This window comes from Seriola aureovittata, chromosome 11 (assembly GCF_021018895.1).
Source record: "Seriola aureovittata isolate HTS-2021-v1 ecotype China chromosome 11, ASM2101889v1, whole genome shotgun sequence".
Classification (NCBI taxonomy): Eukaryota; Metazoa; Chordata; class Actinopteri; order Carangiformes; family Carangidae; genus Seriola; species Seriola aureovittata.
In genome coordinates this window covers 2,368,217-2,512,395 of record NC_079374.1, presented here as the reverse complement: position 1 = coordinate 2,512,395, position 144,179 = coordinate 2,368,217, and the positions used below count along the sequence as shown (strand labels likewise).

General features: G+C 44.0%; 6 protein-coding genes and 2 long non-coding RNA genes across 10 annotated transcripts in view; 4 read left to right on the top strand and 4 right to left on the bottom strand.

Moving 5' to 3' along the window:
- itm2bb (integral membrane protein 2Bb) overlaps positions 1–2,448 on the bottom strand; it is a 16,985-nt gene extending 14,537 nt beyond the window's left edge. The window contains exon 1 of one of the 2 annotated variants that reach the window (XM_056389374.1): positions 2,230–2,448. In XM_056389374.1, coding sequence (XP_056245349.1) covers positions 2,230–2,313 — 84 coding nt within the window. In that variant the 5' untranslated portion in view covers positions 2,314–2,448. The remainder of the gene's footprint in view (positions 1–2,229) is intronic. The other variant, XM_056389375.1, reaches the window with a different exon arrangement.
- Positions 2,449–3,930: 1,482 nt separating this feature from the next.
- Positions 3,931–9,442, bottom strand: LOC130178152 (anti-sigma-I factor RsgI2-like). Its single transcript, XM_056390293.1, has 7 exons — positions 9,327–9,442; positions 7,554–7,748; positions 7,068–7,230; positions 5,960–6,436; positions 5,039–5,106; positions 4,614–4,657; positions 3,931–4,252 (listed from the first exon to the last, which is right to left on the bottom strand). The coding sequence occupies exons 2-7, from the start codon at positions 7,746–7,748 to the stop codon at positions 4,201–4,203; spliced, it is 999 nt and encodes a 332-aa protein (XP_056246268.1). The 5' UTR covers positions 9,327–9,442; the 3' UTR covers positions 3,931–4,200.
- Positions 9,443–10,184: 742 nt separating this feature from the next.
- On the top strand, positions 10,185–14,372 carry med4 (mediator complex subunit 4). The gene is made up of 7 exons (XM_056388467.1): positions 10,185–10,270; positions 10,431–10,497; positions 10,620–10,790; positions 11,391–11,448; positions 11,542–11,628; positions 11,713–11,844; positions 12,429–14,372. Exons 1-7 carry the CDS (start codon positions 10,197–10,199, stop codon positions 12,599–12,601), a joined length of 762 nt encoding a protein of 253 aa, XP_056244442.1. The 5' UTR covers positions 10,185–10,196; the 3' UTR covers positions 12,602–14,372.
- A 1,597-nt stretch (positions 14,373–15,969) lies between these two features.
- Positions 15,970–17,810, bottom strand: LOC130177760 (uncharacterized). Its single transcript, XR_008829055.1, has 3 exons — positions 17,426–17,810; positions 16,326–16,858; positions 15,970–16,230 (listed from the first exon to the last, which is right to left on the bottom strand). It is a non-coding gene; the product is annotated as an uncharacterized LOC130177760 (long non-coding RNA).
- A 1,055-nt stretch (positions 17,811–18,865) lies between these two features.
- Positions 18,866–35,085, top strand: sucla2 (succinate-CoA ligase ADP-forming subunit beta). Its single transcript, XM_056389558.1, has 11 exons — positions 18,866–18,999; positions 23,902–24,097; positions 24,841–24,940; positions 25,447–25,609; positions 27,162–27,290; positions 29,385–29,523; positions 29,950–30,111; positions 30,244–30,386; positions 30,474–30,594; positions 31,566–31,654; positions 32,521–35,085. The coding sequence occupies exons 1-11, from the start codon at positions 18,916–18,918 to the stop codon at positions 32,593–32,595; spliced, it is 1,401 nt and encodes a 466-aa protein (XP_056245533.1). The 5' UTR covers positions 18,866–18,915; the 3' UTR covers positions 32,596–35,085.
- Positions 35,086–65,277: 30,192 nt separating this feature from the next.
- htr2aa (5-hydroxytryptamine (serotonin) receptor 2A, genome duplicate a) lies at positions 65,278–109,210 on the bottom strand. Of its 2 annotated transcripts, XM_056390203.1 has the most exons (4): positions 108,501–109,210; positions 107,092–108,110; positions 80,200–80,400; positions 65,278–69,032 (listed from the first exon to the last, which is right to left on the bottom strand). In XM_056390203.1, exons 2-4 carry the CDS (start codon positions 107,555–107,557, stop codon positions 68,170–68,172), a joined length of 1,530 nt encoding a protein of 509 aa, XP_056246178.1. In that variant the 5' UTR covers positions 107,558–108,110; positions 108,501–109,210; the 3' UTR covers positions 65,278–68,169. The 2 variants fall into 2 exon arrangements, with proteins under 2 accessions (XP_056246178.1, XP_056246177.1); XM_056390202.1 differs by having other exon boundaries at positions 107,092–109,210.
- Positions 109,211–120,210: 11,000 nt separating this feature from the next.
- LOC130177694 (uncharacterized) lies at positions 120,211–121,426 on the top strand. Its single transcript, XR_008829044.1, has 3 exons — positions 120,211–120,599; positions 121,134–121,203; positions 121,299–121,426. It is a non-coding gene; the product is annotated as an uncharacterized LOC130177694 (long non-coding RNA).
- Positions 121,427–144,028: 22,602 nt separating this feature from the next.
- The window catches only part of esd (esterase D/formylglutathione hydrolase), a 4,870-nt gene continuing 4,719 nt past the window's right edge, over positions 144,029–144,179 (top strand). The window contains exon 1 of the mRNA XM_056389402.1: positions 144,029–144,138. The gene's annotated coding sequence lies outside the window, so the exon portion shown is untranslated. The remainder of the gene's footprint in view (positions 144,139–144,179) is intronic.

The following is a 144,179-nucleotide window of genomic DNA, read 5'->3' as shown; positions in this document are numbered from 1 at the left end:
TAGAGGCAGGTGTTTATGTCCAACTCCCTCTGTTTGATATGTAGAGTTGGTCATAGTCGTTAGTATGAAGCCTGGTTACCGGTGACTTCTCTCTCTCTGCTCTCTCTGTCTTATGTTTAATTGTTCCTCTGCCTCCTTTAGTAATAATGATACATGGAATCACAGTAGTTTAGGTGATAGAGTTCATTGGTAAGTGACATCATCATCATGGCGTCTGGAAATATTGAGCATGTTTGAGACAGATGGGACGCCGGGCGACAACCTTTTCACAACACACATCAGCCTCCAAACTGATCGCACACCTCTCTACAACAGCGCCGACACAAACTGAACATTACAACCTCCATGAAAGAGGAGCAGCTTTAGCCAGCTGTTCCTAATAATCTGCCAGCTGAGTGTACACCACTCTGTGACCTTGCTCTGGGTTCAGAGCTGCAGATGAAACCAGCAAAAGAAAAATCCCCCAAAAACAACACTAATAAGCAGAGAATCTGCTGCGTTTGAGCCGACTCCAATCCCCCAGAAGAAAAACATTAAGCTGCGATTATCAAGATAAGAGTCAGCCAGACTGAAACTCAGAGGGAGGGGGTGAAAACCAGCCCAGATTACCACTGCACAGCCACAGCCACAATAACCACACAGGAAGACTGTGTTAAATCTGTCAGCAGCGAAGATATTGATCACATCACACATCGAGTGAACAGGTTAAAGTCAAGATATCCCACGAGGTTTCTAAAAACCAGTTTACTCAAATTCTGACATTCTGGTTTTTCATTCTCTCATTCACAGAGCGTGCGTCTTCCTCTACATGCTATAAAAACCTACAGCTCAGCGCTCTACAGTCTTATTTATGCAAAGGAAAAAAAACCTGTCTGACAATCTGCAGACAGAGCTGAAACTTCCTCTGTGGGAAACAGCAGCAAAGCTTTTTCAACAGGGTGGAGACGGAGCGAGGAGTTTTTTTACCAGACTTCACCCAGTGAGACACAACACGCCCCAGAACGCTGCAGTTTTACACCCCGATCTGCTTTAAAACACTGAATTATTCCAGTAAATTCAAACTTTATTGTTCATCACAGTGGAAAACTTGTCACCAAAACACAAAAGCAGCATGTGAACACAACATGTGGAACATATAGAGGTATAAAAGTGGCATCTAAAAACCACAGAGACAAAAGTGTAGACCTGCAGAACTACATCACACAGTGCTCACATGTACTTTAAAAACAGCAACACCATGCAAAATATTAACATCTGCAGCAGCTGTTTTGCAGAAAAACTAAATTTCAGCCAGATCAAGTCACAAAGCTAGACTTATTGTTCATGTGTAGGTGACTTCTCCTCACTTTAAACTATACATGTTCTTCAATAACGTCCTAGAAAAAGGTTTCAGGCCACAGTTAAAATGTGCATGGATTTCACATGCGGGTGATGGGTATCTCCCCCTCCAACAGGTTTACTTTCTCTTTCAGGGTGACGCACTTTTTCAAAAACAACAGGTTAAAGGGGTTTTCAACCAGTTTTCTTATAAACTAACCCACAGTTCTGCACAGTTTGAGAAACAGCTGCTGACAGAAAGACAACAAGATGTGTGTGGGGAACAGACTCAAACCCTGTTTTCAGCTAATTCACAGAGATAAAATGACCAGCAGGAAATTAATACCGCTAAGTTTTCACATTCAGGTGTTGAAATATTTAATAAATATTAAAATAAAAACAGCTTCAGATAATTAACGACCATGTCAACAAGCTGGCTTACGTTTCTGGCTAACTGCAAACCAATATGAAGAATCCCACTTTAAAAAAAAAATGTTGATTTTTGTTTGTTTTTTTCAAACCAAACTAAAACCTGTGCTGACAGGTTCATAGATTTAAATGTAATTATTAACTGCGACTTTAGATAGAAACCGGACATAAAGGTAAAGACTTTCTATAACACTTTTCAAATGTAAAAATGGACCAACAACAGAGCAAAACTAGTACAAATATTATGTTTATCAAAGGGAAAAAACATTGAACGCAACATGCGGAAGATGCCAAATTCCCATATTAAGTAACGATACTACAAAACAGAAACGTCCCAATAAAAATACAACAGAGACCTTTTTCTAAGAGTGTAAAAGTTACAGAAAATGTAGAGAAAGCTCAGCTGAACGACACCTTTGTGTGTTTGCTGCGTGTTTGCTTCCTCCACCGAGCTGTTAGCTAAGTTAGCCATTTTCTACTCACTTTGTCCTCCTCGGGAATAAGAGTTTCGGCGTCCTTTTTCACATCTTTCTGGGCCAAAGCCGAGTTAAAAGACACTTTAACCATCCTGGAACAAGCGCTGACAAACTCCGACCGACGAAGAAAGGCGACGAAAAAGCTGCGAAATGGACAAAAACAGGGAGAAATTGCTCCGAAGTAAAGTACTCGTACTTCGCTCCGGCCAAGTCTGATCTGTTGTGATAACGGCCGAGAGACAAGCCAGGCACAGGACAGCGCGGCTTCCGGCTGAGGTTTCAAAATAAAACCATAACTGCCAAACCTGGCAACCTTTGCTCTGTGAGCAGCGGTGGAAGGTACAGTATTTATCATTACGAAGAAGGAGTAAAAACAACGAATCAAACTTCATCTTCAGTTTATTTATAGTGCAAAAGCATCTAGGGAGTCTCCACTCACTTTAAAACTGAATAACACAAACACACACACAATTAAATTGAAATAAATAAATAAATAAACAAATAATGATAATAATAAAAAAGATAAATACACATACAGAGCAAAACTGAAAATTAAATATTTAAAATATAATATGAAATATAAACGTAATAGCTTAAGAAAAACAACTTTTTTATCCACCAATCTGATTAATTTACAATTGACAATGATAAATAATTAGTTGCAGCTCTAGTTTATTATTGTGGAAGGCTAAGAAAACAAGCAAACACTTACATTTGGAACATAAACTGTAGCTGCAGCCAGTGGATTTTTAAATGACGAATCACAATAGTTGTCGATTGATTTTCTCTTGATGGACAAAAAGAAGTGAATTGATCTTTATTGATATTTTATTTATAAAATTTTTCGTTTGAGATCTGTTTGATCAAATCTTGTTTCTCTGTCTTCTTCTTGTCCTACTTTGAAACCAGTTTTCCCCCCCTCATGGGTGGATCTCCAACCAGTTAAAATGTAGTCCTTAATTACATTTAATATGTATTCCTCTATTGTCATTCTCCCTTCAGGCATGTATTTATGCTGTTATTGGTTTAAAAAATTGTTCAATATTTTGGCCTGTAGCACTTTGGCAACTCGGGACAAGAAAGGAAATATGGCCAAGAAAAACACGTGTATTCTCATAGTATTTCAAGCACAGGCCTCTTTTCCATTGGTCCATAATGGGAACTGTTCTGGCTGTGGAACAACTGTTTGCTAAATTTAGTGACAGGTTATTGGCTGTGTTCAGCAAAGTCATGTTTTGTGAAACAATAACCCTTCTTAACATGCTCGTATAAAGAGAATTAATGATGATATCACACAGGTAAAAGTGTCTGTTGAGTTACAGGTAGATTTTCAGATAAAACTAATGTTGTCACTTTTAAGTCAAATTGGAAAATAGGACTTTACTGCAATGTCCTACTTTTGCCAAACCGACCCTACTCTTATTTTGAAGTTGAGCACACTCCATTTCCGGAACACCCGTAGTTACCCGTGTCTACCTTGATGCGTCTGTCCACCAGGAGAACAACAACAAAACTCAACCGACAACTGCGGATGGTTGCCAGATACAGGCTGTTATCCCCCGCTTTAAATCAATCCACCATCGCTATGAGAAATCGTTAATGTCCTGTGACACAAGAATAACAGAAACTATAGTTCAGCTTTATCATTAGCAGCAGCTTCATGTTACTGTAACTGACAAAGTTACTGTTAACAACCATAACAACCAGCCAGTGACAATAAAGTTTAATTAAAAACGTTTTATTTTATGTATCCAGTTTCCTTCGATGCAGAAAAAGGAGGATGTTTGCTTTACAAAGCAGTTACACGAAAGAACGGACGAATATTATTTAAAATATTACATTAAAGGCAAAAATCTGATGCGAAAAGGCACAACCTCAGTCAGTCAGTCTCTGTAAATGTCTCATAACACAACAACAACAACAACAACAACAACAACAACAATAATAATAATAAAACACAACTATTTTGAGAATAAAATTAACTTAAAATATTTTCTTTTGGCTCCCAGGTGTTTTTCCACTTTGCTCCACTGTAAGACACAAAGACACAACAGAGTTAGTCACTGACCTCTGGTGAACTCAGAACTACACTGATACTATTATATTCTATGTAAAACACACAGAGACAGCTTCAGGTATATTCAGGTTTAATACTGTATCTTCAGAATAACGATGCACATCTGAGGATTTCATTCTAAATCCTTCGTCTCGCACTAAAGGAGGTTACTGGTTCATCGTAGTATCCTCTTATATTTGAGCTGAGATTCAGCATTTAAACCTCACTGAACTCATTTCATTTAAAATCCAATGCACCGCAGCGCTCAAACACCATCGCTGTCTCTCTGCCTCCTGCTCCATCACCTACAGTTAACTTCAGATTAACATACACACCATCCGGAGCAAGGATACCACTGCACCAACACCTCTGCGCGTCCCTGAATGAAGACAAAGAGACCAAAGGTCAAATTAATCACGTTCTTTCAATAAACGGTCGAAGTGAAAACAAACAATAACAGTAAAGCTGGACTAACTGAGTAACATATAAAGTGTTGTGTTGCAGTTTATATAAATATATTAAGTTTTGAGATTGATGTAGAAACTGAGTTTTCTTATAATAAAATCAGAAAATGAAGCTTTACATGATGAATCCTCTTCAAACCAAATATTCTCTATATTCTCACTGACAGACTCTTTTAAAACAAAGCACAGTGACTCTCTAAGATGTGTTTCTGTTGGACTATGACTCCACAGAGAGATTTGTTATCATCTCTTTATGACTCTGTCAGTAATTTCAGAAGCTGGTCTTGATTACGAACCTCCCTGATTCTCTCCCCCAGTATTTTTTTGTATGGGAAACTGGTGGACCGTTGATGAATGGGACACTCTGAAACGAATTGAAACATGTTAATAATTTGTAGGATCAGCTGACATCGTCTCAACATTGGACCACGAGGGTCACGGCTAAAGGAAGAGCGCAGAAATGAAACCGGAGCTTTCCATGTGATTAAAGTCAGTGTTAACCACAACAGGACCTGATCCACTGATGTCACGGGACGGAGGAAACCCCTCTGGATTTCTTTCACATCTGTCTTAAAACAACACTTTCATGCCCATGTTGAAGAATAACTGCTGTCTGTGATGAATTTTCCTGTAGATACTGACCACAAAGACCCATAACTACAGCTGTTCTAATATATGAAATCCACATATGTGAAGGTGGTTCAGGCGTCTGGGCTCCTTCTAAAGTGGAGGAGACCCCGGGGCCGACCCAGAACTCACCGGAGGGATTACATATCCCACCTGCCCTGGGGAGATAAAGGAGGAGTTTGGTGCTTTGATGCCCAGTGTTGACCCCTCTCTCTCTCTCTCTCTCTCTGACTTTCCTCTCTCACTTTCACGCGGCTATCAAAATAATCACAAACAAAAAAAGGTAAGATGGAGTCTCGCACTGTCTGGATATCTGGCTACAGATCGTATTTTAATACCAGGTGGAGACGGGATGTTACGTTACTGAGGGATAGTTCATGGCCAGTATGAACAGTAGGAATTATTACTGCAATAAAAACCATCTTTACGTGAAAATATGGGCGTGAGGATATTAAGTGATAATCGTCAAAGATGTAAATCTGTTTTCAAACACCAGTGAGACAGGTCCTGTTGACCGGGATGAAGCCGCTCCGACTGAAACCGTTTCACTCACTTTAAATACGGTGATAATCTGATGAACCCACACATACCACTGGGGTCTAGTCGCCGTCTTTCCTGTGTTCTCGTCCATGAGAGAGACACTGAGTCTGGAGAGTCCGGCTGAGAGGACGCAGGAGAGAGAGACGGTTTGGGAGAAACAGAGAGGGTCGGTGACACTGGAGAAACCAGAGAGGGGGACGCTGGCTGGGTGAGGGAGGAGGAGGACACAGGACGGGTCAGGGAGGAGGAGGAGGACACAGGAGGGATGTGGGAGGACGAGGAGGAGGACGAGGGCAGGGGAGAAACCAGCGACGAGGATCCAGGTGCGACGACAAAAGTGAATTCAGTGTGAAGCTGCGGGCTGAGCAGAGGGGAGGACACGGAGTCTGACTGCGGGTCAGCTGCGTTGTGAGGAGGGAGGACGAGGTGGTCGGGAGGTGGAGTCTGTGTCTGTGTGGCTGAAGGCTCCTCGCCGTCTCCTGCTGGACCCTCCCTCGGCCCCCCCGCTGGTCCAGATGGTAGAGCCACTGGATTGAGACATAAGTGGTTGTAAACGAAGCGCAAACACATCAAAGTCTGATTCAGCTGCACAGAGAAACGTAGTGGAGTCAGACGTACAATATTTGTCTTTAGGTGTAGTGGAGGAAAAATCAGAAGTTTCCAAAAACAGTATAAAACAGTAAAGCACATGTACTTCATTACTGCCCCCCCCCCTCCCCCAGTTTACATGTGCAATAAGCAGCAGGCTCTGTGTTAATAGTTACACATACAATATACTGCACAGAATGTGTTTTTATATTCAAACAGTTATCTGACTCTTTCCACTACTGAGCTTTCACATCTTCTGTTTAAAATACACAAATATACAATTCACTTCAACCCTGCACAACATCCTCTCACTTATTTCTGTCCTTTACTCTGACTTCTTTTTGTTTCTGAAACCCTTTCTTCTTCAGGGCCTCTGCACAGACATCCTTCATTTTATTTTGTTGTATTACTCTTCTTGTTATGAACTGATATTATGTGTATTTATTTGATAATTTAAATTTGAAAGCTCCTGGGAAAAGCAGTTTCATGTCATCATATGTTCGACAGTAAAGTTCCTTGTGTGTGAAATGTTGTGCTGTGGGTGATAACGTGCATGTCTGTGTAAATTACCGTTAAGGAGACTTTCATAAATCCTCTTTATTGTAGCGAGGGCGTCTTTACCGTCTTCTGCGTTCATCTGCCACGGACAGAAACACTCGGCTAAAAACCCGTTTGCAGTTCTCCTGGCGAGAAGCAGCATCGGATGTCGCTCCAGAAGTTCCCACTTGTGGAGCTGGAAAAAACATCAGCACAAGATCATCACATATAATTCACACCTGTGAATATAAGATTATAATATAAGATTGGTACCACACTAGACACATTATATTGTGTTATTATCATTAAATATTTATATCTACTCAATAAAATCAGATAGCATTACTTCTATGTTGAGTGAAATCTCTCTCTTTGCTTCACTAGAGTTGATGGTCCAGTTTGGATGCTCAGCCTTAACTGAACTATATATCATGTATCTATATATCATAAACCAGGACTGAAACAAGGATGAAAGATAAAATGCCAATAAAGTCAATGACTTAACATGAAACAACCAACCAGTAGATTTGTTGCGTCGTACACTTTGTTGACGCTGCTGTTCTTCTTCTGCCTTTCCTTCCAGCCGTGGGAAAGTTTCCTCTTTATGTTCTCCAGCTTTTGTTTGTACGGCTGCTTGGCGCCGCAGTGTGCACATGTTTTGCTGGCTACGCCGATTTTCTTCTTACAGACGATGCATTCCTTCTGAGTGGGCATCTGGAGGAGGAAACACAAACAGTGATTAGAGCATCGCAGGACGTGTTATCAGGGGTAAGAAGTTTATTTTCTCACCCACGCTGTAATGACAGGAGGCTCAGCTGTGGAAACACTGTGGGAATCAGTGTTTGTTTGCATGATATGATAAACAAATACCTGCTGAGAATAACATATAGGTGAGGTTTAGATAGGACTGTCCAGCACTCACCTGTCCACATCTGTATGACCCTTTGGTCTTTTAAGCAGGTGATGTTGTAGCATCACAGCGTCTCATTTTGGTACCAAACCTATCAAAATGTGTGACCTCATAGAAAACCACATGGGCTCCATGTTTTGTGATGTAATGTGTTTATAAGATCCAAATTCAATGTAATCCAACAGTCTTGCAGTAAACCCTCTTTCATGAAGGTTATGATGTTCAGTTTGTGTTGACACTAATTCAGAGGTGTTGATTCACCTGTGTGATGATTTTAGAGGCTGGGGTTTGTGCTACTGTTGAGCTGTTCAGGGTTATACAGACAGGTGTTTCCATTATTTTGCCCACTCTATTTATATCAAAGAGGGTAGGGTAAATTATTTTACAGAACTGTTGTATTACGTTGAGTCAATTTTTATTTATATAGCGCCGGTTCACAACAGGAGTTTATCTCAAGGCACTTTTCAAATAGGGCAGGTTTAGACCTTCTCTTTATAACATTATTTAAAGAGACCCAACAAATAAAAAAGTACTTTTTAAGAGGCAGAAACAGGAGCAGGAGAGAGTGCAGAGGAAAAGACCATCATGCAATAATAATAATAATAATGATAGCTGCAGGAACAACAATAATAATAACAATGTTAACTGTAACTGTAATGCTACTACTGATATAAGTAATAATGACAGCTAATAACAGCAATTATTATTATTATTCATTATAACATTGTATTAAGCTACATTAGCTTTAGCTAGGTGGACCTAATAAACTGCCAGCTGAGTGTCTGTCTAAATACAGTATGTGATGCATGACAGTGTTGTCCTGATAGGCGTCAGGTCACAGACTGAAGTAGGTGGAGCCACAGCAGCTCAGGTGACTGCAGGTGTTTTACACTGGAGAGCAGACAGCCTGACTCCTCTGTTGATCTTTTCGTGATCAATTTATAACTTTCCGTGACGACGCCATGAGACTGTGACACTGTGACAACACAAACTGAGAGCCACCTCTTGATTTGAGGTCATTCAAAAATCCATATTTACATAGAGTAAACAGTGGAAATAACCAGTCATGTACCTGGAGGAGGTTTAGCTGCACTTCTCGTTTTCTCTTTGACTTCTTCTCTACAGTTTATAAAGCTGTGTAACAGCAAGAGGTCTCCATTAAAAAGGAACATTCATAAAATCACCCTGCGGTTTATCTGTGATACTGTTGAGCTGTAACTTTCCCAAAGCTAACTGTTGGCTAAGTTAGCTCCTCACTAACTAAATATGCCCCCATAATGAAAAAACAACAGGTAAATGCGTTTATACCAAACATTAAAACATGCTGACTGCATATTCTATTATTTCTTAAAGCGTTTTATCGCTGTTCACTGACATGTTACCTTTATTATGGACCAATATGTGGATAAATCCTCTTTATTCCTTCTTCTTCTCCTTCTTCTCCTTCTTCTTCGTCTGCTGCTACTGCCGGTGCTCCGCCTCCTTCTTCTTCTTCGATGTTTTACGGCATTTGACACCCCTTAATCTACATTACTGCCTCCTTCTGGCTTTAGTCGTTCACTACAGTCAGGATATAGTTTAGAATAGGAAAACATTAGAAAGCAATCAAATATACATACAATACAAACATGTGCCACTAGAGTAATGACATTAAAATAAATACAAATAGTAAAAAATTATAAAAGTAAATATAGTGGCAATAAGAGAAAAACAATAATACAAAAAGCAAAAGGCAAAAAACAAAACAAAAACTACAGTACAATAAAATTGTCAGACAAAAAAAAAATAGAGTCAAGATTCATAATATATTATCTAAAGTCCATTAAAAATCCAATAAAATTGGAGGTTATTTTTTTTACTCCACATTTATCTATATGGAATTTACCATAAAGGATCATCAAATTAACAATAAATTCAGTTTCATGATTATTATTTTCATAATATATTATAATATTTCTATGTTCGATATGGAAATTATTTGTACTTTTATAGATTATATAATTAGGCATTGGCAGAATAAATGTATCAAGGATTCGGACAGAAATTGCATTTGGTTTCGGTGTCTGAAAATTTGGAAAAATATAAATTTGTTGGATATTTAATGTCAGTTTAGAATAGGATATCGTTTTTTTTTTTTTTTTAAGTAATGAATGTACCTACACACTCCGATACAACCGGTGGCACTGTGGAGCTTTTATTTTGGTGACGAACAGGTCACTTCCTGTCTTGCGCAGTAGCGACGGCAGACAACCATGGCGACGGTGGCGGAGAAGTCAACGAAAGAGCGGCTGCTGTCTGTGCTGGATGACTTGGAGGTTTTATCCCGGTAAAGTTAAACATTTTGAGGCTGTTTCCCGCCGCTGTGTTCGTTGTTGTCTGACCCGTGAAGCGTTTCCTCGGCCGGTCGAAGCCTGTGACCGGCCGCGAGAGCTGCTTTCTTTTCCGGCTGTTAGCTGAACTCCCGCTGCCTGTTGTTATTGTTTCAGGGAGCTGATCGAGATGCTAGCTCTGTCCAGGGGCCAGAAACTGCCACAGCCGGGAGAGGACGTTCAGGTAACACGTCAAAAAGACTCAGAGGAAGTACTGGAACAAGGCCACAGTGAGGCTGGGATAATGAAACAACATCCAGGGGTCAGTAATGAGGTGGGGTTGCTGCTTGTGGTCTTTGTCCACAGATCCTGGAGCTGCTGGTGCAGAGGGACAGGGAGTTCCAGGAGCTGATGGAGGTGGCTCAGCAGCAGGGGAAGGTGCACCAGGAGATGCAGCTGCTGGAGAAGGAGGTGGAGAAGAGAGACAGCGACATCCAGCAGCTCCAGAAGCAGCTGAAGGAGGCCGAACACATCCTGGTGGGTGGTGCTGGTCTGTGCCCAGGGGCCTGCGGTCTCCCGGTCCACTTTACTAAACAATCGCTGAGTCAGCTCGGTTCTATTGAACATTGAAAGAATGAAGCAGATGCCCTCTGGTCTAAGGCTGGGTGATAAAACAATCGATATAGTTATTTTGGAAAAAATACCCACAGTAAAGGTGATTAGGCTGCAGCATTTAGGTTAAATAGCTGAGACACGAAGGATGATGAAGAAAGAGGTGATTAGGAAATTGTTTAAAGTTTTAAATCTGGATAAACAGCCGAGAGATGAAACGATTTTCAAATTAAACGATTGATTGATACTGTTTTCTTGTAAACAGTGATCACGTTCAGTTTTATTCATCTTAACACATTGAGTGAATCCCTGAGGTTTTAACAAACATGATGAGTATGTTTCCTTCTTCATTTATGGTATTAAAAACATCCAGACATTATCGCTCAGCCCTGCTCTGGTCCAGTGTTGGTGTGATGTCACTGAGCAGACGTTTACATGTACAGATGTTTTATGTTGAAACCTCAGTATGTTTGACACAGATCATCACAGATTTCTAAACTGGCTCCTCCTCTGTTTCTCCTTAAGGCCACTGCTGTTTACCAGGCCAAAGAGAAACTCAAATCCATTGACAAAGCCAGAAAAGGTGAGCTAACACACCTGTCTCTGAGGTTGTTGACTCTCGTCTCGTGTCTGACTGTTTGTCCTCTAACCCCAGTTGTTAACTCGTTCTGTGCAGGAAGCATCTCATCAGAGGAAATCATCAAATACGCTCACAGGATCAGCGCCAGTAACGCTGTGTGTGCTCCTCTCAACTGGGTGCCAGGTAGGACCCACACACCGTCACTGCTGGTTGTCCGAGGAGGTCGTGTTGCACTTCACTAACTGTTAACACTGATGTGCGTCTCAGGTGACCCACGCCGACCCTACCCCACGGACCTGGAAATGCGCAGCGGCATGCTGGGTCACATGGCCAACCTGCCGACCAACGGTGTGAACGGACATCTGCCGGGAGACGCTCTGGCTGCTGGAAGGTTGCCAGGTAAGTCCACCTGAAGGCTGAGGCAACTTTTAATCAAAGGCTCATGTATGATTTTTAAATCAGGCCAGACGTCAAGTCAGGCTGATTTTATTGATTATCTCAAATCATAAATTTGTCAGTGGGTTTTACAATCTTTGCAGCAAGAAACACTCCTCCTCCTCTTCGTTGTGTGCATCGCTTTCAGCCATTTTTTTTTTAATGATTTAAGTTTTATAACTTTTCATCATTCCACAATATGAAAAAATATATAAACTCCACACAAACAAAAAATGTCCAGTAGAATAAACATTAAAATAGTTTCCATGTGTTCATTTCACCATCCCTCCACATTATTAACCGCCACCACCTCAGAAGAGAATATTTACAGATGAGAATATTAACATGTTGAAACAAACAGTACACAAAAATTTAAATTCGTGTTCATTCAATCCCTTACAATCATCTGATGACTAATTACTTTTCTCCACACTCCTCCTTGAGCGGGGAGCTCGTTAGAAGTCCGTCCCCGATAAGATAATCAGATCTCTGCCCGCTGCCTCCTCGGTAACAGAATAACCACCACCTCTTCTTCTCTGTCTCCTCAGACGTCCTGACGCCTCACTACCCCTGGCAGTCGTCGGACGTCTCGGTGGGGATGCTGCCTCCTCACCACGGCAACGACTTCGGCCTGGAGCCTCCGGGTCACAACAAGGAGAACGAGGACGACGTGGAGGCCATGTCGACCGATTCCTCCAGCAGCAGCAGCGATTCCGACTGAAGAACAAGGACAGAGTGTGTGTGTGAGTGAGTGTGTGTGTGTGTGAGTGTGTGTGTGAGTGTGAGAGAGAGAGAGAGAGAGAGAGAGAGAGAGAGAGAGAGAGCTCACCACTGAGCAACATCCAATCAAATATCTTCACCTTTTGGTTATTTGAATTTAACCCAATTTAAGACTCAAACATCACATCATCCTCTACATGACTGTCTGTAGATAAAACTTCCTGTACAGAGGCTGATTCAATCTGCTGCCTCTGCTTCTCAGTCATGGAGGAGCTCATTCATTTAAAGTGGAATATACCGGCGCCACTCCGTCATTATGTCAGCTGAGGTCTGTGCTTCCACCGTCCTTTATTACAAAAGTACCAGCATTATTTAAATTGTGTAGAATGAGTCAGTTTGTAAGAATAGCATCTAGTTCTCCATGTGGTCTATCTCCCAAAGTTCAGTTTTAACATCTCTTGTCGTGGGTGTTTAATAATGTATGATACATATAATAACTGAGGACAGATGTTTCATCATGTGGTGGACTAGCAGATTGTGTGCTGTGAGTCTCTGTGAGCTGAAGGACCCGGGTGGATGCTAAAGGTTTTAAACTGTGAGTGAAGGGTTGTGGGTGAGCCTGTGTGTTCCCTCTGTGACGTTCGGGGTCGTATCTTCGCGGCTCAGAACAGACAACCGGAGTTTCTGCTGCTGGTGTTTGAAGGAGGGAGGGAGTCAGTGTCTCAGGGATCCATCTTAAGTTTTTAAAGGAACAGTTCCACATTTTGGTAAATCTGCTTATTTAGAGTCAGGTGAGGAAACTGATTCCACTGTCATATCTGTAGAGTGAATATGAAGCTGCAGCCAGTTAGCTTAGCATAAAGACTTACTTAATCTGTCAGTTATTTGATCTCTATTTTGATCTCTAAACGAATTGTAAAACAGTAAAAAGAAAAGAAAAGACCGTCTGAGAAGCTGGAAACAGTCGATGTTGAAAAAATGACAAATGTTAAAATATTTTCTGATTAATTTTCTGTCAATTACTAATAAACAGTTTGTTTCAGCTCCACAAAAGTATGAAAACCTACGTAGCAGCACCTCTACAGCTGATTAACGGCTTCGTTTAAGGCACATTAACCCGGCTTGTAACAAACGAGATGTAACATGTTAATCAGTGAACTTTAGTGGAGCTGCTAGCTGGGTTTTTTTGTTTGTTTTTTTTCTCCAACCTTTTGACAGAGCCAGGCTAGCTTTGTTTCCAGTCTTTATGCTAAGCTAAGCTAACCAGCTGTTGGCTGTGGCTTCATATTTACAGACATGATAATGGAAGGAATCTTTCTAAGCAAGAAGAGGATAAAATTTTCTCCAAAAAGCTGAACTCTTCCTTTTCAGAGCCGGTGTTTGTTTCAGTTTGAGGCAGTTTAAACAAACTGCAAATGACAATAAATTAAACAAAAGCAAAAACTAACACAGATGACGTTGTGTTGTTGACGTCTCCATGGACACACAGTGAGTCTGCTACTGTTCCAAAAACCACCGACTGGGGTAGAAAGAGAAACTGAACCAACCTGTGTGTGTGTGTGTGTGTGTGTGTGTGTGTGTGTGTGTGTGTGTGTGTGTGTGTGTGTGTGTGTGTGTGTGTGTGTGTGTGTGAGAGAGACAGACAGACAGACAAATGATAGCGATCTTAGTGCAGTGTAATAACAATAAGGACAGATGCTGTTAATTTACCTCTGTGTAAATAAACTTGTACATAATCACCCGTGTAAATAAAGACTTTTTTTGAATAGAAATGGTGTTTTTGTCTGTGGTTCTGAGGGGCCTGTAGTCTGGCGCTTTGTGTTACACTTGGGTCAGAGTGAAACCTACTCTACAAGTATGAGTTCAGTATCTTTAGATGGATTAACTCTAATAATTCCCAAGTATTACACAGTATTGATCGGCAGTACATTTACTGGAATATTTCTATTCTATGACACTTTATACTTCAACTCCACTAAATGTCAGAGGGAAATACTCCTGCACTTTTTACTGCTTTACACTGATTTGAGCTTTATTTATTAGTTACTTTTAAGATTCAGATTTCAATTAAAAACATGATATATATATATATATAATCTCATAATCTATCTCTAGCTCAATATCATAATATCAAATATCTTATATCTTTTTTATATCTTTTCTTTGTCATGTTTCGGACAGATATTTGTGGGGTGTTAATAGTTTTAGAAAAGACTTATTATCAGCCACTGGTACTTTTCCTTTTGATACTTTAAGTGGATTTTGCAGAAAGTACTATTTGACTATTTTTACTTTGCTGTGTTGATACTTTTACTTCAGTGAAGGATCTGAATGGCTCCTCCACCCCTGCTGATTGTGTTAATGTAGGTTAAAGGTCAGAGGCAGACTATATTTACACAGTGTCAGGGCCAAGTGGCGAACTGCCGTGACGTCACCCATCGGTTTGTGAACTGCCGTTCTGAAGTCTCGAGTTTGGCTTAATGAACGTCGCCATCTTGTTTTTTTTGGAGCCAGAAGAAAACCATATTTGGATGAGAGGGTGGAGCTGGGGAGGAGGGAGGGGTGGATCTGACCTGTGTCCTCGAGGACACCGAGTACACCCGCATCAACCTGACAGCAACAGGCTCCTGGCTGAGCCGTGCTAAGATGCTGCTAACACGGTTAGCTGTCACAGCTGTTACATTAGTCTTACAGGCTAATATCATATATGTGAGGAGTAACAACGTTTTCTAACACTAAGACTGATGAATAACGGCTCCTGGACTTTCTGCACCTTCCCTCCATCACTTATGGACGATGCAGCAGCTTCCAGTCAACCTGTCAGACTGTTGCTCTGTCCTCACCGAGCTATGAAGGATTATTTTACATCTCTACTATAATTTATACTTGATTTATCCACCTCTTTATTATGCAAACTTGTCTTGTGACAGTGAAGTTCACCTGCACCTTCATTCACAACTGGATTTTATTTTTAAAGAAATTAATGTAGTTTTAATGTGAAATAAAGTTTCTTATGAAGCTTTGTTGATGGTTTTTATGGAGCGTGTCTGGTATGAATTTTAACAGCAGCAGCAGCACAGTATAGAAATCACAACACACTGAAGTTTTTCCTGAATCTGTAATTAATCAAAGACTTTCTGTTGCTTTAATCAACAACAAACATGATAGAAATGTTTAAATGTGTCCGTCCTTCAACAGTGACAATACAGGATCTAGAGACAGATACTAGAGTTTGTGCTTTTCTAATTTGTCTTATGAACTTACCAATTTTAATAAAAATGAAAACATTAATTCACCAAAGTGACTGTTAGATTCATCATGAGGCAGATGGTAAATATGAAAAAACACTCAGTACAATTTAATCACAGGTTTATTTATTAAACACCTTTTCAATGACAACAATGAAGTTCTGAATAAAACTAATGAACATGAGCTGTACTACACTGACACCTGCTTCACAATCTGAACTGTCAGTGTTCAGTTCACACTAAAGAGTTTGTGCCAGTCAGTGGGTTTTTCCTCCAGGCAGCGGCCCCCGCTCTGCCACGGCAGCTTCAGGTCGCCTTCCTCTTCCTGTAGGCTCTGGTCCTGGGTACAGACCCTTTGCTGAAGGGAGAGTCTGGCCAGCACCTGGAACACACAGACAAACACAGATTGTTTTAGGATTTTCAGCTTTCATTAAAAGATTCATTAGAGGAAACAGTGATATCTGAAGTGAATCTCACCTCTGGAGACTCTCCTTCCCAGGACAGGAGGTGTTCTTCCCCGTCGCTGCCTTGAACTGTCACCTGGGCTGCCTCTCCTGGTCTCTGGGAGGGAAGACAACCCGCTATTTCTACCCTAACATGCTGATGTTAATTGGTAAATACTTTCACCTGTGGAGGTGGTGACAGTGCTAGAGATGATCCATCACTTGTTCACAGTTTAATATTTATAAATTCTGATCTTAAAAGTGTTGCTACCATCACCTGTCGACAACAGCAGAAGTGAAGCTGCAGGTAAGAAACTGAACCTGTGAATACTGAAGACAGAGAATAATAAACAAACTCATCAGCAGTTAGTCTGTCATTTCATCAGAGGAAGATGAACTGGGAGGTTTTCTAGCATCATCATCATCATCATCATCACAGCACATTAGAGAGCTAAGGATGTCCATGCAGTCTCCCTTCAACCAGATGAATGGAAACTAATGGGCTGCTCTGTACATGAGGTCCTCCTTCTGTTGGCACAGATCACTCAGTTTTCACAGTGTGGAAACCTTTCAAATGACAATAAAACACAAACACTTGAGTTAAGATGCGGTGGATCACAGTTAATCACAAATATCGATCAGCTGTCAGGACAGGTGCATGAATGTCTGCTTCAGTTGAGGACTGGTTTGAGTATTAAATGAACAATCTTCTATATGACAAATAATTGTCTACACATTTTGTATACGTCACGTTATCTTAACTTGAACTATCACGACGTCTTGATGGACAATGTATTAACTGACATTAACGCTGCGCATTACACTAACGCAGATCACTTAAACTGGGTCACGTGGAGAAACACAAACCAAAAGTCATTAGATTAAAGTCGATTAAATTCACCTTTTTTTTTTGAACCTTTGACTGAACACCTCCACGGGCTAACCCAGGTTGACACAGGTTATCAGCCCAGCAGAGCCAGGTACCGTTAGCATAGCAATCGCTAAGTTATCAGCTAACGCTAGCATTAGCCGGCTAGCTTGGTTAGCAAGGTGCATCTTCACCTGAACTGTGATATTAACAGGGATGCTAATTTTGGCTAGCAAAGAAATAGGCTTAAAACAAAATGTACTTACCGGAAAAAATTGAACCGCCGACTCCTCTGAGTGTCTTTGAGAACAACTGAAGCAGAACAAGAAATTTGCAGGCAAACAACAGGTTCCCTTGTGTGTGTAGCCACGCCGTAAAACCACCACTCTGCTTTAACGTCTATTTTCTTTTAAATAGGACCATAATTAGAAAAAATTAACATCATATTGTATTGAATAAAACTTCAAACTAGCGATTCAGACCATAAACATATAACGAAAACGTTTACTGAGGTAACAACTCAATTGACAAGTAGAGTAATTTCCCCATGGACTTCAATACAATCGAGTTGCCATGACGGTCATTGGCTAGAATGCAAGTTTAAGACACTTCCGCATTGGCTTCATTTTCCAGACCCGAAGTCGACGTCCATTTTTATATACAATCTATGGTCAGGGCCTTGTCAGTGCTGCGTTCAGGGTCTTTTTGTAAACTCCCACTGTCAGTGATTGTCATAAATATCTAGCATGTATTAAAAGGAAAGAGCCTAACTTTAGCAGTATGGCTTTAGTGTATGTTTTAGTTCTCAAGCCATGTGACAGAGATGTTATGAACGCGCACTCATCTGGCATTTATCAGAGATTTTATATAATTAATTTGCCAGTAGTGGTTGTCTTACTTTACAACACATATCTAGAAACAACTGAGTTTTCGCTTCATGTTAAACATCATATCTCAACAGTGGAAGAAGAAGTATCAATACAATATGGAAATACTCCTGCATTCCAAATCTTACAATAAATAAGTATTATCAACAAAATGTAGTTAATGTAAAAGTACTTGGTTCCTGTCACTGATTAATGATCATATATGATGTTATTAGGTTGTTAATATTAATACATCAAAGCTCCAGCAGCATTTTACTGTTGTAGCTGCTCCAGGTGGAGCTGCTTTTAACTACTTTATATACAAATACTTTGGTTGAGCCCCTCCAATGGGTCACTTTATAAATCTGAGGGGTCATGAGAGGATGAATGGGAGTGGAAAGTCATGTAACACAATTTTTTTTCTTTTTTGTGCCCTTTTTCCCTAATCTTAGTTTTTTGAGAAATATTTGACACTTTGACCTCTTTCTGTCAAAAACTGTTTTTTGGAACTGGTTTTGTGTGGCATTTTAAAACATTATCATGTTTCTTAATATTGAATAATAATTTAAAAGTAACTTGTAAATAACTAAGTACAATATTTTCCTCTGGACTGTGGTGGAATAGAAGTATAAAGAAGCAGAAAATGGAAATACTCAAGTACTCAAAGTACAAGTACTTCAAAACTGTACTCAAGTACATGTACTTAATTACTTTCCACTGGCTGCATTATTTCCCAGACATGTTTTCTGGTCTACTTTGAAGATATGTTTAGAACCTTTATTTTGAAATGATTCTATAATTTCCGACAGCGTCTGAAGGCAGCACGAGGGGAACCCGACTTTGCAGTTCACGACGCATGCGCAGTTAGTTACTTCGCTCTAGAGGGAGACATGGCGACGTCCCTGATCTGCGGCCGTTTGACGGCCAGCCTGAGAAATTCAGGGGCCAGGAACACGATCAGCTCCGCTTCCAAGGTGAGTGTGAGTCCAGGTTGAAGCGAAGGTCTCCGGCTCTCGGAGCAGGTGTCTGTGGGCGCGCTGCTCCTTCTCTGGCGGCCACAGTGTAAGAGAAAGTGACAGGGTCAAATTTGACATTCATTGAGTTTCCGATTGTTTTGGCTAACATGCTAAGTAGCGGGGACCTAGCGTTAGCGTGGCCGGTTGACAGTGCTGCTGAGCCGGAGTGACGCAGCTCAAACAGCCGCGCGCGACCACACGGTCCGCTCAGCCTCAGTGTTCCCGGTCACACCTGTGTGTTGATTTAAAGGGTGTGTTAGGGCCTGAGTGTGATAGCAGTGGACGAGGGTAGGTGCAGCACAGTGACCTCCACCCTGAGCTCTGCGCCATCGCGTCTGTCCCGCCGTGTTACCAAGGCAAACCCCGCTAAACCACGGGGAGACAGACCCCAGCTCTCACTGCAGAGACAGGCCGTGAACGCAGCAGGGATGTGTCCGCAGACATGTTGCTCTGCTCCGGAGCTGAAAATGTGTCATTACCCTTCAAGTATGTGCAAGTCACAGCAGGTGGAAAACCATGAGTCTGCTGCTGGTAGACTCAAATACTGTCACACAAGCTGTAATGATAGATAGATAGATAGATAGATAGATAGATAGATAGATAGATAGATAGATAACATGCAACATGGTTAAAGGCTAATTTCTAATCAATAACTAAATACACCAACAAAGTATTATAATTAATGGAAAAAAGTAGAGCCTAAAGATCCATAGCTACACTATACACTGTACAATGGCAGTCAGATACATTACTACACTGCACATTAATGTAAGTTCAGTGAACATATATAATTGATTATTGTCAGGGGCGGATTAAGTGGGGGGTGGGGTGGGGTGGGGGGGGCACAGATTCAGAGAAGTGGGGACATTTGAGAAATGAGTACAAATGAGTAACAGTCAGATTTAAAAGTCTCGATCTTGGCAGTATTGAACAGAAGATGTTTATTCTCTGTAATAATGAACATCAAGTCAACAACTTTACATATACTGATATGAAATATGTAGAATGTATGTAGACTTTATACTTTATGAAGAGTATGCATGAAGAGCTTATAAAATAAGATACTTTGTCAAATGTTAAATACTCAGCAGTATATAAAGTATAGGTGAAATAATCTGTTAACTGACAACTATTTTAATTATTGTTTAAATAATTTGTGATAGTGAGCATTTCTCTCACTGTTTTCTGAATTTGTATAAATCAATCAATCCATCAATCAATCAATCAGTTAATAGAGCAAATGATCAGGAGATTAATCCATTCTGAAAATCATCATTAGTTACTGTACATAGAATATTTAATAAGGAGCTACTTAACCAACTACAGCAGTTAAATGCGCCTTACACTTGAATGCACCAGTAATAATAATGTAATGATATGGTAGGTAATAGTCCAACAGTGACATGAGACTTTTATTTTGAATAGATAATAGTCCAACAGTGACATGAGACTTTTATTTTGAATAGATAATAGTCCAACAGTGACATGAGTCTTTTATTTTGAATAGATGATAGTCCAACAGTGACATGAGACTTTTATTTTGAATAGATAATAGTCCAACAGTGACATGAGTCTTTTATTTTGAATAGATGATAGTCCAACAGTGACATGAGACTTTTATTTTGAATAGATAAGTCTAACAGTGACATGAGACTTTTATTTTGAATAGATAATAGTCTAACGGTGACAGGAGACTTTTATTTTGAATATTTTCTTGACATTTGTTGAAGTGACATTGTCACTGCAGCACTTTTACTTGTAATGCAGTATTTTTTACATTGAGCCTAATGAGCAGCAACAGGTGATGCAGCAAATGTCTTCAGGTTTTTTTTCTGCCCTGGGATTCGCCTCTCAGGCTACTGGCTGTATGCAACCTGAAAGGAAAACCTGCAGATTGTACTCGGGTTACAAAAGCACCTCCATTGTCGTTTTTTTTTTTATTCACACAATGTAATCAATATTTTAGTTACAATTAAAATAAATACAATTAATATACAATTCACTTTATATTCTAAGAAAGAGAGAGAGGCTTTTTCAGTACAAACCACTGGAGTTCTAACAAGTACTAAAGCCTGTAGCCTCCAGTCTGCTGCTGCTTTAATCTATGATCAGGTAAACAAAGCTCCACCGCAGCACACAGATAATACAGATAGTAATTCCATGTGCATTATTTTTATTGTTGTGGTTTTTCTGATATGGATTCATAGCCAAATGGAATAATTCCTGGAACATGAACACGATGCATTCAGGTTGTTGTAAAGGGAAGTGCAGGAGATGCTTGGTCATGACAGAGGGACTTCCTGTCAATGATCTTCCTGGTCTCTGTTTTTTCAGAGTCTCATTGATTTCAGCAACAAGGAAATGTTCTGACTGTTGTTTTGTCTGGACTTCTGTCTCCATCGGACGTTGGTATCTGCTGCTTGTTTTTTACCTTGTTTTTACAGTGAGAGCAGCTGAATCTGTTTCCAGTGCAGCCAGACAAACTCAATGCTCATCACAACCCCGTCTGACTTCACGCTGCGCACACAGCCAGATGTTTTAACACAACAGCAGTTACCTAGGACACAGAGCTGCAGGGAAACAAGGCAACAGTCTCACCTGCTATTTTATTATTTAATCCAGTTTCCTTAAAGGAGCTGTTTGTAAGTTTTGCTTCTGCTACTCAGCTAACGTTAGCATTAGCTCGTCTCGTCACTGTCGTGTCCAGGCTGCCCTCAAAAAGTGGCGCAGTTAATTTGTGTCCAATAAAATGAATACATAATTAATGAATTGTATTATTAGGGATTATTATTACATACTGACAGGAACTATTGAAAAATGGGATATGAAAATAAATACTTTGAGGTTTGCTGGTTTTCTATGATACTTTCATACTCCGGCTGGTGTGAGTGAGAAATAGAAACTGAACCTGCAGAAACCTGGTTTATGTCGTGATGCTGGTGATTCAGTGAAGAGATCTGATATAAAAGATTCATGATCAAACTAAACATTTTCCACACTTTTATTAGTTAATGCTTGTTTTCATGAGGTTCAGTAAATCAGATATAAACATCATCAATCCAGTTTTGCATCAAATAGGTTTGTTTTTGTGTAACAGGCCGATAAAATATGTTAAATGTTTCATATAGTTGGGTGAAAAGTTGTGTTTTTAATTCATGTTTTTAAATCGGATTCCACACCAACAAAGCAAGAGATCCTTGAGTCATTGTTTGTGACAAATAATGTTAATAATTTAAAAACACATTCATCATCGTTTTGATAAATGAAGCATCAGAGCTCTTGATATTTTCACCACAGAAACTTGGAGCTGCAGCAGCTGCACACATCTGGTTCAACCAGCTGTAAACCAACTAACACCGTAGGTTACTTTGCTCCTTTTAATCTGCTGGACGTTTTCATGTCCGGTCACATGACCTGCTCAGAAATGCGCATGTGTGTTCTCAGTTTATATTTAGGCTGTTTGAACAGACTGTTGACTGGTGTTTACTGCAGCTGTCAACAACAACAAGCTGAGAGACGAAGAAGAGACTCATTCTCCTCTTTCAGGATCAATAATTAGGAATCAATAAAAAGCAATTTGGTTAATCCCTAATCCCTAATTAACTTTATCTGCTCTCAGTGTCAGATCAGATAAAATAAATACAAGCAGTGATTATTTTCATCATCGATTAGTTTATTATTTTCTCGATTTAATCACTTTAGTCTTTTGGTCCATTAAATGTCAGTAAACAGGGAAAATGATCAGCAAATATTCTGATAATTGATGAACTGTTTTAATCTAAACGTTCTTCAGGTCCAGGATGAAGAAGATCATAAACTGAATTTACGACATTGCAATGGGCTTTTTTTAATCTTTTTTTATTTATTTATTTTTTTTTACAGTTTATTGTCCAATGATGAGTCGATTTAACTGACAATAATAATCAGCAGTTTAATCGTCGGTCTGTCCGTGGACTAACAGCTGTGTGTGGAAGACCTGCCCTCCTGTTAATGAGAGCGAGGTGGTGCAGCAGCAGCAGTCTGTTGTATCAACACTGACGCAGCAGATACACAACACCAGCATCACCCTCCTCTGGAGTTTCCCCACACTGAGGCATTTACTGAGTCTGAGTCCAGCCGAGTGTTCGAGCTGTTGGGAAACACTGGAGCCACTTCGCCTGGTTTCACATCCTTAGTCAAGTTTCCACTGTTGTGTTCTCCTGCTGACTGTAGACACTCCCCTGGTGTGTGTGAGTGTGTGTTAATGACAGGTGGACATGTGAAGTCTCAGACTGATACAGATGTTGTTAATTCATTTTTTTCCCTTTATTAAGTGATTACAAAACCAGTGAAGACGAGTGTAACAATAGTGAGAAAGATCGAAGCAAACACAAAACAGAGGAAAGAAAAAACTAAAAAATTCAAAAAAATAAGAGAAAAAATGGAATAATAATAATAATTGCAGAAGGTGTCTAGTAAAAAAAAAAAAAAACCTAGCAGCACATCTTATTTATATCGTCTTTCTCATCGTACATTGTTGGGAATATAAAAATGATATTTATTAAATGTGGGTTTAGTTACATTAAATAATTTTCTTATTAATGAGACGCTATTTACAAGTGATAAACTCATAGTTACAGTAACTGAGGTGATGTGAACGCAGCATGAGGCACGGTGGTGCTGATGGTGCAGCTTTTCATCTCAGAGCTGTCGAGATATTTTACTAAAAAACAACAGGTGTGAACGTCACACCGTCGTCATGACTACAGACAGTTTATTCTCTTTCAGTTGTAATGAAGACGAGACAGAAACTCAAAACTGGTCAACACTGTGTAAAGCACACTGATTTAACGTGTGTGTGTGTGTGTGTCCCCCCCCCAGGTCCTCGGTGGGTCTTCAGGTCTGTTTGGAGGCCATGTGTCCCAGCTGCAGCCCCCCCACCTGCAGCAGCAGCAGAGGAACCTCTCCCTACACGAGTACATGAGCATCGGGCTGCTGAAAGAGGCCGGCATCTCCGTGCCCGACGGCATGGTGGCCAGCTCCTCGGATGAGGCGTACGCCGTGGCCAAGCAGATCGGTGAGCTGCAGCGAGCCTCAGAGAAACTCGTCTCTCCTGAACCTAAAGATTCATGTTTTCAGGAAGGATGAGCCAGAAGAATGGAGCGAATAAAAAAAGTTTGATTTGAAACAGTTTCTGTCGAAGAGGAAGTAAACTAAAGTCTGAATCTGACCTGACAACCCCAGTGTTACTGATACAGTTCAGTTGTGTTCAAGGACGTGTGTGTGTGTAGGTTTTAAATAGCTGAAGCCAAGGCTGTCCAGTGTGAAGACAGACACACATTCACACAGTCTAAACATAGACTCCTCCTGCTTCAGTGGTATCAGTTGACTCTTGACTTACATAATTCCAAAGAAGTTGGACCATAAATCCTGTGACAGGTGACACCGTTCTCTGACCCTGACCTGACGCACCTTTAAATCCTCCTCAGATCCTCAGCTGTTCAATCAGGACGTAGATCTACGACATCACCACAGTCCCTTTGTGTTTAGTCACTTTCACAGTTAATACAGTGTTTTACTGACAGAAACGTGTGTGTGTCTGTGTGTGTGTCTGTGTCTGTGTGTGTGTGTGTGTGGTGTGTGTGTCTGTGTCTGTGTCTGTGTCTGTGTGTGTGTGTGTGTGTGTTGTGTGTGTGTGTGTGTGTGTGCGCGTGTGTGTGTGTATGTGTGTGTGTGTGTGTGTGTGTGTGTGTGTGTGTGTCTGTGTCTGTGTGTCTGTGTGTGTGTCTGTGTGTGTCTGTGTGTGTGTGTGTGTCTCAGGCTCAAAGGACCTGGTGGTGAAAGCTCAGGTCCTGGCCGGGGGCAGAGGGAAGGGGACGTTCGAGGGCGGCCTGAAGGGAGGAGTGAGGATCGTCTACTCGTGAGTCATCAAACATCTTAACACTGACCAACATCCGTAAATAATCTGCTGAGCATTAAAGTTATGATCCTTTTATATCTCGTATCTCGTGATGACACCTGCGGTTACCATGGTAACACAGCCGTGTGGTTCAGTTTAGCAGCGGCTCTGTCAGAAATCCACTGAGCAGGTGAAGCCGTTTCCAACCTCACAGCCAGATGTTTTAACACAACAGCTGGACACAGTGAAAGGAGCCGGAGCTGAAGATGAGGAGCTGCAGCTCTTCATCATCAGCTCCTCACTCTTCATCACAGCTGATCCACTGACGAAAGAACAACCACAGTCACAGATGACCTTACAGAAATTTGTTTTTAATTTATTAATCCATTCATTCATTTTCTGCTTCCTGTCTAAAACAATTAATCAATCAGTTGAGAAAACGCTGTATCAATAATGAAAGTAATAATTAGCTGCAGCTGCTTTGGGTGATGTGATTGTGAAACACTCCTCCTCCTCTTCCTCTCCAGTCCAGAGGAGGCCCGTGACATTTCGTCCCAGATGATTGGTCGAAAGCTCTACACCAAGCAGACCGGGGAGGCGGGACGTATCTGCAACCAGGTGTTCATCTGCGAGCGCAGGTATCCACGCAGAGAGTACTACTTCGCCATCACCATGGAGAGGTCCTACCAGGTGAGGCCACACACACACACACACACACACACACACACAGACACACACACACACACACACACACACACACACACACACACACACAATCGATTAGTGTAATGAAATAAATCATTTTGATCAGTTGTTAAAGCAGGTTTAGAGTTTTTGACTCTTTGGCTTCAGGAAACTGTGATTGTTCTTTTTCACTATTTTTTGACATTAAAAAATAATTTATTTGACATTTTATTGACAAAACGACAAATTGATTGATATTGAAATGAATCAGATTAATGGATAATCAATACAATCTTTAGTTACAGTGGTAGCTGTGTTTCCCGTGTGGGTCAGTAGGAGTTTGAATTGATTCGACAGTTTTCCTAATCGATTAATCAATTATTAAGTAAAAAATACTACAAATGATCCAGTTCCAGTTTCTAATATTGAATATAGAAAATATAATATATTAATATAAAAACTAGAATAACTTCTGCCAAGGTCGAACAATCCTACGTTTCCTGACATGAACTTTGACCTGCATCACACGTTCATCGTAGTTTGTTCATCATTAAAAAGAGAGAAAATGCTCAGTAAGAAGGTTAATCATTCATGCACTTGTTCACAGTGTATCTGCAGTCTGACTCTAACAATAAGAAAATGTTTCTACTCTTTCTTTTTTATTCCAGTCATGTGATCATATTGTTCACATGTCACCTTGTTGAACGTCACTGCTGAATGTCGCTATAATCTAATTTACCGGCAGTGATCAGCGATTCTTCTCGTGTCATTTAAAGAACTTTATTCATGCTTCTGTTGCTTATAATGAACAGCTCCGCCTCCGTCACATGAACGCGCTCGCAGCCCGACAGGTGAACTAAACTGATCCTGGATCTGTTGAGCTCGTCGTTCCTCGGGAGAGAGTCGTGCAGAGATTGCACCTGGTTTTGCTGAATTCTACCACCAGATGGCAGCAGACGACCTGTGTGTTCCTGCTCAGGTTACATTGGTCTCAAATCACTGATTCATACACTGTGGTCACTTTATTAGGCACACCTGTGCATTTAATACAACCCAGTTCAACGGCTCTGCCACAAATTGTACATGTAGGAGGATCATAAGGTTCAGTTCAGGCGTTAACCTCTGACCTCTGACATTATAAAGTTTGGAAAGGTAGAATCTGTGTCTGAGCGGTTTGGTTTTTCTATCCGTACCTCATGAAGAGGAGACGTTAAATACAAATGAAGGAGTGTTTTTAGAGACAGCGAGTCCTGCTGACGAGACTTTAATCAGCTGATGTGACGGGAAAAGACTGTAAAGCTGATTTAATGTGTCGACTCTGTAGAAACTGGCAGCTTCCTTCCCTAAAGTCTGCATTTGACTTTCAAACAGCATTTCAGAGAAGAACTCTTTCAAACACGTTTTTCTTTTTTTGAAGTCAAAGTCGGACTAAACAGAATTCACGCGCTGATTTCACCGAAGCGCCCGACTCAAACAAACATCTGAAGCTCAAACCAAGTGTCTCAGATTGTGTAATTGAAACGGTTCAGACCTCACCCGCCGCTCCTTCTTCCCGCAGGGCCCCGTCCTGATTGGCAGCTCGCAGGGGGGCGTGAACATCGAAGACGTCGCTGCAGAAAATCCAGACGCCATTGTGAAGGAGCCCATCGACATCGTGGAGGGCATCAAGATGGAGCAGGCGGTCAAGGTAGGATCAATAGTGGTAATAGATGTTCCAGGTGTGTGGTTTGGTAATCGGAGAAGAGGAGAGAGGGATTCTGGGTAGTGGTATTTTACCTCTCAGGAGGAGTAAGTTCCTCTCAGCGGACTCCAGCCCTCCGTCCTGTTCAGATTCATGTCTGATAAACAACCTGAGTGTGACGTTAACAGTTCCTTTGTAAATAATGATTCTGTTTTTCTTTTTCCCGTCTGTTTATTACAAACACACAAATCTTCAGAATAAAGCGTCCCCCTGGTTCAGGAGGATGATCTGACAACAAACAGACTTTCTGTGTTTTCAGACGCAAATCTCCACAAACACGCCGACGGATGAGCGAAAGAGACGTGATTACACGTCATCAACAAGCGCAGAAATACATAAAGAAATGTCACCCAGGCTCCTCCGAGTCTGTCGAGCTCTGCACTTCAGCCACAGTGTCTCTTTACCAGACAATTCCTCATTGAAGAAAACTAGAACCACCTCCTCGTGGTCGTATCCCTCCGCCACTCAGGCCAGTTCCAGGTCACATCCCTGTTTATCCAGAGACATTAGTGTGAAATTTTATCATAGTTGCTGTGAAGTCTCAAGTTATTTTTTTTGCTTTGATTTATTCTTGCACAATTGAAAATACACAGAAAACGACAAAGATAACAAATATTCTTATTTAAAGCCTCAACCTCAGTAATGTTGAAACATCACAAAGTTATAAAAATACAAAATGAACGTGACGAATTAACAGTTGTGAGAAACCAAATTGATTCAAATTATAAATAATAAAATAAACAGCAATAATAACAATAATATCAAAATAAGAGCAGAAAATGTGAGTGTGGCAGGACGACGTCGGTGCAGCCGAACAGGCAGTAACAGAGTCAGAGCTGTTGTTTCCACTGAGAAAAATCATCACCTAAATCCAGCAGCATCTCTGAACTCCAGCTGATCGTGTTTTAAAAGTAAATGATTGTTGAGACGGGTTTCGGAGGTCTTGGATCACTTCCTGTTGTGCGGAGCGTCCTGACCTTTCACAGCTCCTCAGGTCTTGGTGCATATTTCTCAGAAAGTCCAGAAACGCTGTGCTACAGCCCTGCAGGGTTTGTCTGTGCTGCTCTAAAACAACAGTCGTAGGAAGTGATGCAAGATGCTCCAAAAACGAACCTGATTCATGCCGGGATGAAGCGTTTATTTGTAGAAACAGAAGCAACGAGTCAGAAACGATGAGATTAAAGCTGCTCTGCTGCGTTTTTAACGTGAACTGATTTTATTTTCTAACAACGAACGAACTCTCTGAATCTGGTTGTAAACACATTCCTTCCTCGCTCTCCCCTCTGAGTGAGAGCGTTATCTCGCCTGAGACCACGTTTGTAAAACTGGGCGAGGTTCATTAAAAGCAGCAGGTTGTCTGTGTTTCCACTGGACCTGTTTCTTCTTCTTCTTCTGCTTTTTATTCCTCCGCGGCGGCGACAGTCAGAGCTGCAGACATATTGTTTTCAGGTCGTCCGTCCGTCCCTTTCTAGTGGACACGATATCTCAGTAACGCCTTGACGGAACTTGTTGAAATTTAGCACAAACATTCAGCTGGACTCAAGGATGAACCGGTTACATTTTGGTGTTCAAAGGTCAAAGGTCAAGGTCACTGTGTCCTCACAAAGCACAATTTTGGCCTTGTGAACACGATATCGCAGTAACGCCTTTAGGGAATTTCTTCAGATTTGGTAAAAACTTTCACCTGGACTCAAGGACCAACTGATTAGACGATGGTGGTCAAAGGTCAAAGGTCAAGATCACGGCGACCTCATAAAACACTTTTTAGCCATTACGCAAGACTTCACACAAACAATTCATATTTTCTCTGACTCTGGACAAACAGGGATGTGACCTGGAACTAGTCTGCGTGGCGGAGGGATACGACCACGAGGAGGTGGTTCTAGTTTTTCAGTATTTTTTTATTCTCTTTGTCTGAAGGTTCATCACAACCACAGACTCCCGTCACGTCACACAGTGATTGGATCCAATGTATTGATCGTATCAGTGTTTATCCCTCCGCCCGTCTGACGTGTGATGAAATGTGCTGTGCTGCTGCAGGTCGCTAAGAAGATGGGCTTCCCGCCGGCGCTGGTGAACGAGGCGGCGGAGAACATGATCAAACTGTACAACGTGTTCATCAAGTACGACGCCTCCATGGTCGAGATCAACCCCATGGTGGAGGACTCCTCTGGCATCGGTACACACACACACACACACACACACACACACACACACACACACACACACACACACACACACACACACACACACACAACTAACTTCAGTCTCACTTTGAAACATCTATATTGATCCCACTGTAACAAAACTACAAGATCCAACATGGAACCAATAACCACTGATGCAAACTGTGCAGCTCGGTCAGAATTTACGGGCGCACACTCAGCTGGCGTGTTGAGACGTGGTGTGTGGGACAATGCGGCGTCTCCTCTCATCAAAACATAACTTCTATAAATAAATCCTCTGCTGTGATTCTTATTTAGTTCAGATTTAGTACAGATGTTTATAAACACACACAGCTGTATATGAGCTTGTGAAACAGCCTTTAATAATGAGCAGCTGAGGCTCAGTGATGCCAAACTCTTGTGTGTTTGCTCGTCAACAGTGATGTGCATGGACGCCAAGATCAACTTCGACTCTAACGCCGCGTACCGCCAGCAGAAGGTGTTTGACCTGCAGGACTGGACCCAGGAGGACCCCCGGGACCGACAGGCCGCCAGGGCCGACCTGAACTACATCGGCCTGGACGGAACCATCGGCTGCCTGGGTCAGTGCGCCGCAGCGAGTTAGCAGTAGAGAATATTATCACAGCGGTTAACACGTCGTCAGGTCGGAGCTGCAGTGTGACGGAGGTGAAGGAGAAGGTTTGTGACTGTAGGACGTCTTGTGTTCTCTCTAGTGAACGGAGCGGGTCTGGCCATGGCCACCATGGACATCATCAAGCTGCATGGCGGCACTCCGGCCAACTTCCTGGATGTGGGAGGAGGAGCCACGGCCCACCAGGTGACCGAGGCGTTCAAACTCATCACCTCTGACAGGAAGGTAAGAGCGCTTCCTCTACATCTGCAGATGTAAATGTTGCGGGTTTGTTTTCATGGTGGTTTTTAACGGCTTCCTGCTGTCGCTCAGGTTCAGGCCATCCTGGTCAACATCTTCGGAGGCATCATGAGGTGTGATGTCATCGCCCAGGGCATCATCATGGCCGTGAGAGACCTGGACCTCAAGATCCCCATCGTTGTGCGGTTACAAGGTACAAGCAACGTCCTCACTGCAGTGGTTAAACACACACACACACACACACACACACACACACACCTGGCAGCACATGGAGCTGATTGGACGCGGATCACTGTGATCGTCACGTTTATACCTGTGATTATAAAGGTTATTATTCCTGCTCGTCGCCACGTGGCGTCCTGCGGAGCTGAATCTTTATTCTTTCACAGTGTCGCCTTGAGATTTTCAAGCAGACAGAAATGATGCATGAGTCTAAACAGAGCTGACATTCCTCAGGTTTCCTCGGGGGGAGAGTTTCTGTTATGGAAATATTCTGCGCCGCGGATGTAAAGATTTATACTTTTAATTCAAGCTGTGAACGTGCTGCTTCTTTACACATTTAATTGTCATTTAAATTGCAGATTTTATTCTAATTTAAACGGCCACAGGGCTTCTTCGTTAATGTCATTTCCACCACGAAAGTGCCTGTTTACACATTTGATTAAAGCTCAACCTGCAGAAGTTCTTCCTCCTCATGTTTGAGAGGTGTTAGTGTTCGGGGTCGTCCCGCCTCATGTCTCAGCGTCTCTGTGAAGACGCAGCAGATGCACTCATGTAACGCTCCACGCATCTTCTCTGGCAGTTTTCACCCATGTGTGAAAAACAAGATTGGACGTTGTTTAAAAACCTATGATAGTGTAATCACAGAGATTTCCAGCAGCAGCAGCAGAGGCTTCGTCAGTTCTCAGGGGTTCTGCTGACACTTGGACAAATTAAGATTTACTGATTGTTTTTAGTAAAATTGGAAACTGTAGTTTAAAGTTTAAGACGCTAAAACCTCCAGGATTCATCACCGTCTGGAAGCGTCAAAGTCGCCGTCTTCATTTATATTTGACTCAACAACAAAGTCATGGATTTGATATAATGAGATGCAGAAGCTGAGGTGTAACAGTCAGGTGTGGATGTATACTTTATATAAATGATGATTTGTTTTGTTTTTTTCAGGGACGAGAGTGGACGATGCTAAAGCTCTGATCGCTGCCAGCCCTCTGAAAATCCTGGCCTGTGACGACCTGGACGAAGCCGCCAAAATGGTACACACACACACACACACACACACACACACACACACACACACACACACACACACACACACACACACACACACACACACACACACACACACACACACACACACACACAGACATGAAACAGATCTGAACGTGTTCATCAGTGAGAGTCAGGCAGGTTGTTTGCCCTTGTTCTTTATGCTAAGCTAAGCTACGCTAACCAGCCCCCCCCCCCCCCCCCCCCCCCCCCCCCCCGTGTATAAAAAGGTCAAAACCCTAAAACACAGAAGAACATATACAGAGAATAATCTGTTCTGGCTCAATCAGCTCTTTATTTTCATTTAATTATTATTTGATGAACTCTAATTATATCCTGTTTCAACATTTCCATCCTGTTCCTTGTTTTTGTGATTGTGAAAGGATTTATGTTGTAAATAAAGTTAGTTAATAAATTCTCCTTCATATCTTTCCTCTTGACCTCATGATGTTTTCCATCGAGGTCGAGGAGAAGTTACTAGAGAGGAGAAAACCAGGGACATAAACATCTCCCTCTCTCTCTCTCTGTCTCTCTTTCTGTGTCTCTCTGTCTCTCTCTCACTCTCTCTCTCTGTCTCTGTCTCTCTCTGTCTCTGTCTCTCTCTGTCTCTCTCTGTCTCTCTCTCTCTCTGTCTCTCTCTCACTCTCTCTCTGTCTCTCTCTCACTCTCTCTCTGTCTCTCTCTCTCTGTCTCTCTCTCTCTCTGTCTCTCTCTCTCTCTCTCTGTCTCTCTCTCTCTCTGTCTCTCTCTCTCTCTCTCTCTGTCTCTCTCTCTCTCTCTCTCTCTGTCTCTCTCTCTCTGTCTCTCTGTCTCTCTCTGTCTCTCTCTCTGTCTCTCTCTCTCTCTCTCTCAGGTTGTAAAGCTTTCTGAAATCGTCTCACTGGCTAAAGAAGCTCAAGTGGACATCACCTTCCAGCTGCCCATCTAAGCAACCTGGACCTTTGGCCTCCATGACCTCCTCACACCTTCTTCCTCCTCCTCCTCCCAAGCACTTCCTCAGTCCCCTCCCCTGGACACACCCATAGCGGCCCACCACTCCTCCCCCTCCCCCACAGCGAACAGCGATGTAGTTGTATGTTGGCGACTCTGTGGCGTGATGGCACCACGCTGTACAGGTCTCCCTCCATGTTTCCTCCAACTCATGTTGCACTTGAGTCGATACGCACAAACCTCCACCTTCAGACCTCCTCCTCCTCCTCCTCCTCCTCCTCCTCCTCCTCCTCCTCCTCCTCATCTTCCTCCACTCACCTCCACAGTCTCAGAGAGGCACCTGTCTGTTTACTTGGTACTTGTTGGGATAATCTCCTTAGAAAAAATAAAAACAGAGCAGCTGAAGCTTGATCCACATTCAGATGTTGCAGAATCTGCGTTCAGTCCCGTGTTCATCGTGTTCATCGTGGTCAGTTGTGAGGCGGCGAGGCGGCAGGAAGCTGCTCTTACATCACAACGATCCCGTTAGCTTCTTACACACAGGTAGTTTTGCATGAGTGCCTCTTCAGTGTGTTTGTGTCTCTGAGCAGGAATGTAAGAGAATAAAGGATGAACTCGTTCCCTCCATGTACGACTCATAGTGTTTCTGTGACGGAGCTGCGGCGCCGCTTCAGGAAACGCCCTCAGTGTTGAAAACAGTTAATGACAGTGACCGAACCGTTACACGCACAGCTGATAAAATACCAGACTACGTCCCTCTAGTGGTGTCAGCCAATCAGACGCTTCGGTTTCATTTGTCCAGCTTAATTTTTCTTTTTGTTTTTGAGGTGAAGTGAATGTAACTCGTAGAGCGTCCTCTATCTGCAGGCATGACTGGAACTACTTTCTGCTGAAGAAATAGTCCCTTTTGGGAGAAGTGATCGTACTGTAGTGGAGGTGGAAATCTCAGAGACATTATGTTTAAACACCTGAAATAAAACCCAAACTACCTGCATGATGAAACACCAGAGGTCAGACCAAATTAAACTAAAGCAAATATTTCATCCTGTTTTCCTCTTTTTTAAATCAGCAGATCATCGTAGCAAAACGGTGACGCTCCTACACGAGAGCGAGACCCTCAGACTGAACCGGACAAATCGTTTTATGTCTGAAAGCGATGTCCATAATTTGCTGTACAAAACAAAATAATTATTTAATTAAACAAGAAGCAAAAAAAACTCAAATCTGAGAATCTGGAAGCAGCAAATGTTTGAAAAATGACTGAAACTAAATATTTGGAGAATAATTTGATGTTGCAGCTTTAGTTTGTAGTTTGTTTTTGCGTCTTTTAACTTTCAGCTCTGTGACTTCAAATAGAGGCTCAGAGGCCCCCTGACCTTTGACCCTCTGAGCCTGAGTCTGTTGATTCTATTAGTATTGTGCAGCAGAGACTCATGGGAACTCAGAGGCAGCAGCTTTATCACGTGCTCCCTTCTTACTGTACACGAGCGGCCGCGTCTGTCGATGCGACACGTGTTGACGCGACGTCGCTTCAGCTTCAGGTTAAAATACAAACCGTCTCCAACAGCTTCGATCGTCTGAAGCTCATTAAACACAGAGGACAGTCTCGGCTCAGTGGTTGAATAAAATTCAAGGCGATGGATCTTTACGAGTCCAGATGATCGATCCTGGACTTCCTGTTCCGCCCTCGGCTGTGGTTAACAGAGGTGATGCATCTCAGCTAATTTTTTCTTTTTTTGTGAGGCATGAATTATTCAGTGTTCCTGCTGAGGAACTCAAACTTCCAGGCAGAGAAACCCTGAGGGAGGAACATGGAGACTAAAGCAGGGTTGACTGGACGTTAAATCAGTCAGCTCGCTGTGATTTCCTCTGCAGCTCTCTCCCTCTCTCTCTCTCCTCCCTGCTGATGATTTTTAAACCAGCGGTGCAGATGTGCATCACTGTGCTGCTGAAGTGGAGCATGTTTTATTACGTTAGCTAAAGAGGCGGACTGGAGGTCTGAGGTTCAGGCTGAGAGTTCAGGTTGTCTTCAGGCAGCACAGAGTTTATTACCAGGGTTTTACCCTTCCTTTAAAAAGTTACAAGAAATGGACTGAAACACTGGAGATTGCGTTTCTCTGTATTTATTCGCTGTTTGTGGAGAAGTCGTCTCCTTCAGGGTCGAACAGGGGCGTGTGCAGCGGCGGCCATCATGCCACAGATTGGTAGCCATTTTCTCTCAGCTGTTTGTTTGTGTGTGACATCAGAGTGGAGGCGGGCCGCGTCCTCTCAGCAGAACGGTAAAATGACTGTAGTTGTTTCTTTTTCCCTACCTCCTCCTCTTCCTCAATCTCTTCCTCCAGCGCTCCGAACACAAGCCGACATTGTGAGTTGTACGTCATTTATTATATCTTGTAAATAACCAAACTGATGTTCTCGCTCTGTAAAATATTTATGCTCCTCCGGGAGTCTGAGAAAAGAAGAAAAAAATAAATAGAGAGAACACCAATCATTCTGTGCTTTGTCGTTTATTTGTCCTGTTGTTTTTGTCTTTGACAAGGACATCATCCATCCATCCTTTTTCAAAGGTAAAAACTCTGTACGAAGACATCTTTCCAGTCTTTATGCTAAGCTAAGCTAACTGGTTCATATAGGACCAAGAGATATGAGACTTCAATCGATCTTCTCATCTAAGTTTCATCAAGAAAGCGACTTGAAGCTCACTGAGGCTGATAAAGAACAGCTTTGGTTTATGACTAGTGATGAGGACCTAAAAATAACAAAGTAATGTCTTTCGTTACAGCTCCTCCAGTGTAAAGGTCTGTGTCCATGTGTAGTGTGATTATAGATCAGCTCTAGCTTCTATATTAATACTGTGAAAGTATCAAAGCCTCAGTCCACAGAGAAATGCACACAGCCTGTCTCTTCTGATTGGCTCACCAGCAGTTTATCTCCTGGTGTTTAATGATCCACGGTGTGGACTTTATTTAGTTGTTTTAATTATAGTGCCGTTAACCTGTTGCTGTCTGCAGTGACCCAGGGTTACAGGTTTGTGTTGGAGTTGACTGGTTGAGATGTTCGACTGCTCAAATAAAATATACGTATATGTAACAAAATGTTAGATTATTATTAATGAATCACTCACCGGTCGAGCCATTTATTAATGTCTACACACAGTTTGACTCTTAGCTTCTCAGGTTTCTCAATTTCTAATGAGCCATCAGCAAAAGTCACATCTGACAATAAGCCGACAAGAGCCCGAGGCTTTACACACAAAAGAACTGAACCCGACCAGACACAGAACCAGTTGTTGGGTTCAGGTCGCTGGAGACCAAAGGAGGCAGACAGCAGGTGAATCCTTACCTGTTGATGTTTAACTCCTGGCACCTGACAGCTTCTGACTTCCTGTTGTAGTTAGATCTCTTCTCAAATTAAGGTCTTGTCACTACAACACACACACACACACACACACACACACACACACACACACACACACACACACACACACAGACACAGCTTTGAAGTCTTTACTTGAGCCCTTTGTTCCACAGCTTTGATCCTGCGGCTGGAAACAGGATGATTTTAAATTGTACTCGAGACATTTCAACACGTACATGCCGCCGTGTTATTCCACAGATGAAAAGGCCACTGAGACAGAAAATGTTGTCGTGATAAATGAACCTTTTTTTTGTGTTTGAACAAAGGTCGCAGCTGAAGCCAATTCAGCAGGAAGGCCGGGGTCCAGGCTGCTGTTGGTTTTTTTATGGACGTTCTGCTGCATTTAGATTCAAATATGAAACTTGATGATGAATTTTTCAGTTTTTAATGTGTTGTTGTTGTTGTTGTTGTTGTTGTTGTTGTTGTTGTGGGCGACAGAGCAAAGAGTCTGTGCTGGATCACAGTCAAACTCCACTGAATCTGTGTCATGATTTATTTTAGCTGTGGAGGGAAAATGTAGTCCGTCCGCCCCCCAGGTCCTGACCTAAACCGCTTTCACAGCTTGAATCCGACTCACAGGCGCTGGACAAAATAATGGAAACAGGTTTCAGGTCTTAGTCTGTGTGTCTCAAAACTAAGAAGGCACTTTTAATGTGTTATCGTTTGTGCTAATCTTCTTGTTGTTAGCTCAGCACGCTAACAACTGGTTTTCTCTGCCGCTGAACGTGGTTTCTTGTCGCTCGACGGGAGCTTCAGCCGTCATTACATTTACAAGACGAGGTTATAATACGTCCTCTGAGCAGCGCTACGTCTTCAGGGCAGATGGGAGGCTTCAGCGAGTCGCTATCGGAAAGTGATGAGACATGCTGGGCTAGCTGGTTAGCATGCTAACTTAAGTAGAAGAAAGGATGTTAAAGAGATAGAGAGTTAACATTGGCGTTGTTTTCCACCTCTGGGTGGTAATTGAGGGTGTGGCCAGTTTGAGTGACAGGTGGATGCACTGAACGTGTTGGTGTCTTTTGCAGGATTTTTCATGCTAAGATCAGACAGAACTTGAGGGGGTCTACCATTTCTGCCTCTTTTAATTTATACGTTAGCACTAATTAGCTGGTGTCGCTCATCATACCTGGCTTGTTAGCTTAGCTTGTTCACAAGCTCATTAGCCAGCAACTGAATTAACCTTGGGTTAGCCTTCGAGTGAGATACCCAGACGCCCAGCTGTGCTAAAGATGCTAACAGAAGCGTATGCCCTAAAGTCTCAGCTCCACACAGACTCCACTTTTTGCCCATTTGTGATTAGCTGGGAGTTAGGGGCGGAGTCAAGCACTGCCAAGACGGCGACAGTGGAGCAGCTCCCTCTGAGGCTCAAAACCACGCCACGGAGGCTGCGTCCATCTTTATTTACGGTCTATGTTTGTGACTTTCTGGCACTTTTGATTTTTTGATGTAATTTTCAGAATCAGAAAAATGTTTCTTCAGATTCACACTCACACGTTGGTCTTTCTATAATTGTGATGACACTCATTGACATAATGGATTCCCTAACCCTGATCACCAGAAACAAACCCACGGAGCACAGAGTGAAGATAATCTCACAAAGGCTGAGGTAAGAAACTACACACAATCCCAATCATGATCATTAAAGCAGCAGATAAAGGCTCCAAGATCGTTTTAATAAACAATTAATATACTCCAGAGGCACATAGACAACAACAGGCAGCATCCAAACACAAATAAGACCAATAGTTCAATCACTTTACACAGAAAGATACAATAAGGCAAAATGAAGAAAAGAAAATTCAAAAGCTTCTTCCACCGCTGGTGTTTAAAGTGTCAACGTGGATCACATCTGGACTCCCACTTCTTTTTCTTCTTCCTCTTCCTCTTCTCTCTGCAGCAGCAGCTGATGATGGAGACTCTGCTCTGGTGCACATGTGAAGTCTAATCTGCTGCCGCTGGCTGGTTGGAGCTGGTTGGAGCTTTGTGGCAGCGATGTGGGAAGAACAGTGAGCAGGCGTTCAGATTAAACAGCAGCATGTCTGAGTGAACAGAGAACCAGACACAGATATTACCCTGAGCTCAGTCAGAGAACTCCTCAGTGTGCGGAGGAGGAGCAGAGGGCCTCTACTTATTAAGACTCTTCAGAACCACATCTGACCTCCTTTATGTTGTCCCCCAGGCCCTCAGTTATTATTGAAGTCCAGAGACACACCAGGCTCATTACTTGACCATCAAGGTCACATTAACAGGAGAAGATGAACCCGGTTGAGGTTCTGGCTGCTGGAATCTGCTGCCGTTTCCACTTTGCTGAATTTGGCTTCACAGTTTGATCAAAAACAGTTCAATTCAATATCTGAGACGCTGCCGTCTGGAGCACGGAGATCTGCTCAGGCCTCTACAAACCACTGTGACTTCATTCCTTTACTCACCAACAGCTGTCTCCAGAGGTGGAAACCAACACCAATGTCTCTATCTACGTCTTTTCTTCTACTGAAGTTAGCATGCTAACCAGCTAGCCCTGGTCCGTCTCATCCCTTTCTGACTTTCTTTCTCGGAGGACGTTTTATTGCCTCTTGTCTCGTAAACGCAACGATGGCTGAAGCTCTCGTCACGCGACAATCACCACCACCTGCTCACGACAAGAGACCACGTCTGACGTCAGAGAAACTTACAAATCGTCCCTTCAAGTCGAGTTGAACCTGCACGGACACCGATGGGTAACGTTGTTAAGGTTTTCCAAAACGTCCCTCTCTCTCTTTCAGCTCTGTGTTTGGTCTCCAGCTCCTGAGGGAAACGTCTGACTCTTTAGCTGCTAAACGCTTCACTGTGTTCACCAGCTGAGTCTCTATTGTTATGATGACCTTTGTATGATGTAGTTTTTTTTATGTTACATCTTGTTTCCTCTCACATTTGTGGAGCACCTCATAAAAATTCTCTTAAATCTAAAGTCAACTAAATACAGTGTCACCCATGACCTCTATCGGACATTCCCCTGACCTTTCTACCAACCTGAGACGATGATCTTGCTCTTTGCTGCAGGTTGTGGACAGCGGCCGTTTACAGATGTTTCTCTGAGAACAGCAGCTGCAGAGACTGAACCTGAGCAGTGAAACTGTGTCTGGACAGAAATTGAATTATTGTGGCTTTAATAAAGAGACGAATGAAGTTTCAGACCTTGTTTCTAGACATCAGATCATGATGCATCCTGCGTGTCGATGACAAACCGATTCAGCCTGAAAATCGTGAACCTCCTGTGAAATTGATAGTGTTATTATGTCCCTCAAACACAGATAAGTTTCTCTCCTCCTCCTCCTCCTCCTCCTCCTCCTCCTCCTCCTCCGCCTGGCTGCAGACAGTGATGGAGGTCGGCTCTGCGGCTGTCTGCTCTCAGCTTGCTCACACTGATAAGGTTCAGAGTTTAGAGTTGTGCAGCTGCCAGGTCGTTTATTTAAAGCTGTGATAAGCTTGGTCAGTCTCAGTGAGCCGGTGGGGGTGTGTGTGGGTGTGTGTGGGGGTGTTGATGGGTTGTTGGTCAATTTACTCCAGGAAAAGTGAACTGGCATTCTGTGTTGGAAATGTGAATAATATTTCTCTAAGTTTCCGGTGGACTGAGTGAAAACTTTCATGGAAGTTTGAAATACCTGCGGAGGATGAAGAAGGACCAACAGAAACATGAAGTTATCAACAATGAACAATGTTCGAGCTGCAGGTTGAATCTGAACCAGTACACCTGTATGTGGCCCCTCCCACATTCAACCACCTGAGTCTCCTGGACGACACACAGGTGCTCTCCATTTAACTCACTGTGATTGAGATGAGTGTGTGTCATGGCAACACGTGGCCCAGAAACAGACGACATGGAGTCGACTGTCGTAGAACTGTGAGTAGATTTAAAAGAAAACCATAAAACAGCAACAACTAAAAAGTCTGTTATTTCAGAACTTTTGGCCACTAGTCTTTACAGATGTCGTGATGTGACCGGCGTCCACAGTGACTCCGCCTCCTGTCAGCAGAGATCCGAGCGGAGCCCCGGTCCTGTCTCCTCCTCTCTCAGGCGGTGATCGGTGGGAAGAGAAAACCAGATGCAGCGGCAGATGTTTCCTGGCTGACAGGATCGTGAAACCATCCGTCTGACATCACATCATCAGATCGTGTCTTATTACATTAGAGTCAGTGTCACATTTATCTGAATTTATCAAAGGCGGAGACAGAAACTGACTGACGGGAAGACAAAGAGGCTCCTGCTCCACAATCAGTCTGTAACAAGAGACGAAGCTGCTTCTGTTTGAAAACGAAACCATCACACCCTGAACCTGCAGGAAAAACACACCAAACTTTCCCTCTGCTGCCACCTGCTGGTGAAATATACCGGAAGAGACATGGAGCATGAACATGCATCAGCCCAGGTGCTCCCAGTCACACTGATGTGACAGCCCCGCCCACCACTCACCTGCAGGACATCAGCAGAGGACTGTCAACACCTGCAGAGCCTCAGCTCGCTCTCAGGAGAGCAGAGCACAACCGTCACTTCAGGTTTTTACTAAATCATTTTAAAAATATTTAGATTCTAATAATCATGGTTTGATATAAACAACATTTAAACCTCTGCTGCAAACAAACACCTGAACTTTTATTTCTAGCACCTGCCATAAATAATGTAAATTCAATATAATGCTGTGTTGTGTTTCCCAGCGACGATGCATTATCTATGACAGACTGACAGATCAATCGATAGACACACACATCCAGTTATATATGAATAATGAGACGGTGTCAAACAATGACAGATTGATTCATGTGGTGATCCACTTCCTGCCGTCGGTCCAAGCGCCAAAGTCTTTTCCTGCTGTGCACGATAAATTCCATTTCACTTCAAATTTCTCTTTTTGTTCCTCTATTGACGGGAAACTGAACTCCTGGTTCCCGTGACACAGACGCTCGTTCACACAGTGAGACCAGACCGACGCCTCTCCGTCTGTTAGATGAGAGTTTGTGATCCTGCGTTGATGTGAACATGTTGCTGCTATTTGATCATAAATGAAACAAAACATAAAACCAAAGGAAATGGACGGATCATTTTTAAGGATGGCACCAGATTAAAGTCATGAACGTCTGAACTGAACTTCATCTGATAGTTGTTGAGATTCATCCTCTGGGAACCATGAACGTGTGTGTGTGTGTGTGTGTGTGTGTGTGTGTGTGTGTGTGTGTGTGTGTGTGTGTGTGTGTGTGTGTGTGTGTGCGCGCAGAATATCATGGCCATGCATCCAAAGTGCTCCACCAACCATCATAGACTAAATCTTTGACATGGTGCTCACAGGTCGACGGCGAGGTCAACGACCCCGTGCTGAGACCAGCAGCATTATAGTTGTGTTCTGCTTCAAGTGTCCACCTCAACACCAGCAGCCTGTTTTCTTCAATGGAGAGAGAGAGAGAGAGAGAGAGAGCCCCCCCCCCCGGTCATCAGGGAGGCTCGCTCGTCCTCTCCCTCTCTCAGCAGGCGGAGTGTGTGATGACTCATGCCGCTGTTTTCCTCTCCTCCTCAGATTAAAGGAGAAGAAAGGGGCGGCTGCACCCTGTCTTTATAAATATAGATAAATGAGGCCGCCCGCTGATAGGGACACACACACACACACACACACACACACACACACACACACACACACACTCACTCTCTCTCTTTGATCTTAGCACACAGTGAGGAGACAGGTGGGACTGGAAAAGCAGAGTGACACCTGGAAACAGCTGGACAGACAGATGTTCTCACCTGTGTGCAGAGTGTGATCAACCAGAGGCATGGGGTGAACACACACACACACACACACACACACACACACACACACACACCTACGGAGGCCCCCAGGGGTCACACGGAGGCCCAGGCTGCCACAGATTAATACACTGAGGGGACGGATTGGTGATCTGGCCTTGAGGATTCACCTTCATGACGTCACACCTGCTGGATGTCAGCTACAAGATGCTCGAAACCATTCAGCGTTAAATAATCCACATGTACAAGTGAAGCTTCCTCCATGTTTGTGAACGACTGTCGTTGATTTTAAGATGAAGGATTCAGGCGAGGGAGGGAGGAAGGCTGTAAATGAGTTTTTCTGCTGTAAAACAACACGTGTTGGGTTCAAAGGTGCAGCAGTAAAGTTGACTTTTATATTCTGTTTCATTAACTTTGTCTCTGGCTCTGGACATTTAGGTACAAATATATCTCCTCATTTATTCCCACAGGTGACTTTTAGGAGGGAAAAAAGAAAAGAAAAGACAGATCTCTCTGAGGCGTGAGTCATCCTTCCAGGAATAGTCTTTCTATATCAGTATCCATCACTCACACGGCCGTGAACTTTGTGATGTGCTGGTCTGTCGCCGCTCCGGCAGATGTTCATTTTACACCATTTTAAATTCTCGCTCGTGTCGAGAGGGAGGGTTAAAATTAGCTCAGCGGCACCGGCGGCTCTTCATTCAGGAGTTTATTACACCCCGAAGCAGCTCGGTTCACCGAGTCGTCACAGAGGGAAGACAGAGCGCCGTCTCCGCAGAGCCACGCCGTGCAGGCGAGTGATGGTGACACACAGGATTTGTCACAGACCTGTTTGGAAGAAAAACGTCATGAAAACCTGATTCATGAGCCGTTTAAGCTCCATGTGAAGTGACAGCGGAGGGTGTGTGTGTGTGTGTGTGTGTGTGTGTGTGTGTGTGTGTGTGTTTGTCTTTGTCAAGCAAAGCTGCTGTTACAGCACAGATGGGGGTGTTTGCAGTTACACACAAACAATATAAACACACACTCACACACTCACCCCGCAGCAGCAGCTAAACTGCCTCTAAAGTCAGTCGCAGTGACTCTCATACCTGTGCAGAGCGTCCAGGTGGAGCTGCGTCGTCTCACCTGCTCATGTACAGGTCGGTGTGTGTGGTGAGAGTTTGGGGATTTCACACCGGAGGCAGATGGAAGTGTTGCTTCATCGAGCGTGACTTGATGTATCAGCTGGTTATTGGAGCTTGTGTGGTCAGGTGATTAGAGCGGGAAAATTGTCCCATTATAGAGAAGAAACAGCTGCACACTAGGTGTATTTTCCATCCAACATATTTAATGTTTTGCATTTTAAAAACTTGAGAAGAAACAACTAAAAAATAAAAGTTTTTATGCTGAGGTGGAAACGTTTGTGTATCAATGAAAGAAAAATCTGACTCCATGGATCTTCTGCTCCAACATGTACCTGGGTCCTCGGCCCGAGTCCGGCCCATATACTTCCTTATCTGAGCCAGTGCCGGCTGTTTTCCTCCTGTACCGTCTGACAGCCGGAGGATTTGTCAGATTTCCCATCATTTGGGCTTCGACTGGATCTTTTAACGACCTCGTCGTGTCCTCTTCTTCTGCACCGACTGGAGAATCGGCTCCACCAATCACACAGCAGGAGAGGATTGCAACCAGGATTCATTTGCATTTTATTTTGGCGGTTTTCTGGAAATTCGGTTCAGACTGTAAATAAAAATGGACGAAGCCACTGTGACGTCACCCACAGGTTTCTGATGAAGCTCGGAGCGAGCTGCTTCACCGTCGCCATCTTGGCAATGCCTGACTCCGCCCCTAACTCCTGGCTAATCCAAATATGGGCAAAGAGGAAATTGGCAGCATTATTATTGCAATAAGAACAATGAAATAACATTTGATAGTAATGAGTTACGTTTAAATATTTCCCCAATGATTTCACTAATTGTTATTTTATTTATTTAACATTGAACACTTAGGCTTCCATATATCCAATACATAAACAAATAAATACATAAATATTAAACTAAATTGATGACAGAGTGAAACAACAGAACATGATGTGTCTCAGATGAGGACACAGGTATGAAAGGACAACACACATGTAAATCTGTAAATGTATTTTTACTGAGAATTTAAAGACTAAAAGACAAAATAAATAAATAAATAAAAGTTATATTTTAGCAACGATTTGGTTTCTTCATCATGTGGTAAAAGCATCCTGCCGCTTCCACAGGAAAGACAGAGGAAGGTTAATTAAGTAATTTGAGAATACGATTCAGATGGACCCAATTATATTTCTTGAGAACAAATTTCACTAATGTCAGTGTCTGAAAATAAACTGAGCGAACAAAATAATTACATTGTGCAAACAGATCACCTCTCAGCCTCCCAGACTTCCCACACAGCAGCTGCTCTGTGGAAAACAAGTGGAGCTGCTGATAGAAACATGTTGATGCGATCGGGCTGCGACCACGACCACGAGTTACAACCGAGGCGTCGAGGAGAGACGTCCTGTAGTCCGGAGCGGCAGCGTCCATTTCCTGTCGTGTTCAGTCTGTCTGATTCTCTCCATCATCATCATCATCCTCATCATCCTCAGCGTCTCCGTTAAAATGACTCTGACGCCGTCTGAGCAGGAAGTGACCTGATTCTCTCTTCAGCTGAACGCACCGAAAAGTTTTCACCTCTCCCAACGTGACGTCATGTAGACAACAAAACTATGAAAAGGTTTAGACGTTAATTCCTGTTGTGTATTTGAGTTAATTTACATATTTACAAGTTTATATATTTACACACGCATCTTTAAAAACAGTTACAGTAACTTCCTGAATCCATCTCTCAGTCCTCCTCGCCTCTGATTGGTTAGTATAGCGACATGTGACGTAGAAACAGGAAGTGTTGTTGTTGAAGTGTGGAGTGAAGTAAAACTCTCCATCCAGCTGTTTCTTTTATCAGGAAGTGATCCTGATTGTGGTGCAGACAGGATAAAGTCTGAACATCAGAGCTCCACGACAGTTAAATGTTCTGCTGTTGAAGTTGTGATTATCCATGTATAACATTAAAACTGCAGCAGCTGGTGGAGCTACGAGAACATGAGACGCAGGAGCCGAGTCCAGAGTCACGGGCGGAGGAGAGCTGAGAGAGCCTGAGCTGTAAACGCCGTCTGCGGCGCTCGCACACAGAAACAGCTCTGCTTCTCCCTCCCTCCTCCATCTCTGCTGAACGAGCCTCATCGCTGGTGTAATGCAGCTGTCAACAGTTGTGTTGTGTGAGAGGAATCCAGGAACACGAAACACGGCTGACCTGCTGGTTCTTTTTGTTTCGCGGACAAAAGAGATGATGTCGTTTCTGAAATCCACTCACTGACATTTGTTTGAGGGCGTCACGCTGCTGCACTGTCCTCCCACCGTGGTTATTTTATTCCCAATTTCTTTTCTTTGTTTTGTTGTTCGGTGTTTTCTGATCTCACTGTGGGTCAGAAAGGTTCCTGCTGTGGAGAATATCTTGATTATTTTCTTCCTCTGCAAACGTTAGATTTACATCAGAGTCTGTGTGTAAGATGAGAGAGAAACATATTTTTCTAACCTCTGCAAAAAAATATATTTAGTGTGTGTTTGTCTTTGTTAATAATTCATTCTGTAACATCTAAAGGCATCTAAAGATACAGGAACATCAGACCTACAGCAGGATCCACAGACCTGGATATAATATGAGATATAATCCTCCCTCTGTGTTCGCAGATTCAGTGAGCCTTCCCTACAAAACTCACACTCCCAGAATCCCCTGGAGCGCTTGTTAGGTGACATTAAGCTCACTTTCTGTGGTCACCCTCCCCTGCGTTGACCTTTACTTGTTCTCCCTGCTGGATTCTTTTGCTTCTCCTCACGGCAAAGCCATTTAAATAACATCATCTCTGTGGAAACACGATCACGAAACTCTGTGTGTATAATTTTACGGTTATCTTTAGCATAATTAGATATAATCCTGGTGACATTTAGTTCCACAGAGGTTCACAAACAGGATGTGATGAAAGGTAAAGGAGATGGTCTCTGTCCAAGAAGAGCTGAGTCGAGGGTTGTAGATACTTTCACCTCCCTCAGGTCTGACCGACAGGTGGGGCGAGTCACGACACGACGCGAGTCAATACGATTTATGTCTCCTCAAATGTAAAGACTTTGTTGACAGAACTGAATGATAGAAAAACATGCACCACCTTGTCAGTCTGGAGTTTAAGGATTTTTCACAATGAAAAAAATAAAACTCCTACTGTCAGTATGACCGCGCCGCGTCACCCCTACTCCTGCAGACGAGCTCCGAAGCTAACTAGCCGGCTAACGAGCTCAGGCTAGCCGCAGTTAGCTAAGTTGTGCACACATGACTCACATCATGTGATGACTCGGTTCATGTAGGAACAGCAGAATGAAACCTGAGTGAAAGCGAGTGTTTTCTTCTGGCCCGGTATAGGCCCGGGTCCACGGCCTGAATCTGGCCCATATACGTCGTGAGTATCAGATACTTGATACTAGATGGGATAACAGCTGGACTCCAGATGTGGCAGTATGTGGGCCAGACTCGGGCCGAGGACCCAGACATATTGTTGGGCCAGAAGTTTCGTTTTGCTCCTGACTGTGGTAACGACAGTTGTAGTTCTTTTCCACTCATATTTTTTATGTTGAAATTAAAAATAAACATAAAAACGTGGATATTCGTCTTCGTGTTGATTGTGTCTGTATCTCGTCCCCTCAGTCAGTCTTCCTCCAGGGCTCTGCACAGTTCCCTCCTACAGTTTCGTCACCAACTGGATATTTCTTGTTCTTTCCCAGCAGAGATCTGTGGTGATATTTGTGGGTAAACTGCTGCTGTAACTGTAAAGAGAAAAAAAATCTCCCTTCATGCATCACTTCACGTCTCTCTCATTATCTGAAGGCAGCATCAGAGAACGAAGGCTAATGATTTCAGTGGAGATTTAATGCGACATGACCCGAACACCGTCCCAGAAAATGTATCTCCCCACGAGGAGGTTTTATTCTTCTGCTTTGAAGCGACGGCATCATAAAAACAAACGCCTCTCGGGGCTTCCAGCGACGCTGCAGCCGCACTGTGATGTGGCCTCCAGCAGCGCGATGGTTAACCGCTCTTTCATGGCTTCGCAGCGGCAGGATGAAGGCTGCAGAGCGACGCTTGTTTGGAGTGGGAAACTTCTGAATGGAGCGTTTAACTCAAGTGGCTGAACGAGCGCCAGTGAACATTTCTCAACAATCAGTATCGAGCAGCGACGCCGAGTAAACATCTGTGAGAGAGGCCTTTCTCCTGATCCTCAGGCAGCACCGCGCTCCGAATACTCTCAGTAGATCGGGGCCTGTCTTATCTTGTCAAGGCTCAACGGATCTTTCAAATCCAAATCACAAATCACGCGTGTCAACATTGTTTTCAGATGGGTCGTGAACAATGTTTTTATAATTAAAAAGGAAGGGGACAAAAAAAGCTCTTTGGGGGAATATCAGGAAGAGACGTGGACTCCGTCTCTCTATGTCACCGACACTTTTCCCCTTCGCTCCTGTCATAGCTCCTACGACCACTAGATGTCGCCTAGCAACAGTCTCGCTACGTGTGTCGTGTACTCGGTTCTTTCCAGGAAACCTTCAAGAACTTATAAGGAAATAATTGACCTGTAAAATAAAGTGAATAAAGTAGTTTATGGTTCTTTTATTAATGTGAATGTGTGTGAATGTGTGTTTTCCTTGAGCCACAAAGAGGAAGTAAAAACATCACCCTCAACTAACTACACTGGCGTCCATGGTCCATGAGTGAGCGAGACGTCCACAGGCGTCCAGGAGAGCACGTTACACTCCAATCATACGACGTGCACCTGTTTATTTATATCCTCCTCTCTCACGCAGAGCCGTGACTTCATACAGACTCTTTGTAGTAAAAGGGGCTTCTGGGTAGAAATCAAGAGCCAGAGAGTCTGACGCTGAAGAGGGAGACAGTGCGTTTGTCACCATGACAACTTATCCTCCGCTGATCTGCTGGAGTAGGAAGTGACGTGCGTGTGTGTGTGTGTGTGCATGTGCGTGTGTGTGTGTGTGTGTGCGTGCGTGTGTATGTGTGTGTGTGTGTGTGTGTGTGTGTGTGTGTGTGTGCGTTACGGTCAAACCTGAAGTTACTGTGTTTGTACCAGAGACACATCAGACTGTGAGGTGTGAACATCAGGTCCAGGTTCTTCTTACAGCAACAAGAGTCATTATTCTGACATTTGGCCTGGGGGGGTGGGGGTGGGGGGGTGGGGGGGGGTCAGTGAGAGGGTCATCATGCTGTGGTGATGAAGTCCGTGTGTCAGCCTGCAGCCATGCCAGCTGCAGGTGAGCTGCATCCATGACACGATCTGCAGATTCCTGCAGGACCACAAACCCTGACGTCTGATCCGATCCAAGTCTTCACTCTGAGGTGTTGCAGGAAGTCAAGATCAATGACAGTCAACTGCACGCAAAGGAGATATTTAATTATTAAATTTGTGCATTTAAGAAACGTGTCAAAGAAATACTTATTTAACTTAGCTGTTTCACCATGTTTGCAGTCTTTATGCTAAGCTAAGCTAACCACCTTCTGGCTCCCTCTCCAAACACAAGAGTGCTATCAATCTCATCTCATCTAACTCTTGTAAGGAAAGAGAATGAAGGTATTTCCCAAAATGGCGGCCTGTTCCTGTCATGGGTTTCCTTTCTGATCCTAAAGGTGCCGTCTGTTCTGACTGGAGTGTTTCAGGTCTTTCACCGTCTTTGATTGACTCGCACGACGACGAACACCTGAATTTATTTATGATCTTTATCATTATTAAAACAGTATGTCCAATAATTAAAGTATTTCTATATTTCTTCTGCTGCATGAATCAAATATCAAAGTTTTCTATAATCTATAATCACACTACACATGGACAGAGACCTTTACACTGGAGGAGCTTTAATGAAAGCGAGATTAATTTCCTATTTTTAGACCCTCATCACTAGTCATAAAGCTAAGATGTTCTTTCTCAGGCAATATGGGAGCTTTAACGTCGTCAACTCTGAAGTCATTTTTATTTTCTGTGGTGCAAACATCCTGCAGATTAAATCCAGACGTCTTCAGTGAATCTGAGTCCCCCTGTGGGCACTGATGTGTTAATCCTGTGTATGAGCTCTTAAATGTTTGCTTGTATTAAACTGTGTGTGGGAGCGCTGTTTCCTCCCATGTAATGATATTAGACTCTGTTACAGCTGTAATTGTTTCCACGGTATCAACTGGAGCCCCGGGGACACGGCAGCTCCGTCGGGCAATTACCATGGAGACCTCGGCGGCTGTGACATCATGGCAAAGGTCATTTGTGTTTTCATTTCAAGGAATAAAAAAGAAATGTATCAAAAGAAGAAAGAAGCGGAGGAGAGAAGAGGACTGCTGCTGCTCGAGACAATGTTCATGCATGTTTTTCTTTCTTCTCCTTTCACCCATGTAAGACAGACAAGTACAAATATTCCTCTTTTAGCTCCTGAGGGAAACGTCTGGCTCTTTCGCTGCTAAATGCTCCACTGTGTTCACCAGCTGCTCTGACTGAGTCTGACAGAGTTAAAACTCTACAGTGTTTATTGCTGAAAGTTAGAGTTGCACATTCATCCACACACACACCTTTTTCGGGGTGTGTGTGGAGTGAAGCCGGGATGACTCACGCTGAATGTCGGCGCTCAGTGTTTGAGTTGTTTGCGGAGAAGCAGCTCACGCTAGGAGTGAAATGTCAGTCGACCTTTAGACGGTCACATCGATTAGACGACTCGGTGACAGTCGAGACGAAGCTAATCGCCGCTGGCGGCTCGTCTGTTGCCTGGCAAGTCAATTAAAGGAGCTGACACGGCCGCCGGTCCTCGATCAGGAGCTTCATCCTCGCTGTGTGCCGTTCTGTTTCCTCCTGCAGCAGCTCATCAGTGTCTTTAACAGCAGCTTCTCAAGCTCAGAACAAAACTCAACATTTACAAACATCAGCAACAAAACACACAGTTACTAAGTCAGTTTCTCACGGCGTTTTGTCTTTATTAATCTTAATGTAGATACAGACAGGAAACATGAAGAGAATAAAGCATACGTTGGATGAGCGACCTCGGATGAAGGAGAAATGTGCAGGTGTGACATCACGACCAGACGACGTGGAGTCCATGCTTCAGAGGTAGGGAGTCGTTTCGATGTGTTTCCTCCATGACTCACAACCACAGCACCACAGGTGGTGTGTGTGCAGTGAGTGAAACAGGTGAGCGTGACCTCACCATCCTCACTAGTTCCACGGAGAACACAGAGTGGAACGTGAAGCATCTCAACCTGAGGAACAAAAGGGACGGACTCAAAGCTGCACACAGAGAAACAAGGTGAAGCCACGCTGACGCACAGAGCGCCGGCGCCACGGGCTCTTGACCTTTGGTGAATGTCACAGCGTCTCTGTGTCTCTGTGAACTGGCTGCTAACACGCTCAGACGATACGAAGCTGTGCGTCAGTCAAAGTTTGGTCCTTTATCTTATGTTTCTGATGAGATGTCTCCTTCTTTGTCTCCATCATCATCATCATCATCATCATCATCATCATCATCGTCACAGTCAGCAGCTGCAGATAAGATCAACTTTTTTTACATTAAAGTATAAAAGATGAACAGGAGTCAACAGTTAGTTAGTTAACAGTGACTCACACATTTATTTATTATGTTTACATGTATAACAATAATCATAGTCAGTAATAAGATAAAACAAGCTGCAGGTCAGCTAGCTTAAATATAAAATATTTACAATAAAAATGTGAAGAAATATTATAGAAAATATAAATATATACAATACAAATATACTGTACATCTTTAAAAAGAGTGACAGTCACCTCCTGAATCCATCTGTAGTTTTCCTCTTAAGTCCTCCTAGCCTCTGATTGGTTAGTTTGGCGACATGTGACTGAGAGACAGGAAGTGTTGTTGTGTTGTTTTGAAGCGGATGAAGTGAAGATGCTGCTGTGTCTCCATCTTTTATCACGAGCGATCCAAACCACCACGACCTCCAGGCTCTGATTCTTCTGGTTCTTCTTCATGACAGTCAGATCTGGCAACACCGGTCCAGGTGAGCGTCCTCCGGTCCATCGTCAGCTGTTCATATCAACACGCCAACACTGACAGAAGGTAAAGCACGACACTTAACTGGACGAAGGTTTATAGTCTGACACCACCACCGCCTCGATAAGAGGAGTTTACTTCCTGCAACACCTTCCTGATGTGCAGCAACCATCCACAGGACGGTGACAACCATGTGATTTGTTGGTACTGAGCTGCTCTCAGGTGTGAACATGTGTTACAGTGTGAGAGTGTGAGGAGGCTGAAAGGATCATCTCCACTCCGTCACCTTTCCTCTGAAAACAGCCCGAGAAAATAAAAATATCAAAAGAATAGTGTCGTGAATTTCTCTGTTTTGGATCAAACAACATTCTTGTGTTGCTCTGTCATCTGTGTGTGTGTGTGTGTGTGTGTGTGTGTGTGTGTGTGTGTGTGTGTGTGTGTGCTGTGAAGATGGTTTCCTATCAGCTGCAGTGGATTCAGGCTTTCTGCTGTGAGGTCGCTGCGTTGGTAAACACATCCATCAAACTGTGGCTGAGGACACAGAGACCTGACCCATTATCAGAGCAGAACACACACACACACACACACACACACACACACACACACACACACACACACACGCACACACACACACACACACACACACGTGGTCTCACAGCTCTCACTGATACAAGGTCAAATTCTGCAACACAAACACTGGATCTGTCACAATAGGAACGTGTTTGCTCTGCATGTACAGTGGAGGTTCTGTGGTTCTGTCCTGATGGAGAACAGAACCAGCGACACACGGTGACACACAGAAACATGATGGACGGATCTCACTGACAGTAAACATTCGATTATTCTGAGTTTAAAGTCACAATTCTGAGATTAAAAAAAGAAAATCTATTTTTATTTGTTTCTGATCCAACACCTGCAAAACTACATATTCCCATCGGCCTCAGCTGTCCCTTCCGTTTAGTGATGATTAGCACGTTAGCGTCCTTTAGCGGCTGAAAGAACGAGGTCGTGTCTGCAGGGTCTCTGGGCTCGGCCTTAGAGACAGGGTGAGGAGCTCGGAGCAGAGCTGGAGCTCGGGGTCTCCTGGGCTGGTAGGAGGCCTCGGGGCGGACCAGGAAACACGCTGGAGAGGTTACATTTCCCATCTGCCCCGGGAACGAGTCAGGATCCTGCAGGAGGAGCTGGGAAACGTTGCTGGGTGTAGAACGGCGTCTGAACTACTCTGCTCAACCGGCTGCCATTGCAACCCGACCCTGGATGAAGCGGTTGAAAATGGATAGATGTTAGCATGCTAACATGCTAATGTAAGATAATAAACATGGTACAGTATGGTATAGCAACAGAAAACATTAAAGCCATCAGGACGGCAACGCTATAAAAGCTGACCAAATGTGTTGTTGTGATGTCGCTACAGGAAGGTGCAGCTGTTCTCTTTGGAGCCCATCTTGCATCTTGGCTAATTGTCCCAGTTAAAAGTAGTTGAATTAGCTATTAGCATCTCCTGTTTGCAGTAAACACGGATGAACAGACAACTACCAATAAATCACTGTGACACTGAAGCAAACAAAGTCCTGCAGCGTCTTTTTTCTCTGATTTCTCTGAGCTTTATTTTGGAGGGACACAACTGAGATGATGATTTCCTCAGTAAAGTGTAAAAGACGTTGAATGACCTCACCATGTGTTTCTGACTCAAAGGTACTTCACAGGATCTTTGCTCCTCATACTGCAGGAACGATTGGCTGTTCACCTCCACCACCCGACTCCAGCTCTCCTCTTTTTGCAGAATCTGTGGGAAGTTTTTGTATTTGAAAGGAAACGTGGCTGTTGATTGATTCTCATTAAAAATGAAGGGATGAAGTCCGTCACAGGAGTCCTGCAGAAATCCCCTCTCTGTTGTGTTCAGGTGCTCGGTCATTCATTTTCCATATGACCTCGATAGCTTAGAGATGAGTGTTTGATTTTTAATTAACTTCAGCTGCATTAAAACTTCTGACTGCGACCGCAGCCCGGTCACTGAACAGGTGATGGGTTAATCAGTTTCCTGAAACAGCCCAGAGGGAGGATCGATGCTCGGTCTGAAGCTCTGACGCTGAGCTGCTTGGAAATAATCAGTCCGATCACCATCGCCCGTCTCACCCTCCTCTCACATTCTCTCCCGACCTCAGCCCCAGGCCGACCTATTAACTAATAATGTTGGTTCAGTACTTTAAATATTAAACTCCAATATCGCCTCTTTAAATGAATACAGCCATGTGTGTAAATCCTGCCATTGAAATAACACTTTTCTCATATGAACCAGGTGTGCTCGCTCACTCTCGACAATCATCAATTATTATTAAACATTTCCAATAACCTGTGACTGAGGGCGAATCGCAGAGGGCCAGTCACATGGTGCGACCTCCGTCAGTGGAGGTGTGATGCTGTTAATAAAGGTTAATTGACGGTGTAATTGCGTTCTCCACAGGGAGCTGTGATTCCTTCTGTTGTTAACAAGATGACGGCGTCATTGCACCGAAGACATTTTCCCGCTCATCAGATCCGCTGCTTGACGGAGACGATGTGAGTCTGTAACAACAACAGCGGCACAGTCATTAAACTCTGCAGGAGCTTTGTTGTTTCTTTCATCTCAGAGCGAATGGGAAGTTTCCCTCAAGTTAATTTGATTTCCCCCGACGACAGAGAGGAGGTGTGACTTTAATAGAATGTAGAGAACGTATGGAGCCGAGGTGGAGGATAACGCCGGGGGGAAATGGAGCGTGACACAAGCGCTAAAACCGGCTGCACGACCTTTCCCAGGAGCAGAGGAGAGAGGTCTCACTCTGTTCAGGAAAAGGAGGCTTCTTCACTGACCTGCAGCTCGGATGACATCAGGGATTAAAGATGACAGTCTGAAGCTCTTTGCCAAAAAAAAAAAAAAAGAAGGTAAAAACCTGAGAAAGCAAGAAAAACTAGAATTACTGTCACGGTTGTATCCCTCCGCCAACCTGCCAAGAGTCAGGAAACATGGTCACAGTCTCTCCTTCCTGAGTCACAGCGCTGAATAAATGCCAGAAGTGTTTTTACAGAACAGTTGACCTTTGACCTTTTGCATATGAAATGTCATCACTTAATTTTATCCTCATAGACATTTGAGTTAAATTGTGTCATAATTAGTGAATGAATTTGTGAGTTATGGCCAAAAATCTGTTCTGTGATGTCACAGTGTGACAGTGATGATGAAAGGTGATGGGCGTTCCTGATATAACAAGAACGTCAGGTGACCGTGACCTTGAATTTTGACCTTTGACCTTTGATCAACAAATTCAAATCAGTTCATGCTTGAGTTCCCTCCAGGTGTTACTGAGAAATTGCTTTCACAAAACCGTGTTTTATTAGGTCACCACGACTTTGACCTTTGACCTTTGACCACCAAAATCTAATCAGGTCATCCTTGAGTCCTAGTGAATGTTTGAGCCACATTTCACATGATATATATATATATATATATGTATGTATATTCAACTGTGAGATTTGGTGAACTGTTCAGGTGTCCACATACCTTTGGCCATGATGTCATGGTCTCTTTCTTTTGAAATTAGTTTGGACCTTTGGATTATATCCTGTTTTATTTTGAAACCACTTGCCCTTTGTGCCCACTGTTGTTTTACTTCCTGTCTTTGTCTCGTTTTCCCTCCATGATGATTGTCTGCCCCGCCCTCATGTGTTACACCTGTTTCTTGTTACCTGCTCCCCAGGTGTGTATTTAGTCTCTGTGCTCCCACTTCATCTGTTTGCCCTTGTGAAGTTTCCCCTGTTTCTCCTGCTCCTGGGGGGTATAAATGAAAACTCACTTTAACTCTCTGTTACCATGGTAACTTACTCTGTGGAGCTCACCTGCCCGCCGGCAGGTTTTCTTCAACAAACCCAAACCACTGCCACTCAGAGACGGAGTGTGGAGTCGCACTCGAGGCTGTGGAGAGTCTCTCACCTTCCTCAGGTGGAAACAGGAAATTCATTGTGACCCAAAATATTTCACAGAAGATTTTGTAATTAAATCAATATTTAATTGACCAAGATGTGGGTGTGTGGGCGGTGACGTGGCCCTCATCACATTCATGAGCTTCTGAAAGGGAAATTATGAATTGAATAGAGTCACACTGAGGGTGAAAGAAGAGTGTGAATATTAATCGCCTGAGTTGTGACACGTGCTGTGTGACGGCTTCTTGTTGATGAGCAGCCAAACTATAATTAACTTGTTAATAATCCAGTGTCTAAATAAAATGAATAGAAATAAATAGATAAAATAAATATGGATCCAGGAATATTTGTAATAACTTAATATGTTCCTCTCGTTTTCATATTTGGGGCAGATAAAAAACACGTGTTCCACCGTCTCTCCGTGTTTGCCAAATGTCTATCATAAAGCACCTTGGTACACCTGCCCCGCTCCCCTCACTCACTTCTCCCTCCCACAAAGCAACGCTGCCGTGTCTCCGGTAATTACAGACGTGTTGCAGAAGCCTGAAGTCGGCAGATTAGGGAACACCGTGTTCCTTTGGTGTGATTTACACACAGGCAGCTTCACCGCCAGATCAAAGTGGCGTTTGATGCAGGACCGTATGACGCGAAACACGTCAAAGCGCCGGGGACGTCGCTTTGCACATGACAGGAAAAAAGACTAATTGGCAACCGGCTGCCAGCTCTCACAGGCACCAGATATTTGTGCGTTTGTTTCCACCTCATGGATGTAAGTCCAGATCTCTCCCGACCCTTCGCTCTGCTCTGGGCTCCTGTGTCTGATCCCTGGGAGAAGGTTTCTCCTCAGCGGTGTGTAAACAGGGTGAGAAGCTGCTGTCCCTCTGAAATCTAAACAAACATCTAACTTCAGACTTTTTATTTTTCCGTCTAGAATAACTGGGGAGCACGAGCGTCCTTTAAACCGTCACTCTGGTCCCACAGCTGGTGATCATGGGACGATGGTAAATGCTAAAACATTATGCAACAGCAGCTGAATCAAAGGAGAATCATGAAGTCACGGACTTGACTCTTTAATATAATTACACAGCAGTTATTTTAATGTAAAGTTTACCTCCACTGGCTCCTGGTCACACAGACAAACACACCTGCAGCTTATTGAACTCAGCAAATGTGAGTTTTATTTCTCTTGAATTCAACTTTTCAATTGCAAATGGTACAAAGTCTCACTCTGAAGTCACACATTTAATGTGTATTCCACTTTAAAGTTACAACCTGGATCTATATTTGAACCAGATGAAGGATTTTAGTCGTTATCAGAGAAATCACCGGGTCTGTTTGATTTCCTGAACCACTGACACTGAAGGAATCTAAACCGGGAGGAGTCATGACGTCACCCAGCGCTGTCTTTTGTTATTGTTTTGATTGAGACGCCAGAGGCAGAAGTTACATTTAAAGTTATGTTTAATATATAATTACTAATTAAGATGTATATTCTTTACCTCCTACACTGAGTCTCCACCCGAGTCTCCAATCAGAAACACTGGACAGTTCTCTACACACACGCCTCTGACCCTGATGAAGTGTGACCAGCAGAAATGCTGACAGGAAGTGAGAAGAAAATCATGACGAAAGATTAAAGTGCTAAAGTTTTTTATTATTTGATGTTATTTGAGGGAGACACTGGAGCGCCCAGAGAAAACCCGGGTGAGCGCGTGGAGAAGGTGTCATACATGACTTATTCCCAGAAGGTCCAACTCCTACTGAAGTTCTACCTTTGAACCCAGTTCCATGGTTTGGTGTAGTGGGCCAGTTTCTTCCAGCCTTTACGTCCCTTCTTCTTCTTCTCCTCTCCAGAAGATTCAGGCCGAGCGTCTTCACCGGTCAGGTCGGACGTGGCCGTGAGCGGCGACATCTCTTGTTCCAGCTCCTGCACTCTGAGGGAGAGGACGTTCTCCCTCAGCTTCTGCTGGGCGTTGGACTCCAGCAGCTGTCTGTTCTTGGCGTTGAGGGCCTGGATTCTCTTGAACTGTTCGTCCTTGACGGCCTCCGCGTGACCTTTGACCTCCTTTAACTTCTCCCTCAGTTCGTCTACTCTTAAAGCTTTTCCCTCACAGACCAGAGTCAGGTCTTCTATCTGTTTGAGGTAGAGCTCCTTCTCCTTCTCCCTCTCAGAGTCCTTCAGCTGCAGCTCTTTAGTCAGCTCCATTTCCTCCTGCAGCCTGATGTTCAGGTCCTCAACTACATCTGTCTTCTCAACATCTGTCTTCTCAACATCTGTCTTCTCTCTGGATAGTTCAGCCACACACTCAAAGCTCATTTTCAGATGGTTTAAGTCATTGTTGAAGACGTTGACGCATCTGTCCAGAGCTTCAAGTGTGTCCAGAACATTGGTTTGGATCTTTCCAACCAGGTTCACCAAGGTTTCTTGACCGAGGACCTTTGTCTCCACTGAGTCGTTGGCCGATGCGTCGTGATGGATCTCGGTGACTCGCTCTTCGCTCTCAGCTCCGTCCTTTTTGGACAAATCTCTGAGAGTCAGCTGTTTGTCCCCGCTGCTCATTTGAAGTTGTTGAATCTGAGCGCTGACGGCTGCGTTCTCCCTCTGCGAGGCTTTGAGCTTCGGCACAAATGAAGCCGTGCACTCGTGGCGCTCCCTCCGGAGCTGCTCTCCGAGCTCGCTGATCTGTTGGCGGAGGACGTTTTCCCGCTCGGAGTCCCTCAGCCGCTTCTCCTCACGCAGACCTTTCTCTCTGCGAAGCTGCAACTGAACTTGTTCCAGCTGTTCCTGCAGCTCGTCCCTTCGCTTTGTAACGGACTCTTTCTCTGCCCTCTCGGCCGTGACCTCATCAGCGATGTCACTGACGATGGAGTTGTTGGTTTTAAGGTGGACTTCCTCCAACAAGCTGTCCCTCTCCCTCTCCAGGGCCTTGATCTTAGTGACACTCTGGTCGATGATGGTTTGTCTCACACTCTCCATCTCTTGTCGAAGGGCCTTCTCCCTCTCTGTGGCCCTCAGCTGCTCCCTGACTCGCAGCTCTCTCTCCTGTTGGAGCAGACGAGAGAGTTCACTCCCTCTCTTTTTCTACCGCTCGTACCTGTCGTCTCACCTGACAGCAGGAGTTTCTCCAGTCACCGCACGTGTCTGTCAGAGTGGTGACCTCCGTTTGGCTCTTTGTGTTTCCAGCTGTGGTCGAGTCACTGTGTGTGTTTGTGTGTCTGAAACTCAAATGTGTGTGTGAGTCTGTGATTCTGAGAACTAGACAATGTTGGTGTGATGTCATCGCCTGAGAAGGGCTTTGATGTTGTGACATCATCACTGATGTCATTAGGGTGTGTGTTCTAGATTTTCTCAGCCTACAGACTTAACTGTCGACACTGAGCTTCCTCAGGTCCTCAGCAACACACACACACACACACACACACACACACACACCTCACTGTTGGTTTGTCAGCAGGATAAACAGATTCCCATGTGATTGGTGGAGTACCAACCTTGAGCCAATTAACAGCTGAGACAGATGTTGCACCTGAACAACAGAATCAGGTTCTGACAGAGTCGCAGGTAAACACCTGAGGTTTCAGTCAGGAGCCGACGACAGGGAACAGGTAACTGTAATGACTTCAGTGCTAGAACACCAACAGAGACAGTCTGACAGCAGGTGACCGGGTCAACAGGTGACCAGGTCAACAGGTGACCAGGTCAACATATATGGTACCACATGTTGTAACATGTCACAAACACTCAGATTGTCAAAGTTTCACAACAACATTTTCAACAACATGTACGCGGGCGTCACAGTACGCCACGAAAATGTTCCACGACCATGTTTCTAATGTGCCAGCACGTGTTTTCACATATTTCACATGTGATTTTAACATGTTAAATTTCACATGTGCAAAAAAAAGCATGTACCATGTGACCACATGTCAAATTCATGTGGTTTTTAAACGTACTAATAGAGCACGGTCCTCGTGTTCCCACCAAACACAACCGCTTCACTCCTGTGTGTGTGTGTTAGTGCGTGTGTGCGTGTGTGCGTGCGCGTGCTCTCTCTGAATTCTCAGCTTATGTATTGTTTTGCTTCTCTTTTATTACAGGGCCAATTATCCCGCGTTTCCCAGCAGCCACTGCAGCAGCGGACTGAAGAACTGAATAGAGTCGTCATGACAACCTCTCTCCCTCTCTCTTTCTTTTCTTTCTGTAGGACCAGTCACATCAACGTTTACAGCAACAAACTTTTACACCAGAGTCTCTTCATTGAAATTGAAATGACTGGTGACCATCAGCGGATTCAGCTCCTCATTCAACCATTCAAACCTTTATTGAAACAGGGACGACGACAGAGAGCGAGCAGACTCGTCCAGTACCGAACAACACCATCATGCACTTGTATTTGCTGCAATGACGAGAGTCTGTGTTGGTTTTGTTTTGACGTCAACTCTTGCTGAACTCTTCAGATGTGTTGTGGCTCTCGGCTCCTTCGGTTTCACACAGTTACTGATTCTCTGTGGACGGCGGCGGCAGACCGCTGGTCCTCTGAGGAGCCTCTCAACACTTCTGTCACTCACATCAACAAAAATCTGATGTTTTCTTCTTCATCAGTTTTGCCGCTCCTCTTGTCCCTGCAATTCCTGTCTTTTTTAACCATCCATTTCTTCTCCTTTTGTCTTTCCTCATTTCTTTTGGTATTTTTCTCACCGTCTGTTCTTCTTCCATCTTTTGCTTCCTGTATCAAACTCACAGTGTGTTCATGTGTTGTAATCCGTCAGCCAGCGTGTGGCCTGCCGGTCTTTACAGGGCATTATTCATTCGGACAGTGAACTGTGTGTAACATGGGCTGAAGATGGGCTGGATCCATGTAATCTGGTGGTAAATCACAGCAGGAGGCGGAGGAGGAGGATGATGAAGAGGCTCGGTGTGTTGCAGCAGGATCATTTCAATCTGAACCTGCGCGTTTATTTAAACGCAGATCGATCACAGTGAACGGCGTGTGAAGTTTGTGGGTCATCAATCTGTCAGTATCTGGTTACCACGGCGAGGACAGCGGCTCCCGAGTTCTCCGTGATGGAGATAATATTTGAAACACGTACGCTTCATACTCACATATTAAAATAACAATCATTAAATCTTCCTTAATGAAGCTTCTCATGTTCAGTTTGTGTTGAAACTGTTGATTCTACTGTGCGATGCTTTTGGAGGATGGAGTTTGTTTTTTTTATTAACTTGTTTACCACGTTTCCTGTATATTAATAACCGCTAAAGGAGCAGCATGTTCTTGTCTTGCAGGAGTAAACTCGTGGAAAGTGACCAACATGTCCTCACTTTGTGGACACACACACACACACACACACACACACACACACACACACACACACTGAAACTTTCTTCTGTGGGTGTGTGAATGTGGGTGTGAGAGATTCGATTTAGCTCGTCCTTTATTTGTGTTCTTGTTTATGAGTTGTTTTATTAAAGCACATGTCAGTCTGTCTTCCTCCTCTTACTCCTCCTCCTCCTCTTCCTCCTCTTCCTCCTCCTCGTCCTCGGATAATAAGAGTCGGGCTGTGTGAAGAGGAGTTCTCTCTGGGGAAGCCTGATCACATGAAGAGATGTTCTGATATAAAAACGTGATAATCAACACTTCAAAATGTCCCCGAGCTTCTTCCAGAAATCTGCTTCAACTGAAGATCAGTTCCCGACTGAGTTTTTATCATCAAACACATCGGCACACTCTCATCTGAACTATGAAAGTCAGAGTCTAACAGCTCCACCAGGAGGTTAATAAAGTTCACAGCCCGGCACGATGAAAGGAAGGTGGCTCAGGGCGGGATGTTGTTTTGAATATAACGCTGCGTATTTCCAGACAGGTTCTCCAGGAAGACATTCATAGTGTTGCTCTTGTCTGTTCACCTCCAGTCTCACCTTCTCACAGCTGACCAATCACAGCGAAGTGGGCGTGAATGTGTGCGACTGACTGGGGATCAGCACCTCCTTTGTGATCGTACGTATTGATATCGCTTGAAGCCGCTTTCCTCCGGTTGTTGCTTTAATAAAACAGAAAGCACAACGGCTAATGACAGAGTGAGCTGCTCCACCGACGCCATCTTGGCAATGTCTGACCCCGCCCCTAACTCCTGGCTAATCCAAAACGTAACAAAGGTGTTTGCGGAGCGCTGTGGTTCATACGCTCCTGTTAGCATCATTAGCGCGGCCTGGGAGTGTTTACATGTTAGCGCTAAGGATCGGTGTCTGCGCTCAATGAACTTTTCCACCTCAGTCAAAGATGAAAACTTTTTGATACACAAATTGAAAATGATCATAAAATACAAACAGCTGTATTTAGTCACATGATCAGTGTCTTGGAGAGACGGTTGTATTTACACCTTGTTAACATCTTTGAGGTTTTTGAGATGTGACCTGATATTTTCCAAAACGCATCAGTGACTGAGTGAAAATTGGGTCTGAGCTTTATTCCAGAAATTACAGTGTTGTCTCGGTGTTGTTGCTGATCCCGGTTCATCACAGATGAGCCGACTCACTCGTCTGAAGAAACTCTAAGTTTAATGTTGGTTACTGATGCAGACGCAGTAACTCGGTAACTTTACAGATTTACCGGATCGACCCGGCGTCCTCTGTGATCAGCGGCCGCTCAGATCCAGCGGTGTGGATCCTGCTGAGTGTAAACACACGGAGTAAAACCACAAATGCAGATGATGATCAATAACCCGGCGGAGCCTGAACACACACACACACACACACACACACACACATCCTCTAATCCCTGTGAGATCCGCTCGGGGAGACGACGGAGATGAAAGGATGAGGGGGCAGTGAATGAGTGACAAGTGTGGGATCAGGTTTGTGGTATCTCCTCCTGCCTCTGGATTATTTTCATATCTGCTGCTTGTGTTTTAATCTTCGGCCTCGGGGGGGGGGGGTCCCTCAGAGTCAATATTCAACCTTAAAGATCTTCTGATAAACTCACTATCGCTTCATCTGTCTGTTACTGAAGTTAAATTCATTAGAGTTCAGTTTGACGCCTGAAGGAAGATGTTGGAACGAATCCTCAGTCAATGAGGTGAAAACTGTGACGGATGTTTTGTCTTTTAAAGGAGCTGAACTGAAACAAACCGACAAAAGCCAGAAGATGTAACGGAGGCGGCCATGTTGGATGCACCTTCTTCTCTTTCTGCCCTAGGAGGAGGAGAGGTGAAGATGGAGGGATGGAGTCTTTTCACCTTCCTCTTCCTTTTCTCCTCTCCTTCTTTTCCCCCTCTTCTCTTGTTTTCCCTGACCTTATTTCTCATCTCCCCTCCTCTCTCTCTTCATGCCTTCATCTCTTCTCCTCTCGCCTCTTCTCCTCTCGTCCCGTCATCCCTCCATCTCTTGCCCTCTTGTTTTTCATTTTTTTTTGTTGTCTTTTCTGCACATTCATCTGTTCTCCAGACCCCTCTCTCTCATTTCGTCTCTTCCTGTGTTCTCCCTCTTTCCCCGCTCTGATTTGTAATTAATCCCCCTCTTCTGCCTACGCCTATCTCCGGAGGGATTTGGGAGGAATCCTTTAATTACCTCTCGCTCCCTAAAACCACTTAAAAACTGAACTTTTTACTCCCCAACAAAAACCTCGTCTGAGATGACCGACGCTCAGAGGAAACTTCTGCAAGGACATTTTGATTTTGGACCTAAATGTCACGATGGGGTTAAAGTGAAAGTGTATTTACTGTGAGCTTCTCTTTAAGACTCTTCTCCGCCTCATATCTGTTTTTTTTTTTCTTTTTTTGAGCCGAGGAGTCGAGAATATTCAAGTGATCATCTATTTGAATAATTTATGGCCCAAATGGAACAAGATTAAATAGGAGGCGATATGTGTGTATTTAAAGGGTAATGATATGGCCTGTGTGTGTGTGTGTGTGTGTGTGTGTGTGTGTGTGTGTGTGGAGCAGCAGGTGCACCAACCAGAGCAGTCATGCTGACTGACATTTCACGACCATAATTTGCATACACAGAAAGCTGGCTGATGGATTATGACCCACCCAGAGGATTATAAAGTCACAGCCTTCAGCATCTTATCAACACACACACACACACACACACACACACACACACACACTGATAAATGTGTAATGAGACGTCAAACTCCTAATTTCTGTAGGTTTTAAAAGCTTCTGTTTCCATCTCAGTTATAAACAAGTCACACTTCTTTTAGCTGCTGGTGTGAGGACGTCAACATCAACGTCAGTCCGTCAGTCGGATCCTGAAAGAATCTCAGCAACTTTCGGACGGATTACTGTGATCGTGCAGAAATAACAACAGCCATCAAGTGAATATTTAAAACCCTTATAAAATGTTCAACATGATTACATTAGCTCGTTCGCTGCAGCTCATAAAACCAGCCAGTAAAAGTTTTAATCTCAGCTGCTCAGATACAGTCGCACTGATGTGCACGTCAAAACATCTGGATGTTGGATGGAGGTTAAAAAGGTTCAAGTGTTTCAGACGTGTCATCTTAAGAACTATTGGAATTGACTGCCATGATGAATTCAGACCATCCTCTGACTTTGTCTCTAACGCCAGCATCAGGTCACTCGTTTTTATTTGAACAAACACGACAGAAGACCAGACACTCGCACAGATCAAACTATCAATCACAACCAACCTATTACTTTCTAAATGTCCCATTTTCCTGAATGTTTTTTTAACATAATTTCTTTTTGCAATATATCCTTTCAGAATAAAGTGACATTTAATTAACAATTGCTTGATTTTCAAAGAATTCAGGTCACATTTGAATTTGTCCAGTACTTTGGTTTATGATCAAACACCTGCAGAACCAACGACATCATCAGCCTCAACTGTACCTTGTGTTTAGTGCTAATTATCAACTGTTAGCATGCTAACATGCTAAACCAAGACTGGGTGAATATTATACCTGCTAAACTTCAGCATGTTAGCATTTAGCTAAAGCATCGCTGTACAGCAGCTGGTGAAGATACTCAGATACAGTGTGTGTGTGTGTGTGTGTGTGTGTGTGTGTGTGTGCTCTCTGAACAGCTCTTGGCTGGTGCTATTTTAAACAGCAGAAGACAGATGGGGTAAAGATAAATTCTTCACAAAGAAAAACTGGATGGTTGGACAGAACTTGCTGTGGGCGAATCAGATAAGTACAATATCAGGCTCACTCGCTCTCTCTCTCTCTCGCTCTCTCCTCCCTAATTTCCATCACAGGTCTCAGTGTGTGCATTCTGTGGTTCTCCACATTTATTTCAGTCTGAACATGAATCATGACGAATGAATCAGAGCGGAGCAGCTTTTTATTGTTTGTGCTGCAGAAAGAACAAAGAAACGGAGTCGGACGTCGCTGTTAAGTGGAGTCCTGTCGGCGGTTCTGTTTCCTGCCCCGTCCTGTTTGGATCTTCGCCCTCTGCCTCACTCAGGTGTTTCCTGCCGGTCAGCCCAGCTCCACCGTCCCCAACCAAACCCTCACAACTCAACTATGATAGCTAGTTTTCAAATTAGAGGACTTTACGTGTTTTCACCTCATCAGTTGTTCTGCTTTGTGGGGCCAGATCACCTCCTCCTGGTTGTCTGCCTCCACCACTCAGACTAGTTCCAGGTCACATCCCTGTTTTTCCAGAGTCAGATAAAATATTAAACATTTGTGTGAGATTTTGTCATGATTGTTGTGTGAAGTCTGGAGTTACGGTTAAAAAAAGTTTTATTATAGAGTATCTTTGGTGCGAGACTGTATCTTGCACCTGCAACTACAGGTCTTCAGCTAGCTAAAAGAAGCTAGCTGTGTATTGTCTGTACAGACATAATGGCAGAGGTGAAGACGCTAGCTGCTAGCATCTCCATGTTGGCACTCAGCTGCTGTGGGTTCGGATGAGTTGAGACAGTGTGACTGCTGGTTTGTTCTGAGGTGGTGATTTTGTGTTTGTTACCTGAGGCTAACCCACGAGCTGTTAGCTTCTGGAGCTACGCTGCACCAGCGTGCTGTAATTACAACCTGTGGCTGCAGAGGGCGCCGTATCTGCTGCTCAGCAAGAAGGTTCATAGTCCTGCTTTAACAGCTGCGCTGCTGCAGTCCTTGTAAACACAGTCTCTGATCTGGCTTCTCCCAGTAACCTACTTTATTTTATGAATGTAAATGTGTTCAGCTGCAGCTACAAGTCTGTGAAGAGGCATCAAAACACACCAAGCTCAGTCAGTGTCTGGGGATCTGTCCTGGAAATGATTTGGATTCAGACGCCTCAGGCTAAACAGAAGAAACGTGGTGAGAACACCCGGACTGCAGGACCAGAACCGGCGTTCTGTAATTATGTTGAACCTGACACTTCCTGTGCTGCATTTTTCATATTTGTGTTAGATTGTGTCATAATTAGCATATGAACAAATCAAACTCTCACACACGTGGAAAATGTTTCATCTCCAGTTTTTCTCTTTACTCTGATTTGAAAACGGTTCCACAGCTGACATAGAAAAGAAACGTGACCGTCACCATCAAACATCAAACACTACTGAGGATTTTAAAAACACACCTCCTCTGTGGATCCACAGTTACATCAGCAGGGAGGTGTTGGTGCTCTTCACATCACTGCAACAGCAACAGAACTACACACAGACTGCAGCTACATCATCTGAGCGGGTCCAGGTCCTGGACCGGGATGAGCAACACGACAAAGACTTAACGAGATGGTCAGACGACAGTCCTTCATCCACCGTGGCTGCTCTGCTCATCCTGAAGCCTGTACAGGGAAACTCTGAGGTTTTGTTTTATTTTTCTGGTTTTGTCCGTGATCAGTGTGAATAAAGTTTTTGTCCGAGGCAGCGTCACCGCAACAGCGTCCAACAGAACGGGAAAATGAACCATCAGATGACGACATGGATCTGTGTGGAGCTACTTCACTTTTCAGTTTTGTAGTCCAAAAGTGGAAAAACCGAACCAAAATATTAATTTTACATTTTTCTGACGAAAAAACAAAATTCAATTTTTAAATTTCCTTCATGATTCAGACAAAATCTCCATTTCACTTCATTCAAAAACTGAAACTTATATGTTAATACGGATCCCACTCTCATGTCTGGTGAAGCTTCAGTCAGCAGCTGGTTAGCTTAGCATAGCTTAGCTTAGCATAGCATAACGACCGGGAATGTGGTAAACAGCTGTTGTTTGTTCTGTACAAAAACTGAGGAGTAAAAATGACGTGTCTCAGTTTATTCATTCATTCACCCTGCCCCTCCCTCCTGCCTTTCCCGCCTCTCAGCCACCTACCCCTGGTTGTGACGCAGCAGGAAGTAGAAAGTGCATCACTGCTAAATGTTGCCGTAAAGCTAAAGAGTTTATACATGTCTTAGCTCCTCGTGTGCAGCTGTAAGTAACACCTGTAGTGACGATAAATAACCTGACTGCTGCTGCTTTGGCTGAAAAACTTTCTTCTTCTTCTCACATTTCGTGCAACGAGCATCAACTCTTTAACTTTTAATACACCCTGAGCTAGCGTTAGCCTTTAGCCTTCTCTTCAGCTGTGAGGAGTTCTGGTCCAGAGTCAAACAGCGATTTGTGGACTGTTCTTCTTCTTGTTGCTTTTGGTTTCACGTGCTTGTCGTTAAATGAACCGTGGACGTACTAACAGTGTTAAACCCAAACTGTGTTTCCCTGTAGACCAACATTATACAAACGATGTCGTTAAAACTGTCAATGTGACGCCTCGATCTAAAATAAGCTCCTTTATTACTGTTTGTGTTGTGAATGTTTTAACCGTAATGATTTAATTTGCTGTGAAGACGCCTTCAGGGACTAGAAAGAGCAGTTTTATTGTGCTTCATATACAGTCAGTGTAAAGTCTAATGGGGCGTGGAGGTGGGGGTGGGACACTTAATTTTACCGTTCCAGCACCTGGAACTCATAAAGTGCTTAAATAATACACATATTATAGCATATCTTGTAATTGTCTGTTAATATAATTCTGCATTATTACAGCCTGCCCCTAGAAACTGTATCCTCTCCTTTACACTGTGTCGTACTAAAGTGCACACCTGTAGCTGTGTGTGTAGCCCTGTCTAACAACAACCACATTAATATCACCTGAGCTAGCACCTAGCTACAACGCCCCTGCTGAGCATTTCACCTGCTGGGTCTTCACCGGATGTTGGAATATATCTTTTATTTTGGAAGATATGTATTTACTTCCTCTAGAGTGAATTTATGACGAGTTGTTTCCTCTCAGGTTTATCTTTGACTTTATTTGCAGCATCTCAGATCCCACCTGAGCAACACCACGCACCTGTGATGTTTTCCCTCCTCTTTAAGTATCTTGGACCAGGTGTATGTCTAGTCTCTGGGAACATTAGCTCTCCACTCCTCTTCTCACTGCGTCACACCAGGAACAAAAACCATCCTCTCACCGGTCAATAAAATATTTTCACCCTCGACAATCATCTACATTTATTCACATACATCTGCACAAAATACAAATATAGATTTATTCACGTCGTCTCTCAGTAACAGTGTGACCTCATCACCGTCTGATATTTATTGTCAGTGTTGAAAACACAGAAGCAGCAGGAGCTTTTACTCCTTTTCTTTTTTTTTTTTTTGGCAGCTTTATCCGACCCCTGCGAGAGTCTGGAGCCCCGGCGAGTCCGGGCTCCTCCTGGATCTGCCTCTCCGGCGCTAACATCTGATAAGGGGGCAGGAAATCCATTCTAAGCCCCGCTGATCCACCCAAAGGTATCATGGGAGGTAGAGGCCACCTGACTGAAGGGGGTGGCTGAGGTCGCTCCACGGGAAATGAGATTATGTGAAGAACCTTTTTTTTTTAATCTCCTGTCTGCAGAGTTTGTTAGAAAACATCATTTACACGAACTGCGCCTCCTTCTGTTTCATTTGACCCTCAGACTGAAAGATACTGAAAAAGAAGAATCTCAAGTGAAAAATAAAACTTGTGGCAGTGTGCCGGAGGCTTTAAACAGCATTGAGATTTAAATACATGAAACGCTCTTGACTGACATCATCTGGGGGTAAATGCTTGTTAAAGGTGATTTTGTTGTAACAAGGAAACTTGAAGCGACTGACCCTGATGAGGAGGATCAGGACTGGAACAAACTTCCTGGAGTTGCTCTGTAAATGCTCAGATTGCACTGAGAGGCGAAGCTTGACCTCTGTTTTTGACTGGGAGGCACTTTGTCTTTGGCACTTTGACTTTACACCTTCAACCCTTTGCTCCCGAGAACGACGCGACCGCAGAGGTTAGACGTGAGAGTTTGATCTGATTCAGGATCGAGCTTGAACCAGCTTTTTCTTCCGTCTCACACACAGCTTTCGTCTTTGTCTCCGTGGCTTTTGTCCGGCCTACGCGTCTCCGTTTCCTGCCCGGGTAAGTAGAGCTCCTTCTCCTCGCCACCAGAGTGCAGCGCTCCGTTCCTTAGCTTCCCGATGTCGCCCAGGGGCAGCTGGGTGGAGCTGTACGCCAGCGGCGGGATGGTGTTCACCAATATGAGCTGCAGAGGCTTCTTCTGCGGCTGGTACTGGCAGCGAACGTAGCGCAGGAACGCCGCGCGGTACGTTTTGTTGAACAGTGTGTAGACCAGCGGGTTGACCGCGGAGGACAGGTATCCCACCCAGACAAAAACGTTCAGCAGACCTCCCATGAGTCCTGCGTCACACACCGCCGGGTCGCACACCACCACCAGCACATTGGTGATGAAGAACGGACACCACATGACCACGAAGAGGAAAAACACCACCCCGAGGACTTTGGACGCCTTCTGCTCGTTGCTGATCGACTGCATGGTGCGGCGTCCGAACAGCGAGCCGGACACGCTCCCACGGGCTCCTCCCAGGCCGCCGCTGCTTCCTCTGCCGCCGGCCTCACGGCTTATGGAGCGTCTGAAGAGTTTTTCAGAGGACAGCGAGGTCTGCGGTAAGAAGCTCAAGGTGAACGTCGTGCTCCACTTGGGCCGCGGCACCAGCTGGTCCAGGCAGAGGGTGGCTTCGTTCTGAAGGGCGTTGATGGTCAGGAAGTAGGTGACGATCATGATGGTGAGGGGCACGAAGAACGCCACGAAGGAGCCGACCAGCACGAAGTTGTTGTCCGTCAGCACGCAGCTGCCATCTTTGAAAACCTTGGAGTGGTCTCTGAGTCCCAGCACAGGAATCGGCATCGAGATTCCTGCAGGAGACAGAAGAGAGGAGGGAATGAGCCTCTGTGATGTAGATATGTGTGTGTGTGTGTGTGTGTGTGTGTGTGTGTAAAGCAAAAATACATCTGCTTGAATAATTACAAAAAAATTCCCCAAAACCAAACTATTATTGTAAAGCCCTAACCATCATCAGAAGCAGTTTTACAGTCAAATAATCACTGTAGAGGAAATATGAAGCTACGATCAGCAGCTTTTTTAGCTTAGCTTAGCATAACGACTGGAAACGGAGGGAAACAGCTAGCCTGGGTCCGTCCATAGGTAAGGATATCCACTCTCTCTAAAGTTGACCGATTGATATCTTTATGCTAAGCTAGGCTAACCCACTGAACACCGTCGCTTCATATTTATCAGAGAGACACGAGGCATCAGAAAGTGTAAAATGTATTTCTCAAAGTGTCAAACTGCTTTTTAAATAAGCAGCAAAACAGACACGACACGAAATCCTGCAAAACTACAAAAAAACCCCAAAAACTGAAGACAGACAACGTCGCAGTCCCGCCCCCGCACTGCGTGATTGACAGGTGATCGAGCAGATACAGCACAGTTGATGAGAGCTGTCAGACCCTGAAACTCAAGGACGAGCATCTGCTGCTGTTATTAAAATCCCGGATGATGATATTCAGGCTAAATGTCGAGCTGCCGCTCGGAGGGCGAGCGCAGAGTGACACGGACACGTGGGTTCAAACAAAGAAGGTGATTAGTTTGTCTGAACGACCGCGGCCATAATATTCATGGTCACAGTCTGGTGGAGCTGTGGCTGACAGACTGAAGGAGACGAAACAAAGAGACAGAAAATATCATTATTAGCCTTAAACCTCTGTCTGCTTCTCATCCAGCTGATCAAATGTTATTTGTGAAGGTGACATTGTTGGCACTTCTCCCGGAGCCAGTGTGTTCTTCAGATAAAACCCCCGAGCGTCCGTCACACACAATCACAGAAATCTAAAGCTGCTTTTTATTCCATCTTTAAGTTCTTCTTCTTCCCTCTGTCCCTGACGGCACCTCTCTGCTCTAAATACATGAAATAAGAGACACAAGACGGAAAAGAGAAAAAGGAAAAAGAAAAAAAATCCCCGACACGAGTCGGAGCGAAGATTAAAGAGGATCAAGTGCGACACAAAGGAGATGAAGAGGAAGAAGAGAGGAGACAGAGGAGATGGAGACTTTCTGGATTTGCTGTCAGATTGCAGCAGAGAGGTTTAAAAGAAACGCCGCAGCCTGAAAACTGATCGGACAATGTTTCAGAAACACACTGAAAACTCTTCATTTTGAAATATGACTCACATAAGTGCTTTTTATTACACCGCAGTCACTTTATAAAACCTGTGAGTTCTCTCAGGCGTCGCTACCTGATGTAACTCTGCTGTGAAGGTGGAAAAGGAATTCATCACAGTCATACAGCAAGAGCTCCTGCCTGAAGAAGAGTCTGCTCACACCTGTATATAACACACTGTAGACACACAGCTGTTGTTGGAGGAGTGTGGTCATAGTGTAGTGACAGATCGGAGGGTGAACTGACGTCCGCACACTGATGAACAAACTTCTGCCACATGGACCATGTGTAGTGTGATTATAGATCAGCTCTAGCTTCTATATTAATACTGTGAAAGTATCAAAGCCTCAGTCCACAGAGAAATGCACACAGCCTGTATTCAGAAACTGAGCCTTAAAACCAGCCGTCAGGACTTCTGGAACTTTGTGATGTCACAACAAAGCAGTCACCAAGCCCCGCCCACCTGGACCCACCATCCAAACCTTGCAGGATTTGGTTTCTCTGAGTGTTTTTACCTGAAATCTGCTATATTTTTATTGGATGACTCAGAAAACAGTCAGCCAATCAGAAGAGAGGCTCAGAGCCTCCTCTCTTCTGATTGGCTCCTGACCTGTTGTTACTAGAGCTCCAGAGAGAAGCCTGAGAGAGGAGATGTAAAACTACACTGATGGTTTTTATATCTTCTGATGGATCAACACTTCAAAGTGTAAAACCTGGAATCTTTTAACTCCTTGTGAAGATTTCTTTGATTCTAACTTTAAATCCAGATCCAAACGCTGCTTTGGCTCAGGTGGAAGAATTTTCCTGATGAGGAAGAGACCAGTTTCTGGGTCATGAAAAAGGAGGGAAGAGAAGAGGAGGAGCTGGCAGGCTGTGAGGGTTGTGTTCAGCTCTCTGTGGATTAAGACTTTAACTCCTGCTGTAAAAACGTGTTCGCGCTCAGGACTGGAAGATCACACGTCTCCAGCGTCAGAGCCGCCGGTCTGCAGGTCATCATCACTGTGAGATCCATGTTGTTTTAAACCAGTGACTCTTCACGGCTCTTCTCATGAGCGTGCGTTTGATTGACAGATCCCTCACTCTCACGTCCACTGTAGCTCCCAGCAGAGCTCCGCCCAGCTTCAGCCCGAGCTGAGATCCAATCAGAGGAACTGGACACACCTGTGCAGGTGAGCAGAGCTTTGACTGCCTCCTACGCAGTCACAAAGTCGAGAGGGATGTGAGACAGAAGCTGCATCAGTGTTTCACTCTAATGATTTTAATCACAGTAAAACATGAACCATCTGTGTGTGAGTCACAGCAGACAGACGAGCACGTGTGTGTTGTTTTTGTCAAAGCAGCATTATGCATGTGTGTGTGTGTGTGTGCGTGCGTGTGACAGACGGCTCAGTGTTTTCAATGTGGGAGTGTTGCACAAACTGGTGGGAGACAAATGACACACACGGTTGTGAAACACCTCTGAGCTTCTACATGAACCGTCTGGCTCTCAGTCCTCTGATCCAGGACCAGCACACCACGTCTCACGGCTCTCATGAATATTTTTCATCACATTTATCACTGGATGAATCTTGGAAACACAAACCTCCAGGTTCTTTGTCTTGAAATAATGCAACCACGGCGACCAGACATCGGCCTCCTGTGTTTTGTCGATCCAATTCATCCTCCCTGACCTCCTCCTGATGTGGACTCACTGCATACATCACCTGATCCAGCTGCTGGAGGTCACCTGATCCAGCTGCTGGAGGTCACCTGATCCAGCTGCTGGAGGTCACCTGATCCAGCTGCTGCACAGTGGGCCCGTGGGTCGTGTGTCAGGAGTATGAAAAACAGCAAATGTTCACGTCACAGAAGCTGCACAGAGAGCGTTTGACGTGTCTTCTGGTTTTTCTCTGTGTTTTTCTCTGGAATGGAAAATAGATATTTGTTGATGAGGCCGGGACCTGGAGCCCAGACTGAACCAGTCCTGCTGCTTTTCTGTCAGACCACTGAGACTTAATGAGAAATATCATCTCTGATTCTCCTGCTCTGGACTTCCTGTCCACCCTCGCTGCGTCGGCCCGTCTCCAACCCTCCTGCCCTCCTCCTCCCTCTCTCTTTCTCTCACCGAGAACACAGTGTGAGGAAGACTGCTCGGTTTATCTCCCTCTGCCTGGGTCCTGTTGATACGGAGCCTGTTACAAAACACTGACGAAAAAAGGGCAAAACGCCACCAACTAAAATATCAACATAAATCATCACCGCAGTAAACTAAAAACAGGACTTTAAGCAGAGGAAACCAGAGAGACCAGGACTCACAGTGACTCCCTGACTTCCTCTGTCAGAAGATGACACATATAGAAATTCAGATAAGAAGTTAATAAACAGACAAAAACACAAGTCGAGCAGCTGCAGCAGCTGAGACACCTGACACACCTGACACACACACACACACACACACAACTGGAGAAATAGTTGTAGCTCCAGTCTTAATGTGAAATCTGACACATTTAATAATGAACAGGAAGTGTTGGGGCGGCTGCGCTGTATTTGACAGACTGTACCTGAACCGCCTGCTGTTTCCTGCAGGAACCCGCTGGAAAAACAACAAGTCCTCCAACCTGAAATATAGGTATACCAAACCTCCGTCGTCATGGTTACAGTAACAAACGTGGTTCAGCTTATGGAGCGGTCACGGTTCGGTTTAGGAAAAGATCGTGGTTTTGGGTTAAAATAAGTTGTTTAAGTCCGAGTCATCAACACACGGATCAACACACGGATCAAAAGTGTCAGATGTGGAAACGTTCCAGTGATTCTAGTACGTAAAAATGTAAACGTTGAATAAACATTAAAAACATAATAAACTTTATGCATCTAGGAAAAGGAACGAGTTTGATATGAGTCTTTAGCATCTTGTGTTTATCCCTCAGCAGCTTGTATCTTCCTCCAGCGTCTCTCATCATCATCTGTTCAAATACACTCAGGTTAAATCTAAAGGAGGTAAAATAAAAAATAAAGAGCGATGTGTGTGTGTGTGTGTGTGCGTGTGTGTGTTTGTGTGTGTCTGTGTGTGCGTGTGTTTGTGTGTGTGTGCGTGTGTTTGTGTGTGTGTTGTGTGTGCGTGTTTGCGTGTGTGTGTTTGTGTGTGCGTGTTTGTGTGTGTGTGTGTTTGTGTGTGTGCGTGTGTGTTTGTGTGTGTGTCTGTTTGTGTCTGTGTGTGTGCGTGTGTGTGTGTTTGTGTGTCTGTGTGTGTGCGTGTGCGTGTGTGTGTGTTTGTGTGTCTGTGTGTGTGTGTGTGCGTGTTTGTGTGTCTGTGTGTGTGTGCGTGTGTGTGTGCATGTGTGTGTTTGTGTGTCTGTGCGTGTGTGTGTGTTTGTGTGTCTGTGTGTGTGTGCGTGTGTGTGTGCATGTGTGTGTTTGTGTGTCTGTGTGTGTGTGTGTGTGTGTGTGTGTGTTTGTGTGTCTGTGTGTGTGTGTGTGTGTGTGTGCGTGTGTGTGTGCGTGTGTGTGTGTGTGTGTGTCTGTGTGTGTGTGTGTGTGTGTGTGTGTGTGTGTGTGTGTGTGTGTGTGTGTGTGTGTGTGTGTGTGTGTGTGTGTGTGTTCTCCCTCAGACTCCACCGAGCGGAAAAGTGAAAACAAGCCTCGCAGGAAATGGACTGTAATGAATGTTGTTTGTGTCAAAAGACGTTTCCACCTCAGTGAATCAATATTTGTCGAGTTCATGTTCAAATTCATGAACGTGTGTTTGTCCTGAAGATGCAGCTTCACACTCACACACCACTGTCTGTCACAGGGAGCTTCATCTGTCCGCTTTCACAAGCCTTCCCTCCCTCCTCCCTCCTCCCTCCTCACCCTTCACTTCCTCTCTCACCTGTTTCTATCTCTCACTTTGATTGTGATTGTTTACCTCAGAGCTGATCACCTGATCCAATCACTGACAGGTGTCTGTAAACCCGTCTCTTTCTTCTCCAGCAGGAGAGATTGTTCACACGTCACTGTTCTGTTTCGCAGGTTAGTAACTGATCCTGTGGTGGGACGAACATGTTGAGGTGCTGAGCTGCTGAAGATTATTGATTATTGATTCGAGCCTGCTGGTGTTTAATGATTCACAATTAATTGTGTTGTCGTATCATTGAGCGTCGGGGGAGACCGCCATGCTAGCATCTCTGTGAGGCTGCAGCTATAAATACTGACAACACGCTAATGTTAGCATGCTAGCATGCTAACACACACATGAGTTAATGAGCCTGAAAAACAAAGTGCAGCGGAGGCTGATGGGAATGTGATTAGTTCGACAGGTGTTTGATCATGAAGCAAAATATTAGTCAAATTAAAAATGTTGACCTGATGGTGGCGCCAGAGAAGAAGTCAGAGGATCAGCAAAGTCATTACAGTTCATCCTCAGGGGAACATGAACGTCTGAACCACGTCATCACGGCTTCATCCGACAGACGACGAGATGTTTCCCTCACAACAACAAACCTCACGGTGGCGCCAGAGGAAGAGTCAGAGGATCGCCACTCTCCGAGGGGTTCATCCTCCGGGGACCATGAACCTGATCCACACCAAACCTGAGGTGTGTACTTCCACAGCAGTCGTGCACTTTACCCGGAGACTATATATAAATAAACTCATTAAACAATATATTTATAATATTAAATAACTTGATAATGATTTATTTGTTATGTTTTTATGCAGCTTACAGCAAAAAAAAAAAGAATCAAGAATTCATGTTAAGATAAAAACAACAGTGTTCCTGGTTCAACTGTGTATTTGTAAATAATTGATTAATTGTAATTTCAATCAAAATGGAAATGTATTCATATAAAATATAAACATTATAAAAATATAAACTGAGACAGTCACTGTTTCTCTACAGTTTTCCTCAGTGAAGTCGCTTTAAACTGAAAAGTTAAAGTGAAGTGAGGCGCGTGTGTGTGTGTGTGTGTGTGTGTGTTGTGTGTGTGTGTGTGTGTGTTTTAGGGTGCAGAGAAACACATTTGTGAAGAAAAGCATGAACGCTTCGGTCTGGATTATGCAATTTTTATGTAAAACACACACACACACAGGAACACACATTATCAGCATGGATTCACGGGTGCCAGTGTGTGCACATACACCCCCTCCTGATGTTACGTCCAATCAGATCAGAGCGTAACCACGACTCACTGCGGGAACATTAGCAGGCTCGACTTAACGCCAACCGCCACACTCCCACGAGGAAACCAGAGCGCTCCTTCCGCCTCCTCCATCTCCTCCTCCTGACAAACCCGGGGAGAAAACCGAGGCCGAGCGCGTGGATCACGTTTTAAATGAATCCCTAATAAGTAAACCTGCAGTAATCTCATTGGGGCCGTGGGCGGCGCGGCGTTGCACGGCACTGAGGCGTGTTGAGCCTGGGGGCGGGACCTGCTGCCCGCCACACTGACATCACATTGTCGACTCTGTTGAGCTTCAGCTCGGTTGCGTCACCGCAGAGCTTTGCCCGGAGTTCTTTGCAGATACATGTTAAAAACTGCAGAAAATAATCAGCTGAGAGAGAGAGAGAGAGAGTGGGAGTCGAACACACCGCTCACAGGAGAGACTCGGCGCGTCGCACACGCCCGGTTCCTTCGCCAACAACGACCACAGCGCTCCGCTCATTACGAAGTTCTCTGAGGAACACGCTGCTGTTTTTATCCATTATCTCCAAACTGTGCACTTCACTGCTGCTGAGCGTTTCACTCAGTCACTCAACACTTCACCTCTCATGCACTGTGGTTCCTTTGGTCTGCAGCGTTTCTACTGTGTGTTTCTACTATTTCAACATTTTTTTTGTGTGTTAACACTAACGTTTCTTTCTGCTTCTTTACGGGGCTCGAATTCTTGTTTTTTCAAATTCCCGTGTTATTTTTCTGGCTTCAAATGAAACCTGTCAATGAGAGACGGTGTAACAGCTGCGAGAAACGCACAGTCCATAAGAAATAAGGAGGAACTAAATATTTGTGATACGAGAGCCTGTTAGAAGTGAGTCAACGATTATATATTATCTCTGCTGATTCTGGATCCAGAGAAACATCCCTGCATGAACCAACTCTCAGCTGAAACTGTGGCGTCTCTGAGTCCAACACTGTGGCCTCTCAAACCTGAAGCACAAGTGACTGTGGAATTAAAAGTAAACAGCTGAGGAGCGAGCAGAAGGAGTTGATATTTCGCCTGCTCTGCTTCTGCTTCTTCTTCTTCTTCAGGTAAAGAAAGTAGAATCATACTGGCTCATATGTTAAAGACGTGGTGGAGATGGGGAAGCAGGAGCGTGTCTGCAGAGTGTTCCTTTAAAACGTTCTGCGCTGACAATACAACAACTACATCTGTTAAACTCCAGTTGTAATTAATGTGAAGGGCAGACTGTTTCCACACTTTTCAATATCACTAAGTGCAAAGTTGGAAATATTGGAGCTTTCCGAGAAGTCACGTGTTTCCCAGTCTGAGTCATAACTCGGATGAATCAGTCTCCTAAAACTGGGTTTATATTCCATGGATTTACAGCAACAAATATTTTTTGAAAGAAACACAGACTAAAGGTCTGTGTCCATGTGTAGTGTGATTATAGATCAGCTCTAGCTTCTATATTAATACTGTGAAAGTATCAAAGCCTCAGTCCACAGAGAAATGCACACAGCCTGTATTCAGAAACTGAGCCTTAAAACCAGCCGTCAGGACTTCTGGAACTTTGTGATGTCACAACAAAGCAGTCACCAAGCCCCGCCCACCTGGACCCACCATCCAAACCTTGCAGGATTTGGTTTCTCTGAGTGTTTTTACCTGAAATCTGCTATATTTTTATTGGATCACTCAGAAAACAGTCAGCCAATCAGAAGAGAGGCTCAGAACCTCCTCTCTTCTGATTGGCTCACCGACCTGTTGTTACTAGAGCTCCAGAGAGAAGCCTGAGAGAGGAGATGTGAAACTACACTGAGATGGTTTTAACAAATATATCTTTCAACACTTCAAATAAAACACAGAAGAAGAGGAAAATATGGGACCTTTTGAAAATTCTTTTTTAGGACGACTTTACATCATCTGTCCGGGGACGAGAGACGAAAACAGGCTTCTGGCGAAATGTGAACGAATGAATAAAGAAACAAATTCCCAGTAGAAAGTTTTATCTGCACTGCTTCCTCATTCAGTCACTTCCCCCTCGGCTAAATGAACAAAACTTATCTCCGGCAGAAACCAGATCTCAGAGAAATGACATAACTGCATTTATGAACCGGGAGGAGAAGCTGAGTGATGAGTGAACCCGAGGTATCGGGCTTCAGATCTGCAGGAGGACGGAGGGCGGGATGACTCGCTCAGACGGACGCAGCTTCACAGAGGTGGAGCTTTTGGTCGAAGAACTGTTACTGAACTTATTCACACACAAGCATTTCTTTGAACTTGTTTTAATTGGACTTATTATAATGGTCCTGTTCTGTCGACAGGCTTCAGCGGATTCAGTTTAATCCCACTGTTGGACTGTGTATTAACATTAACCGTTAATATTCATTTTATAATCTGCTTTTTTCCCCTCCTCACAGCTGCGAGTGCAGGAAGTGTCTTTAGTGAAGTCGGGTCAGGAACCGGGTCTGTCGTGGGTCCACCTGACCAATCGTGAGCAGGATTAGAGCGTGGAGACTCACCTCGGGACTCTGTGATCATGTGTGCAGAGAAAGGAGTTGTGGGTAAGCAGAGGACAACTCTGAAGTCTCCAAATCCACGGTTAATGAAGTCCACAAGGACCGAGAGTTGACTCATTTGTATTGCCAATATGAAACGCTGCTGAGACGCGTTCAGGGACACACTTTGAAATGAGTCACAGGGTCGGAAACTGTAGCTCCATGGAAACAGTGAAGTCTTCGGCTCCTGAACCTCTGATGTGAGGATTTGGATTCACTGTGACGACCCCAACGCCACCTCGCCACTTATCCTGTGTAGAGTGTGTGTGTGTGTGTGTGTGTGTGTGTGTTACAGGTGCTTGGTAATTAGCGACACCTGGCCACCCTTCCTTACTTATTTAAACCCAGTGTATCGAGTGGGAAATGCAGATTTGAGAGCTGCTGAAAGTCAGAATCTTCTCTGACGTCGACGGTTTCTCGTGGTTTTAAAATCGTCGCCTGTGAATCTTCACAACTCGCTCCGTGGTGTTTTTGGTTGTTTTGCATCATTTTCTGCCTGTTTGCTTCACCTTTTAGAAATCTAATCAAACAAAAGTGACATGAAAGTTCTTTGTAACGTTCCTCCTGTAGATTTGCGTCACTCTGTTGAACAAGTGTTGCTTGTATCGTCTCTTATCGCCCAAAAATCAGAGTAACTCAGTTATCTGCTGTAAATCATTCAGCCAAACCAACCAGCGCTGACGTTGTATTGCTGTAATGTTCCTGCCATCCATTAATGTGATAAAATCTCAGGGCTGGGCGCACTGCCACCTGGAGAAAAGTCAGCTTTCCTTGCATTTCTCATCTTAATTAGCTCGGTGTGAAAGCCTGCCGATTAATAATGAGAAAAACAAATCCATTAGGGCGGGAGAGAGGAAAAGTTTTTGGATAATTCGGCTTCAGTCAAACAATAACAGGAAGGTGTGTTGTGGCAGATTGTTACTGAAATGTCATCAGCTGAAGCTGAACAGCGTGATTTTCATGCCGTTCATAATTTCCCTCCTTGTTTTCACCCAGCGAGTGTAAATAACGTCCGTGCAGAGCTGATCTGCCCCCAGCTCGTCCCTCCCCCGCCCCCAGCTCATCCCTCCCCCGCCCCCAGCTCGTCCCTCCCCCGCCCCCAGCTCGTCCCTCCCCCGCCCCCAGCTCGTCCCTCCCCCCCCCCAGCTCGTCCCTCCCCCACCCCCAGCGCCGAGCGGCTGCAGGTCTTCGTCTGCAGGCCCATCATTACATTTCCTGCTCATCTAGGCCCATTGACCTGAGCAGCTGGAAACCAGCCAGACAGGCAGAAGCCAATTATCAGGAGCTGATTGTTCCCTCGCCTCCATAAAAATTATATGGAGTCATAAATGTCACTTCTGTCTTGAACACAGGAAAATTGCCTCTCATGAGGAGCTGTCAGCCCTCCTCCTGCTCTCTCTCTCTCCTCCTTCAGTTTTGTGCGTTCGACCGTGGCCTCTCTCAGACGTAATTTCATCTATTTAAGAACTTACAGAACTGGCATTTTAGCTGCTTTACTTTACCCGAAGCATTACTGAAAAGTCCAGGTGCAAAATGTTCCACTGACAAAGACGAGAGAGCTGCAGTGAACAAGGACAAACACATCAGTGACGACTGTGAGCCTAAACCTTTACACAGAACAGCGCCACTGTTATTTTCACAGCCTTGGTTTGGTGAATGTGCGCTCAGTTGTGTTTCTGTGTTTGTGTGGTTTTATTTTCATGACTATTTGAATTAACTACGGTATTTATCCTTTGAATCAAATCAAACTTCCTCTCAAACACAGCTGTTCCAAGAACTGCAGTTCCTCTAACGGCCACTAGAGTCCTGCTCCAACAGTGAGTCAGTCCCCATAGACTCCCATGTTAAAATGTCCAACTGTACAGCAGAAATGAACATGTTTACAACCTGGTCTTTTGCCCATTTTTGGATTAGCCGGGAATTAGGGGCGGAGTCAGGCGCTGCCAAGATGGCGACAGTGGAGCAGCTCACTCTGAGCTTCAAAACAGCTCTTCAGAAACCTGTGGGTGACGTCCATCTTTATGGGACAGACATGTCGTCTATCAGTCCGACACTTTATGTTAAATATCTCAACAACAACTGCTGGATTATCAACCAATTAGATTCACAGGTTCATGTCCCCCATAAAATGAATCCTTAGCCGGAATTAAAATGTGTGTGTGTGTGTGTGTGTGTGTGTATCCGTGTCCTTACCCACGGAAATGGTCCACACTGCCATGATCTTGACGCGGGCCTTGGTGTGGGAGTTGAAGCGGCTGTGGTGGATCGGGTTTCGTATGGCGATGTATCGATCCAGAGAGATGGCGCAGAGGTGCATGATGGACGCTGTGGAGAACAGGACGTCCAGGTAGATCCAGATGGGACAGAGGTCGGGCGGGAGGGGCCACCCGTAATCTGTCGGAGGAAAGACGAAGGGAAGGACACAAGAAGTAAAACATCTGAATCAGTGACTGGGGTTTTGATTGCAATAAATCGATAGATAGATGCTTCTGATTTCCCACAATGCTTCGCCACAGTCCTCTCAAAAGGTCGGTTGAAATGCTGTCAATCAAAAGTTAAACCGGAATAATCACATACATTTATCTGGCTGTTTTCTGATCATGTCTGTGATCGGAACCACATAAACCTAAACATAGACTCTCTACAGCAATCAAATTACATTTTTCAGTTTGCTGGAAATATCAAAACTTTCATATTCTCCCTTTAAAATTATGATTCTGTTTTTAAACTCCAGATGTTGGTTTGTCAGAAAAAAGACAAAATCCACCACCAAATAAAACTGTATTTAAATGTCGGGTGAAACTGACTCGACACCAGATGAAGGACAAACTGTGTCACACACACAGTGAGGAAATAGTTTTAGTAGTTTTGATTTAGAAAAACTTTCTCTACGGGTCCGACTGTAGTTTTACGTCTGAGTTTTAACTGTGGAGGAAACATTTAGTTCCTGCAGACGTGTGATCAGCTGTGATGACACGTGTTCCTCTGGTCAAGAAGAGGAAATGAGAGAGAAATAAATATTCAGCAGGTTTTTATTTAAATTACAGCTAAATAAAATGTGACTTACTGCGTGTTTGCATCGACGGCTTTTATGCAAGTATTACTCAAGAGGATGTGATGAGATGACATCAGTCAAGGAGCAGCAGTAACTATGGAAACGGCCTCTCTATAAATAAAGCTGCCTCGCCTTTTTATTAATAGAACCTTGTGACGTGAAGCTTTTGCCTCCATCCAGGTAAATGTTGAGAATATATGGCTGTTTCCACCTGAGATGGCTTTTTAATGATTTTAACGTCCAGATGTTCCGGTCGGTTTGTACCGGCTCTCTGGTCTTTGTAGCGGAGCAGAGACCTGTAATGACGTGTGGCAGCAGGACAGAAATACCTTGTTTACAGTAGAAGAAGATGTTGTGGCGTGTCCCAGCCTTTGTACCGGCGTCTCTCTCTCAATGTACCAACTTTTGCATCTTTGCGAAGCATCAAACCTCTTGCCAGTTTCATGTGTTGGAATTTGCAATGGACCTTTAAAAAACCCTCCAGTAGCACTACGGAGCAGTTTTTCATGGGTGGGTCTCAGTTGTGTTTATCTCGTGCACGCACACGAGGCAACACAGGTGACACGTTACTTATTCCTGCCACTGGTTTCACACCAGTCCACTGATCGACTGTGAGCCCTGTACACGTCTGTTGGACGTTCACGTTTCTCTGGGATATTCAGTGGAGTGTATGATTGTATATTGTCGCCTGTTATTTAGCTGCTGCTGTTGTTTTTGGGGCGTGAGGCAGGAAACACACTGGATGAATGTGGAGTGAGCGTGGTGACTGCGAAACATATTGATTACAATTATGGAGCGCACGTTAATGGTGCCGTGGGCGTGTCAGTGCAAAAATAGACAGAGCAAAGACCTGTTGATGTTATATTCACACCATGGCAGCAGCATCACATAAAACACTTCCCCTGTAGTTTCTATGTCCAGGCTGAAACTGAACATGACAGCATGAAAACATCTGGTCGATGAGCAGACATCTGTGCGAGTGTGGGAAATCTAAAAGTTGCCTGAAAGCAGGGGAGGCGGTTCTTGTGCGTACTATGAAATATAATCCTGTCGGCGCGGCTGCGACGAGGGGAGAAGACTGCAGCTAGTGCATGATGGTATTTATAACGTACCAGGTCCAGGTTTAGTCTGTAATTACAGTGAACACAAACCGGATCAGAACTGAAAGACAGTTGGAAAATCTCACAAATAAAAACTGTCGTTTCATAATAAGTAAACAACAGTTTATTTCCAGCTGCTCTCTTTCACATGGATGAAGAGGAATCATTCGCTGGAACAACATTTGTTTTTGTTGTAATGTTTGCTGGAGTCTGTGATAAAGAGCATCAGCTGAGCAGTGACGGTTCTCATGGACTCGCTGCCTCTGAAAGTTAATTACACACTGACCACACGGTGTAAACGGAGTGAGTCATACACATGGAGCATGGCCCAAGGCTTTGAAAGCACATCCACGCCTCCTGAACTGCAGGTGCTCAGGCTCAGACTACACACACACACACACACACACACATACACACACACACACACACACACACACACACACACACACACACACACGGTTGAGGTTTATTTACCGAGGTTGTTTGTTATATAAAGCAGTTCACAAAGACTCACAGGTACAAACCACAGGAAGGAAGAAAGAAAACAATCTTTTCTCTATAAAGAAAATTCGATTGTTTTCTTTAAAAACAGATTGAGTAGAGGTGCGGTCACAGCAGCCGGGGCGGGGCTGCAGACACAGGGAGGGAGGGGCGCTTTCTTACATCTTTACCACTACGCTTTGTCCCGAGCGTGGCATCATGGGAAATGAATGAATTCATCCTCTGTGACCATTGTGGGACCTTTTAGACTCAGCTTGCAGTGTTCAGTTCACAAAGGTTCAAATGAACTAGTTCACGATATTGAGAAGTTCCCTGCGACAGAGTGACGGACAGAGAGAAACCACGGCGAGTCCGACTTGTTGACTCATGGTCCGACTCTCTCCTAATGATTTCTTGTGATCGTCATTCACTCAGATATTTTCTGAACACGGTCGGATGTTTTACCTCGATGTGTCGTTTCACATTCGTTACTGATGCATCTGTTTATTCAGACTCACAGTGAGATTTTTAGTCAATTTTTATTCGTATAGCGCCGATTCACAAGATACGTTACGCACTTTCCAAATAGAGCAGGTCTTAAAAAACTTAGTAATGTCAGATAATGATATTATTAATTACAGTGAAGTGTAGCAGGTTTAGCAGCAGGTGATTTTCATCGTTTGAATCTGAACTGACTTCAGCAGCACCGACACCTGACACCTGCCAGGTGCTGTAAACTGTTGCAGGTAGCCGTAAAACCAAAACACAGATCTTCTTCTTCTCCTCCTCTTCCTCTTCCGGTGTTTTTTTTTGGTGGTTGACAAACAGCGGCACCTTCTGGTTTGTTCACGTTCATTAGTTGCAAACGGATTCGTTCAGTTCATCATTCTCAAAGCAACGAGTGCGTCCAGTGCACGGCGCTGATTTAAGGTGGTGATGCAGAGCGCCTTCAGCTCGTCTCTTCTCTCGCCTCACTCTCTCACTTCCTCTGGTTTTGTGCAGAAGCCTGAAAATAATGTGCTCACATTAAAAAGCCCCAAAGGAGCAAAGACACAGGAGCAGAGGGGATCAGAGGCAGATCATCAGGAGCATCTGCGTCATGTTCAGGGTCAGGATGGAGCATTGACACCCTCCTCCTCCTCATTCTCTGCCTCCATACAACAGGTGAGGGACGACCTGAGCCAGGCTTTTATTATTTGGGAGAAGATGACGCATCCATGTCACCATGGTCACTGCCAGACTCTCCGCCATCGCCGCCTCCTCTTCCTCCCCCTCCTGCTCTCTGCTCTCCCCTTTCTTTAGTTTTTTATCCTAATTGTTTTTCGTTTCATCGCCGTCCTCTGATTCTGCTTCGTCTCTTTCATCTTATTTTTCATTTTCAGGCCTCTTGAAAAAAGTGAAGGTTTTGATCTGTCGGCGTGACGACGAGAAAACGAAGGAGATCGCCGAACTCAGATTCTTCCTTTGAATGTGTTTGTCAGTGAGGCTGAACCGAACCAGACGTCCACGTCCGCCCACTCAGGTGACTGTAATCGTTTTTACCTGATTAGGTTTCAGGACGATGTGGGTGTGGTCAGACTGTGTGTGACTGACATCTTCCTCACTCTCCTGTTAGCTTTGTGACACCTTTTTTTGTAGTAATAGGACCCCAGGAGAATGAATCTCTGCTTCTGTCTGACAGTGTAGTTTCTGTAATTTGATTGCTACAGTCTCTGTGTGTATAGACAATAAAAATTAATTTGCGGTATCAAATTATTTTCCAGCGGACACACAGGAAGTGAACCAACTGACCCGACTTGAGCTGTGAAGCTTCAGGACGAGTCCATCAACACGTTTAATGAACAAAGGACAGCTAATGTCAGCGCCAGGAGAGTGCAGGAGGAGAAAGTAACATCAACGTTAATGCTCCACTTTCTCAATGGGAAATTAGTTAGATTAGCTTGGTCGTTAGCTTAATAACAAAACCTTCACGCTACAATGGATCCACTGAAAATTTCTAAAAGGATTCAGTCAAATACTGCTACAGGAGACATCCACCAATCAGCCACTCACAAAACAAGATAATGTACATTTCTATCCACTACAGTTGTTAAAGCTCCTCCAGTGTAAAGGTGTGTGTCCATGTGTAGTGTGATTATAGATCAGCTCTAGCTTCTATATTAATACTGTGAAAGTATCAAAGCCTCAGTCCACAGAGAAATGCACACAGCCTGTATTCAGAAACTGAGCCTTAAAACCAGCCGTCAGGACTTCTGGAACTTTGTGATGTCACAACAAAGCAGTCACCAAGCCCCGCCCACCTGGACCCACCATCCAAACCTTGCAGGATTTGGTTTCTCTGAGTGTTTTTACCTGAAATCTGCTTTATTTTTATTGGATCACTCAGAGAACAGTCAGCAACCGAATGGCCTGTTGTTACTAGAGCTGCAGAGAGAAGCCTGAGAGAGGAGCTGTAAAACTACACGTACTTTAAACTGGCTGACCTGAGTTCAGTCCTCATGTGGTTCAGCCTGAGAGAACTTGCAGGGATGTTGGTTCTGCAGCTGATCCTCCACTCTCACCTCCCCACAGAGAGACACAGAGCGAGAGAAGAGAGAAGAGAGAGTCCACCCTGAGGGGGAATCACTGCTCAAATACCACAGTATTAACGACTGATGGAAAAGAACCAGAGTGAATTATTCCTCTCAGAGAAATTCTCTCCTCCACACTCACATAAAAGAGAAAAACAACTGAAACATGTGACTCCTCGCTCCCTGAATGAAACAGCTGCTGTAGTTTTCCTCTGTTGTTCCCCTCTTTTCCTTCCTCTGCCTGTGAAAGCTCAGCAGCTTCAGAGCAGTCAGACCACTGTGACATTATTTCTCGGTACCTGACACCAATTAGACGCAGTCGGCTCTGCAGCAGGCGTCAGTCTGTGAGGAGACTCCGTTTCCCTCCTGTTTAAAGAAGCTCTTGTGTTACAGAGGAGCCCTGAGAGTTTTATAGTGCGGATGAAATTGAGCCCTGAGCTCCAGTATTTTATATCCTGCAGTGGCTGAATCTGCGTCTGACTGAAGAGAAATGTTCACTGAAGCCATTTTGGACTTTGACTAAGTAGAACTGCAACTTGTCATATTGATTAATCTGACAAGTGTTTTCTCAATTAATCAATTGATGATATAAAATGTCAGAAAATTGTAAAAAAAGAAGAAAAAAACAAAAAACAAAATATGAAGCAACAATCGTCTCATGTGAGAAACTGGAAGCAGCAAATGTTTGGTATTTTTCCTAAGATGATTATTCCATCATCAAACTAGTTATTAATGAATTTTTCTGTTGAGCAACTAATCAATGCAGCTCAAAAATCAGTTTAATCACTTTTAGCAAACAAAAGAAAATTTGGCCAATTGATTAATTGACAGAAAGATTTAACAGCTACAAGTTCAATCATTTTTCTCTGATGATAGTAAATGAAATCTGTTCATGTTTTGATTGTTCGTGGGACAAACCGATCTGAATACATCACTGAGAAAATAATCTGCACAATAGTTGATAATGGAAATAACTGCTGCAGCTCAACAAACATATTAAACCTCCTCTTATTAAAAAGCAGCATGTCGGATTCATGACCTCAGTGTTTCTAAAATCCTCACAACATGGTCCCAGTCTCTCTGTCCTGAGCTACAGAGTTGAATAAAAGCCAGAAGTGTTTTTACAGAACATTATGATGTCACAGTGAAGTTGACCTTTGACCTTTTGTATATGAAATGTCATCACTTCATTTTATCCTTATAGACATTTGAGTTAAATTGTGAGTGAATTTGTGAGTTATGGCCAAAAAGGTGTTTTGTGATGTCACAGTGACCTTTGACCTTTTGACCACCAAAATCTAATCTAATTCTCGTGGACACGATGTCTCAGTAGCACCTTGATGGAACTTCTTCAAATTTGGCACAAACATTCACTAGGACTCGAGGACAAACTGATTTGATTTTGGTGACTAAAGGTCAAAGGTCAAGGTCACGGTGACCTAACAAAATGCGGTTTTGGCCTAATATCTAATGAACACAAAAAGTGTTTTGGTGGAGGCTTACGACTTCGAGGCGGTGACTCTAGATTTACTGTGTGGTATCTCCAGTTTCCCATCTTCATCAGATCCATTTGCCTTTTCAACGTCACCTTTATCTTTTATTTCCTTCTACATTGTAAATGAAATAAAGGCTCCATTATGACTTTTAGGAAAGTTAAAAAAATGAAACGTTTAATAATTTATCTTTTGGGTTCCACTTTTCTCTTCTCATTTTCTCTCTGAGATCAGACCGTGGGCTCCGAGTCGAACCAGCTCGTCTTTGTTTTGCTGTTATATGTTTAACAAGGTTAAAAATGCATGAGGGAAGTTGTTGTGTGTATGAAAGAGTCAGCTGTTAACCCGCAAGTTGATGCAGGTTCCAGGTAAAAGAGTTCAAGTAACAAACACTAAAGAAAACAGATAAAGCTGCAGGCGTGCAGAGACGTGCTCTGTCGGCGCCTCCTGTTGTTGCTCACGGCTCCAAACCGCTGGAGACCTCCGACACGACAGTTTTACAGCGTTCAGTCGGTGCAGTCACCCGGAGTCGACCTCCCTGAGGGACGAGCGCGGCGATCGAATCTCTCCTCTGCCGATCGATGCCCTGCAGCTCTGAGGACTTTAAAGTCTGACCCGCTGTTCGCCTCAACAGTCACACAATGAGAAGTCCTCCTGCTGCACTCCTCAACTCTTTGATCTCAGTCCATAAAAGTGTCAGTGACGAGTAACGAGGCTGTCGTCGGGTTTTAGAGAAACATTCGCACATTTGGGAAATTAAATATGTCAAGAATCTGACCAGAAACAAACACAGATACAAGTGCAGGTTTTCTAGAGAGCAAAGGAGGAACGTTGTTTTGTTTCTGATTAAAGAAAAAGATCATGAGTCGTGATGAAGAAGAGAAAAAGAAAAAGAACTCAACAGAGGAAACAGTTAAAAAAAAAAAAACAGCAGGGAGATGAGAGAGCAGAGACGGCCTTGCTCACGGCCAAGCGTGCACGCTCTCTCTAAAGCTAAGAAATATGAAAATAATTGATAGAAGAAGAAGAATGAGCGGAGAATGGAGAGCGGGAAAATGAGCTCCCAGGAGGCCAGAGATGCACAAGAAGAATGGTTTGATGAAAGAGGAGCAGAGAAAAGACAGAGAGAAGAGGAAGAGGAGGAGAGAGGGCAAGGATGAAGACAGATCACACACACACACACACACACACACACACACACACACTAATATTATTATTATTAAAACATGCTGAGATGCACTGATCCCTGCTGTTGCTGTGTCTCCACGGCTGCAGGCCAATCAGGAGCTTAATCAGCATCATGGGACTCACCTGGCCAGGTGAGCTCCATGTATAAAAGCCAGAGCAGCAGTCAGTCTGTGGCTCCTGGTTCTTTTCTCTGCTTTCACAGCACATTTTCATGCAGCCTCTCTGCTGACTCGACAGAATCTCTCCCCTCCCTCTCTCTGTGTTTAGTATAAATAAGTTTCCTGGTTATTTAGTTCACCCATGTGTTTGTAGCAGTTAGCACTGAGAAGCTAATGCTCCTAAAGCTGCTGCCTGCGTGTCCTTCACAATAAAAGCATTTTAGTCTTGAGACGATGATCAACCAAAGATATCGCTGGTTCTGGTCCGAGAGCGCTGAGGTGAAGGTTTAGTTTGTTTAAAGCTTTAAAAACATGAGGGTTTGAGTTAAAATGACGACTTGATTGAGGTTGGTTGGGGGGGGGGGGTCCTGAAGCTGAAGCTCCCCCAGCAGGGCTGAGAGACGAGCCTCAGCTGGGTGATTATTATTACCACGCTTCCCTCCACAGTGTGTTTGTGGTGATAAAATAAGTTGATTGTGTTAGATTTTAAAGAGCGCTCGGTCTCCTGAGGCGGCGAGACGAGACGAGACGAGACGAGACGAGACAGAGAGAGAGAGTCCAAATAACAGACTGATAAATGGCACAGGGAGAAACAATGTAGATGATTAAAACATAAAAGATATGAGAGAGAGAAAAATCAGCAGAAGTGGAAAATGAAAGAAACGCTATGAAAAAATTTAGTCGAGACGGAAATACAAGGAGAGGAAGAGGAGAAATCAGGGAATATAAGAAAGTGAAGAGGAGGAGCAGGATGTGGTGAATGTCTTGTCATTGTTTCATCCACCGTCGACTGTCTCTGTTTTTTACAACAAAACACTGAGATGTGAAATCTCTCAAAATGAAAAGTGCTGACGAGGGTTTTCTCTTTGCAGGAAATTGCTGATTCAAACTTTTTCATGTGCAGAAACTGAGTGAAGCCAGAGCTGAGACCCGGTGATCGCTCCTCACTTTGCATCAAAGGAGGGAAACCGCAGAACAGGATCATCACCTGCATCCAGTCACAGGTGAGACCGGCTCCGTGAGCTACAGCTCCAACACATGAGCTGGTGGATGAACAGGTGGAGGCGGAGAGTCTGGAGAAGAGCTGGTCCGATAACAACATGTCGAAGCGATCATACGGATTCTTGTTCTTATGTTCTCCTGAGCCTGACCCGTCCTCCTGAGCCTGACCCGTCCTCCTCACAGTGACCCGTCCTCCTGAGCCTGACCCGTCCTCCTCACAGTGACCCGTCCTCCTGAGCCTGACCCGTCCTCCTGAGCCTGACCCGTCCTCCTCACCTGACCCGTCCTCCTGAGCCTGACCCGTCCTCCTGAGCCTGACCCGTCCTCCTGAGCCTGACCCGTCCTCCTGAGCCTGACCCGTCCTCCTCAGCCTGACCCGTCCTCCTGAGCCTGACCCGTCCTCCTGAGCCTGACCCGTCCTCCTCAGCCTGACCCGTCCTCCTCAGCGTGACCCGTCCTCCTCAGCCTGACCCGTCCTCCTCAGCCTGACCCGTCCTCCTGAGCCTGACCCGTCCTCCTGAGCCTGACCCGTCCTCCTCAGCCTGACCCGTCCTCCTGAGCCTGACCCGTCCTCCTGAGCCTGACCCGTCCTCCTGAGCCTGACCCGTCCTCCTCACAGTGACCCGTCCTCCTGAGCCTGACCCGTCCTCCTGAGCCTGACCCGTCCTCCTCACAGTGACCCCTCCTCCTCGGCGTGACCCGTCCTCCTCACAGTGACCCCTCCTCCTCGGCGTGACCTGTCCTCCTCACAGTGACCCGTCCTCCTCACAGTGACCCGTCCTCCTCAGCCTGACCGGTCCTCACAGTGACCCGTCCTCCTCACAGTGACCCGTCCTCCTCACAGTGACCCGTCCTCCTCACAGTGACCCGTCCTCCTCAGCCTGACCCGTCCTCCTCACAGTGACCCGTCCTCCTCGGCGAGGGTGTCGATGACCTTTTGTTTCCTGCGACCCAACGTCTCAGTTCCACTTCCTCCTCTGCTTTTCTCTCAGCCACAAAAAAAAAAAATCTCTTTCTCTTTGTATCTAAAGCATGATTTTTTTCCCCGGCTCTGTAACTGAGCAGCTGTGACGGCGAACCCAAAGTGAAGGCTCCTGGGAGGTGTTGTTGCTGAATGTTAACAAATGAAGGACTTTATCTTTGCAGTGAACAAGCTGCAGCATTAATGGAGCCAAGTCAGTACATCTTTAATCATGGATGATCGTTCTGGATTATTTACATCAAGAAGAGAATTGTTCTACAAACAAGATTATTAGTTTGATAAATCTTCTGCAGCGAGTTTGAGATGATTAAAAAATACAGAGAGGAACTGACAAGTGTCTGAGAAACTCTAATAATAATATATATAATAGTATCCAGCCACGGCCTGTTCAGGAGCAGGAACAGCTGAAACACATTAAAGAAATAACTTTGAAGTGAGACTATGAACATCTTGGAAAACAGAAAAGTGCATTCCTTATTCTACAAATGAAAAGTTGAATTCATCAGTAATAAAACTCACATTTGGTCACAGACATGTTTGGTCAGTGAAAGTTAACTTTAGATAAAAAATGGCTTTAAAGCTCCTGCAGTGTAAAGGTGTGTGTCCATGTGTAGTGTGATTATAGATCAGCTCTAGCTTCTATATTAATACTGTGAAAGTATCAAAGCCTCAGTCCACAGAGAAATGCACACAGCCTGTATTCAGAAACTGAGCCTTAAAACCAGCCGTCAGGACTTCTGGAACTTTGTGATGTCACAACAAAGCAGTCACCAAGCCCCGCCCACCTGGACCCACCATCCAAACCTTGCAGGATTTGGTTTCTCTGAGAGTTTTTACCTGAAATCTGCTATATTTTTATTGGATCACTCAGAAAACTGTCCTGTAAGCTGCTGTATGTTTTGTGATTCAGTGAAAAGGCTTCATCTCAAAACTGAACTGAACTTGGTTCCTTTTTAGCATTTTCAGTTCGATGTGAGCTAACTGCTAACTGCTAACTCTTTTCTTTTTTCCAACAGCAGCTAAACGCCTGCACTTCAGTCAGCCAGCTAACGTGGTTCAGATCGTCATGTGACAAAAGCGTCTTGACTCATTCCCCCACAAGGAAACACCAAACTCTGCACAGCAGGAGGTGATGGAGTGATGACTGTCGCTTCCCTCAGGGGGATTTCAGAGCCCACAGGTGTCTGCTGTGGAGGTGGGGCTTTTCAAATGCTACATGAATGGCATGTAGCAGCAGCAGTGTGTTGCGTTTTCAATGGAAGAAACTGCAACCAGCTGAGATCAGGTGTTAGCCAAGTTTTTAAACAAATCCCTCTCAGTGTAATTCTACAGACGTCTTGACCTGAAACCACCAAAAACATGTTCTTCCTCTCACCAGGTTTCGTTTCCTTGAAAAACACCAGAACGTTCTCCTTTTTGTTTCTTGTCTAAATTCCCTCCTTTTCACCATTTCTGTCTCTATCTGAATTGAAAAACCGCACTGTGGCCAAAGTTCACTGCCCACTCTTTAAGTCTTCATGTAATTGCACAAATAACAGCCCAGATGACTGTAATCAGTGTGTTGTGACATCGTAACAACACCGTGATCAGAGCTGTGAGCTCCTCTGATTAATGTTTTCCACCCACACTGAACACATAATGTACACATTCAGCAGGAATACAAAGACCCCGCGCCCTCCTCTCTTACAGCTAGTTATTTGAACAACATGCACTTAATTAATAACCGAGAAATATTACACTAATGAAGAACGAGCTGAAATCTGAAATTGTTGCAGCTTTTGGTCTTAAATCCCAATAAATTCTCCCCAAACGAGCCGTCACACGTGTCATTAAAATACTTTTATCATATCAGTGACACAAATATGCTGATGTTTAGTCAGAAAAATGTTTACCAACTTCACTAGCTTAGCATGTTAGCATGATAGCATACGGTCATAAACTAGAGTACTGGACTAATGGTCCAATGGTCCGATGGCGCTGGAGAAAAATCTAGGACTCTGTGTCCTCTGGGTCCTGGATAATGTCTGCACACAATTTTCAACAGTCACGCTGCTAGCATAAATACACGTCCCCCAAGATGCATGTGTGATGATGATGATGATGATGATGATGATGATGATGAACGATGCTTGTGTACTTTTTCCTGACATGCAAGCTCCTGTGACTGTGGATATAACGAGTGACTCTCTAAACGCAGCTATAATCAATACCTGTATGACTCTGTCATGTGAAACCTGTCGCTAACACTCACACACCTGCAGCTCTCCTCAGCTTTTATCCGACGACCTGACTCCTGACACAGGCAGAGAGCGGGGGCCATTTCACAGAAACCTCCAAACTTGTAGATCCTGTCTTAAATGTGTGGTAACCATGGTAACCAGAGTTAGGACCTGATTCATCCTTACTCAAAACAGGAAGTGTTTTTCTGACTTCCCGAAATCTTAAACTAAACCGTTAGCCGTTAATCTTGTTCTGACTTTCACCTTCCCACCATTCAGCGAACCTGTTTCATCCACATCGCTGCTCTTTTGTTGCTATGACACAACCGACAAAATATCAACAGAAGGACCTTATTCATTTAGAGGCTCATGTGTGACCCTAACCATGTGTTAGAGCCATGATCCTGCACTTAGCCGAGCAGCTACGACCGTCTGTGGAGAGGCCGACCCGGCGACACGAGGCTCTCCCGGCTGTCTGACAGCTATGCTTCTTCTTGCTAATGGAGGTTTTTCAGAGTGAAGAGGCCATTTTTTGTACGTTTCAATGACAAATTTAATGGTTTACAGAAATAACTCAGTGAGATCAGATGAAGAAAGTAGCATCAGTTGCTAGGTAACAGAAATAAAAGCTGTTACTGATGTTGGATTAAGTATTTAAGTTTCATAACCTGAGATAAGACAGGATGAAGTAAGATAAGATAGGAACCCCTACATTTAGTTAGGAAGTTCCTCTTAAGTTAAAACAGGAAATTTCACAGTGTAATGGAGCATTTAGCAGCTAAAGAGTCAGATGTTTCCCTGAGGAGCTGGTGGAGACCAAACACAGAGCTAAAAGAGCGGGAACAATGGAGTTAGGTTGATCAGGTGACACTAACACGACACGTGAATCATCATGTGTCTCTGTAGCTGGTGGCAACTTCACCACATCAACCTAACAGATGAGGAAATGTTAATGTCGTGTTAACACCTAGTTTCTGTCGCCCCCTAGTGGACAGAATAAACCAAAACCAGTTACTGCAGGTTTAATCAGACGAGTGAAAATCAGGTCGTTTTTAAACATCGCTCTCGTGTTCACACACCCTTGTCTCTGTGTGTGACTCTGACAGCACGCCGCCTGGTCCTTTTCATTACATTACAGTGTCTTGATAAAAGGCAAAGAGTCATTTGTCTGTCAAGTAGCTGCCTCATCTAATGACATCAGTTTCCTCCAGACGATTTTAAGAGTCAAACGAGGCGAACAGGTGTTTTTTGTTACTCTACTCTATTCCTCACAATCAGGCGAGATCATTTATTTATTTTCAGCGTATAAACTGAGGTTGAGCGCCTTGATCAGCGGCGCCATAACAAAAGATGCTGAGGGATGAAACGCCAAGCGAAGGGACATGACGAAGCCCGGATCCTGAAACTACTTTGCACAGCCACGTCGCGTCTCGTCCATGCAGCTCCTCCATTGGCTGGTCTCAAACAGAACAGAGCAGAGTTTCCATCACAAAGCCTCAAAAGCATTATGAGCAAAATGTTCTTATTCTGTACTTTACGTAATCAGATCATTAGTGCTTTGGTTTTATAGACTTATTATATAGTTTTTATGTAGAATCTTAATGTGAAAAGTAACGACAACAAGGAAAGGTTCTTTTCAGAGGTGAATGTTTCCCTTTTTCTTTCACCCTCTCTTTGTTCTCTCTGCTCATATCTGCCATCTGAAGAATACGTCTCCAGCCTGCAGCATGACGGGCTTCAGCATCGCCCATGGTAACACCATTCACTCCTCGCAGCCTTCATCGCTGTGGATACCGAGCCTCCACTGTCTGACAAACACCGGCCCATGAGTCACACGTCTGCAGCGGCCATGTGACTCCTCGAATAATGGATTAATCTGCATTTCCAATAACCTGACCCTGTGTGTGTGTGTGTGTGTGTGTGTGTGTGTGTGTGTGTGTGAGCGGCAAGTACCTACATGTAAGATGTGAAAACGTGTTGATGTAATCAGAAATCAAAATTTGGTCGAGCGATTCAAGCTGATGGGAACAAAAAAACGACAACAGAGACAAACGTCCTGCAGAACCGTTTGATGACGCTGAAAAGACTAGATGTCCCCTGAACGCCTCACATGAGGGTTATCAGTAGCAGCTACAATTTACATGTTCCCTGAACGCCTCACATGCAGACCACATCTTCTCTGAACACCTCACATGCAGACTAGATGTCCCCTGAACGCCTCACATTTAAAGGGGTTTATAGCTGTCATTGCAAAATGGGCCAATATGAGGGGCCATCAGGGGCCCCTTTTTCCCTTGGGGGCCCCAGACATTTGGTGCGCCTCTGCTCACAGATACGGTAAATTAGCACTAATGACGTCATCAGCCAGTGGGAGCGCTCGTCACACATGTAGGTTCCGCCCCCTGCATCACTGCCTCGTTCTGATTGGTCCAGCAGGAGTTTCCTTTGACTCTTTCACAGCGGCTCTCAGCTCCTCAGCATGATCTTCACTTCCTGACATTTTCCTGTGAAAAGCTTCACTGCTTTGTAGAGTTAATGTCTTTGTCAAGTTAATATTAACAAGTGTGTGGAAGCAAGTGTGTGTGTGTGTGTGTGTGTTTGTCAGTGTGTGTGTGTGTGTGTGTGTGTTTATCAGTGTGTGTGTGTGTCTGTGTTTGGTGTTTGCGCTGCGGGGAACTTTGTCATCATCTTAATTGTCTTTGCTGTAGAACAGATCAGAGCAGAAACAGAAAAGAGTTGGAAGTAAACATCGAACACTTAATTAGCCGGGAGAGAAGCTGCTTTGCACATGAAAAGCTTCGGCAGTGAACACACAGCGAGATCAGACAGAGCACACATGTACGCACATAAACACAGATACATGTAAACAAGACAGTGAACATCTGTTCCATTAGACTGAAATCTAAAGACTGAGATTCATATTTGGAGAGATGAAGGTTTCCCAGCATTCACACAGTCACACGTGTGAAGCCTGAGGACAGATCCAACATACTGCCCAGGTTTTCTTCTTCTGTCCCCCCTCTGACCCAGTCAGGTTTAAAGTCCATCCATCCATTTTCCATAGTTTAACCAGGTGTAGTTCACAGTGGCAGCAGGATAAGCTGCTCCCTCTGCGGCGTCCCGAGGCCAAATGGGAAATATAATCCCTCCTGCATGTTCTCCGTCCACACAGACGTGTCCAGAATACATGGAGACGGAGGCGTCCAGGACTTCTGTTCATCCTGGCACCTCATTTGTCCTTTAAGGAGTCTCAGTCAGTTTTAGTCATATTAAAGTCATTTGATTAATGAAGCTGATTCGAATAAAAGAGTATAAACATGTTCAGTCTCGCTCTGCTGTGCGGGTGCATGATTTAAAACAGAAGAAGAAGAAGAAGAAGAAGGGGAAGTCGACAGAACTGCCAGGAATCACGGGGATTACATCTCTGCGTTTGTTTTTACTCCTTTTTAAAATGAGGGATTTAAATGTGGTTTTACACTGATGCTTCGCTCTGGAGAAGAAAGAGGAGACGAGGATAAAGAGATCACAGGATTCACAACTTCATCATATGTTGAACTTTAGCAGCAGATGTTTCTTTAATGCATTTTTCAAACATAGCCAGAGTTCTTTAATCGTTACATGTGGCGCGCCGAAGGCAAACAGCTCCGTCCTCTTTCACTGGAATCGTTTGTTTGTTTCCTTCTGGTTTGGTTTATTTCTCTTTACTTTTTCTTCAGTGGGACAAAGATCTTAACAAAAGCACTTCTCCAAAACAGAGACGCACACAGACACAGTGAGACGCGACTAGAAGAATTAAAGTAAAAGAAATATGTTTTTACTTGTTGGAAATAGAGTCATGAGTCACTCGCTGCGTCTCTCCTCAGAGGCTCCGTCACTGTCAACAACAATAATAAAACACTGTGCAACCTGTAATAAGCCCACAGCATGTGTGCATGAACACTTCTAAAGAAATTATATAAGCTCCGAATACACTTTAAAAACATTACATGAGTTCAAGGCTTTATGCAGCACGTTCTGTATTTAATTAATTAACTTATTAATGACGACAATTAAACAGGAAACAAATATTATGATCTCAGCTTTCAGGCAAATATACAACGCAAGCACAGCTGCTGAGTTCATCACTGAAAATCAGAGGTGCACCATCAGGAGAGGCGTTCAGGGGAGATATAGTCTGCAAGTGAGGCGTTCAGGGGAGATATAGTCTGCATGTGAGGCGTTCAGGGGAGATATAGTCTGCATGTGAGGCGTTCAGGGGAGATATAGTCTGCATGTGAGGCGTTCAGGGGAGATATAGTCTGCAAGTGAGGCGTTCAGGGGAGATATAGTCTGCACGTGAGGCGTTCAAGGAACATCTAGTCTGCATGTGAGGCGTTCAAGGAGCATCTAGTCTGCATGTGAGGCGTTCAAGGAACATATAAAGTGTAGCTGCGACTGATAACCTATATGTGAGGCGTTCAGGGGAGATCTAGTCTGCGTGTGAGTTGTTCAAGGAACATTTGGTCTACATGTGAGGCGTTCAGGAAACGTGTCAATTGTAGCATCTACTGATATCCTGCATGTGAGGTGTTCAAGAAACATGTAATTTGTAGCTGCTACTAATAGCAGGGGGGATGGCTGTGATTAAAATAAAGATGATATTATTGGAACAGAAGAGAAGTGAAGTAAGAACATGGCCGTGTGACTGCAGCAGCATTAAACACACACACACACACACACACACACACACACACACACAGGTGATTAAACAGCGTTTAGACGGCTGCAGTTTCGAGGACGTATGAGATGAGCTTGTGTCTGCAGTGGACTTGGACAGGAAAGTGAGTTTTCTCCCCTGAGACCGAAGCAAATGTGCTGGATCCAAGTTACAGCGCGCCAAAGCAGTGTGTCATCATAAGCCCTAATTATTCAACGTTAATTATACACTGCTCTCAGGAATCAGGAGAAAAGTTTGCCCGAGTGAACAAGCCACAACTATCAAAAGCCAGATATGAGAACGTTTTTATTCCACTACTGTCTTTACAATGTCAGACTAAAGGGACAGTTCACCCCCCCCATCCCCCCGCCCCCCCACGCCCCGCTCTTATTTTGACATTTTCCTTCCACATCTCGACCTTCTGCCCTGTTGTCTCACATCTGGCCAGCAGAGCCTGATAACAGCTCTGCCCTTTAGTTTGCATCTGTTTCATTTTGTTCTGTCTGGTCATGCAAGAGGAGGAGGAGGAGGAGGAGGACGAGGAGGAAGGCTGCCTCTACTCGTTTTTGTTCAGGCTGCTTTGTGCGACGCTCAAAAGGAGGAAAAATCTCCTCCATCTCCTGCAGTTGAGCACAAACTGGCTATTTTTCTCTTTTCTCCCTCTGCCCACATCCCTTCTTCATCCTCTTCTTCTATCAGGAGAGGAATTAGAGGTTATTTTGCTCGGGGCGGTCAACTGCCTCATCAAGGCGACCAAGAAGAAGAAGAAGAAGAAGAAGAAGCAGCAGCGTCTGAGGAGTCGGTCACTGTTGTTACACCCAGTTACACCCGCCCGACTCCTCAGGGTGAAGTGGGAGCTCAGATTATGGAGACCTGAGTCCAGAGCCCGTCAGCTCGTCTTTATCTGCGATGAAAACAGACTCCAGAGCGACACGACGGCCATGTTTGATCTATTTAACCTCCTCTGCCTCTGTCGTCTGTTTGATGTCACTTCATCTCTGATGTTGATTCATCCGTTCCTTAATCATTTCATCATGTAATCACTTTATAGAAAACCGCCATGTTGCCCGCGGGGGACAGGAGAGGGACATGAGCCATCTGTCAGTCCAACACCATCCAGAGTCAGCCCCCCCCCCCGGATATTATATTAGCTTGAACAGAAGATGTTATTTTTCTCTATAAATGATGTTTGGAAAAGTCTGGATCGTCTTAATATTCAAGTTCACAATATCAGATATTTAGTTCTTGAACAGAGAAAGTACCAGAGTTGCATTATGGGTTGTTTGTAGCCTTAATGTTGTCACAGTCAACAGCGCTGGGTTCGTCCAGTTGAAGGACGCCGTCTATAGACCACCGAGGTCGATTCGAAATGAGACGCTCTGGTTTACGGAGCATTTTTCGTTTTGCGTCACCACCTGTTCCCGCCCTTACTGTTGCGTTACAAAGCACAGGTCCTGTCACCTAGCAACCAGGGACAACACAAAACTAAAACTTGAGGTTTTAAGACCCTTGTTTTTTTTCTGTTGTTGTTGAACTGAGCTGAAACACATCATTTGCATTTAAAAGTGCGATGCTCAGGTTCTCTGTTGGCGCGTTATTTGCTGCCATGATATTTCCATTAATGCCGTGCAATGAATCTTGGGACAGGTTGGGCCGTGAAGGATCCACCGACTGGAGCCTTTCGTTGCCCAGGAAAAGAGAGCTGTCTTTGAAGGAGCCTTTGAAATGGGACAGGTCGTTTCGGTTAATGACCACGCCCCCACGACTCACTAGTGATTTGAGACCTTATAAGTTGAGTTATCCTCAATAAACTCTCTCTGTTCCGCTCCTGAATGAGTCGGCCACAGCGCTGCCACGGAGGAAATGAATTTCATGAGTGAAAACGACGTTACTCTCCTCTCTTCTGTCACACACGATGAGTTCACAAACAACCTGAAGGTTGAACTTCACTCCCTCGCTTCTCTGCTGCCGGTGAACTGAGCTCGGGCTGCGGAGGCCTGCAGCAGGTCTCTGGACAGGTTTGTTCAGGACCGAGACATTTTTAGCGATAAGGCCTGTTTGTGTGTGTGTGTGTGTGTGTGTGAGTGTGTGTGTGTAGATCCCAGCTGTTCTTGCAGGGCGTGTGGTTCCTGTTTCAGTCAGCGCCACAGAGCCCGAGGAGGTGAAAGAACAAACAGCTCTGCTGTAATGACTTCTGCTCTGTTTTCATCTGTTTCTTAATGAGGCCCTTCACTGCATGAATCACTCACTTTACTGAAGAGTAAAACAATGAACCTGGAAAACTACAGAAATGTAATCAGAGAAGAAGGAGGGAGAACAGAGAAGAAGGAAAAACTTCAGCCACAAGTGTTCCCTGAACGCCTCAGTGAGGTTTACTGTCGTCTGAAATCACTTCAGGATCACATCAAACAAAGTTCACTGATTGTGCTTCGTCTGAACAGCGATTTTTCTTCTTTTTGCTTTTCACCCAGATTTCTCCCGCCGCTCTGGGATTCAGACTCCGCCGCTGCACCTCCCACTTCAGATCCTGCTCCCAGAACCAAATCCTGAGCAAATCCCCTCCCTTCATCCAGCTGCTCCACTTTACGCTCTGTGGCGAAGCTCCCTCCTGTTGCACGAGACGCAGGAGAACCGTCACCATTCTGTATTTGGTCGTATTTCCTCCGGTGACATCACCGAGCTCCAGTGTAAAGGTCGACCGTTCGTGGGGCGGTGGAGAGAAAACCGTCACCTGTGCTGTAACAGCCTCCGCTCTTCAGCCTCCATCTTTAACAGGCCTGGGTTTGTGCACAGAGACACTGTCTAAAATATCACCAAACAATTAATCAATAATTAATCAGTACATTCATTTATTGATTGCGGGGCTGTTGGGTTAGATGACGTTTGTTTTAGCCGTGAGGTGAAACTGACCAATAACCCTCTGTGTCTCCTGCAACAGCTACTGCGGCGGGCGTACCAGGCGTTGGTTGTCATGGTTACAATAATAACCACGCGGATTGTACTGACCATAGTATACCTACCTTTGTCGCCACTGGTTACTATAATAACCGTCACGCCTCCGTTAGCGTTAGGAAGAGATCGTGATTTGGGTTAAAATAACATTAGGTGATCTCTGTTGTCATGGTTACAATAACGACTGCTGGTTTCACATGGGAATCGAACACGCCGCTCTCCTGTGTCACGTTCATCCATCCACCACCACCTCGTCCTCCTGACGTAATTGACGACCACTAGATGTCGCCTAGCAACAAAACGTAACTATGATGTCATAACAACCTGCTGCACAGACGACCTGTGGGACGGTTTCAAAAGACTCAGGTGTTGTAGCTGTTTTATTTCTGCCTCTGTGTATTTTTATATTTCTATTTTCTTTTAGTTTTATTTTCTACAAATAAAGATTTTCTTCAGGTCACAGACGGTGGGAGTTACAGGAGGACTGCGTCTTTGTTGTCTCGGAGATGTGTGAAGTTGGAAGGATTTACCGCCTCCTTAGCAACCGCTTCCTCATCAAGGTGAATCGATCTGCATCGTTTAACTCCAGAGCAATATGTCAATATATATAGATCAGACTCAAGTGTACTGGCATGCGGGGGAAAAGAGAAAGTCCAAAGAAGACGACGTCACAGTCACTTAAAAACAGATGAGGAGAGTAAATGGAGAACAGATTTCTTGTTTTTGGCTTTAGAGAGATCATTTGTTTGTGAATAACATAAAAAAGGATTTAACGGGAGGACGTGAAGGAAGTGGATTTAAGTCGCGGATGCATCACAGAGGAATCCGCAGAAGAAACAAAGACTAATCTGTTAAGTAAATCTCCTCCTGCACAGCTGCATGTCCAAAGAAAGAGGACAAAACCCGAGGGCTTTGAAACAGGAGCGTTTGTTTTTGTTGTGTCATACGCCCTCTGAGAGGAGGAGGAGGAGGAGGAGGAGGAGCAGTGATGGAGGATGGATGGATGGATGGCTGGTGGGGTTAAAGTCTTCAAAGTAAGAGGGAGGAAGGACACTAACCGGCCGACAGACATCAGAACCTCAGAGGGGGGAGAGGGGGGAGAGGCGGGAGGATCTGAACCCAAAATTCACAGAAAATCAATACGACATGAAGCTTCTGTGCCTCAGAGGCTGAAGGACTGAAGGACTGAAGCAGAGCTGGCAGACCGAGGACTCGGCAAGCGTCCACTGGAAGACTCTGTTCCCATAGGTCCTCTGTTTTTCACTGTTGCCTCTAGTGAAGGCGCTGATTACTGAGCAACTGAATTACAAAAGCCCCGTCCTGAGTGGAACTGGGGGTGGGGGTGGGGGTGGGGGTGGGGGGGGGGGCAAACTGCTCCCATTGAGGAGGCTGATTCAGTAAAGAGGAAGTAAGAGAAGCAGAATCTCCCGCTCTGGGTTCACTCAGTCCCTGCAGTCGTCTATTTATTTCACACTGGCAGCAGTAATCTGACGGCAGAGCAAGACACAGAAAATAGGATTGAAGAATTAAGACTAAGAATAATTAAGAACACGATAATCCCTTTTTTAAAGGGCTAAGAATAACATGATCGGAGCATCTAGATCGTTCGCCGCAGTGATCAGATCACATGTGCATAATCGCAGAGGTCCCCAGTCGCACTCAAACCAGCACTGACTGATGTTTTCCCTTTAACACAGAAAAACCAGAAGCTTGATCTCTGGTTCCCGTAGAGATTCTTCTAGACAAATGATGTGGATGTATCTATGTGTCCTAATTCTACAACAATATTAGCATTAATTATTATTATTCATTATAATAATGATGGATGAGAATGTGCTGAGCAGCTCAGAGGCTTCTGGCAGCTGCCGGAGACTCTTAAGGTGGAATGTTTTCTTGAGTGTTACTTGATGCTTGATTGACATTTGGAAATCAATCGATACACCTTAAATGTCAATATGACAACTCTGACCGTTTCATTTGTTTTTATCGGCTCTCTTCATGACGGACTCTTTAGTGATGATCGGATCTCCAAGCGTTTTAAATGGATTACATGAACTGTAGATATTTTATTTCATCGGGAGAATAAAAACAGAGTGGAGCGTCGTTCCGGCAGCTCTACATCTTTGCTTCTGTTGCAGCGTTACAAAACTATTTAACCCTTCATGGTGCAGAGCATCAGGGGAATCGCCTCACACGGTCTTTAACAGTGATGTTTGTTGGTAAATGTGAGACGTTCATGTCGCACAGCGTCACAACACGCATCAACACCAGAAACAAGGAAGTGAGTTTGGTGACGTACATCAAGGTTTTGCGGAGGGAGTGGTCCGATTGGTTCAACTCGAGGGAAAAATTGTGGTTATTGGACAAAAAATGTGAAGAGATTGGTTGAATTTGCGTTAATTGTTCCAACATTGCCACTTTCTGGAGGGACGGAGTTCCCTGTTTAATATTCAAGTTTGCCAATTAACTAAGTTTCTCTGAAGGATTCTGTCAGTTCTTTGGATCCAAACATTTTCACACTGCAGTAACTTTACACAGATTATTTCTGCCGCTCTGATTTGCCAGTAAGTGCCACAAATGTGATAAATTGCCAGAATCATCTCAACATTACCAGCTAAATCTGCCGTATGGTGACGAGGTCAGAGTCTAACTCACCTTAAAACGAGATTTCAAAGTGCCGTCAATCTCCTTGGGGAAAATGAACGTCTCTGCATTTTCTTCAAAGAAATGTCCAAAATTATGCAGGAGCCATCTGTTAAAAGACGCAATGACCATCATTTTCTATATATATATTTTTTGATGATAGATAATTAAATCAAGGCCCTTAACTTTACAACTTCAACTATCATGGGTGCAAGTTCCAGTCATGTGAAACCCTTCAGTTATTCAAGCTGTTGGAAGCGCTGAGAGCAGCGTCAGGAGGATCGTGCGAGGTGAGGAAGCGCCTCAGTCTGTCGAGTTTATTATGACAGCTCATCTCCGGAGGATGGAAGAAGAAAACAAGGCGCAGACGAGGAGACACACAATTAAAACTTCACAGCGAGGAAAAAGGTTATTTGCCTTTCATGTATAATAGACATGAAACAAGCTCCGTCCACAGTGTCCACGCAGCCCCGCTGACGACTTAATCCCAAATTTCCCAGGACACTCGATATATTTGTTTTAGCCTAATAGATTTGTTAAAGTCGAACAGGATTTCCAAATCATTACTGGGGCTCCCGCCAAAGTGGGCAGACAGGACAAACACATCATCCACAACCTTTCATCGTTTGGCCGGTAAACTGATAAATATCTGCTGTGTGGGAAACAGCAACTCAGCTCAGATATATGACGACACATCTACAGGGAAAAGAGAATCACCCTGGAAGCTTCAGCAAAAAAATGACACTCATTATGAAGTGATGAAAAACTCATAGCTGGTGTCTGTGGTCCTTGTTGGACAAGATGTGTTCAAGCTTCTACAGCCATGCTAGCAGCTCCGTGAGGGGCTTCATGATAATGCTAACATGCTGATGTTTAGCAGGTATTAGCGTGTTGTTAGCATCAAATACAAAGAACACCTGAAGTTTTCCATCCAAAAGATTTTGTGAAATTTCGGTCTGGAACAAAGTGAATCGTGTCTCCTGTTGTTTCTACTAAAACTACGGGAAACAGGATTTAAAGTTCAGCCAATCAGAAGAGAGGAGGCTCTGAGCCTCTCCTCTGATTGGCTGACTGTTTTCTGACTGATCCAATATAAATATAGCAGATTTCAGGTAAAAACACTCAGAGAAACCAAATCCTGCAAGGTTTGGATGGTGGGTCCAGGTGGGCGGGGCTTGGTGACTGCTTTGTTGTGACATCACAAAGTTCCAGAAGTCCTGACGGCTGGTTTTAAGGCTCAGTTTCTGAATACAGGCTGTGTGCATTTCTCTGTGGACTGAGGCTTTGATACTTTCACAGTATTAATATAGAAGCTAGAGCTGATCTATAATCACACTACACATGGACAGAGACCTGCAGAATGGATGCAGCTTTAATGGGTTTTAGTCCAGGTGTCCTGCAGCCATTTTTCTAGAAGATAAATGGTCCATCGGAGACGCCTCACTAATGAATTAAAAAGATAAAAAGACAAAGTGTTGTGCTGGAGGAGGATTTATCGCAACCTGGCAACCTAAAGGTTGTTATTATTAATGGAGTAGAACTTTTCTAGAAAGCATTAGTAAATATTTCATCAGTATCAGTTGCTTGTCTTACTGTTGGTTCAACACAATCCATCATAGTTATAATATTATCGTGTCATTAATCATCTCACCCAGTCTCATGTATAACAACAGTGATCACCTGTGACCTCATTAATGACCCCATTGATAATCCAATCTTCACAAACACAAAACTAATCCACGACCTCATTAATAACCAGCCACAGCCCCGTTTCTCCATCTCACCCGTGATCTTCTCTTTTGCTTCAATAATAACCCCGTCCACCCTTCGCCCCGACCCCCCTCTCTGTGATATCATTGTTCTGCCCTCTCCCAGTCGCCGAATGAATCAGTGTAACAACAACCAGGAAGTAATTGCAGCGTGTGTTTATGTTTGGCGCCGGTGCCGCTAATGAGTTCTTTTGTCTCCTCATTAAAGACGGGGGGAAGGCGAGTCATAAGCGCTGGGGGTCGTTCTTTTCGGAGGCGCTCTTCCTTGCTGACTAATTTACCGCGCTCGTCCTCATGCAAATGAATTTGCTACTTACGGCTTAAAGCTTCTTATGAGAGCAGCGGCGCGTGGCATTTACAGAGACACAGAGGGAAGCCAGGATCAGCTGGAAATGGGCAACAGTGACGGACGGTGGAAGGTGTGTGTGTGTGACAGGGTTATCAGAGGCTGTGTGTGTGTGTGTGTGTGTGTGTGTGTGTGTGGGGGGGGGGGGCAGTGACAGACAGATAAACAGAGAAAATGAGGGACAGCAGAGGAGGGAGGCGACTTCCTGAAGCTCACAGAGCGAAGCATAAATCAGCAGCCACCTGAATGACAGCGGCGTTCAGATACAGAGCGGAGGGCTGAGCCCCCCCGTATTCATACCTCCAAGATTTATTACCCTGGGGAGGGCGGCGTCAGCTGGTCGAGCCAGGTCCACACTGAAACACTGTCTATCTCAACTTCCGTGAAATTTCATACCGACATTCATGTTCCCCAGAGGACGAGCGCTGCTGGCGATCTCCTGGCTCCTCCCCCTCGCTTCAACACGCGAGGTTCAGACTGAAATATCTTTCCGAATGTTACATGGAGTGACAGACGCTGAAGTTAGTGAAAGTTCTCACTCACTGTGTCCAGCTAAACGTGACTGTTAGCTTGATGTTAGCGTTTAAGTCAAAGCGGAGCAGTTAGCGGAGCCGCGGCTCAGAGGTCGGTGAGTAATCTGGTATTAGAACATAATCAAAGGCTAATTTAAGAAACTGATTGACGAAAATTGATCTGAACATTTTAGTGAAGTAAATATATTATCAGGTTCAATATCAGTTTGTGGAAAGTTAATAAAACTTTAAGATATTCCTTTACTAGTCCCACACTAGGAAAAATAACTGCCACTAACAAATACTTAGAAAGAGAGAATAGAAAATAATAGAATATAAACAATAGAGCAAATAACAACAATAAAGCAAAAAAGCAGCTTATGAGGTATCACCTCTGTTAGCTGAGCGCAAAGCATCTTGGGAGTATCTTACTGAGCTGATGACTCCACCAGGAGAGTTTCACCTCCATCAAAACAGATCAACCAAACCTCATATCGACCTTTAGACTGTGGGAACGCCAGTCGTGTGTGAGTGTGTGTAACAGCGTGTCACACTGTGTGAGATGAGACTTACACAATCTACAACATCAGTGTGAAGCTGTCAGATCGTGGTGAATAGCGGCGCTTCAATGTCAATAGAGAAAGTATAGAGGAGGAGAGACACGTCATCATCCATCTGTGCCGCTCTGATGAACTCCCACAAACCCCTTTTTCATTTCACCTCCACGGTTTTTCCCCCTAAACTTCTTCCAGAAGGGGGCACCTGGGAAATATTGTTCTTTCATTGTTTTATTTCATTCCTAAATCTCTGACACTCTTGACGTTTTCTTCCGCTCACTGTCTTTAGTCTCCAAAGCGGGACACTGGCTGCCGGAGGACGTGTCTCACAGTGAGGACCGGAGATTTCACCACGTTCCTCTCAGGACTGTCAACTCTCAGTCCCGCAGTGTAAAAGCTCCAGGTATGAGGCAGCCGGAGAATTATAGTCAAAACGCTTTAGACATTGCAAAACAAAAAATGGAAAATGTTTCGATAATAAACGACAAAATGAACCTTCATCTAATTTTCTTGTGAAATCATCTTTTTCAGTTTCATGTAGATCTTTTTTAATATAACTCGGAAAATTGAGATTTCCACACAGGTATTTCTTTTTCCCGATTTCCATTTATAATAATCACGTCATTTGTTCCTCTGTTTCTAAATGGAAACGAGCTTTTTCCCCGATTTTGGTTTTCTCATTTCAAAACGGAAATTTGTTGGGCGCCAAGTATGCGGACTGTAAAGGCTGTTGCAGATGTTACAGATGTTACAGACGACGTGTCGAATCTAAATCCGATACCCGAGTGCAAAGGTTCCTCCTTAACTTTCTGAATTCACCTCGTGTAGGTTTAAATAAAGTTTCATCAAATAATAGTAGCGTGACGTGTGAGTGAAGGCAACTTGGAGGTGAAATACACTCCACACACAGGTGGTCCCAACAGGAAGTGCCTGCCCCCGCCCCCCCAACAGGTGAATCCGGCCCTGTTCTATCTCTGTGTAAGATGGAGATGTTTTCCGTCTTTATTTAATTGCTTTCTGTTTTATTTCCACACACAGCGGGCTCCAAAAGTCGGAGATCACGTTTCCAATCAGACGCCGCCTCAGACCTTTTTGGACCCGGCTGAACATTTGCATCGAAGTTAGTTTTAAAGCTGCTGATACAGCAGCTGCATTATTGTCCTGAAGGGCTCCTTTCAGTTCATCCCTGTACAGACGTTCATAAAACACATCACTGTCAACAACCCTCCACACCTCCATCACTGCTGCTCTCCTTCTGTCCTGCAGCTCCGTCACACACTCATGCATCAGACCTGAAGTGCCACAGATCTAAACCACAGAGTCAATTCAATGAAGCCCGATATCAGTGTCGCTCGGTGCTTACCGTAGAGGATGGTCACCATGGAGACCGGCATGACCAGGATGCCCAGGAGCATGTCAGCGACCGCCAGTGACATCAGGAAATAGTTGGTGGCGTTCTGCAGCTTCTTCTCCAGGGAGACCGCCAGGATCACCAGGATGTTGCCCATGACCGTGACGGCGATGACAACTAGGATCAGCAGCGCCGCCCAGTTCTTCTCCGCCGCCATCTCTTGGGGCGGACACTGAGACTCGTAAATCCTGCCGGCCCCCTCCTCGCCGGCGTCACGGAAAGACCAGTTCCCCAGCTGCGCGTCGATGCCATTGCGGAGCGCGTCGTTTCCTTGACACCCCGAGTTTGTCCCGTTATTGACCCGTAGGGCGCTTTCCTCAAGTCCACGTGGAGGCCAGGGGTTGGCCTCCGGAGCGGCGGCGGCGGCTCTGACGACATTAGTGATCAACTCCGACACGTTGCCGCCGCGCAGGTTCATGGCGTCAGCTCGGTGGACGCACAAACGCCTCAGGAGCGCTGCCTGGGAAAACGGGTCAGAGTAAAACAAGAGCGAGGAAAAGTCTGGTCATGGTTGAGTCGCTCTCCCGCTCGGCTGTCCAGGTGAATCACTCGAGTAACGGATCGTAACGCGATACGTCCCATCTCTCGTTCACTCCATCGTCTCGGAAGGAAACCTCTCCGGCCTTGAACTGTCTGTGAGAGGATCAACAGATGATCTTTTCCGCGCGAGGACACAAACTGACACGTTGCTGAATTAGGTGCAACAAAAAGAGCAGCTGTTCAGTCTCAGAGGACGCCGTCACCGTGTGTGCAGCGTCGGACAAAAAACACAACAGGAACAAGTGATCCGGTTTGTCTCCGGGTGAAATATTCCAAACCAAACCTTGGACTGATTTTAACTCACGTCTTCAGTCACTTCAGAAAATAAAAATCAAATTTCATCCTCGAAGTCCGGGATGTTACGGATCATCATCATCATCATCATCTGTCGCTTCAGACAGAGAAACCGTGACCTCCGGTCTTTGAGTTTCCTGATGCAAACACACAAGAACATTCAGCTTCTGTCACTTTGCTGCAGATTGTCACGAGGAGTTCAGAGGTATCGTGTGAAGGTGGGATTCCCCTCTGAACTACATACCTGCACACATGTAACTACGGTGTGTGTGTGTGTGTGTGCGTCTTTCATGGACGTGTGTGAAAACCCTTGTTGTCTTGTCTGAGCTCGTCCCTGCACCTGTGAGAGTGCGACGGCAGCAGATAGAGATGGATGATGAACATGATGATATCTGACATGTGCATGTATGTGTGTGTGTGTGTGTGTGTGTGTGTGTGTTACCCTAACTTTCCCTTCTCTCTTTTTCATTCATTCACACACACACACACACACACACACACACACACACACTCACTCACTCACTCACGTCAGTTTGGTCCAGACTCTTAATAGAAACATTCCTGTGTCCAAAAACAGTGTCAGCCTCCAGAGATCTTTTATACTCCTTTATAATTGTCCCTCCTCCGGTTGCGTAATCCCCGCGGTGGAAACCGTCAGTCACTCTCCAAATCCTCCTTAAAATCACCTCAGGATTCCTTCAGCTCCATAAATCTGCAGTTTATAAAACCTTCATCTTTTCCTCCGGGGGTATTTCCACGTCTCTTACTCTGTGTCACTTTCCCAAAAGAGAGAGAAATTATAAAAAACAGGAGGAGGAAGAAGAAGAAGAAGAAGAAGAGGAGGGAAATCTCTGAAGAGGTTTCATGTGGTGTTCAGGTGTCGGTAAGTTGGTGAGTTTCCTTCAGTGATGATCAGGAGCTGAATGCAGCCTCCCTCTCTCTCTCTGCAGCTTTCTCACTGGGATCCCCTGTGCTCTATCTCTCTCTCTCTCTCTTTACTCAGGGTCTCTCTCCCTCGTACCGTATTGGTTCGCTCTCTCTCTTTAAGCATCTCTCTCTCTCTCCTTTTGCTGAGTCCTGTTCTCTCTGGTTTCTCTCTCTGAACCTTCCTGTGTCTTTGCTGCCTCTCTCTCCCTCCAGTCAAGTTTCCATCCAAAATGTAGGAACAAATCTTGGATCAAATTCTCCAGTGAAAACTCAAAAGATGCAAATCTGACGTTAATGTTTTGTTCTTGTATTAGTGTGAGGAAGGTTCCAGCGTCCTCCTCCTCACTGCTCCGCACAGATCTGATTGTTTTCACCTGATGTTAAAAATATTTCTACGTCGACCCTAACGTCGGCCAACGTCGACATCTTCAGAAAAAACATCTGTAATCAGCCTCTGTCCTCTACCTGCTCAGTCAGAGAGCAGCCGGTGAACACAGTGGAGCATTTAGCAGCTGCGCAGCCAGATGTTTCCCTCAGGAGGTGGTGGAGACCAAACACAGAGCTCAAAGAAAACCATGGGCAACGTCACCCGTCGTCCTCTCTGTAAAACACTCGTACGACCCCGCTGCGTCAGGGAACGCCACGGAATTCCTGCCAAACGCCACAACACGTGAATCACCGCGTGGATCTGTAACACGTAACTACATAAGTTCAACATATAAACTGAATAATTACGTCAGTGTTGTGTTTATTTTTCCCTCTGCTGCCCCCAAGTGGCCAAAAAGAAAAACCCTGTTATTGCAGCTTTAGTCGAGCTCAGCGTTCAGCTCACAGAGGTTCAAATGAACAATTTTGAATTTGAACTCGCAGTTTAAAAAATAAAAGAGCTTCTCTGTTGGTCGCCTCAGAGGGAGTTCATCTGTAGGAGAAAGGATCAAAATCAAAGCGTCGCAGTGGGTTTCAGTCTACACTACCAAAGCGATGTTTAAATTTTCACCACAAACCAACACACTGGCGCTCTCGTGTTAAACGCGCCTCGCTTCACAGCTGCAGCTCGCAGATAAACTGCTGCCGTCTAACTGTATTAATTCTGCAGAACCGAGCTCGGCCTCTGATGCTGAGATAGGAGATCAGAGCGCTGACACGGGGCCCAGGTCTGAGTCCAGACGCTCAGCTGATGGCGGTGCTGTCTCACTGATAATGGCTGCGAGGCGCTGGAGCAGCTCAGATAACTCTGGGCAAACCTCTCTCCTCCTCTGTGTTATAATCGTTTTAGCTTCAGATTTGAGATCAAACCTTTTTTCTTTTTTTTTTTTTGGACACTTCATCAGTCGTGTTCTTTTCTCCAGAAACAGCATCTCCACCACTGATGCTGCCAAACACAGCAGCTCGACTGTTCACTGCTCCGCCGCCCTCATTTTCACAACTTCCTTTATTGGACTTCAACTGATTAAAGGTCAAAGGTCACTGTGACCTCGCAAAACATGTTTTTGGCCACAACTCACGAATTCATTCACCAAATTATGACACAATTGAACCCAAACATTTGTAAGGATAAAATGGGCATTTTATATCCAAAAGGTCAAAGGTCAACTTCCCTGTGACATCATAATGTTCTGCCAAAACACTTCTGGCCTTTATTCAACACTGTAACTCAGGACAGAGAGACTGTGAACACATTTCCTGTAAGTTGGCAGGTTGGCGGAGGGATACAGCCGTGAGGAGGTGATTCTAGTTTCTCTTGTAAGAGAAGAATATTCTCAGTTCTGTTCATTATTTTTATTTATAAACCCACTGTTTGCTGTTTGTTTGCAGTATAAAGGAGACATGTCTTCTTTATCTCCTCTCCCCATCAGCTTCAGTGACACAGAGGTTACACACGAAATCACACAAAGCAGCTTTCATTTTGTTTCCATGGTAATTTGAACATTAATGTACGTAATTGGTTTTTTTTGATCATTATAAATATAAAATCTAAATGACAAAATGTCTCTATGTAGCTGCTGAAGGAACTACACCAGGACCCAGAGTGCACCCTGTGGGTCTCCTCCGCCTCACCCCCCCCCCCCCCCCCCAGTCAGCGGGGTAATTACTGTCTCCCTCGTCCACTCTCCGTGTCTCAGAGTGTCTCTCACTTACCCAGTCTCGTTCAGACGGTCTGTCAGACTCTCTCCACCTCCGTCTCTCTCGCTCTGTTTCCGTTTTCTTATTTGTTTCCTGCCTGTTTGTGTTCGGCAGCAGCAGGAATTAAACCATTAAAGATCCTCTCACAACAACTTGACTCCCGGATCAATCAGCCCAGGCCTCGGCCACAGCTCTGTTTATACAATCTGACACTGGGCATGAAGCTCATTTTCTCCCCAGCTTTATTCACACACATCTGATCTGGGCTGTTTTATATAACAGTCACACCTGCTCCAGGCCTCAGGTATCAGTCACCTGTGAACAGATGGTGAAGAAAAGCAATAAAGCTTCATTTTCTAGGTCCATTACTTTTACATACGAACGAGGAATTCACACATTAAACCTTCAGAGAACCAGCAACTGTCAAACACACGACAAACGAGAGGCCGGGGACACACTCACTGCGTGACGTGTGTGTGACGTGTGCGTGGAGTGTGCGTGGCGTGTGTGTGGTGTGTGTGTGACGTGTGTGTGGCGTGTGTTGGCGTCTCGGCTATTTTTCATGTGACGCGTCTTCCAGCAAAAACAGACAAAGAAAAGACATTCATTTAACCACAACCAGACGAGTTTAAAGCGACACTTTTCACAGACGCTCTTCACAAACTGCTTCACAATCAAATGATGGAAATAAAATCAAAACAATTCAAATAAAAGCAAAAGCAAAACAAGCTGTTGTGTTTAATTTCTCCATGGTAACGGTGCCGACAGACCGTCCTCCAGGTCTGTGAGACTACGGCACGAACTGAATCCAGCTCCACAGAGATCCAGTTAAAAAGCTCCATGGTTGGTTTCCTGTGTTAATGTGACGAAGGTTTCAGCCTCCTCATCATCGCTCCACACGTCTGAGGTTTTCTTCTCTTCTCTGACACCAGTTACGTTTAAATGTTCACGTACGTCAGCGTTTACGCACTAATCTTTTTTATGTTTACACCGAAAATGCAACTAAAAATGGAAAAATGTAATGAAAACTAATAAATATATATATTTATATATAAAACCTGAGCATAGATAACATCAGACAGACTGGACTTCATGGGAATATAGAGGATTATAACTTCAAATAGACGCTGACTGTATATACTGGCAGTCTGGTGTATGGATGGGAAGATCATCATCCAAGAGATTGTAAAAGATAACCATCCAGGACACACACACACACACACACACACACACACACACACACACACACACACACACACACTGACCTGCCTTTGTAGCACTAAAAGAAGCAGGAAAAGATAAGAACAGGGGGATAAAGATAATTTGAGACTTAGCGGCAGATGAGCTGCAGAGATAAACACGGAGTCAGCAGGAGGGAGATAAAGAGGACGAGAGGCTGCGGCGGTTTGTCCGTTATCCTTCACACATAAACAAAATCCTCCAGACGAGGAAACACACACAGTCGTAATGCACTGAAGCTCAGATATCCTTGAGACAGGTGTGTTTACAGGGCGGAGGGCTGAGGCAGGTGAGATAAGGGAAAAGCAGACGTCATGTACGACACCGAAACAAGTTGTTTGTCTGAAGCGTCGCTCTCTCACTGGGATCAGATCTTCAGCATGAACACATGAACTTCTGGGAAACTGAACACTGCGTCTCATGTTTGTTGAAAAGCTGACATTTTGCAGATATTAGTCCCCCCCCACCCCCACTGATATATTGATGTCAGTGTTGTCATTAATATCCTCGTTAGTCCGTTAGTGTCTGAGCCTCTGGGCTCTAAAAGCTGTTGATGAGGTTTTAATAATAGCATGAAAACCGTTGAATTAAAGCTGCTCCATGTTTTTCATTTTCAGCGCAGACTCGTTTAGAACTGGTCAAATTAACGGTGCTACTTAAGGATATTTAGCGGGAACACTGTGGTGATGGTGCTGAGTCAGTCAGACAGTTGTGTTGTTACTGACAGTCACTGTGGCCCTGAGAGCTGGACACACTGCAGCTGATGCTGTAATGTCTGAATCAGATAAACCAAACACACGTACATTTAGCTCTACATGTCTCCATGATATCTGCAGGCACAAAGCATTGAACGACACAGCCAGGTTCATCGCTATGGAAACACTTCCGCTGACGTCTCTGCAGTAAGTTTCTGTATTTGCATGTGTTTTGTCTGTCGCGGTGCGTTGTGTAACATACGTCTTCAAAACGACAGATAGACCTGCAAAACTTTGTGCGTCTGATTGGCTGTTTTCTGCTAGAAAACAGCATTTAAAGCTCCATATTTTCTTCTTCTTCTGTGTTTTATTTGAAGTGTTGATCCATCAGAAGATATATTTGTGGTTTTAAGAACCAAAAACCATCTCAGTGTAGTTTTACATCTCCTCTCTCAGGCTTCTCTCTGCAGCTCTAGTAACAACAGGTCGGTGAGCCAATCAGAAGAGAGGAGGCTCTGAGCCTCTCTTCTGATTGGCTGACTGTTTTCTGAGTGATCCAATAAAAATATAGCAGATTTCAGGTAAAAACACTCAGCGAAACCAAATCCTGCAAGGTTTGGATGGTGGGTCCAGGTGGGCGGGGCTTGGTGACTGCTTTGTTGTGACATCACAAAGTTCCAGAAGTCCTGACGGCTGGTTTTAAGGCTCAGTTTCTGAATACAGGCTGTGTGCATTTCTCTGTGGACTGAGGCTTTGATACTTTCACAGTATTAATATAGAAGCTAGAGCTGATCTATAATCACACTACACATGGACACAGACCTTCTATCTTAATTTCCACAGACCTGTAAAATAACAAGAGGCAACTCCATGATTTAATGAACTACCTTAAACCGTGTTTTTTAAAAATATATAATTAACACTTTCTCCATTTACCTTTTTTAAAAATAAACTTTTAGTTCACAGCCAAACTGCAGCTGATTCTTTAGAAAATGATGAGGAAAGTTTCCAGGAAATAAGCTGGAAAATACAGGACCTGTACTTTAAGCAAATTTACATTAAATTGGAGGGGGGAAAGAAAATCATATTAAAGTGTATTTATATCCACTCCTGTTATGTGAATATTAGGAGCTGGGCATGTTGAGATAAACAGCTGGTGGAGCTGATTCTCCAGTTGCTGCAGAAGAAGATGAAGTCATTAAAAGATTCAGTCAAAGCTCAAATGTACAAAAACAGTATTATAGGCAAGATAAACGTACTGTATATATTCATATATAAACCTTATTGCTGTGAGGCAGGTGCTTAAAGCCCGATAAGGCCTGATAAAGGCCACATCCTCTGGTGCTATCAGCAGGTGAAGTGTGATGAAATAATATTTATTCATCACTCCATCTGAAAAGTTCAACTCCCATGATTCATTTCTTGTAAAAAAGACATCGAACCAAAAACCCACAGACTTGAGGACCGGGTCACAGGAAGTGCTGAAATGCAGCTGATCTCCAGTTCCCTGATTTAGTCCTTTATTCACATCAACAACTGAAGCTTATAAACTTGAACAGGAGCTGAAGTATCTGGATCAAGTGGCTCATGGAAAATCAAACCTGTCAGATTTTTTCAGTGTCAGATTCTTGTTTAATCAACATTTAGATAAATAGAAGAATCAGGACTCAGGACTTTAATCTGGATCCACGTGTGTTCACACAGAGGGACTTTATGAAAAGTGTATTAACATTATTTCCTTCACGCTGCCGCCTCAAGTCTCAGCCAGTTAAAGCTGTCAGTCACCTGAAACCTCAGTGACGGGAACACACTCCTCTGAAGTGTGCTGAACACACACACACACACACACACACACACACACACACACTGTGTACTTTATGTGTGTGTTGGCACACATTTGCTCTGTGTTTGACCAGTTCGTACGTCTCGACCTGACGGAGGTTTGACGGAGGTTTCAGAGCAGTTTTGGTAAAACTGACCCGACGTTTTAATTTGACGTGCTGACGTGTTTTTTTTTTCATTGATACAGTTTCTGTTTTTATTGAAATGTTTTTCCTCTGCTGCTCAATAGGTGCAGTGTTTCTACCGGTTTTAATCACCGTCCAGTTTATTGTAATGAATTCTGCTGAAGGAGGAAACACACAACCTTCTTTACATTATCTGGACTCAGCCTGATTAATACATGGCATACTGTATGTGTGTGTGTGTGTGCATGTGTGTGTGTGTGTGTGTGTGCGCGTGTGTGTGTGTGTGTGTGAGGCAGAGAGCGGCGGAGCAGTATCCATGAGAAACTCACCCACAGAGACTTAAAACTAAGTTTTCTGGCTAATTAAAGTGCAGAAATGTGGCGTCGCTGCCAGTTCATGAGTCATTTGGACAAACTGCAGTAATAATACTTTGTTGGTATTTTAAAGTTCCTCCTGGTTTTCCCAAATAAAAAGTGAAAACAGATGGAAAACTGGGCCTGAAGCTCATCTCCTCTTACTTCCTGGTTGAGTAATCTGGATCGGGCCTTGAGCCCCGCCCACACCTGCTTGCTCCAGGTGGACAGGTGAGAGAGCAGAGAGTACATCAGAACAGTTAGCACAGTTAGCGTCTTTTATTCGTTTATGTTGTACTGTTGCCTGACACAGTGTTAGCGGTTGTGCTAATGATAACTCTCTCTCTCTCTCTCTCTCTCTCTCTGTACTGACATGTTTTCAGGTGTATTAAGCCCCGCCCCCCCCGTCCCCACAAGTTGACAGGATTGGTTCCTCAGGTCTCGGACGTATGAATCTGTTGTTATGAGACTGTCATTGGTTCACTGCAGGTCAAGGTGGAGACACTCACACGTCTTGTATTATATAAAAACATCATATGGACAAAAACCGTATTATCGTCTTTAACTGTTTGTGTGAAACTGTGGCGTTAAAGTTGTAATTAACTTCTTCTTTTAAAGTATATATTTATGTTTTTTTATGTCTTTAATTCTTAAATTGTTTCATTAGTTTAATGTTTTCTAGGTTACACGACCCTAAAAGATGTGATTGAAGTGCTTTGTGAACCTTGCTGATCTTGAACGCAGCCCAGTGTTTGTCCTCGCAGGTGCAGCTGTTTCCCGGCTGACTGAAAGGTCGGTCCTTTAAAAGCTGAGCTGAGTGAAGCTCTGATGAAGAGATGAAGCTCAGCAACTAAAGACCCTAATTAAATTATTAATACTTAAACACCCTGTTTGTCTGCTCGTGTTTATCCAGCTGTTCGTCTTTTGACCCACTCTTTGTTGCGTGTGTCACTTGTTTTCTGTTATTTTTGTGGATGTTTTGTGTTTATTTATTTATTCTAGTTTATTATAGTTAAAGTGTTTCTCCATCAGTACATTAATCCTCATCACGTCCCGCTCATTAAACATGACGTGGCTCCTCCAGCATCATGTGTCTTTGTCACTGATCAGTTCTTTATAAAGTTTTGAGCAGGGAGTTTAATTAAAGCAGAAATAAAATGGAGCAACTGAAGAGAAACACTCGAACTTTTTTATTGTTTCTCTCTGGTCCAGAGTGAAACTGGACTTTGTTTCTCTCCTCCTTCTTTAAACTGCACCATGTTTCATCATTATATTTGAGCCTAGGTGGTTTTATTGGGTGTAATTAGGCCGGCGTATTGATACGGTGTGTGCGTGGCCATTATTGAACCACAGTGAACACTGAATGAAACTTAATAAAGAATCAATGAGAAACGAATTAAAGTGAGTTAAGAATGAAAAGCAGCCTCCAAACAAAGGGGGAACTGTTTCAGTGATTATTCTCCTTTTGACTTTTGGAAATGTGACTCTTCAGTTTTACAAAAGACACAGACTGTGCCGATGTCGTCTGGGGAGTTAGTGAAACTCGGGGGGGGGGGGGGGGGGGCCACAGCGCAGGAGCTTTCCTCACAGACGTTTTCTTTCTGCCCAGAATGACTGAACGTTTGTCTGGAGCTAAACCAACATTTAACATTTAAATGCAATATTTCCCCAACATCAACCATGTTATAGCTGCAGTGCACAGGTGCTGTAAGGAATTGTTTTAACCAAGTCAAGGGGTTTTGCAGATAATGTCCGATATGAAAATCCTTTTATTAGTTAGTCTCACTTTAATTACTCATGTTATCACATGCATGTGTCTAAAGCTCAATTAAATCCAGCAGTAATTAATTAGTAATTAGAAAAAAGTTTCATCTATTCATCTTTTTAAATCCACAGACTGTGTCCGTCAAATTTATTAAGAGGCAGAAAAACTGAGACTCGAGGGTCGTCGGGCTTCACACCGTGTTGAAGTTATTTATCTGCAAAAATCAAAGCGTGATTCTACGTTTTACAGCATCGCTTCACCAAACTCACTTTTATATTTTAATGAATGAATCTGCCGCCGCTTCAGACTGAGCTCATCCACACATCCTGGTCCGTCGCCACAGAACCTGGACGCTTTGATCTCTTTACATCATGTTCATCAACGTCTGAGTTTTAAATGTTTCTCAGTGAAATAAGAAGCTGAGTGTTTCCTCTCTGATCACCAGGAGCAGAACCAGGAAGTACGAATCGAGCCACATTTCAAAATAAAGGGTAATTGGACAAATCCTGACAAACACACACACACACACACACACACACACACACACACACACACACACACACACACACACACAGATAGACTTGCTGAAAGGCTGTGATGCAGAAATCCTTCTTTGTAGCTGCTTCTCTTATGTAACAACTATACGAACATACTGTACACATTTGTGTGGGAGTCAGTCGCCCTCACTTCCCTGCAGGAGCAGCAGCTCACAGCTGTCACACATCTGTCAACCATCTCTCTGCCTCTCATTTAAATCCATACCTGTCGTGTGTTTTGAGCTGAAGTCTCGTCTTGTCCTGCTCACCTGCATCTTCGGAGGTGTGACTGCCGTCCAGCTGTGCACAGATGACAGCTCTGGTCTGTGATCAGTTCTGCACCACAGACTCAAACCTGATGTGTTGATGTGACTCATCCATCTGGCTCTTTGGTTAATAAGAGAAAAGTTATTGTCATGCTGCGTTCAAGATGACGGACTAATACAAAGCTGGATGGTAATGTTGGATAAAAAAGTTGAAAATAACGTTTGTATTTATTTTATACTTGTATGTTTACTTCCTGTAACTTTCCCACAGTTTACTGACTTTGAATTTCTGTTCTTTTCTTACATATAAATCTGTTTCCAGTGTAAAGGTCTGTGTCCATGTGTAGTGTGATTATAGATCAGCTCTAGCTTCTATATTAATACTGTGAAAGTATCAAAGCCTCAGTCCACAGAGAAATGCACACAGCCTGTATTCAGAAACTGAGCCTTAAAACCAGCCGTCAGGACTTCTGGAACTTTGTGATGTCACAACAAAGCAGTCACCAAGCCCCGCCCACCTGGACCCACCATCCAAACCTTGCAGGATTTGGTTTCTCTGAGTGTTTTTACCTGAAATCTGCTATATTTTTATTGGATCACTCAGAAAACAGTCAGCCAATCAGAAGAGAGGCTCAGAGCCTCCTCTCTTCTGATTGGCTCACTGACCTGTTGTTACTAGAGCTGCAGAGAGAAGCCTGAGAGAGGAGATGTAAAACTACACTGAGATGGTTTTTGGTTCTTAAAACCACAAATATGTCTTCTTATTGGATCAACACTTCAAATAAAACACAGAAGAAGAAGAAACCTGGAGCTTTAAACATCACTGATGTATAGACATTATACAGCAGCAGTTTCTGGTAGCTGTAATCATTCCTCCTGTTCATACTGGCCATTAAAAGATCCATTTGGAATATGATATTAATCCCAATGATGTGTGAAATAATGCACAATCCTTCCAGTGCTCTGGGTAAGAATATACGAGGCTTCAGTAGTTTGAGGTAATCAAATCAAATGTGCCTCTTCTAGCTTAAAAATCCATCACAGCGATGGTGGTGCACGGACTGTGTTTCGAGCAGGAGGAATGATTACACAGGAGCCTAAAAAGGTGAATTTATCAGTGAAGGAGTTTTTGTAGGACTCACTCGCATTTCAAGAGTTGCACAATGGTTCACTGTGTAACCATTATTATGAACAGTAGTTCATGCTGGAGCCAGCTGTGTCCTATAGCTATGGTAACCAAGGTCTCCGACATAAGAACAACTTAGAGAGAACTGCCCACATCCAGCTCCAGATAAGTGACAATAATAATGACAATAGTGAGATAAGGTCAAGGGGCATCTGGGTTATAAATGCCCTGCTGGATGAGACATCATCAGAAAACTGTTGTGGCACGACTCTGGTTCACTCGCTGTCATTGCACTGCTCATGGTTTAGTCTGTGATGCGTCATCTTGCAGTAAATACTTCAGCCTGACGCGTCTGAACTCCTGGTCATGGTCGTGTTTTTCTTCAGCTCTCATACTTTCAACCACGCTGTCCTTTAAGAAGACCAGGTTTCTGACTCTGTGGAGTCAGTCATTGTTGGCGGGTTACAGCGTCCTGAGCTGAGGTTTGTCTTTCTAACCAGCGATCACCCTCAGTGATCATCCTCCTCCCATCGGCTGAGCCTGACACGACTTCAGATGGACATGAACTGGGAATCCCTGCCGGATCAGTCAGATGTTATAAACTACAGTGTGCTGGTTTTGATGTTACAGGAGTGTTAATGAAACTGTGCAATGATATAAAACTGAACTCAGACTGTCTGCATCATTCAGGCGTCTGCAGCTCCTCGCCAGTAACGCTGCCTCTGTCTCTCTCAGGATTTACGCTGATGTTAGCAGGTTAGCATGCTAACAGCGGAACTTGTGTTTTAGTTGGAGAAAGATAAAAGCTCAAGGTCATTAGTTTTAATTTATTCTCTGTCGATTCATAAATATCTGCAACCGAATCTCATTGAAATGTGTCCAGCAGTTGTCCGGAGACCTCGCCAGTGTCGGACTGACAGACAGACAGAGATTAGAAACCCCAGACTGACAGACGGACGCTGCTGTGTGAGTACAAACTGAGCGATGTCTGGACCCGACCGCTGACCCCTGACCCAGCAGCGTCAGCGCTGCGGAGTAAACACTCACCAGGATGAATAGTAATCAGGTTCCAGAGTCCATCAGAATATGATGATTACACAGTGGATTAGTTCAAACTCCATCTGTTGGCTCCTTTTTGCTTTTTAATACAATATTCAATTACACAAGTGAGCTTTGAAGATGTTAACAGTGAGTCGGTGGGAAAGTTTAAAATCCCACTGAAAATATGTAACTTTTAAAGGGGACATATTATGCTCCTTTTCAACAAGTTTGAATAAGTCTCAGAGGTCCCCAAAGCATGTATTTGAAGCTTTTTGCTAAAAAATCCACTCCGATCCTATATTTCAGCATGCCTGTAAACCCCTCTTTTTGAGCCCTGTTCAGAACAGGCTGTTTCTGTGTCTGTAGCTTTAAATGCAATGAGCTGTGCCTGACCACGCCCCTCTCCGGAAGGGGATGCCGTTCGGGCTTCTGGCACCATGCTCTAATGTTTACGGTGACCGTGACCGGCAACCTGGCGTCGGTAGAGATTTGGTTCAACCACACGACTTTTATCCAGAATCTGAGCCAGAGGGAGAGGCTGCTGAAGAAGTTCAAACTCTACAACTGCAGCAGGACGTTTCTGAATGGTTGGTAACCAATTTTGTGTATTTTGACATTACATTTTGAGTTTGTTGATGAGAGCTGGCACACAGTTACTAACATGTAGCTAGGTAGCTAATGCTAACTGTTACTGTCTCGTCATTACTGGGAGCTCTTTTGGTAAATAAGCACTATTGTGAATTGTGTAATGTAGTTATCTGTCATGCCTCCTTAGATATACTTTTACAGTCTGAAAATGTTTGTTGTATGTGGACTGCTACAGGTGTTCAATGTCAGTACTAGTCAGATATATTAATAGGTGCTGACAAAGTAAATCATTTTTCTCCATGTTTTGAGCAGAGATGCTCATCATGACATATTCCTTTATGAAGTAAATTTATTTTGTGTTTTACAGTAAAAGCTGTAAATCAGCATAAACATGTCTGACAGCAACAGTAATCTTTAGTCAAAGACTAAACTGGGCAGTTGTCTACACTACACTGTTGTCAAGCTCCACATTATATGCAATAAGTGACATGTTATAAATTACCTCGGTTATATCTGTTATATATTTTGGACAGGTGCTCCTGTGGAAACTGTGCAACCATGCCCACAGAAGCTGAGAACATCTGCTGCTAGGAGATACCACAGGTAGCATTCTCACTGGACAAACTAATCACTAATTTGTTTTGATTACATTACATTTATAATAAACCATAGAATGTCCCATTTGCAATTCACTGTAGGTTACCAGACAGCTATGGGAGATCGAGGAAGATTTACCATGTATGGTAGACCGTCCTGGGTTGGAGCCGCTCTGCCTCTATGTGTACTCCCTCCAGAATGCCTGCAACATGTACCGCACTGACTATGGTCCTTTACAGTTGAGAGGAATACACCAGTACGTTTTGCTTCTTTGTAAAAACATAGTTTCAATCTAAATAAAAGATGTTAGGCAGTCTTGTTTTACTTCAGTGCACATAATTTTACAATGGTAATAACACACCACAAATAGAGTAACACACCCTCAAATAAATTAGTTTAGCTGCTCTTTGATTTGTAAAGTTCTTCTATCAGCAGATAGTGTGCATATAATATATGAATTCAGAGGAGTCATTTCTTTAGTAACAATCAAGCATTTATTTACATCAAATGAGGAACTTATAATCAGTGATAATAAAAAAAACTGTAGGATTCACTGGATCCATATAAAAAATTGTGAGACACAACATAGATATATGTTTGCAAGACTAAATGCCCTGTCCAGTTGTTTTAGTCAGTACAGGTATCTAGCCTATAGGAGCTGTGTGATCTGGTGCTGGGGCTTCCTTGGTTGCAGAATCTGGGTCGTCATTCCAGCCTGCGTGGTCCTGCGCATCAGTGCCGTGTTTCCTGACGCCACAGGCCGGTATGTGGGTTTTAGACTGGCCCATTATAGAACCGGGACACATAGCTGGATATGACCTCCTCCTTCTCAGGCCGCTCGACTGTGCAGTGAGGTCCTCTGGGATGGGGATGGCCAAAGCAGCTTCTGTGTATGGTCCCAGTTCACAAAGACTTTTTCAAATATGAGGTCCACCACATTCCCTGTTTGATAAAACACAAAAGATTTTGTTTACATTTTTCACTTTTTTGTTGTTTTTTTACAAAACAATGACTGAGTCTGTTTCTAAATACCTCCTGATATTTTCTTTACTGTATTTTGTTGTTGATGGAACTGTCATAACATTATATGTGCAATATTTAATACAATGTGTACAAAACATTTTTTGGTTGAAAAATAAAATAATATAACACTTATAGAATGTCAGCCCAGTCTTAACTGGTTTAGCTCTGCATTCTCCCTTCATGGCCTTTGGAAATTGGACCTTGAACAGTGGTTCACCTTCTTTTGTTTGGGCTTGTGGTCGGTCAGCATTTTCATTGTAGTACATGGCAGCCAGGTGACAGATGATGACAGAAACCTTAGCCTACACACTCTCACAAGTTCTAAGTAACCACAGCTTCATTTACCTGCACATTATTCCAAGACTGATAAATGACTGTTAGGTTTATCAAAAGTAGATGCACTTCAGATGGCTACAGACCTGTACTTCTGATGTGAGGCTGAAGATCTTCAAGGATAACTGTGTGCCTGCAGTGGGTCAGTCTGGCATGCAACACCCCTTGTTGCAGGAAGCTGTATAGATGGCCTGAACAGAGGAAACAGAGATTACACCAACATCTCCTCAAATGTGTAGTTATGGCAACAGCTGCAAACAGTGCAAGAATGATAACAGATGCTCTCAATTATGTGTAAACTGGGTTGTCGATAGCTTGTAAATGCTGCAAATAGCTCATTATATGTGCAAGATGCAAAAAATGTGTATTATAGACTATCCCCTTGGACATATCCCCTTAACTCTGCGCTTATCTAGATATTCCCTACAGGCACTGTATCTGTGAACATGATATAAACGTTAAAACGGCCGTTATAAGGCATGACTCTCAATAATAACTTTCACAGCACTAATAAACAAGCCCGGACACCTACGCTAATCAATACAGAGCCTATTTTTAGTCCGAATTTTACCTGCTTGACTTTACAGACAGCTAAAACGCCTTTAAAATATAATACATTTAACAGGGTGGCTCTTATCAATGTCACATGGCGATACCAAGCAGAAGAGTTACATACAATCTGTACCCCGCTATACCCGGCTGCGCGTCGACGACGCTAAACGTTAGCCACGTTAGCTGCCATGCTAACAACACACGCAACAGGCTCTCGTGAACAAACAGTAAAGCAACATAAAATGGTAAAACTTACAGCTCCGAAGTTCAAAGTTGGGTCACGGACAGTCGGTACTGATCCAAGCTTTATCTTGAGACTTGTAGGAAATCCTGCGTTGTCCTGGCCCTCGTTGAGAAAGCAGTCCGAGGTGAAATGGTTAGCACACACGTACAACACTTTCGGAGTTGGAGCGGGAACATTTCCATCAAAAATAAAATTAATCCACTGGGTCTTCAGATCCTCGGGCGTAGGGATTAAAAAAAGACTTCTGTGTTGGTTTGTGCAGCCAACAACAAAGCAACTACTGTGTTTCGCTCGTACCTTCGACATTGTTCCACCGAAAGCCGGTGTTCGCGAGGGAAGTAACGATACCGTCTGTAACACGGACTCAGAGGGCGGAACACACACCTAGCTCGGGGAGCGTCACCCATCCGGGGGGAGGGGCATCGCCCTTCTTGACGTCACCAGGGGCGAATCTCCAATCCGCTCGTTTGAGCACACATTTCTTGAAAGGTGGAGAAAGCAAAAGAACGAGAGGATGGACTTTTCTCATGTTTGGGGGGTCCGTAGACACGCCAGGGACACATACTACCGATAGAAAACCATGGAAAAGTGCATTTTGCATAATAGGTCCCCTTTAAAAAAACTTTGGTGCCATGTCCATCCTGATCATTCTGTACAGGACGTTCATTTACAGCTCCTCCAGTCTAAAGGTCTGTGTCCATGTGTAGTGTGATTATAGATTATAGATCAGCTCTAGCTTCTATATTCATACTGTGAAAGAATCAAAGCCTCAGTCCACAGAGAAATGCACACAGCCTGTATTCAGAAACTGATTGTTGATTTTCATTCACTAGGACTCAACAAAAAAACTAATGAGATTTCAAAGGTCAAAGGTCACGGCGATCTGGCGTTCTTGTGAATGCACACTGTGACCTCGCTACACGTCTCTATCGTTAAACACACACAAAACTCACAAATTCATTCGCCACTTACGAAACAATTTAACTCAAATGTCTATAAGGATAAAAATGAGGTGACGCCAGGTCAAAGGTCAACGTCACTGTGACATCACAGAAACACCTCTGGCCTTTATCCAACGCTGTAACTCAGGAAGGAGCGACTGTGACCATATTTCCTGTGACTTGGCTGGTGGGCGGAGGGATACAACCGTGATGCGGCGATTCTAGTTTTTTTATTTTATTTTTTATCTATATTTTATCTGACTCGTTGTGGTGAACGTCCCTCACGAGTCATAACAGAAAAAAATCTGTTCATCCTCGTCTTCCTCCCTGTGGTCACGTATACGAGAGTCTTTGTGTGTCACACTCTCTCTCTCCCCCCTGGCTCGCCCGCCCAAATATCACCCGCCAATCAAACTGCGTATCAGCCGGTGCCCTTCAGGCGGCTCAGCGTGTCCACGTTCGTGTAAACATGTGACGGAGGAGGGAAGAGAGTAATTAACCTCTTCTTCTTTGGGAGGGAGGACGAGAGCGGCCTCAGACGGCGTCCGTTATGATCCTGCAGGACACGAAACAGAGAGACACAGACGAGTTCACACACCGGCTTAAAATACTCAACAGGCGGCGAGTCGCCATCTGGCACTTCACACAGAGGTCAGCAGGGTCACGTCATTTTCAGTTTGTGGTCTCGAGGGCGGTTCTGACTTTTGTGTTTCTCTCTCAGAAATGAAAAAGACTCATAAACCCACGAACCTGAAGAGCTGCCACAGACTGAGGAGGAGGAGGGACACCAGCGTTTGAAAAGTCCATGAACCCAAATGCACTCACCTACTGAGCAGCGCCTGGAAGTGAAAACTATTTATGTCACCAGCAGTTCATCTTCTCAAAGACTAAAAGTTCTGGCTTGAAAAACAGTGAAGAGACAGAACCCAGAACCTGAAGCAGCGCCGAAGTCTTTCCAGGTTCTTAAGAGACCGGGTTTCAGGACTACACTGATCCAGAGCTCTTAATTAGTAAATACATAATCACAGATCTTCTCCTTTAACCACTTTGTTTAATATCAGCTGGTCCTCATGTGACCTCTGCTGTTTTACTCTCTGTGATTAATGTGATATCAGATAAGATTCAGTGACATCCTCAAATATTAAACATTGAGTAGATAAGTAGTGGAATGAATGAATGTTAACAAGCTAATAAAGGGAAGTAAAATGAATAAAGCAGAAGCTAATTTAAGGGTGGACAGAGTTGGAAGTCTTCAGGCTGATACCTGCAGGTTAATGTCAGGACGCAGACTCTGTGAGGAAGCTGTTGCCTTCACCAGCGACTGTGACGGGATCAGACTGAATCCTGCCGCACGACGCCGTCACATTCAGACCGGAGCGTTTTACACAGACGTTCATGGTTCCCAGAGGAAGAACCTTAACGATGATCCTCTCACTTTCTCGTGTAGCGCCACCAGCAGGTCAGATCTTTGACTCTCTTGACTGTAAATGCAAATACGAGCCACTAGTAGCATAACACGCCCGAATCTGCGACCTATAACTGTCTGTGGTTACGTGGCATTATGGGTAATGTAGGCGCCAGGCTTCATCGATCAATCAGATCAGGTGCAGTTCAAAGAGCTTCACAGGCCGATGAGCTGAAAAGAAAAAGGACAAATCGAGTGAGAAAGCTGAGAATGAGATTCAATAAGACGGATTCAAAAAGCTTTAATAACATAAACAAAAACAACATTAATGATAAAAGAACAGAATTAAATAAATAGAATAAAAAATACAATTTACAACATAATTAAACTAATAAAATAAACCAATAAAACAAATCCAACCGTAGAACCACCGTATTCCTACGCTTAGCTCCGTCTGACTCAAACAGCTGATCTGCGGAGTGATACAACGCGATGACTCGTGCGTAGGAATACAGAAGTTCAGCGGTTTTTAACTTTAACCTTTGTGACAAGACGAAGAATCTGATCCTCTAGATGATGATAAAAAATAACAGCACAGCGTCGTCCAACAGGCTCATTAAATATTCATGTTGTTTAATAGTAATCATGTCTCAATGTCAGTGGGGAAAATAGTTATTAAAATGACTTATTGATAAAAGCAAAGAGATGAACACCGTCAGAGTTTCTGCAGTTACTTCCTGTTTGTCACTTGAATAATCTTTATGCGTCACATGTTCAGCTGTGAGTCCGGGCGCTGCTGAACATTCACTCTCTATATGAGACGTAGAAATGAAGTGTGACCACAGAGAGGCCCAAACTCTTTACTACTGGAACTGTGTGAACATTTCTCTCTTTAACAGACGCTCGCTGCTTCGCTGCTTCACTGCTTCGCTGCTTCGCTGATTACAGGGAAGAAATGCATTAAATATCAACTACCGTTATATTATCACAGTGAGTGACAGTTTTCTCTCTCTCTCTCTCTCTCTCTCTATTTCGCTCTCTGTCTCTCTCTCTCTCTCTGTCTCTCTCTCTGTCTGTCTCGCTCTCTCTCTCTCTCTCTATTTCGCTCTCTGTCTCTCTCTCTCTCTCTGTCTCTCTCTCTGTCTGTCTCGCTCTCTCTCTCTCTCTCTCTCTCTCTCTCTCTCTCGCTCTCTCTCTCTGTCTGTCTCGCTCTCTCTCTCTCTCTCTCGCTCTCTCTCTCTCAGCGAATCAAAGTCAGGAACCGCTGCAGAGGAAACAAAGGAGACCACAGGCTTCGGTGGAGATCAGGAATCAGCTGAGAGACATTTAAAAGCATTTTAAAAAAGTGATGTCATCATTATGTCTGGCTGTCACTGACCTTCGACAAGAGCAAGGCACCATGGGAGTCTCAGAGAAACTAGATTATGATTATTTTGAACCTGAACGTCGGACACGTCTGCGAGCTGTTCACTGTCGTCCTGACATTTGGAAACTGTCGCTGCAGCTTCAGAAACCAGACGATGGAGATAAAACAGCTGTTTGGTCAGAAACGACCGCAGACACTCAGTCTAAGCTTCTTACTGTGACATTTACAAGCTCCAGAGAGTCAATGACGAGTCTGTATCTGGCTGCACGGTGAAGCCTCCACTGATGTGTCTATAACACAAGTTCAGGTCTCACAGGTCTGCAAATAAAAATCTGTATTTACCCCTGAAACTGGTTCCTGTGTTTTCTTTAACGAAATGTTTCTCCTGGAGAGTTTAACTGTTTTTATTTCTGAGAAGTCTTGTTTTGTTTTTTTTTTACGGTAGATGGCTCCAAATACGAAAAACCTACAAACCTCAGTCAACTTCAGCTGTGACTTGGACAGGAGTTTGTGTGTGTGTGTGTGTGTGTGTGTGTGTGTGTGTGTGTGTGGCTTTGTTTATTCAGATTCAGATTGACCGAGCGTTGAAATCACATTCACAGACTAGAGGGATGTAAAGTATATGATAACAACCAGACACTGCCAAGATGGCGACGGTGGAGCAGCTCGCTCTGAGCTTCAGAAACCTGTGGGTGACGTCTCGGCGGGCGGCGACGCCCAGATATCTGTCATCTGTGATTACTGTTGATTCAGGGAGAAACAGCTGTTCACTGTTGTTCTGATGCACGTCTAACAGGAAGTGAAGAATGATGAAACGTCTCATGTGTTAAGATTCAGGAAGCAACAGGAAAGAAGCCTCGCAATTAAAAATTGAAATTTCTCCAACTGCTCTGTGTGATTTATTAATGTGAAGCACAAAACAAAACCTGCAACCTGCCAAAAACATGACACACATATAAAACACACACACACTCAGCAGATATCTCAGGTGTTGTCGGACCGTCGCAGCGGTGGAAAGTGAAAGCGTGAAGCGCCACAGGCTTCGTCTGCAGAGCGTGATAAGAGCGAGCGATGCATCTCCGCCTCCCAGACTCCTTCCAGATCCTTCAAGAGGTCTGAGGAGCCTCGGGGCTGTTTCCTGCTCTGCCTGTCACATTTCTGGGACGCAACACACACACACACACACACACACACTCACTCTGCTTTAAGTGCTTATGCAACATGAGAGTCACTGTGGTGGTCTGTCAGCTCTTCTGCTGTCATGGCGAGGACTGTGAACGCCGCTCTGTACGAGAGTGTTGCTGAATCTGTCGCCATCATGGATCCACAGACACAGACCTGATTCCTCTGAGCCACAGAGCTCCATCATTAACCCGTCATGAACACACACTCTGTAGTTTATTCTCACTCTGTCCCACACACTCCGTCCTGCCGCCGCCAAATATTCACTAGAGCACCGCATGTGGATTAATCCGCCGCTGAAAATAGTCCCCAACAAATTCACTATTCCGTCCTGCTTGTTAAAAACTAACGTCCCGTTCTCGTGGATGCGATATCTCAGTAACGCCTTGAAGGAACTTTTGCACAAACATTCACTTGGACTCAAGGTCAAACTGATTAGATTTTGGTGACTAAAAGTCAAAGGTCAAAGGTCACGGTGACCTCACCAAACACTTTTTAGCCATTACTCAAGACACAGATGGTTCATGTTTTATACGACTCTGGACAAACAGGGATGTGACCTGGAACTAGTTTGAGTGGCGGAGGGATACGACCCCGAGGAGGTGATTGTAGTTTAAAAATTAAACTATATATTTATGGGATGTTTTCAAGGTATTAGTGAAGCAGTGAACCGCAGACAGGAGAGGGAGGTCACCGTGACGACGGAAATCCAGGAAGGTCAAACAACCAGCAGTGATGTGACGAAAGTGACCAGGAAGATTTAGTTACATCTGGACGGAGCCAGGCTAGCTGTTTCCCCCTGTTTCCAGTCTTTATGCTAAGCTAAGCTAACCACCTGCTGTAGCTGTATATTTCTGGTTCAGGTTTTGGATCCCTTCATCTAAAAGGAAACATGTTTCTAAAGCTGTCAAACTGTTCTTCTGAAAACAGGTAAAGCATCATCATCCTTCCTGCTCCTCCTCCTCCTCCTCCTCTTCCTCCTCTCTGAGGCTCTCTCCTCTTTCCTCCTCATGTCCTCATTCTCTCAGTTACCGTCACACACTGTAGTAACCTGCTGCTGTCTGGCAGCTGGATCACTGTAATTGGACTAAATATATCTCCAGCAGCAGCGAGGGAGCGAGGAAGACGGAGTCATCGATATCACTGCAGCAGAAGCATCAGGCTTTATGTTCTTTACACGAGAGTGACCGACTGATGTTTGACGTTTCAGCTACAGGAAACAGCCACCACCGATATTTAGTTACAGCACCATGAACATTTATGAACAACTCAACAAATATTTACCACGGCACTTTAATATTTATTTACAGCACAAGAAATACTCACATAGAGAACATTTATGTAAGGTAATCCAAATATTTACACACAGCACCTCAAATATTCATGTACAACAACCAAAATATTTTTTTACAGCACGACTAATACTCACATGCAGCACACCTAATATTAATGTATGGATCAAATATTGATCCGAATATTTATGTACACTGCCCCAAATGTCCCACAAATATTAACATATAAATATAGAAACACAAATATTAAAGCTCCATATTTCTTCTTCTTCTGTGTTTTATTTGAAGTGTTGATCCATCAGAAGATATAAAAACCATCTCAGTGTAGTTTTACATCTCCTCTCTCAGGCTTCTCTCTGGAGCTCTAGTAACAACAGGTCAGTGAGCCAATCAGAAGAGAGGAGGCTCTGAGCCTGCTCTCTTCTGATTGGTTGACTGTTTTCTGAGTGATCCAATAAAAATACAGCAGATTTCAGGTAAAAACACTCAGAGAAACCAAATCCTGCAAGGTTTGGATGGTGGGTCCAGGTGGGCGGGGCTTGGTGACTGCTTTGTTGTGACATCACAAAGTTCCAGAAGTCCTGACGGCTGGTTTTAAGGCTCAGTTTCTGAATACAGGCTGTGTGCATTTCTCTGTGGACTGAGGCTTTGATACTTTCACAGTATTAATATAGAAGCTAGAGCTGATCTATAATCACACTACACATGGACACAGACCTTTACACTGGAGGAGCTTTAAATATGAAATACCCTGAGTGTTTATCTACAGCTCCATTAATATGATTTGCAACCGTCTGACAAAAAAACAGTAAAATGATTTTAAAGTCAAAAAGTCAAAAAATCAAAGCTCTGTTTCCCAGCTGCAGTGTGTCAGTGTGTGTTAATATTCAGACTGTAACATGTGAGCTGAGCCTGTGACAGCTGGATGAAGCTCTCTCTGTGTGCGTGTGTGTGTGTGTGTGTGTGTGTGTGTGTGTGTGTGATCTGGATGTGAAATACGTTTCTGTCACAGTCACATTTATTCCAGCGTCTCAGACCAACAGCTCCACTGTCTCCAGCCAGAAATCCATCACACAGCAAACACATAGCACTTTCACGTAGAGTACAGACACACACACACACACACACACACACACACACACACACACACACACACACACACACACACCACACTGTCTGCTTGACTCTGACTGGATTCTCTGTTCACTCCTCTTTCTGCGCGTGGAGACGTCACATCAGGTTTTCAGCAGGTGAGACAGGAAGTCGTCAACATCTGCACGGATTTCACCAAAATATATTTAGAAGAGAAACGTTTGAAGCTGAGGTTTGTGCAATAGAGTATTTGATTTTCCTTGTTTCCACAGAGTCGAGGAAGAGACTAAAAGTTAAACCCTTTAATTAACATCCTAATTAGCTGGATTCAGCTTTTAATTCTATTAATATCATATAATTCTCTTATTATTATTGATTCTAATTAGATAAGTGATCACAACACAGACATGTTTGAAACCTGCTTCACTTATAAACTACACTTCCCAACAGGTGGAGCTTCTACCAGGTGTATCACACAGCCAGTGATTAACATGAGATTGGTTATTCTCACCCTCCATTACTGATCATCTCAAAGTCCATAATTGATTAACCTTTATTTAATCAGGTGAATCTCACTGTCAAGAGAGACCTGAAAAAAACACAATAAAAACAATTCATGAACAGATGAACTCCTCTCTGAAGCTACAAACACACCTGCAGCGTCTACTTCCTGTTCCTGGATCATGTTTGTATTTAGACTTTGAACCTGAGAGAACAGAAGAAGAAGAAGACAGAAATTCAATGTGACAACAAGCTCATTGTGTGAGAGACGCTAACTGACTCATTAGCAGCAATCAGGTGTGTGTGTGTGTGTGTGTGTGTGTGTGTGTGTGAGACAACGTGTCAGACAATTGAAGTGAGTATGAAATGTGATAGCGGCTCATTAATACTTGACTATCAGTCGTTACCAAGCTGCTGAGCTCCAGATAAAATCACTATTTTACCATCAACAACATCATCAGACAAAAGTCCAGGTTAATGAAACACCTGCGCTGCGGGATCCATTGAAACGAGCGACAGAGTTAGAAGCAAGTGCAGCCACAAAGCATCTGTTGCCATGGAGCTCAACTCATAAAACACAAACGATTCCAGAGGGCGATGAAACTGTGACGGAGCCTGATCGTTTCACTAAGAGTCGTTAGATAAAACCTGCACTAAAAAGCAGCTGTGCTGTTTTATGTCGGTGTCTGGATAAAGTCAAAATCAAGTGATTTTGATTTATTTTTCATTTTCATTCGTTAATTAGCCGTTCTTCGAGTTGGGCGGAGTCTGTCCACCTTGACGGAACTCCTTCAAATTTGGCGCCAACATTCACCAGGACTCAAGGATGGACTGATTAGAATTTGATGGTCACAGGTCAAAGGTCAGAGGTCGGTGTGACCTCACAAAACACGTTTTTGGCCAAAACTCACAAATTTCCCTGGTGTCGCTCTGCTGCTGACTGACATTGATTGGCTGTGAGGAAGCAGCTGTAATTGGCTGTGACAGGAGGCAGGTCTGACCAGCACAAAGGTCAGCCGGCTCACTGGACGTGTGTGTGTGTGTGTGTGTGTGTGTGTGTGTGTGTGTGTGTTGTACATCTATCTTTGTGAGGACCAGTCTGAGCTTTGGACTGTGTGGTCCTCACTTCTTCAAACAGCTGCTTTAAGGGTGAAGACTTGAAGAAGTCGGTTTGAAGACAGATTGTGGCCCATTTTCGAAGGCTCCTTCAAATGCGTCCTTTGTTTCCCAGGCAACGAGGAACTGGCCAACCTGTCCTCAGATGGATTGCATGGCAGAGCTGAATCACTTTTTAAAAAGAGAATAATGTGGATTCCACAAAAAAAGAAAAGAAAAAAAGACGAGAGCACAGAGACCGAACCAGAGTCGTAAAGTCATGAGCTGCAAAAAGAAACGAGCTGAAAGAAGCTAAAACATCAGAGTGACGTCACACGGTCATCTGATCCAGATCTCCTCAGTGGGCTTCAGTGGATATGATGCAGTATATCACCATTAAAAACGCCACATATGGTGCTTGATTACTCATCATCATGTACATGTTCATCTTGTTCTTTGGCTGCTTTCCTAATCCGCAGCCTCCACCAGGCCGGGGCCAAATCCACCAGCTGGAGCCGCTTTGTTCTCGTCGCTGTCAGGACTCGGCTGAATACAAATGGGCGACAGGAGAAGGTTGAGAAAGGTCAGAGCTCTGATTGAAAATCCGCCGGGGTGCAGACGATGCCATTTGATGTCCCGCAGCGGGTCAGCAGGGCTGAATCTTCGGTTTTGTTCCTCCAAGAACCTCAACTGTCAATGTGGAGTTTTAGAACTATTTCTTGTCTAACAAAAGTGTATCCATCCGCCCAGTGCTTCGTCAGGCTGTGGTTTCTGGTTCCTTGGCAGGGTCGATGGCGCCAAACCTGGCAACCTCACCATGACGACGAGACTGTGGGACGATAAAAACAGTCACTGAACCTACGACAAGAAATAGTTCCAGCACGTGACTCTCCATGTAAAACCACCAGCTGTCTTTTTCACATTTGTGCACAGATCAAACAAACAGACAAAACATCAACCAAACAAGCAGAAAAAATAAATAATGTTAAGAACATAAACAAACACATCAGATAAAACATGATAATAACACATTAATAAAAGGCTGTTTTTAAACCATGATGCTGTAACAGCTCCGTAACACTGAGGACGAACAAGAAAGAAAGAAACTGAACTAAATAAGTGCGTTCAAACAAACTGAAAACAGGTCGTTATTTGACTATAAACTTCAGTTGATCATTTACTTAAAGCATAAAAACCATTTACAATGAGCTGAAACTGCAGCGTTCAAAACAAGGAAGGAAGGAAGGAAGGAAGGAGAGAGTGGAGGAAAGACAGGATGAAGAAAAAGGAAAAAGAGAAGGAAAGTCAAAGATGGAGAGAAAAAAGAGAAGAATCTGCCTATAAAAGAAGAAATAAAAAAGACAAGGATGGAAGTAAGATAAAAGTGTCTCCCTGTCAGGAATCCTTTGAGTGAGGAGCGATGTGGTTTCAGTCTGAGAGCGAGTGATGAACTCTGGGTATAAATCCTGCTGCTGAAGTCTCTGTTTCCTCAGTCGGCGGCTTCTCAGGCCTTTTGTTGGAGGAACACTCTGAGATCTCCGAGGCAGACTGATGCAAGCTGGAGGCTGATGATCCCAGAGTTTAATAGGCTTTTCTTTCCCATCCCCACCTTGAAGACTGAGGCGTGAAGCCGCCTGGATGTTCTGACACGTGGGCCGGACCAGCAGACAGCAGGGACTCGAGGAAAGTTAATGCTTCTAAATGTGGCTCTTACTTTAACTCTGCTGACACGTCTCTGATAACGCTGAGGATTCACGCATTTAAAGGAGCGGTTCAACATTTTAACAAAACACCTGGATCACAGAAATCTCCTCCACAGCTCAGCACCTGCAGGAAATATGAGACAACTGCACCGTCCTCGATGAACTCCACCACTTTGTTTTGTGCCTCAGCCGTCACCTCACCTCCATCATTTCTCTGCTAATAGAGCAGCAGCAGCAGCAGCAGCAGCAGCAGCAGCCATTAATCATCGTAGAACAAGAGCAGACAGAAACGACTCCGACTCAAGGAGCATATGATTGAATTTAACAAGTCCCCGTGGACCGAGGTCCTCGCAGCCTCCACATCCAGCTGATCAGGACCCTGTTAGTATCTGTTAAAACCTCTGAGGAAATAAAAGACAGAGCGAGGGCTGAGAGAGCTTCATTAGGTCAGTTGCCCATCACATCCTGAGATCCAACAGGAGTTTGATGATCAGAGATAAACGCAGACTAGAAGCTTTTTATTTCACGTCGTGTTGAACAGTTTCCGGTCTGCACACTGACCCCAGTTCAGATCCATCCCACTGACACACAGGTGGTCACAGTGGAGCCACGTTAATGAGCATGGACTCCGAAAACAGTTCTGTTTTACACAAATGAGACAAATTATTGAACAAAATATTCTGGGCCCTTAAAAGAGGTCAAATTATCAGAACTAAACTCTGTGATCGCAAAGTGACAACATACCAACTTATCTAACAGAACTCAGCTGACCTGACAGACAAAGTGTTTGATCAGAACAGCTGAACACACAAAGCGGGTGACATCAACACTAACAGCTTAACTAACAAGTGAAGGAAACAGGACAATTAGTCTGCAGAGTAAAATTAATTTCCTATAGATTCTAGGAAAAAGAAAAGAATAGCTAAAAACATAAGTCTAAATAAATGCACAATAATCAAACCACATAACCCGAGTGCCCCCCCCCCCCCGTGATATGGCACTTGGTTCAGTCCTAATGAGCCCTTCCTCTACTTAAGACTCCCGCTTCCTGAGGTCCATCCTTTGCCCGATGACCCCGGCAGCAGAAGCGAGGAAAACCCAGCTCTGGTTAAACAGAAAACGTTTACATAAATAAACATGAACATTAACAAATACTAAATAAACAATAGGTATGTTGTATGAAATAAAGAACGCGTGTGTGTGTGTGTGTTCGTGCAGTTTGGGTGTAAAAAAGAAAAAAACATGAGATGTTTTACCCTCTTCCCCTTTTAAAAATGTAGCGCAGTAACACGTTCACTCAGAGTCCATCAGCTTTCATTATAACGGCAGTGAGGGATGTTTGGTGTTTTCACAGGGAATCCACCTCCGGCAAGAAAAGGTAAGTCTGTTAAAAGCAGTTTGTATTTTGTGTAACTATAGTTAAACGTTTAAGACGAGTTAAAACGATGTTCTGTTTGTTACATTTAAGTTGTCGTCATATGGAATGCATCAGAAAACAACCTGGATGTGATTATTGATATTTGGCTTGAATATTACAATTAAAATACTTGTTTGGAAACTTGCTGTGTCTGATTTGTTGTTCAGGAACTTATTGTGAACTGTTGTTACTGTGACTAAACGTGTATCAGGCTCAAATGAGGGTCAAAGTGATGTTCACAAATGATTCCAGTGTTTGTGGTTGTAAATCAAACTTTGTAAACCTGGAAAATAAATCTGCAGGAGAAATTCAAGTTTATTCATTGTCTGTTAACAATCACGCTTGTGTCAAAGAGATTTGTATTTGTTGAAAGTCGGAATCAAAACTCAACAATGATCAGTGTTGATGTTGAACAAAGACATTGCCAAAGAAGAAATGGATTTGTCGACATCTGTGTCGTGATACAGAGAAGAAAAGTGTAAAACTCTGGTCAGAAGTTCCCACAGTGACACTGAAGTGACGAGGATCAAAGTTTGTCCTTGTCAGTGTCTCACACATGTTGCTCACTGAGTTTTAGTTTTCTGCTCTTTATCTCTACAGACGTCCACACAAGCTTTTCTTCTTCCCCTGTGTCTTTGTTGAACGTCACCACTGATCATTTGTTCAGTTTTGATTCAAACGTTTCAACAAATACAAATCTCTTGGCCACAAGCAGAATTATCAACAGCTACAAACTTGAATTTCTCCTGCAGATTTATTTTCCAGGTTTACAAAGTTTGATTCACAACTACGAATATTGGCGTTGCTGCGTTCAGGACCAGCAGGTGCAGCTGTACAGAGACAGGTAGACTGACAGAGGGCGGGGTCAGCCTTCTGGTTTTGATCCAAAACCTTTTTCCTCAAGCCAGAGCCAAGTTCTTCCAAGCTCCTGACAACAGCTGCCAGACGAGCAGGAGGAAGAGCCAGATGTGTTTCCTCCAGGAAACTAACACATGCACATTTCATTCACTGAGGACGCTTCATTTTCCATAGGTTTGAATGTGTGTGTGTGTGATAAAACATTTTCCTGCTTTCCTCCCAGTGCATGCTGGGATACATTCCAGTACTTTTTTTGTTTGAAGTTTGAAGTTTGATGTGATGAAAAAAAGTTTGACACCTTTCATCCAGAATTACAAAGTTTGAATGTAGAAGTCACATAAATGTAAAACTAATAAGATTCACCCTGAAATTACAGAGAAGATCTTTAAATTGTTCGTATGGACTTTAACCTTTATAATAACAAGCTACATTTTTAATTACAGATAATTACTGTCATTTTACATTTGTATGTAATTTAAGAAAATTACTGTATAAATAATACAGTCATTTTTCTTTACAAAAATGGGAAATAAACGTAATTCATTATAATTGGCATAATGCTTAAAATAGAAGTTTGGTGGATCAATTCTGTCATTTTACAGACTTTTGTTCACAATTTAAAAAAAACAGAAAATTGTAATGTAAAAGTTTCAGTTATTTTCTGTAAAATTAGGAATTTTTTTACAGTGTATGTGCACGTGTCACTGTTGTGTGTTAGTGGTCGGACGTCTGGATCTGAAGTTATCAGAGAAACAAGCTGAGGAAACGTCAGCGCAGACGTCCTGTATCTGCCGTGTTGTGAATCAGTGATTTAAGCGTGTGGTCGTCCTGGTCCAGCTCCAGCTCTCAGACCTGCGCCTGTGAGTCCGTGTGCACAGGTACAGATCACCTGCAGCGAGACGCGACACATCATGTAACACCTCGCCTCTCTGTTCAGTAATTAAACCCTCACTGTAGAAATCTTCTGTGTTGCAGGAATTAACGGTTGACAGGAGGTTTTCTCTCCCTGTTACCACTTTAACTGTGTTATCATGACGACGTGGTGGAGAAAGATTATGATTCTGGGTTTGAGGGAAATCTTCCAAAATAATGAGGCAATTTAAGATCAGCGGTTTTTCTGCTTTTCTGTGTGAGGCAGTTAAATCCTGTCACAGTGATCTGTAATCTCTCGTGTTCGTGCTCTGACTCTGAGTCTGAGCTCAGACACTGATCTGACAACAACAACAACAACAACAACAACAACAACAGGCTGCATCACATGGTTGAAGTCATTCTGCCTGATCAGTCTCACACTTCTCCAGGTGAACAGTCCATCAGGTGTTTCATCTCTGTCCTTTTTAACGGAGAGTTTAACCCTTCAAAGGACGAGGACCAGGTCGTTTTGGTTTGTTTGATTTGATCACCTCTGACTTTCTCTCAGTCACTTTAACTATGTGATTCTTTGTTGCTTGTTAATTTACACTTGTTAATTCGGATTAATTTTCCGTACGTTTACCGATGTTTCCTGAATTACAGAAAGGCCTCAGTGACGACGGATTAACGGGATCTCTGTGAAACTTTCCCAACAATCTTCTCTCTCAGAAACAGATACCTGGTAAGAACGAGGGGAAAAAGGGGTAAAATTATTACTTTGTTAGGATTACGGGAGCTTGTTACCATGGTTACAACAATAACCACTCGGTCAAGGTTGGGGAAAGGTGGTTGTATTAAAAGAAACCAACAACTCTCGTGTCCAAGTCGGATGTTTTGTTGGGACAGTTTTCATGTTTCCTGTTACTTCAGCCTGAACTTCATCCTCAACCCTTTTCCCAAACATGTGATTCCCGCCGTGGTTAACCACAACCTGACTGACAGGGAACACTGGCGAACCGCGGTTTCATGACTCCGTCCTCCAACAATGAAACACAGATGAGTCACTTTTCAAGGAAGACTTTCCCGTAACCATGAGACTCAGTGAACTGGTCTCACCTCCTGTGTTCTCTGGACCTGGCTGCTTCATCTTTTAGCTTCTCTGTCCTGTTTACTCGGGGGGGGGGGGGGTTTGTGTGGAGTCGTGTTGTCAGGGGCAACAGGTAGAGTAACAGTAGAGTCCACTCAACCACATGAAAAAGAACGGTCAGAGGAGGATTCTGGACCTCGTCCGGTTCCTCCAGACTCTGCGGCGTCCTCCCTCCCTCCCTCAGATCCTCCTCTGCTCTGAGGAGCACCCAGACGCCTCGGGGGAGACGCCTCGGGGGAGACGCCGGCGCTCCACACAGCAGCGGGTCTTTGATGAAGCATGAAAGCACTGAATGAGCTTCCAACTTGACCATCACAGACTGTAAGAGCACATGCAGACGTGTTGTGATGGAGGCTCAGCTGAAACATCAGGAAACTCGTCCTGCAGGAAATGTGAGTAAAATCTGTGTTAAGAGTGAAATGCTGCAGCTACTCACTCAATTATCTCCTTTAGTGGAGCGTCCTCTGCCTATTGATCGAAAATATTTAATAACAGCGAATGACCCGTCTGATAACAGCAAGTGAAAAACCCTCAGGATGTTTAATAGATGGAAAGGTGAACATCTCACCGGGTCAGAGCTCCCCCCTCGTCTCCCTCTGACTCCTGCTGGCGAAGTGATAGCGTGTTATTCAGTCAACATGGTGGAACATGTAATTAGCAGACAGCAGCATCCATCCATTTACCGTTCACTCCAATCTGATCAGCTCCGCACGCTGCATCCCATACAGCTTCCCCACGTCCAGATGTTCAGATCTCTCCAGGCGACCATCACACCTCCAGAGTCTGGTGTGTGCCACTGGAATAATTAAAAACCTTTACAATGTTAAATCATCATCAATGTGTTAATTGATCCTTTTTTTAAAAAAAAAAAGAAGCAATTATGAATTAATTACATTTGCATTTAAATGAGCACATTAAAAATCACCATTTAAAGACAGAGTAAGAAAAGTGGAAAATTATATTATATTTCCATTTTTTATGAGGTTTTAATGGATCATTTATATTCAAACATTTAAAATGTCTATAATTATTAGTAACAGCAGCAAACAGCATGTCATGTTACAGACAATTCATTCTTCTTGTTTTTATTCCTCACACCCAGAGTCAACGTTTGTACCATATTTGAATACTGTGAGATACTGTGGTCACTGTGACCTTGACCTTTGACCTTTAGACACCAAAATCTAATCAGTTCATCCTTCAGTCCAGGTGGACATTTATGCCAAATTTGAAGGAGTTCCTTCACGGTGTTATTGAGATATCATGTCCACGGGAAAGGGACGGACGTATAGACGGAGAACAATATGTTCTCTGACCGTCGTCAGCGCCGAGGCGTGAAACCATCTTATATAAAAACAGCTGCACATTCTCGTCTTGTTGTGTCTTGATGTCCAGATTAACAGTCTGCATTTGAAAACCTTTGTTTCCTGTAGCTGACTCTAATTTCCTCCAAAGTCTGGAGGCAGCTCCTGAACGCATCATACACTCCCAGTGGAAACCCCCACGATTATAAGAAACACTGACAGCACGGCTCCTGATTACATCTAGAATATATATTAATCTCTGACGAGCTGTAAATGTGAAAGTGTGATCAAATGACACAGCGTCGCTTCCTGCGCTGGTGTGTGATGAAAGTGATGCTGCCTCGCTCTTAAAGTTGTGTTTGCTGACTGATGTAAAGTGGATCACGTGACCTCACACGACGCAGGAACACACACTTCCATTTGTGTCCTGCTCTGATAAGTTATAGAAAGATCTTTGAGCTGCTCCGGCCTGTGCATGGTAAACCATCAAGAGTCCATCTATTATTCACTTACTGATCAGGCACTTGTGTGGAAAGACGGTGTTCAGCGGGTGTGAGAAGCCGTCTCCAGATGGATTCTCTGAAACAGAGACCTGCAGACAGACAGGTCTTAAAACCATCCACACATATCATATCATTCTACTCATGAGAAATTCATCAGCTCTTTATTTTTGGAGGCATCTGGTTGAAAACGTTTTCTGCATGTCCACAGTTTTAGCAAGACTTCTGGTAGATGTATCTGCCGTTAAAGCAGCTATATGGAAGTTTTGCTATTGCTATATAGCTAACGTTAGCACTAGCAGCTGTTTACTTTACCAGTCTAGAAGAAACATCTAACTCTTTTCCTTTACTCACCAACAGCTGTCTCCAGAGGTGGAAAACAGCGACTATGTGCCTAACTTTTAGTTAGCATGCTAATCAGCTAGCCGGCCTCGTCAGTTTCCGATAGCGAGTCACTGAAGCCTCCGGTCCCTCCTGAAGACGTAGCGCTGCTCAGACAACGGCTGAAGCTCTTGTCAAGCGGCGAGAAACTACGTTCGACAGCTGAGAAAACTTTAAGAATTAAAACCAGGTAATTACTGTAAAAAAAAAAGTGATGTAATACAACACAGCAGCATGAAGGCACAGACCTGCTCCCAACAACAAGTCCTCCAACCTGCACCCCTACCCTGAGGAGCATCCCCTGAGACGGTGACCCTTTGTCGTCATGGATACAACAATAAACACATGGTTAAGCTCATGGTTTGGTTAGGTTTGTTCCCTTTGTGTTTTCCTCTCACACCTGTGTTCATAGCTTTTAGTTTATTTCCTGATGCAGCTCAGGCTGTTCCCACTTCACTCCGACACTGCAGCTGATGAAACCTCACAACCAAGAGCGAAATCCTCCCTCACACTGAGGGAGAGAGAGAGAGAGAGAGAGAGAGAGAGTGTGTGTGTGTGTGTGTGTGTGTGTGTGTGGACGGCTGGAGTTGAGGATAATGTATCCAGTTATGTATAAATACCAAATTTTGACATTTAACTGAACACTGTTTATCTCACCTCAGTCCTTCAGTCATTGTCACATGGTCGTTAAACAGCAGTGTTAATGACAGGTGATAAACCAGGTTCATGATAATAGTTATCCAGGATCACCAGATCACCACACACACACACACACACACACACACACACACACACACACACACACACACACACACACACACACACACAGCGTCCAGCCGACCCGCTGTAGCCTGCTAATTAAGTATGAGCTTGAGCTTGTATTGTCCCACCTCCAGCCAGGTAAGAGATAACTCACCTGAGACTCACCTGAGACCAGACCCGGTGTCCACATGAGGACTGTGTGTGCTGGTGCTCTCTGTGTGATTGTAGCTAACTGTTGTTAGCCGTGTTGCAAACAGAGGTAAGATAATCACACACTGAAGGTCAGAGTGTCACCTCTGTGTGTGGCGGCCCTGAGGACGATCCAGTCCAGGTGAGCGGCTCCAGGATCTTCACAGGTGAGTGCGTCGTGTTGTTTCTTCTTCTCCCAGAGAGCCAGGTTAGTGAAACAGAAGTCACCTCCTGCATGACTTCAGTCTACTTTGGCCTGAGGTTGGACTGCGAGTCGTTGTTGCTGCCGAACAGAGTGAACAATCATTTCATGCGCAGCTCAGCCGGAACAAAGTGAACAGCGATGTCTGACAATGGGCCTCATTCATGCACAGATTGGATTTGTCAGACTCATCAGTGTCTGAATGGTAAGAATGAAATGTTTACTCCTGTGAAGTGACACAGATGTTTGTGAAGGTGTGTGACGAGCCTCAGGCTGTAAACCAGCCGATGAAACACAGGAAGAAACGAGCCGTGAAATATTCCAACACAGCGAGTGTTGCTAATGTTTTTATCACGATTCAAAATGGTTTGTTTTCCGCTCACACAAAAACAGCATGGTGATTTTCTTTATCTTAGATCAGGGCCTTAAAAACTACTGTCACATTTAACATGACAAACTGTGCAGCCATGTTGTCAGGTGAGTCTTTTATCACTGTAAACACTGGTAAAGGAAGTTGATCTGAATATTAGTGGATAATATTCACATTCGTCACTGTGGTTTAGCTCCAGCTGTTGCTCCAGATGTAGTTCAGCTGTGAGGGAATCTTTCAAACCCAGTGTCATTTATCTTCTTCCTACATGTTCTTACTTTTCTGTAAAAAAAATAAATTCTAATTTTGATTGGGCTCTTTCACAGCCGTCATATATTTTCTTTAATGTCAGTTCATGTTTCCTGCAGATTTCAGTCCGTGCATGAAGCAGCTCAGTCTTTCTGCGTGTTCTTCAGTTTTTCCTTATTCAGCAGTTTTTCTTCATTTTTCACCATCTCTTCCTTTTTTTCTCCATCGCTTCATACGACTTCAACCGCTTCTTCACACGAGTTGAAGCCAGCAACGTAGTTCAGCTTCAGCTTGTGCAGAAGAAGCAATCCCAGTTTAAACGGCAGCTCTCCAGGAGCTGGAACACTTCTGCTCATGGGCACTTCAGCGGATTTTGGTCCATGCACCCACATCCAGCTGAAGGATGTTGTTTCTGCTTCCTGATGGACTCTTTGAATGACAGACATTATGAGCAGAAACAGTAACGTGTGACAAATTGTGTTTTAAATGGAATCTGCAGTGCACATGGTGCATGGCTACAGGCGTAACCATAATCATGTTTAGAGCGGGGAGTGTATTTGAGGATGCTGAGTGAATTTAATCTGTTTATTTTATTTTATTTTTTGATGGGAGTGGGTGTCGTGGAGGGGGTGGTGGGGGTGGTGGATGATTCGAAATGGTCTAATTTAGGAAGCAGCTGTGGAAACAGACAGGACTCAAGTATTGGTGTACTGAGTGTGTGTGTGTGTGTGTGTGTGTGTGCGTGTGTGTCTGAGTGTGTGTATGCCTGTGTGTGTATTAGCTTGTAATTTACAGTCCAAATTCTGCTCAGCAAACGTGGCGAGGAAGATGAAGATTGCTGAGGAAAGTGACGATATGGAGAGCAAAGCAGAGGAGACGGAGAGTGACGGAGAGAGAGCAGGTGCTGTAAGAAAAGTCGACTCACACCAGCAGAGACGGAGGGAAACAGAATTACACACATTCAGATACCAGCTGATAAACACAGACAGATTTTATTTGCTTTCTACAGAGTGCAAACAAGTCAGTGGGAACAGTAATTTAATTTCCCACTGTTTTATTTGCTTTACTGCACACATAGTGGGCTTTTTTTATTTATTTAGAAAAGTGGTTACCACTGGTTACAGACGACCACATCTGAGGACAGGCTGCTACAAAAAACTGAGTCCATACACAAGCAGATAGATAAGAGATGGTCAATGTCACGTTGGAGCTTCCAGCACCTCTGTGATGAAGTTCTTTATTTATATTCTTCTAGAAAGACTTAAATATTTGGCCAGAGGAACTCTCCCGTGGTGGAAGTGTCTTTTGGAAAGTAAGAGCTCTCCAGACTTTACATTAAATTTACAACATGACAACTTTTATCTTTAACTAGATCTACCATTATGTCTGCCGTGTCTGTTCCCATCTAATTGGCTTCTTGTCTGTTTGTCACACTGTACCCGACCCCAGGGAACCACTGGACTAAACTACCTGTATATAAAGTGGCCTAGTTAAGACTAGCTACAACACTATAAAATGTGGTATTCATACTTTACTTAGATAAAGGATATGACTAATTCTTCCACCCCTGTTTATCTCATACAACATATATTACATATGACATTATGTTAGGCTATGTTATATATTACGTATAATATAAATTTGTTATTGTATATTATATATTTTATTACATATTTAATTGTGTAAAGAAATGCTTGTAAATGATCCATATTTTTTTTGTACTTGCTGCAACTAATAATCTATCCCTACATTAATAAATGAACATAAATATTGTATTTTCCTGATAAACACCAGCGCCATCTTGCGTCCGAGTGCGTACGTTACGTCCCCGACGTATACTGTGGAAGGGGAGGCTCCCGTGACGTCAGCGCGTTTATCCCTGACGTCGTTAGACTCTGAACCCTGTGGACGGCTCCTGCGGGGAAGTTAGCAAACCCGTGATTCAAACACATTTTTCAGCAGAACATCGTGATTCACTGAGGTACGAGAGCGGGAATCATGTTGTTACGTTGTTTACTTTGT

Coding starts and splice junctions, on each gene's coding strand:
- LOC130178152 (XM_056390293.1), bottom strand. CDS start 7,748: ATGCCCACTCAGAAGGAATGCATCGTCTGTAAGAAGAAAATCGGCGTA. Junction 6,437..7,067: donor TTATGAAAGTCTCCTTAACG/GTAATTTACACA, acceptor GTCTCAATCCAG/TGGCTCTACCATCTGGACCA. Junction 5,107..5,959: donor ACGGCGACTAGACCCCAGTG/GTATGTGTGGGT, acceptor AATTCGTTTCAG/AGTGTCCCATTCATCAACGG.
- med4 (XM_056388467.1), top strand. CDS start 10,197: ATGGCGACGGTGGCGGAGAAGTCAACGAAAGAGCGGCTGCTGTCTGTG. Junction 10,791..11,390: donor AGGAGGCCGAACACATCCTG/GTGGGTGGTGCT, acceptor TTTCTCCTTAAG/GCCACTGCTGTTTACCAGGC. Junction 11,845..12,428: donor GGCTGCTGGAAGGTTGCCAG/GTAAGTCCACCT, acceptor CTGTCTCCTCAG/ACGTCCTGACGCCTCACTAC.
- sucla2 (XM_056389558.1), top strand. CDS start 18,916: ATGGCGACGTCCCTGATCTGCGGCCGTTTGACGGCCAGCCTGAGAAAT. Junction 24,098..24,840: donor CGCCGTGGCCAAGCAGATCG/GTGAGCTGCAGC, acceptor TGTGTGTCTCAG/GCTCAAAGGACCTGGTGGTG. Junction 25,610..27,161: donor CCATGGAGAGGTCCTACCAG/GTGAGGCCACAC, acceptor TTCTTCCCGCAG/GGCCCCGTCCTGATTGGCAG.
- htr2aa (XM_056390202.1), bottom strand. CDS start 107,557: ATGAACCTGCGCGGCGGCAACGTGTCGGAGTTGATCACTAATGTCGTC. Junction 80,401..107,091: donor CATGGTGACCATCCTCTACG/GTAAGCACCGAG, acceptor TTCCTCCGACAG/ATTACGGGTGGCCCCTCCCG. Junction 69,033..80,199: donor AGTGTGGACCATTTCCGTGG/GTAAGGACACGG, acceptor TGTCTCCTGCAG/GAATCTCGATGCCGATTCCT.